The sequence below is a fragment of the Patiria miniata genome, unplaced genomic scaffold, assembly GCF_015706575.1.
Source record: "Patiria miniata isolate m_02_andy unplaced genomic scaffold, ASM1570657v1 HiC_scaffold_30, whole genome shotgun sequence".
Classification (NCBI taxonomy): domain Eukaryota; kingdom Metazoa; phylum Echinodermata; class Asteroidea; order Valvatida; family Asterinidae; genus Patiria; species Patiria miniata.
Window position 1 is genome coordinate 2,481 of NW_024037070.1, and position 131,611 is coordinate 134,091.

General features: G+C 39.9%; 7 protein-coding genes across 9 annotated transcripts; 5 read left to right on the forward strand and 2 right to left on the reverse strand.

Annotated features, from left to right (window-relative positions):
• Positions 1-4,253: 4,253 nt before the first annotated feature.
• On the forward strand, positions 4,254-19,121 carry LOC119739475 (protein sidekick-1-like). 3 transcript variants are annotated; one of them, XM_038214448.1, is made up of 17 exons: positions 4,254-4,855; positions 6,791-6,865; positions 8,558-8,653; positions 9,219-9,488; positions 9,878-9,992; positions 10,231-10,382; positions 10,603-10,784; positions 11,035-11,185; positions 12,230-12,321; positions 13,268-13,388; positions 13,476-13,577; positions 14,207-14,342; positions 14,599-14,753; positions 14,904-15,077; positions 15,933-16,082; positions 16,461-16,591; positions 17,267-19,121. In XM_038214448.1, exons 3-17 carry the CDS (start codon positions 8,593-8,595, stop codon positions 17,648-17,650), a joined length of 2,376 nt encoding a protein of 791 aa, XP_038070376.1. In that variant the 5' UTR covers positions 4,254-4,855; positions 6,791-6,865; positions 8,558-8,592; the 3' UTR covers positions 17,651-19,121. The 3 variants fall into 3 exon arrangements, with proteins under 3 accessions (XP_038070376.1, XP_038070375.1, XP_038070377.1); XM_038214447.1 differs by lacking the exon at positions 6,791-6,865 and having other exon boundaries at positions 4,256-4,855; XM_038214449.1 differs by lacking the exons at positions 4,254-4,855; positions 6,791-6,865 and adding an exon at positions 8,265-8,320.
• A 9,620-nt stretch (positions 19,122-28,741) lies between these two features.
• On the forward strand, positions 28,742-37,584 carry LOC119739523 (cytokine receptor-like factor 1). Its single transcript, XM_038214500.1, has 13 exons — positions 28,742-28,919; positions 30,202-30,370; positions 30,582-30,705; positions 31,000-31,157; positions 31,427-31,550; positions 31,898-32,067; positions 32,411-32,571; positions 32,823-32,997; positions 34,351-34,442; positions 34,655-34,784; positions 35,041-35,139; positions 35,612-35,756; positions 36,040-37,584. Exons 2-13 carry the CDS (start codon positions 30,280-30,282, stop codon positions 36,305-36,307), a joined length of 1,737 nt encoding a protein of 578 aa, XP_038070428.1. The 5' UTR covers positions 28,742-28,919; positions 30,202-30,279; the 3' UTR covers positions 36,308-37,584.
• Positions 37,585-38,295: 711 nt separating this feature from the next.
• LOC119739525 (AP-3 complex subunit delta-1-like) lies at positions 38,296-65,809 on the forward strand. Its single transcript, XM_038214501.1, has 32 exons — positions 38,296-38,583; positions 39,794-39,889; positions 42,106-42,267; positions 43,547-43,654; positions 44,835-44,900; positions 45,187-45,250; positions 45,392-45,531; positions 45,812-45,885; positions 46,183-46,232; positions 47,580-47,629; positions 49,219-49,267; positions 49,898-50,043; positions 50,297-50,445; positions 50,630-50,756; positions 51,295-51,477; positions 51,988-52,143; positions 52,415-52,560; positions 52,784-52,876; positions 53,510-53,524; positions 53,873-54,081; positions 56,096-56,253; positions 57,065-57,144; positions 58,018-58,198; positions 58,494-58,670; positions 59,002-59,103; positions 59,312-59,491; positions 59,846-59,893; positions 60,027-60,164; positions 60,515-60,655; positions 61,220-61,305; positions 61,606-61,813; positions 62,442-65,809. Exons 1-32 carry the CDS (start codon positions 38,488-38,490, stop codon positions 62,535-62,537), a joined length of 3,774 nt encoding a protein of 1,257 aa, XP_038070429.1. The 5' UTR covers positions 38,296-38,487; the 3' UTR covers positions 62,538-65,809.
• Positions 65,810-66,509: 700 nt separating this feature from the next.
• LOC119739477 (gastrula zinc finger protein XlCGF7.1-like) lies at positions 66,510-70,164 on the forward strand. Its single transcript, XM_038214450.1, has 3 exons — positions 66,510-66,635; positions 67,772-67,991; positions 68,386-70,164. Exons 2-3 carry the CDS (start codon positions 67,784-67,786, stop codon positions 69,150-69,152), a joined length of 975 nt encoding a protein of 324 aa, XP_038070378.1. The 5' UTR covers positions 66,510-66,635; positions 67,772-67,783; the 3' UTR covers positions 69,153-70,164.
• Positions 70,165-73,418: 3,254 nt separating this feature from the next.
• On the reverse strand, positions 73,419-76,572 carry LOC119739381. Its single transcript, XM_038214310.1, has 3 exons — positions 76,524-76,572; positions 74,108-76,353; positions 73,419-73,799 (listed from the first exon to the last, which is right to left on the reverse strand). The coding sequence occupies exons 1-3, from the start codon at positions 76,570-76,572 to the stop codon at positions 73,419-73,421; spliced, it is 2,676 nt and encodes an 891-aa protein (XP_038070238.1).
• Positions 76,573-81,356: 4,784 nt separating this feature from the next.
• On the forward strand, positions 81,357-106,254 carry LOC119739267 (HEAT repeat-containing protein 1-like). The gene is made up of 44 exons (XM_038214128.1): positions 81,357-81,481; positions 83,223-83,388; positions 83,669-83,885; positions 84,199-84,340; positions 84,910-85,011; positions 85,709-85,920; positions 86,324-86,429; positions 86,657-86,742; positions 87,104-87,349; positions 87,721-87,831; positions 88,025-88,142; positions 88,755-88,952; positions 89,150-89,235; positions 89,719-89,930; positions 90,284-90,387; positions 90,554-90,751; positions 91,058-91,265; positions 91,682-91,845; positions 92,119-92,317; positions 92,612-92,799; positions 93,409-93,633; positions 94,274-94,504; positions 94,919-95,050; positions 95,192-95,286; positions 95,537-95,668; positions 96,008-96,251; positions 96,666-96,794; positions 97,873-98,121; positions 99,037-99,160; positions 99,532-99,719; positions 99,866-99,918; positions 100,221-100,344; positions 100,720-100,863; positions 101,190-101,408; positions 101,580-101,707; positions 101,828-101,927; positions 102,277-102,429; positions 102,636-102,770; positions 102,900-103,004; positions 103,511-103,679; positions 103,836-103,993; positions 104,472-104,630; positions 105,299-105,407; positions 105,644-106,254. The coding sequence occupies exons 2-44, from the start codon at positions 83,244-83,246 to the stop codon at positions 105,730-105,732; spliced, it is 6,636 nt and encodes a 2,211-aa protein (XP_038070056.1). The 5' UTR covers positions 81,357-81,481; positions 83,223-83,243; the 3' UTR covers positions 105,733-106,254.
• A 6,158-nt stretch (positions 106,255-112,412) lies between these two features.
• Positions 112,413-114,877, reverse strand: LOC119739427. The gene has a single exon (XM_038214374.1). The coding sequence runs from the start codon at positions 113,679-113,681 to the stop codon at positions 112,554-112,556; it is 1,128 nt and encodes a 375-aa protein (XP_038070302.1). The 5' UTR covers positions 113,682-114,877; the 3' UTR covers positions 112,413-112,553.
• Between the last annotated feature and the right edge of the window lie 16,734 nt (positions 114,878-131,611).

A 131,611-nucleotide genomic window follows, 5' to 3' on the forward strand; every position in this document is an offset into this window, starting at 1 on the left:
ATTGTTAACACCTGGACTTGGCATGTTGCCAACAAAATCCAGTCACAAAGTTTCCTGTGTCAGATCAGAACGTTCAATAGACTTAAGGGAAGCAAGTTTGAGATCATGTTCCCTGAATCTATTGTATAAACTGTAAACATAGTGACCGTTTTAGCTGATTTTCGGCTAATTTTTTGTTATAAAACGAGTTTGACAGAAAATTTGACAGATTTGAGTTTTTTGGCAGATTTCTGGCAGAATTCTGCAAAAAATGGTTATTAGAAGTTTAGGTGCTGGCTCTCTGCCAAAATGAGGACACTTGATGTTCCTTGAAATTTACAAAAAAAAAGTACACTAACTGACAAGTTCATGTAGAAAAGCATACACGCGGTCAAATCACTTCACACTTTTGTGAAAGACTTAAGTGACCTTGTCAGAAGTTCCGGTAGAAAACGATTTTGCGAAAACGGTTTCCTTTGAAAAAAATGGCGGCACAACAACTAGCGGAAGTTTCTTTATGATCTTAGGATAAGGATTGATTACTTTGCTGAAGCTTGTCTTCCTAGTCCTACTTAATAACAATATACCAATACAATTTTATAAAAATACCCTTGCTGAACAAAGCATGCAAGGCTTAGTTTTTATGTGGAAGAGAGAAACCAACAAAATCTTATCCCATCTGAAATTCAAGTACTCTTCCTACCAGTTTCATTGGCCATTTTGATGCATAACTACGCTCATTTTAACTACATTTTCAAGTAGTCAATCTAGCAGGTTAAAATTTCACAAAGTAAAACAGTGAACCGAAAAGTTGGACTAACTACTGCTGACAAATAACTGTTACCACAAATGTTAACCATTTCACACAAATAATTACTAATATTGACATCTGTGTTAAACACTCCTCTCTCATTTTCATTACAAAAATATACAATTAGTTTAATTTGAAGTATGCAGGGGAAATGCGAAAGTGACGCATTAGTTACTGTGCATTCAAATTCGACAAAGGGTTCAGGAAACATGTAAACTATTTTTTGACTTTTGGTTTCACTTGATGTGTAATTTACTTTGTGAGGGTGGTTGCTACCGTATATGGACAAGGCCAAACTGTTCTTTGTTAGGAGTATTTCCACTTAATGGGACTAAGTGTTACCATGGTAACAGTAGTCCCTGGCCCTCTTGCGATTGATTTCACTGGAGAAATTGGGGCTTAACTTTCTTGTACAATGCATCCAGTCAATGACTGTGTGGCAAAGAGAAAACAAGCTCAAACTTTGATTCACCTAGAAAAAAATCAAAGGAGGTTCCCTATTGGTTGAAAGTGTCCGTCATTTGCATACTCCTATTTGCATACTCTGGCACACTTTTACCTAATTTGGAGAAGAATTGTTAGAGTGTTATCTTGCACAGGTCTACATTTGTTTTTGGTTCCTTGTTAGTACATTAAATCTTTCATGAATTAAAGTTTAAGTTTGACACAGAGCGACCAATGGATCTGAGATCTTGCTGTGATTTCTCAAGCCATGAATGTTCAAGTCATGTGATTGTAACATCCATGCAATCTGAGGTTCTTATCTCCTCCGACCAGGAATCTCTCTGCCCTTAGGCCTGGCCCTCCTACTAAGTTCCTAAGGTTTCCAGTTGTGTTTACACACATTGCTAAAACCTTCAAAGTTCAAGTTGCTGCAAGGCATAAATTTACGAGCAGTCGATCATATACCATTTACGTGGGGCTGTGTGACTAGTCCTGGTCCAAGTCTGGGTTTTTATCACCCTACCCGGTATTTCGCAGTCAGTCCCGTGACAAATGCAGTTATTTATAAGTTGTCAGCCGTGGAGGTCTCTATCAACATGATGAATCAAATCCAGTCTTAGCAATATTGGCAGCGCTACCTGGGAAATTCCAAGTAGTGCACTACCTTGAATACAGCGCTCTTGAGGAATGCTGGTAATTTCCTGGGTAGCTCTGCCAATATTGCTAAGACTGGATTTCATTCCACTTTTATCTAATCCAATCGGCCCTTATTGCTGAACATGAGAAAAAGATATAAAAAACAAAAGTGTGCTCCCTCAGATGGCAATGAGTTGTGGTACCTCTACACAATAAAAAAAAGCTGTTAATTTCTGTGCCATAAAACTTAATAGTTCACAGTTCACCTGAGAGTGTAAAGGGTGAGCAGGCAATAAATATAACAGTTTGCCTTACAACAAACTTGATTTTGCTTTTTAAAAAAATCAGCTTAACAAACACTTGTACTTACCGTAAAGCTACAAGCATTCAGCTTAATTTCATCAGATGATGAACAGCCTCTACAGCTTATAAACTGTGGAGACTTTGATAACTAAGATTAATTTATTTAAAAACACTGAGTTAATTTCAGGTGCAATTCTGAGTTCGTGCACTCAGGCTCACTACATGGTGGGTGTGCCAGCACCCTGTTCACGACTTCACTTTAAAGCGTTTACAAGTGTTTTGTATTTGTGCACACAGCATGGATGTTTTTGGCCACTGAACTCCATGATTTTGCGCTTTGCTGTTGGAGTGTACAGAACTACAGATCAATGTGCATGAACATGAATGCAGAATTTACACTTTGCCCTTGAGGCTGAATAGACGTTATTGATCTTATCGAGTCTCATTGTTGACAGATGCAACGGGCCGGGCACAAATAAGTTGAACCACTGGTTGTCTGTGTTGTACCATTTATAGACCTGCCTACATGAACGTGCAGTCTATAACAAGTTCTGAACAAAATTAAAACTTACAAACTCAAGCACACTATCAGAGTTTGACCAAATTGAAGGAGTCAATAAAAGTTAGGCAGTGGATATTATGCAAATATTGAGTGGCTCAGAGTGAAATGGGAGGAATATTATCGCAAGGTTTATATAACTGACATAGATCCTTGTCATTTGATATATTTGAACTTTTATTTCACTACAAAATTGATGGGAAATGTATTTCTCTCTTCCAAACCACCCCTTCACAAAAATGTTTTAACCCCACTCTGTAGCGCTGGCTCTTTGTAACGCTAAAGGCACACCAGCATGCCTTTGCACACAAATACCGTGTCTTGGAACAAGACTGATCCTAACTGTTCAATAGTATTTCCCATTCCCCATGGGCAGATAGTACTTTTTGAGACCCGGCATGAATGGGAGTAATAACGAATGTCATGTAATGTGAGTTCCACCAATCAAATGACAAGGATATATGTCGGTTATACATGTATAATGTCTTTCACTGGTTTTCTTTTAGTAAACATTAGTTTGCTAGCATCTTTGATTCCCTGGCAATTAAACTATCATTTATTAGGCCGAGTTGATGAAGAAAAAAAAAAAATTCATCTCATCCAGCCTTTTAAAAAAATGGAAGTGTTTTTTTTCTTTTTTTTTCAACTTTCTCAAGATGGCAGATGGATTTTTCCATTTTCTCGACCTGTTGCTGATACAAAATTGTGTCCAAAGGTGCTGTAACCCTTTCCACATAGCACACATTTGTTGGAAACAAATACAATAGATGTATGTGCAAAATATATCGCAAATGTATCATGAATAAAAAACAAGAGAAAAGGAAACAGCCGGAAAATAGAAAGCAGGTGGGGACAAGAAGCTGTTCAGGCTAGTCAGGTGCGGATACAGGTGTGGATACAGGGCTGTAATAAAGTGTAATCGTCGAATTTGAACAGCCCCCCCCCCCCCCCCCCCCCCCCCACCTATTGATTTTACGGAGCCAAGTGTCCGGACAAAAAAAACTGACCACATTTTTAGCATTGATTTGCTGATGAAAAACCTCTACTAGCAAAAATTCCTGGAAAGCCCCTGCTTGTTCATGAAATTTTCATCAGCGTGGACTAGGCGCGTGTAAAGACATTTTGTGCGTTTTATTTCTTGAGTATAGTGCCTGATCAGGCATTATACTCAAGACGTTTGGACTGGATACAGCACCCTCTCAAAGACTCACAGTCGAACTCAAAATCTGAATCAAGGGCAACTAAAAGCGTTACTTTAATTGTTTAATTGCATACTTAATGGTTGAATTGCTTATGAGTTAATTGTTAATTCAAAACCCAGAAAAGTGCAAAGTTTCTTGTCTTATTTTATATTTCGGACATAGGTGTTATAAAAACACATAATGGACTGGACCGGCCTCGGAAAATAGGACCCTCTTCTGGTCACCTATGGCGCATAGATATGTGCACTAGTGACCTCATTGCCAGTATATTTGTATGGGTACGGGTCTTCCCTAGCCTTGCCCACGACTCGTGTGGCGAAGGTATGGTCCGTACGGCGCAGAAACACCGTCGCCATTATGTGGAGCCATGGAGGAATATTCCTCCATGGTGGAGCTAAACTAAACTTCACTCACCGAACATCGTAGAAGAGCTACATTCTTCAAGCAACAAGTAAATCAAATCAAAAAGACGTACACTCACTAGTTGCTTTGGAAATGACCACTATGAGTATGAACATACCTGGTTTTAGGAGGTGCAAGTGACAAACAACTGGAAAACATAACCACGAAGTTTTACCAACATCTCTCTGCAACAATCTGCATTGCCAATGCACGCCGCGTGCTGACAAAACTTGAAAGGGGTTTTCCGGCGCGCTATTTTTAGACACGTCAAAACTTGGCACGTGTTTGTTTTATCTTGATTGATGGTGCGCGCGGGCCACGCGCAGCTCCTTTATTAACTGAGAGTTTATGGCCGCTGTTTCCAGGGTTGAAGATGATGAAGACTTCGATCTGGTGCGTTGGACCATCATAGAGCAAGGTGGACCATTTCTGCCTCCGTGGTTGGACCATGAACGTCCTCATCCAAACATGACGTCGTCCACAAGCAACAAGTATGAAGCGAAGAGAAAGTTTTTATAGGTAAGGCGGCCAATACTGGCGGCGTTTATACACGCACGTTGTAGTAAAACCATAGAGTAAGGAACTAACACTGTGTCATGACACTACAGTAGTATTAGTAGTAACAGGACATTATTTTGCACCCATGGATCATGGAGCTATTTTTACAGGAATACAAGCACACCAAACCCCGTGCATGGTTCTTACTACTTTTAAGGTTCTTATTCCTCCACGGCACAAGGGATCTTAATATCGCGGTCGTAAATCTGTCGGTCAGTGGGCCGGGCCGCAGCGGGAGGCCTCCATGCCTTTGCTGGTCAGCCAGGGTCGCTAATTGGTCTGTATCCTGTGTGGGCTTGGCGGACTGTTCAAACTCCATGAGGAAAGATATCGTCCATGCCTCAGCTTAACTGATCTTTGGGTGGGGAATGGTATTAAATTTTACAACAGGAGCTGCGGTGTTCTTAAGTGGTGCCTTTTTGGCAATTTCTGTGTTACTGCTTTGGGCCTCTTGTCTTTTTTTCCTAATTTCCCTTAAGTAATAATTATAACCCCCTCAATTTTTTTGGGGGGGGGGGGGGGGGGTGGGGGGGGGGGTGGTACGGGTGGGGGTGGCCTGAAGGGGGTCGACCCCAATCCCTCATCACACCCATGTTTGAATCAATATTATGCATTTCGGGCGCGGATCCAGAGGGGGGATTTTGGGTGTGAAACCACCCCCCCCCCCCAGCTCTGTAAAAAAAAAATTATCATACAAATTCCTAAAAAATAAGTCAAACCTCATACATTTTCATAATTTTTTGCTGATGAAACCCCCCCCCCCCTGCGAAAATTCCTGGATCCGCCCCTGCATATTGCTCAACACAAATAAAGAAATGTAATTCATTTTATCAATAGCGCTCGCTAGTCTCATGGGGGCTAGATATGCAACTTTTTAATGTTTACGTCTTAATGATGGACATAGATATGGCCTATAACCACTTGTTTTGGTTTACATGTACATGCATGTACCTTGTAGCTCCGGCTCTGTACCCATCTAAAGTTTTGGGTCTGTGTTTTGTACCTTGTATTGTAGCTTCGGCTCTGTACCCAGCTAAGTCTTGGGTCTGTGCACTCTGTGGTGCCAGTGGTTGTATTTTGATCACTCAGTAGTGTTCAAAATCATGGAAGTGTGTACGCCCCATGTGTGACCGGTTTGCCCAATCATCATGGAATAATTGGAAATGAAATGAATTAAAAAAGTTTCACATGACTGTGGCATAAATTCATACCTGTGAGTAATCCCTGTGTTTTTGTCATTGAGTCTGAGTATAATACAAGTATATAAACCATGTTCAATTTCTTAGTATGTGACAAAAAATAGTCAATTCTGTATAAAACTGCAGTTATTTTCTTTTGCAGTGAATGGTGCTATTGTTTGGATTCACTTTTGATGTGATTTCTTTTGTTGAGTAAACTTTAAAACACTATTATCTTCTATAATTTCAAGTGGTTTGTCTTCTTGGAGCAATCATGTATGATACACGTTGATAAAGTTTGATAGTCTGCTGGTGGCGTGTGCCTCACGCGACATGACTCAAACCATTAAGTGGCACGCGATAGTCTGAGACTGAAACTGTAACAACACACAACTCACGCAGAGTCCATCACCGCAAGCCAAGCCACATCCCAACCCTTGGAACAGAATGAACTTTTGGCAGAGTGCCAACAAAAAATTGTATAAACAAAACCATGCGGTATTTCTTAAAGTTTGCGGGAGAGATGCCTGGTTTGGAGAGATAAGAAAGTTTGATTGAATTGATGTGAAAAACTGATGACCTTTGATTGGTGATAAATGTATCAGAGCAGATGGAGGGTTGAAAAATGAGGTGTAGGTGGGTGGCATGGAGGATGTCGTTGGATGACTGTTTACCTTTTTGAGATCTGGATTTCATTTTGTTTTCATTTTTGCCCCAGGAAATAGGAAACAGACGTTTTTTGGGGTTAAATCAACCAGTTCAAGTTCAGCCATTGGTGAACCCTCTTATTCTGGTCAGTAAGATGTCAAAAGTGCTTTGAAAGGTATAGGCCTACATGTAACCTTTTCCCATTGTTGTTGTGTGACTGTCAAGGGTACATTTTATGTTAAATTTAGAGTATTTTTCATTTTGCAGATCTATTGTGTGTTTTATGGGACGTTACGTTCAAAGAAAGTATGTTCGTTTGAAAAATAAAGTATGAAACTCTCAGTGGTAATTTAATGAATAAAATGAAGAACACTATCTCTTACCTGAGTAAGTTAAGTGCAGCAAGCCTTCTGGTCAATATGGTGAAGTTTCATCATCAGCCCCTTTGCGTGTGGGCAAGCAGGTGTGAAACAACTTATTATCAAAACCATTGTTCTCTTCTTTTTTTTCAGTCTTTTCAATACTTTCAGTTACATTGTATCAAGAAATCAGTGCACATTTTATGGCCTGTGGAACAGGTTGTTTATCCATTTTCAATTCTGAAATTATGGCAAATAGAAATTTAAGTGCATTATACCTCGAAGAAAGTGAAACTGTAAATTTGATTGAGTTTATGAATGCGTCACTATATAATCAACAACCTCAAAAGCATTGTTGACCTGAAAGTGAAATAGTGTGCTGCTTTTTAAGCTGCTTGCAAGAATGAGGAGAACTTTGACAAATCACTGAAGGAGATTTTATTACCCCGATGTTTAGTTTCAAGATAAACCTTACTGTGTACATGCATGGAGCTACATGTAACTCAACAACTGTGGTGTTTTTTTTGGCACGCCCTCCTATCAATAAGCCCCATGTACTACCCCCACACATCTTCAGACCAAGCGCACTGGGGGGGGGGGGGGGGGCAGACAAAAATGTCCTCTTCAGAAGCCAAGTTTCCACAAATATTAAACTGTTCAGTCTTTCTTTCAGCCCATTGATGTCTCAAACAAAGGTGTTCTTATATCCCCAGGGTAGCCTATAACAAAGTATCTTCCTGTTGTTTTTTTTCTAAAAACAATTTTTTTTCAAGGAAATCATCAGCAGGACAGGAACAGGATGAGGCCATAAAAGAAAACACCATAATGTATATTATTTTAAGACTGTTCATTCTAGTGGGTGAAAGTACTGTGATTTAAGCTTATATCCGGAGTTCTCACACAGAGCTTTAATACTCTTAAATTGAATGTGTGTTTTCCGAGGTTTTTGCAAACATAAGAAGTTTGATTTTGAGTTCTTTTTAAATCTTCTGTTACATTATCCAGGTGCTGCAAAAACAATCTGGGTCTCTGGTGTGGCTAGCAACAGTTTTGTGACCTCAAAATATTCCACTTCCTTCTTTCGTCAAAAGTGAAAGGAAGGTTGCTTTATGTGCACAATGGAAGTGCGGGGAAGTTTTGAAATATTATCTCGGGAAAGGAAATCATAATCATTATTTTAAAAGGAAGTTGGTGTATTGATAGTCAGTTTGCTGGTGACTGGGGATCGAGTTAAAGTACTGGTGAGTCAGGCTGACAAAAAAAATAAAGAGCAGTGTTTTGTTTATTTATTTTGGAGACATCAGATGTGCTGGCAGTGTTTTTGCTTGTAACTAGTCCAAAGTTCTGTTTATATACTACATGTAGTTTGAAAGACTTACTGTTCCAACTTGTATGTTTTTAACATCTTTTGGGGCTCGTGATTAGGGGTTATATAGGAACAAAAATAAAAATGCAAGAAACCTGTTTTCGTTTTGCAGGATTGTGACAACAAATCAGCATTTCTGTGGACAACATGGCTGGTACTAACTGTGTCCTGTTGACGTTGGTTGTTTTCTTGATAGGCTATCTTGAAGGTAAGTGTCAACAAGGGTGGATCCAGGTGGGGGGGGGGGGGCATCGCAAAAAAGCAGCTATTGCGTACACCACCCACAAAACTCAACAAAAGCAATACATTTGCACCCCCTTTGCTTTTCATGTTAAATTTTGGGCGGAAATTGTTTGGACCCACCTTTTTTGCAACAAAAAACAAATGTTGGCCCCCCTGCCAAAAAAAAGGTTTTGGAACAGGCCATGAGAATCTCAAGTTTATACTGCTTGATTGCCAGATGAATAATCAGTTTGTTTGTTAATCGGTTAGCTGCTTGATTGTTTGTTTGTCAGGATGGCTGTCCAGTTCTTTGTCCTGACAGTTGACCAGTTGGGTGACCATTTGTCAAATTACATGTAATTGCCAGTTGATTGTCAACTGATTGGGTAGTTGACCAGTTGATGGGCCAGCTCATTGTTTGATCATTTTGCAGATATTTTGGTTGGCTGATTTCCAAAATAACATTGTTTGGGACAGTTTCCTTTAAAGTTACATCTGAATCATCTTAACTGGGATATTATGCTTCAATACAAATTGTCCTTTTTAAACAGGTTGTTTGTTACCAGTTGATCCCATCATTGAAGTTGGTTCAGACCTGGTCCTGAATTGTACCATTGATGACTCGTCCAATGACGGTCGTACATCTCAAGATGTCATCTGGGAACACAATCGCGACAAGTTGCCACCAGACAGGTACACCAGTCTCAGTGACACAGTGTCTCAATTGACACTGACAAATGTCACCTTCAGTGACTGGGGGATGTACTACTGTCACTTAGGGCGGCGCAAACGCTGTGATGCCTCGGAGGTGTCAGTTGGAAGTAAGTCACCTAACCACTTTCTCTAACTTTCTAAATAATTTGCTTTTTCAAATATTTACATAGGCCTAAATCTTCCATTAATGAGGAAAAATTACTTAAAATGCACTTTGATGTATTCCGACAATTGGTCATGCCCCTCTCTGGAATCTTGACAAGAATTTGCCGCTGTACATTGTACTGTTATGTTATTTTTGGCAATGAAACCAAGGATTCCTTGGCAGGAAAACTCGGATGATTTTCACGGGGAAAACCCATAGACTACCCTAAGCTGACAGAAAGGTGACATGATAATCTCATAAGGTCACATGATATATTCTCCGGGTTAGAAGATGGTTTGGAGTGTTTAATTGGTTTAAAAATGTTTTGTTTTGATTGTTATTTTGCCCAAGGGAAGCCCGAGCCACCTATTCTAACCTGCGTCATACCGTCTCCTGATGCATATCGGTGTAGCTGGGAAGACGGGACGTACACACAGATTCAAACCCAGCACAATTTTATGTTCAAGTAAGTCACATACCAGATAGAAGTTAAATCTGTGATGCCTTTTATAGAAAATGCATGAACTATAATGTGCTTACATTGTTAATGAATATCAGAAAAATATCATCAGCATATTCCCATGTACTGCTACTGTCAGAGACCAATTGAGAGACAAGAGATTCAAACTGCTAGATTAGGTTTACTATATAGGATGAAGTTTTGAGGCCTGGGTTTATCAGCCATTTTGGTGGTTTCATTTCAGACTTGGTGGTAGCTGGGAAGACTGTCCATCACCAGGGCGCAACACTTGTAATCTACAACTTGGCGCTGGCCTCATTCAACACGTTCGAGTCACCTCAACCAACCGTCTGGGGAACGCTACAACCGAGAAAGTCTTCCATACTTACAACGATGGTATAAAAAAAGCTAGAGTTTTAGTTTCGCATTTAGATTTTGAAAAAGAATGTAGATAGGACACATCTAGGCCTGCACAATCAATTTTGTCATCGTGCTTTGTGTTCTTAGGCAGGGCACTTTACCCATATATTGTCGCTCTGCACAACTAGATTGGTGCATTTGACTGAGAATTTCATGGTTACGTTGAGTATCTCTTCTTTTTTACTTTTTTTTTTAGTCGTTGTAAATAGTCCAAGCAATGTTGCAGTCACTAAGATGGAGACTGAGACATCGCTGAGAGTAACATGGTCTGTTCCTGATGAGTGGCCGTCGACAAGAGAAGGATCTCTGACTTACAAACTGAGGTACAAGAAGGAGGAATGTGTGATGGCTAATCACACATGCTGCTGTTGGTTAGAGGTAAAACTCAGATAATTCTCTTAAGAAGTGGGGGAAAGTAATGCATTGATCATCAGAGTAACTGTGGTAACAGTTCTGAAAAAAATGTCCTGATGACAGTTATTATTCACAATGCTGTCGCTGCAATAGGAATTTTCGCAACCCATATGAAATTTTACTCCTGATGATTCACAAAATTGTAAGTGTGCATCCAATTTAATCAAGAGAATGGTGGTATTAACACATAATGCATTCTTCAAACCATCAACAGACTCAAGATGTGAGGTCTAAATCCTTTACATTGAGGGAACTAGACCTATATACTTTCTACGATGTTCAAGTCGCAGCCAGATTTGACCAATCAAGGGAAGAGAATTGGAGTGAGTGGACTGAGGTTGAAACCACAATCACACGTGAGACAAGTGAGTACCAAAGTCAAGCAAAGAGCAACATTGAGGACTTTTTGTCAACAGATTGCTGTTTTAATGTGACATAACTTAATGATAACTATATATACAACATTTGCAAACATCAAAAACCAAAACTACCATAGTTTGAAATAACTTACTTGACCATAAGTGTATGATAACAATAGTTTCAAGCATCCTGTGAAATCATGGCACCCTAGTGTGCTGGCATTTCCAAGAACAGTGGAATATTTGGTATCAATTTCCAATTATGGTGGGCTGACCATCCTTGGGAAGAAAACTAACGTTTTTAAAATACTGCCCCCTTAACATACCACATTTAGTTTGTTCACCTGGGAATGGCCTGGTACAGCCCTAGCTAGTATGGTTCCTTGACCTGAACATTCCCTGATGTCTATAAATTGCCCCCTTTTGTCTGAAGTAAGGCCAGGAAACCAGGCTACAAGTACAGCATTTGTGATGCAATCAAGCTACATGAGTCATTTGTCGACCCTGGTCAAAAACATTTTTATTACAGATTTGAAAAGAGCACAATCTCAGCATTACTGCTGTGAAAACCACATGCTGATACCATATTTAGTTCAAAAATTATGGAAGTTGGAACGCCAAGAAATGTGATGAAGTGATGTGATGAAGTGGCCCTATTTTGGCCTGAATCTCCAAATGAAAATTCCCGACAAACGACTCATTTAGCTTGATCGCATCACATTTTATCACAAACTTTTTAACAGGTCAGCTATTGTATATTGTATGCAAGTTTGCTATAAAATACTCTAACTCCCAAACCTGTCCATTTCTGAAAATTACAGCAAAAGTAAATGTTACCTTAAAGCATGCTCACTTTATATTGGTAGTGTTCAAATATCTTCAAAATGTGTGGCTCAATTGCTCTACATTATGATACATTCGGCTTTTGTAACCTCGTTAGGCTGATGTGGACCACTAGACCAGACACTATGGCCTAATGAGAAGGTTGACTCCTCCTTTGTAGTCTTCCCTAATAAAGCTTTGCTTTTCATCTTTGTGTAATCAATCCAGCACCTCTAGAAGTTGTACAAGGCCTCGAAATTAATGAAACCCCAAACAAAGCTGACCCAGTCTACAAGAGGAATGTCCGTATATTTTGGACGGTAAGTCAATCGCCATGCTTGATGATGAGATGCCTTGATATCGTAACTTGCACTTACATTGAGCAGTCATTTAATGAAGGTTTTATACTTTTCAAATGTCAATCAATAAGTGACTTGGGATTTGCTCTTTTATCTTGGTAACAATCAAGACAACCTTGTAGGCTCTGTGAAGTAAAAACATGTGACAGTCAGTCTTGCAAAGAGCAGTGACGTAGTCAAGTCCATCACAAGTCCTTTCACAAGTCCGGTCGCTAGAAAGGGGTGACTAATGACACAGGAATGTTTCTGTAACAGTTCATTTGATGAATAGCTAGTGACTTGACTTGAGACTGAAGGACTTGTGAAGGACTTGTGATGAACTTGTGATGGACTTGTGATGGACTTGTGATTTATTTATTTATTTATTCCATTTCTTTACCCAGGGTATGCCCAAACAGTTTAAAACTGGTTTCTATTGGGGCCCTGCATACAATAAATAATGACTACAAACATGTATAATTATACAATACATTACAAATACAATAAAATTCAATACAGTGAGATAAAACATTATTTGAATAATGCATAGGTGTTAAGCAAATATTATAAATACAATATATTTTAAAACTATTATAACTACATGTGCAGTATGAATGCTTTACTATAAAGTTGATTCAGTGAACACGAAAAATTTGGATCTATCTTGTAACATCAAGAAAAGAAAAAAAAATTATTGCTGTATCTATATTCGCTGATTACGGGAGGGGCGAAAACCCCGCGAAAACCCTTTTGGGAGAAAACACGGGGAAATTCCCATCCGGCTCCTTACAAGTGATGGACTTGTGATTAACTTGACTACAACAATGTCAACAAGTCATGTCTTCTGAATGATGTCACAGGCACAGTATCATATATACTTCTTCCAGAAATACATCCTCTTCATTTTGGTTATATTTTCTGTTTTCAGAAATTGCCAGAAGAAGGCCAACATGGGCGCCTCTTGGGCTATAGGGTAGTCATCCAGGCAGATGATACAGAAGAATTACGACGAGAACATAACACCAGCCGAAGCTTCTTTACGATTACTGGTGAGTGTTTTTCTTCTTGTGTTAAGCCTTGCAGTCTGAGAGGTAGGACTTGACAATTTCTTTCATGCATGACAATAACTTTTGCAGGTCCCCTTGACAAGTTCAGAGGCTATCTTGTCAAAGTTGCTGCCCGTAACAGCGCCGGCATTGGCCCTTGGTCGTCAATTTTGATTGAAGATCAAACAAGAGGTAGGTCTTTCACACCAAATTTTAAAAATCCTTCCCTTCAAACTTATGTGATGTGGCATGTCCTTGGGCAAGGCACTTTATCACACTTTACCGTCTTCTTACTCTTGTCAACACATGCTTGATGCAGTAGGTGGTTGTAAATTAAAATTCCTTACTTTGAGGTCTTTTAAACTTCTATGGAACAGTAAATGACCTGCTTTAAATTAAACTTGTTACATATTTCCCCCAAATAAAGCTAGACAATAGAGAAAACAATATTTGAACTAATTGCTGAGTCTCTGGGAATAATAAATAGATGCAGCATTTTTATGTTGTAAACTCTATTTGTGATGTGATCAAGCTACATGAGTCGTTTATCGAGAATTTTCATTTGGAGATACAGGCCAAAATAGGGCCACTTCATCACATCACTTCATCACATCTCTTGGTGTTCCAACTTCCATAATTTTTGAACTAAAGATGGTATCATCAGCATGAGGTGTTCACATCAGTAATGCTGAGATTGTGCTCTTTTCAAATCTGTAATAAGTTTGTTTTTGACCGGAGTCAACAAACGGCTGATTTAGCTTGATCGCATCACATTTGTTTTGTAGGCATATGAGGTAACAGTGATGAAATATTTTTTTTAGCACCGGGCGCTCCTGATGAGGTCAGAGCTGTTGCCTTGACAACGACCTCCATCTTTGTTGAGTGGGAGGAGCCAAGTCAACCTAATGGCTACATAGAGAACTACACTGTGCAATGGGGGAGGAGTAATGGTGAAATGTATGTACATTCCTGAAACTTGGACTTGGTATTAAATATTCTAGTCACTTTTAAGAAAGTCATGCGAGAATTTTTTTTTTCGCTGAGGCTTGCATTGTGTAAAGATGAACATGAGCATTGCGATGCGATTGGAGAAACAGGAAGCCTGGATAAAGCTTTGGAGAAAACACCAAGATATGTTTATTTTCTTAAAGATATTTTGAGGAAACAACCAGACTTTGTGTTTTAGCTCACAACTGATTTCTTCATTTTGCAGAAAATATTACACCACCTCAGATTCAAGCCAGCTTTCTTATGTCATCAATGATCTGGTGACCTATGTTCTTTATGAGGTCGGCATTAAGGTCGTGAACTCTCGCGGAGAGAGTGAAGTCACATCTGTAAGGGGCGGGGCACGCACATTGGAGGGAGGTACGTCTAGGAAATATCCCTCTGTTTCAATGCTATATTGAAATTTTAAATAGTTTCGCAGGACTATTATTTAAAAAATACCAAATGAACAGATGATACAGTTTGTGACCGTCTGCATTTAGTAACAGCCTATTTGACATCGGTTAACAGTTCCAGATGCGCCACCTACCAGCGTTGAAGTCAAGCCTGTCAAGAACTATCCTGATAGATTGATGTTGTCATGGCAACGGCCGCCTGCTGAAAACATCAATGGTGTCCTTCGTGGATATGGGATCTCATTCTGCAAGAGGAGCCTTGATAATGAGAAAACAAAGTACTGTTCAGGTAGGAGAGCTGTGTACATCCCTTTTGGTTAGTGAAGTCCGAGGCTGCAGACACACATATGGCCTGTGGAAGCAGCGCTGAAGCCACGTCCTATTGGTTGTTGCCAATTAATGGCAGACTTTTGAGACTCGATCTTGGTGGCAGCAAGCACACTGTTTTTTTTCAGTTTGTGCCATGCATAAGACGATGCGCTTATGTTCAACCCTTCTCTCCCAGTCAGAGAGAAGGGAAATTACTCACAACTCTCCTAGGTGTTTGAGACACACATCAGATTAAAGCTTATAATTATCATCTTTCACTCTTAGTTTTTGTGGGGTTATCCCATGACATTTGGGAGAAACGTCCATCCAAAAAAAAGTCACCCCTAAAAGTAGTCCTGTGGCCAAAAGCTTTTTTGAAAAATGATACTTGCGTTCTCCTGCAAAATAAGGCAATTAAAGAGCTCAATGTCATCTGAATTTAACAGAAATATAAGCTCGCATCCTGTGCATGGCTTCCGGCACCCTTCTATTTTTTTTAACAAACCTTCAAGTCTGGCCCTCAAAATGCTCTAATACAGGAGAATTTGAGGGCATTCCAATTGTGATTTGGCCGGCATTGGCAATTTGCCTATTAACTGGCCTGCACACCCCAAATCTTCTCCAAAAGCTGCTAAACAATAATTTATGGCAAACAACTTTGTGTGCTAAGCACAAACCTGTCAACAGCAACATTAACTACTGATGTTGTGGCTGGCAGCCTCGGTGTGTTTGCAACAAATATGCAAATTTCTTGCAGCTTGGTGACATAATTGGCTAATATTCTTTAAAAATGTGATTTAAATTTTCTTCATTCTTAATTCTTTGTGTATGGTAGATAACCTTCTGCAGTGGAACCTGAGCCGACCAGATGCAGTTACTGAAACTCTGACTGATCTGGGGCCATCGACATCTTATCTCATTTGGATAGCAGCTTACACTGCGGTAGGCGTGGGACCAGACTCGGAGCCTGTTGAAGGAAAGACGAGTGAGTCAGCGTACATCCAAATTATGGCTAGGGCTTACAATTACACATGTTCCTATGGAAGTGGCTCAGTGCAGCCATCTTCCATAGACTTGTTACTTCTAGCCTTAGCTGAGGAATTTGTACATGATCTTAGGTGCAAGAGGCTGTAAACCCATAGCTTACTTGATGGGTTTGTTGTCCCCAGTGGCAGGAAATTTCAAGGAACTGATTTCCTCCATTAAACTTGTTCAATTTCCTTCTTTCGTTATAGCAATGAAAAATGTATTTTGAAAATCAAATTTAAATTCTGCCTTTCTTTTGCCGAGTGTTACACCACATTATGGGAAGAACTCAGAACCCTAGGAATTGAAGTTTTGTCAATGTTTTGTTTCATTCCAGCTCATGGCATTCTCTTGTTTGCTATTGTCATTCCAATCGCTATCGTACTTGGTCTTTGCATCTTTGGCCTCTGTGTGTGGCAGTATCGTCACATCTTTGCTGAGGCCTCAGAAGACCTGTCGAAGCAAAAGGCAAGTGAGATTAATTGAGATACTTGTAAACTTCATTTCAAACTTGAGTTCAATTTTTGCTGAATCCATAGGGCCAGTCTGTTGTGACAATAAGTCACTGACTGACTGACGAAGTGACTGACTGACTCCCCGACTCCCTGGCTCCCCCAAGACTGCCCGACGGACTGACTAACTCCCCAACTGACTGACTCCCCGACTGACCGACTCCCCGACTGACTCCCCCCCCCCGACTCCCCGCCCGACTGACTGACTCCCCGATACATGACATTCTGCTCGACTGACTGACTGACGCGGCCTCCCCACATACTGAATTTCTGAATCACCGACTGAGTTAATGAGTCACTGACTAACTGACAACCTGACTGACTGACTCCCCAACTGACCCGCCGACTCCCCCCCCCCCAACTCCCCCCCCCAACTCCCCCCCCAACTCCCCGACCCCCCCCCCAACTCCCCAACTCCCCCCCCCCAACTCCCCAACTCCCCAACTCTCTGATGATCGAGTCTTACTGACTGACTGATTGACTGACTCCCCGATTGGCAGGCTTCGTATAGATAATCATTATCGGCAGAATTTACGGTCCAGATCGATGCAGTAGGCCTTGATTCGTTTTGAATAAATATACAAAGATTTAAGCTTTGAGTTATTTTTTTCGCTTCATTTTCCATACACAGTCCTGTAAGAGTAGCGAGAAAGTCCAGAAAGTCCATGACCAAGTTGTCTCATCACCAGGAATTGCTGTCATCAGTGGGACATCAGTGGAGCAAGACGGGTCTGAGGTGAGTAAGCTTAAGACTGCATTGCAGTCATCCACCGGTCTAGAACCGATCTTAGTTGCAGTCCATCTAAACCCGAAGACCTCCATGTTTGACCGCTCTGAGAGTGGTGATAGTGGCATCCCGTCGTCCCCAGAAAACGATCCTCTGGATTTCAGCACAATGGAAGTCAAGGGGACAAGCATCGCTGAGGAAGGTGATGACAATGTGTTCTTGGAAGACAGAGATGGAGGGTCGTCTGCAATCCAGAGAGAGATGAGCAGCGGTCATCAGTCATCTTAAGATAGAGCATCTTATCATAACATACTGGTAGGTCCGTTAATAGACCAATCATGAAGCCCTGCCCGTGTTGGGCAGTAACCCTTGCGCCTCTTGGAAGCATGCTGTTCTAGACAGGAAGGTCTTACGCAAGTGCAGGCATTTGTGGATCTTCTCTCGGACACTGTCCCACAATCATAGCTGTGATCGGTCTAAATGTCATCGAGTGCAGCTTAATGGCTCAGTCTAATTTAATCATTTTATGTTCACTCAACAGGGTTATTTTGTGTTATCTTTTTAGTTCTCTGCATGACATCACTTTTGCAAAAAACCCAAAGTTTAGATACTGAAAGTCAATTTAAATTCTGTTATTTATTGAATTCTTATCTGAATTGGGTGGACTACCCAGTGGAATCCAAGTGAAGAGAAGACTATGTGAACAATTACAAATTTAAATATGGGAAGAAAATCCCAGAAGAATATCTGGGGAAACCCACGGAATCAGGCAGGGACTGAAAACCCAGTCTACATATGTGCCCAGGCAGGAAGAGAACCCGGGTCACAGCAGTGGAAGGCGAGGAAATTAAGTACAGCTACACCAACCTGACTCCGTCTTAAGGAAAAGATTAAAATCATGTGTTGCCTTTTATTTGCCTAATTGCAGCTGATGATAATGACATAGACAATGGCACAATGACAGTGACGATATAATGACAGTTACAGCTTTTGTAAAAATCGTACCTCTTTAATAGGAATTTAATAAAAGACTGTGTGCTTTAATATGTTATGTGCTTTAGAATATGATTAACTCCCAATAACAAAACTCTTAAATGTCCATATTTTTATTTTATTTTAAAAATTAAATGTGTTACATATTTTTCATTTAATTATGTGTGCTACTGTCAAGCATGTCAGTATTAAAAGAAGAACCTAATTAATTGTATTAAATCCCTTAAATACATAGCAATAGTGTATATTGTAAAACAGTAGATCATAAAAACAAACATTGCGGCATTATATATTTGTAAGTGTTTTTGGGGAGGTAAATGGGTGGGAATAATTCTGTTGGCATTTTAAAATCCTTTGGGCATTCTTAAATGCTCAAAACTTTTGCCAGTTATTTATACTAAGTGCAAAATGGTTGTCATGTTTGTTTTTGATAATGTCACCTGAACAGCATTTATATGGGGGGGGGGGCCTGAGGCTGGCCAGGGGTGGTCGAAAATGTTACTTTTATTTCACTAAAAAAAAAAAAGACAAGTTTTGGTCTGTCAAATTCTGTACAAACCGTCAATAGAGGGCGCGCTTCAATTTTATGAGAAATTAATTAATTTGATTACAGGCCGGACTGCTAGATACAGCGCGCGCCCGGCGGCGCCGGTGAGAAGTTACTTTTTGTTTTAGAATAGCGCCATCTCTTGATCTGTTATTGTCGGTTCACTGATATTTACCGGCAACAAAATGAACAGTTCGGATAGTAAATTACATGTGGCTACTATAGTACTAGGGACAGGGTTTTTAGTGTAATATTTCGCTGTTTATTCGCTTTGAAAATGTGTAGTACTAGTTTTTAAGCACTTTTATAAGAAAACGTGTGTACATTGAATGGAAATACGTTTTCTTTTCATCTCTGAGATCATCATATGCAGTGAAACTCAGTGAAAGAAAATGAAGCTGTAGGCCTATGTATGATACGCGTATACGGCCAGTGTTTGTAAATATATTTCAGTTAAAATAAAAGCTAATCACCGAGGTCATGTAAATACTGTCGGACACCTTTATAACAAGGTCCTTGGGACTTCACAAATTACCTTATTATAACAGGTGCCTTGAAAACAAAGAAAACAAAGACTTTGGACCTTACATTTTCCTTGTTATAAGCAGTATGTTGTATTGCTTTTAGGCAGTCGGCTTTTGTATATAAACATCGATCCAGCTATAATTGGAAATAGACGAAATTGATTTTTAAAATGTCCCCTGTACCCTGAAAAATCGTGTTAAATCTTCAGTTCAGTTATGAAGAAGTGAAGGGCTTCATGTACGAAAACTTATCAGGTTCCATTATTTGAAAAAATAAAAATCATACGCAAGTCTGAACAGCTTTGTAGAATAAATACACGAGTTCAGTAAAGCTGTCGCTCTTCGTCTTCGTGTTTTCTTATTTCTATTCGGATCAGCTGTTTCGTCGAGGCCTGTCATATCGGTTTTTATTGATCGCTTTCTTAATTAGGCAAAGGCTGACCCGTCCTTAATACCAAACAGCACGCAACGTAAAGGGTCCTTGGATCGATTAGTGAAAAATGCGGAACTTAAGTGAAGCGAGTTTTCCGAGAATCGATACCGGTATCCGGGCTGATCGTATGCGGCTGGCTACTTAGGCATGTTGCAAAGACATTGAAAGTGAGGCGGGAATGGAGGGGTGGTTAGTATTTGGTCGTACGTTTCAGTGTGAACCATATATTCTCATCTTGAATTGTATTTGGAAGAGTTTTCTCAGGAATTCTCTATGGCGTAGTAGGGGTCCAACTTACCGTGAGGGGGATATTATAGGGGCCTCACTGGAAGGGGCACTCAATGGGGATTTATAATAAAATCATAACAAATATTATTTTACCTTCCTGAAATTCTAAACTGGGTACGGGGGAGCCTTGCGTGGGGCAGGGGCGCCTCTATGCCCCGGCCCCCTCCCTTAGTTATTCAATGGAAAGGTTTAGGGTGAGAGATCGGAACCCTCTTGCCGGACCCAGGCATCCATGCCCCAGGTCACTGCGCTCTTAGACTTTGGGCTCGTTCCTGGGTGGAGAATTTGAATCCGTCTTGGGGAGGGGCGGGGCATCCTGGTCAGAGAGAAGGGGCGCAGGGCCGGGTACAAGATTAAGTGATGAGCGAATGAGACGGTTAAGTCTGATGAATAAAAGCGGACATCATCAGACGACATTTCATGATTGCACGCATCGACCCGCCGTAACATGTCCTGTGCGTTTCCGCTGTACGCCCACACTCAATCCTGACAAGAACTAAGAATTCGAGACACTTGTATTCGATCGGTTTGAGTCGTACAAGGCTTACACCCGGACCTTGAGAGCAATCCTTCTACACGTAATAAAACGGTCATCAATACGCGAATTACAGCAGTACCGACCTCCCTTGTATCCTGGTAATTAAAATTATAGATTTCTGTCGTTCACTTTCTTATAGCTTGGCACCAGACCACGAACTTGACCAGCTCTTGCCCGTTTGTATGCAAGGCTTTTCCCGCATTGATAAATTCCCGCGGGAGAACGAGTTAGCGTTGCAATGCGCGTAATAGTCTCCGTCTATTAGCTTTGGTTTTGAGTTCTTTGGTCACGATAGTTTGTGTCCTTCTGTGGGCGGTTTTGAAAGATTTGTCGGGCTGCTTTCCTGGAAAACTCTTTTAAATTAAAGACAAAAGCCGTGCCGACTGTTGTTTGAAATGATTGCGGTTTATCTGATTATCTGTGTACTTGTATTGGATGTAATATTACAGTTTCATAAGGTGGCAGGGGCGTAGCAAGGTCAGTTGGGGGGGGGGGGCGGAGTAAACATTTCTTACAAAGGACGCACATCCTAGCTGAAATGTAGACACCTTTTTCTTTTGGGACACTTGGCCTCCGTAAAATCAATTTTTGTTGGGGGGGGGGGGGGGGGTGCTGGGCTGGTACCCTCTGTCGATGGGGGCGCTGCTCAAAACCAACGATTATTGACAGTATGAACATGTGCTTTTCAGGCACCCGTAACGGCCGATGGCACAAAAAAGGTACATTTTTTTTTAAACGGGCACTTTTTCGTAAAAAGGGCACCCGTTTAGAAAAAAAGGCACTAGTTAAAAAAAAGGGCACTCTTTACAAATATTGGGGGGGGGGGGTTAAGCGTTGGTGAAAAAAGGGCATTTAAATGGAAAAGGGCAGTCTGTGGGTGGCAGGCGTAATGTCATACCGTACGGTAGGCTTGAATTGCGGCTAGGCATTCGGTGGAAATGGAATCCTCATGATTGTATACAGTTGGAATTTATAAAAGAATGTTCACAACTACGTGCCAAATCGCAGGATTTTCCTGAGTGACCCCCAAACTTTTCGCAGGTTACCGTATTAAAAGTTACCGCTGATAATTTTTTCAAAGAAACGCTACTCTTTTATTACGTTAATGCTAATACACCAGCTACCAAACACTGTAGACCGCGAAAGCCGGCGAGCATTCCCTTCAAAATTATTTTGTGAATTTTCGAGGAAATTTAAATAGAAGATAATGTGATTGTCCATTGATTATCGATGAGGAAAACCATTGCTTTTGGGGGGGGGGGGTGTGCTGAACAACTCATCCCACTCAGAAAAATACGATTGACCACACCAAAACCAATCTGAACACCTGTTTACAAATAAGAATCACGTGACATGAAAGGGAAAATAAATAATTTTATGACGCAGTGCGGAGACCGGAGATGTGTGCTACATTTTCCAAGCAATTAAAAGTTAATCAGATTATCACTAGTAATTCACCATCGGGAAGAGCTGGCCATTCTGTTTATGTTGTCGGTGGCGTGAGTCGAAATTATTTACTTGGATGAATCTATATTTGTGTATACAGATACCATAATTGTGATACATTGTATAAGGAGTCGCAGATAATCGCTAACTGTTTCCGATTGTTATATCCAATCATTTTAATCTGCAGAGTCAATCAGTTCGATCCGGTTCAAACGCGAGTTTTCGTGAGGGTCAAAGTATTGTCGAAGCTTTGATTTCGGTGGAGTTCTTCAGAATTCCGACCCCCCAAAAATGTCGAGACCTTACCTATCATTGCTTGTTTCTGTAGCCTTGTTTCAAGCAAGTGACAGGTAATTTTCCTTATAAATAGTTGTTCGTTCTGACCTGCAAAACTTGCTTTCGGGAAAGTGGAAGTATACATCGAGTGGCCTTGTCGTTGACATTTGCAAACCACAAACCTAACCGCAACACCGGCCTTGAAAAGAAATGAACAATAATTGATTCACATCTATGCAATATATTCCTATAGTTTTCAGTTTTCCGCAGCCTTCTCTTGTAAACCGCAACAGGCTTGAATCTTGGGAAAAATGAAAACAAATATTGACTCGGAGAAATTTCGGAGAAGCTGAACAAAGATGTATTATTATATCGATCATAGAAACTGTGTTTACCTGCTGTGGAATCAAAAAGAGAAACGCGCCCTCCTTGGGAACAAGTATAAATAAAGGGAACCTGGATTTTATTTGTTAGTTGAAATAAAAAGTTGGTGAGGATTGATGTGGTTTATGGATACGTGTTTAAAGGTCCCAACCTATAAAGCAAAAGATTAAATGTCAGCGATAGACGCCAATTCTTTGGTTGTGTACAGGGTCTATGGAGAGTCGTAAATTTTCAAGTTCTATTTTTTTAACAAAATTGGAACTGTTTCTCAGTCCCAGATTTACGTCTTTTCAACATTTTTGCAAAGACTGACCATCATTGAATGATATGAAGTGGCGTCAGAATGCAACACTCTTTCCACAATTCCTCTTCTACAAATATTTTACAGCGTGAAGTTTTTAAAGCGGAACTTAAGTTTAACTATACCGTAGTACATCAAAGTTAGCTTTAGATCTGATGTCACAAACACCTATTGTAAGAATTCAACACTAATCCCAATCATACAGAACATCCCACATGGTGTAGGCGTTTAAAGGGAATGAGTTGGGTACCGTCCTTGGGTCCATCCAAATACCCTGCAGGTGCACGGTTTGCTACCTCGCGTAAACATTTATTTGTCAATTGATAGCTTGAATGGCCCCTCCCCCCTCCGTCAACAAAATAATGATTATGTCACCCGCGAGGGGGGGGGGGGGGGGTTGAATGAAAAGTACTCTATTCTGACTGGGGTTTTGGAGACAGTCAATGGAGTCTCTGCTGAAGTAGTAATTCTGTCCTCATGAAATATTCAAGCTTTGTGGAACCCCTCCCCAATCTTTACTAGCCCCACCCCCTGCAGCTCCTTCATATGACAACCAATGCATATTACGTGATGTTTATTTAGATCTCACGTTATTTTTTTGGCCTTGTTGATATAAAATTACTTGATAAGTTATCAGCTACACTGAACACTGCATCTAAAAAAAAAAAGAGTTCGTTCGCATCGAACTTCTCCGTCACAAACAATTACAGCAAGCTAATCTGTTTTACATTGTATGCATCATTACAGTAATCTATAATATAATCATCCATTTTAGACCCCTGGTGTTTTGGGGGACGCTTCAAAGCATACATTCCTGATATGATATGAGATGTGACCGGTGTTTGGTGAGTTCAACGCATAAATCACGCATAGTGTATGCGTTAAATTTGTGTGCCTGTCCGCTTTCAGGAATTAACCCTTGACGTTAGACACGGTCGATTACACGTGCGATATTGGAGCTTATGCCCCCAACGATGGAGTAAAAGTTATTGCATTACAGACCGACTTTGATATATTTATGGCTGATCATGATTTAGTCAAAGTGATAACCTTGTGATCTCATAAAGTACGAGGCATCTTGTCCTTGGGCCGTGACTGCCCCAAGGGGCTCGGCCGGGCACTCGATCCAATTCCCCCACGGACATCTCCCGAAGACGCGGTCTGTGAACGATTCAATGAATGAATGGACCCAAGTTTTCTCAGAAAACTCCAAATTCTTCACATTCTTGTCTTTGAGGTGTTATCCCTCCCGGAGATTTGTTTTATTCCAAAGAAGAAAACCTTCTGAAGTTTTTGGGGGTGGTCTTCTTCGCCCACATCAAAACACCTTCATCCCGTCAATTAAACCTAAGGTCTATTCACGATGTGCGTGATGACATAAGAAGAATGTGTGTTCCTCAAGAAGTGAACTCAATTAACCTTTTGCTCGGACGCTTGAGGTGTGAATAATCGCTCCTTCTTCTTCTTAATACGTGTACTAATGAGGCCAAATCCTTTATCATGTTTTCTTTACACGATTGCTATAAAGTCTTGATGGACGTGCCGGTAAGACACCCCCGGAAATCCACCGGAAATAATGTTCTTTTTAGATTTGGCCGGGGTATGACTTTCATTTATTTTTAGGTACATACAGGGTTCAGTTTTTTAAAGTTTGACACGTCTATATACACCACTAAACGCTGTCTGTTTAAATCTGTTCAGCTCTGTTACGAGGACATTCAAGTTTGAAATCGAACAAGTTTGAAATATACGGTTGTGCGTTCCATGTACATTTGAATTGAAATACTTCATATTTTGGCATTATCACAAATTGAGTTGAACGATATGTTCACGTGGCGGATTTATAGTAGAGCAAAACGTTTTTTCCGAGTACAGTGGATCCGTAAATCCCAAAATAAACGTGTATAATGCAAATCCTAAAATATATATATCAATTTAAAGAGGGTAGATCATAAAGGACAAATTTCATTGAAAGAATTTCCGAACTGTGTTTTGAATCCAGACGATGTTTACGTCATTATTACAAGGATGTAGGCTTATAATGAATGAACGAATGAGGAAGTGTCTCCATAGCAACCAACCCAGCCCAAAGCCTGAGTCCTAACAACTACAAACGTTTTGAACTTTTTCTTTGCATTTACACGGATACACGGTTACTGCGCAGGGTGTGATTGTGACGTTCTTTGGGCTCGGGTATGGGCGGATTTCCGGGTCATTCTATACCTATACTTGGCTCCAACACACCTCGATTTACAGTCAATGGGTACGATTGAGGATATTTCTGGTTTTCCGGGAAAAAGGTGCCCCGACCCACTCTCAGATCACCATGGTAATGGCCAGGCAGCCAACAAGGGTGGAAAGTGAGGAGAAACTGGAACGCACTGACTTTGGCGCCAAATAATCATGAACTGAGGTATTCTCGACCGTTTTATATAGCCGGATGACTCTTCGTATTACTGTCGCAAAATGACAGCTAAATTTAAACCAAAAACAAAAATAAAATGTCTGCATCTTAGGCCCAGCTCTATTTTGATTTTTTTGGAATCAAACAGGAGGACAAATGAAAGAGACACTTAAGAACAGGAGATACGGTGAAGATGCAACGGGGCAAGAAATTCATTCATTTCATAAAATTGTTGGTAACATGCTCAATGTATATTTGACACAATAGTCAGAGCCTTAGAAATTGATTGAAACGCAGATGTCTACGATAATGGCTCAGTCTTTGTAAAAGAAATCAATCGGTTTGTGTGTTTGTTTATTTATGTTAATATTTGTGAACAATATCGTGGCATACATGACTTGTATAACTCCTGTTTGTTTGCCCCTTCAAATCCGATTGGTGTGAGCAGCGGTAACCGTGCTGGGATGGGATCGGCAGAGTTGATCAAGGTTGATTAAACACACTGCAGAGATAATGGCATGTTCTGTGAAACATAATAGTGAAAAACTACAAATCATTGTGGACAATTTAACCTCATTATGGAGACTATAATAACAATAAGATTGCTAGAGAATCTGCACCGGGCTGATGACCTTGTCGGGGATTTCGGATAGTCGCTTGAATAAAAATGGGGGGGGGGGGATTAAAATAAATATAGTCGGTGTTCAATTTGTGTCACAGGTTCTCCGTAGCAAAACTAACGGTTGTTAAAGAGAGTTGTGGACCGAAATGTGATACGTATTATTAAAAATAGAGGTTTTCAAACAATGCAAAAATGCAATTGCTGTGTAAATAAACTACATAACAACACAAATTAGCATATCCAAATACCTACCTTGAAACAAGGATATTCTTTGAAATCACGATGATACCATCATGATACCATAAACACTAAAATATTATTTTAGGTGGCATTTTGTACCAGGCTATGATTGAAGAAAAACAATGGACCTTTTGATAGGTCATACTCCTTTCGTAGGATTACACAACTGAAAATCAGAGAAAAACATATTTTTAGCAGCCACGAAAAGGAGGAATTAAACGGACGTATTTACATGGGAAACAAAAATAGTGACTTCGCATAAAATTTCGCCCTGAAACTAAACTGAGTATTGTTCGCCGCGTTCAAGGGAAATGTTAGTCACTAGCAATAGAGTAGAATCACGCAATAACACCACCCATGCTTACCTTGGCAAAGAAGTATAGACATACACGGTGGATGTGTTTCAATGGATGTATTGTTGGTCCTCATTGTCCGTACAGTGATCATTGTGCCAATCGTACATGTACATGAGCCCGCGCTAAAGGGAAACATGGCAACGGGCCCTATCTCCAAGGATTAAATAAAAGATTAAACCACGATCGTTGTTCTATTTGTACGCCCTGTCAATCGTCACGCAAGGCGACTCTTCTCAGAAAATTATGACTGTTATGACAATTGCTAACAATTGCTTTTAAAAATAATTTTTTTTATAAAAAGCACGTGGATTGTGAAGAAAACATGAAGTTAAACAAGAAGTTCACCTTTTAAATGAAAATACGGACTTGAATTCAAGGTGAGGCCCGGGTTCGGTGTTATATTCTTTTGTGCCAACTTCACGAAACTTGGATGGCGCTCGACAGCTTTATAAGAATTCATTTATATAGTATTTGAGTAATTTCTTCAAAATTAATTGCGGTTTCGCTTTCGATGCCTTTCATTAAACGCTACAGAGTCCCTGGAAACTATGGGTGCATGCTTTGTTGTGCTTACAGAAGCATAGTGAACAAAATTCAACGAATCAAAATTGACTGAAGTCTTGGATCTTTGACATTTTGCCAACTCATAGCATGATACGTTCATAAAATCTCTTGGCAATTTCTGTATCGAAATATATCACAATTGCCCTACTTGATCAATGAAAATGCACGTATTTCCGACCCCCTCTCTCAATAAGCCCCGCCTATATCAAGGGAGTTGGACGGCGCCTTTGGTCAAGGCGCATACGAATTACAGTAGCCGCCTCTTTTCAAAAGTTGTTTATTCGGCGTCGTTAATCTAAGGAGTTATCGCTGGCAAATACCTGGTAAGTTTTATCCACCTAAACCTCTCTAGAATAATAACGTCAAGTAAAGTAAAAAAAAAAACCTCCCGCGAAAAGTTTGTTTGCACACTTTACTGGCAACGGATTTACGTTGACGACTTATTTACACGGATTTCAGATCTATTGTCCTCGGAAAGCCCACTATTTATTAGTCGTAGGTATAGATTGGAGATAAGTAATTGCTGCAAAATATCAAGCCTAGGGACACGAATCTGTTGAAGGTGGTCTTCGAAACCACACCCACGCATTAGACGAACCACCACATTCGACCACACCATTCCCCTTCACAAAGCCACAGATTTCTCTCAAAGTCAAAGTTCGACAAACTCGGGGCCTACGCCGTTCTGCAATCTGCCGCGCTATTTGATGGCCCGCCCAAGTTGTACACCGCGCACTTTGATAAAATCTCAACCATCTCTTCGCAAATATTCAACAATAGATACTAAATAAGTTGGGTCAGCATGGAAACCGCATTTTTGGATTACTTGGAAACCTCTCCGTGAAACGTGGGGTCTGTTATCGCTGATTTCTCATCTTACCATAGGGGAATTCATTTTGATAACAAACGATAATTCAAGCTTTTTGAAATCTGAGCAATTGAATTATTTGAATTCCAGGGACCTAAGAGTGATTGGTCTAACGAGCAACACTGAGCAAAGTTCTTGCCAGTGGCGTTGCTATTTTCGCAACTTTTCAGAGTAACTGGGTGAACCCTTGGCGGCCCAGCCCTTGATCAGGTGGCCGGCAGTGCAATTTTCGCAGAAATTTGATGATAATTTCTGTTTTACCCGGGTTGGGGACGACTCGGCATGCCCCTCCCCCTTTTCGAAATCGTGACTTGTAATTTTGCAAATCACGTACCCACAAAAAAGAAGGATCGTACTGCGAGTCATTAACGGAATTAAACCACGTGGATGTGCATCAGAGTCTAACCTGAACTACGCATTGTGCGTGGTTGCTGTTGTTTTGTGTGTGATGCCAAACCATGGCCAAACGTAGGCCAACCTGCGTGCATTTCCGTGACGTGTAGCGGGCCCGGCTGAACTTGATTGACACGTGACGTCACCAGGTGTGCCATTGTACCAGCTGTGTGTGGATAAGATAAAAGGTCGCTCCCCACTCGGTTTGGTCGTCAGAGCTGTTACCCGGCTCTACCGCATGGATAGAGTAGTGCACCAACGGATAGCTGGCTGGGAGAATACCTCGGATGAGTAGATAACATCAGCCTCTGGGTCAGTCTTGTTAAAAGTACATCACTTCTGAAGTTTAAAGTCAGCCACACGCGCATCTGACATTACAGGTAGGTTAACTATACAATTATAAATACAAATTCTTCTTTAAGCTTATCTAAATTTTCATCCTAAATAGAATTTATCCAGGGAATCAATATATTTGAAGCAAACTAGATTTTAATTTGTGTGAAGACATAACCATCACTGGTAATCGTCGATTACATTCACGATTGTATGAAGAAACATGGCCGTAATTTCAGAAACTGAATTTCTCTAACACCGTGCTGTGGGTGGAACGATACAAGTATTCCTGCAGTCATTTTTTTAATCTGGAAGTGTGGAGTTTCTGTTCTTACATTATGCAATATTTATTCATTTATGACTAATTTGTTCATCTTGGTTTCGTGGGAAATTCTCTGACCTATTTCTCCCCTCGACCCTGATAATGTAAGGGGTGGGATAGCACTTGATGACTAAACACACACTATGCATCGCTGTCACAAATGCTGTGTGTGCCACGGTACATTTTATCGAACAGCTTAAACGCCTCCCCTCGTTATCAGTGAGTCAATAATCTTTTTTTTTTGCGTGCGACAAGATCAAAGAGTAAACGATGATATCTATTTTTTTTTTATAAGTATCCAGTTTTGAAGTGAAAAATGACGCCAAAACAAAAGGATGTATCTCCGGATTACGAACATTATTGTGTAAGGGATTATTGTCAAGGATGCCATGACATGCATAGTTTTGGGATCACGTGTTTGTTCCGTGGCCTGTTTTTTTTTAATGTGCCTTTGAAGTATTTTTTTTATGATATCCACGTGCACCTCCCCCTCCGCATTGCAACTATTATTTCATCCGGTCTGAGTGATTAACCAAGACCTGAATTCTGAGAATTGTCTCTTCAGTGATTCTATAAACAAAATTAATCGTCATGGTGATTGGATGCATCCCAGTTAAGTTCTAAATGAACAGGATATTTTGTCATCCGGTTTGGCATGGTTACTAAAGTATGGCCATGTCATCTTCAGACACAATGACAAACATCTGTTCTTTGAGGCTCAGACTTCATTAATATAAATGTTGGTTCATGGCCAATTTCGTTCCTTCAGAAAAAAGTGTTGAAAGAAACCGTTTACAACGGCTTCTGCAAATACATTACGATACTTCGGGGAAGACAAATAACCCTTGACTAAAAAAAAATGTCCCCTTCCAGAAAATGAGTCCCTGCAAATGCACCCCGTAATGCTACTGCTGAAACTTGACATAATGGGTAGAATAGAAATAAAAAGTCCAATGGGATATGCAAAATATTCATATAAAAAAGTTATTCCTGTCTGGAAATTACAGGTGAATTCTTCCAAACCCGTCCGTTAGAGGCTACCATCGACTGCACTACATCAAGTTTGTCATCAACCCTATTCGAAAATGTCGCTCCTTTTGCCCACCCTGGCCGTTGCTCAGTTGGTTGCGTTAGTGATAATTCTCTGCAGAACAAACGAAGTTGCGGCCATTCCTGGTAAGATCAACCATCAATTCAATATACCGCAGCTAAAGTACTTTTTTTCAATAATAAGAATATCGTTTAACTGCGGTTTTGGCCTTGTTCAATTAATTTTGTTGGTTCCCCTTTGTGTCCTATTAAATATTCCTTGAAACTTTTCTGCTTTCGGTTTATGATATGACACGCTTTTTAATTTGAACCTTTCACTTTATTTGTTATCGTGCAGCATCTATCAAGCCAATGGACCCCACAGTAGTCGTAGGTTCAAACGTCACATTTCGCTGCGTTCTCAACACATCGGCTACAACGCAAACTGCCACTGATATAGTCTGGTACTACAAATCATACAGGTAGGACTAACTGGTACTGACATTGCCTTGGGAACTATTTCTTGAACTTGCTGATCTCACCCCATACATTGGAGACTCTTTTTTTTAAGTTAAAAAAATCAAATCACATAACTGAAACTCGATCCAGTGGCCAATTAAATTTATCGCGGAAAAAAATCACCTTGATTTCTGTCAACTTGCTATTTTGGTCCACGCACTTTTTGTTGTTGTGAATAACCGTAATATTATTAAAGGTCTCGGGTTCGAATCCCGGTAACTTAGTTTGTTAACTGAAATTCCCTGTTTTGATTACAGGAGTTTAATTCCACGCGAGCGATATGAAGTAGAAGACAACATCTCCCGCCTAACAGTGCGTAACGTGACTTTTACTGACTCTGGCTCCTATTTCTGTGCGTTGGAAAGCGACGGTCGAAGAATATGGAATTATCAAGGCTCAATGCTGCGAGTTGGAGGTAAGTATATGGACCGTTTTACTGATGAGCAGCGGTTATTAATGCCTTCTACTGGTGAACAGTCATTTACAGTGAAAGTGATCTACACTATCTAGACTAATATGGTGACCTCAATTAGAAGCAGGTGTAACCACGCGCGCGCGCAGGTGGTACGCGCGCGCCCAATGCTTATTCGACCAATGGGATTACCAACATGCACGCGCGCCTCGATAACGCGCGCAAGTGTGGTTCAACCCCAGTTTTATTGGATAAATCTTTTATAATTGCAGTGCCACCCTCTCCACCAACGGGACTTCGTTGCCATAGCCCCAACATGCAAGACTTTTGGTGTGAGTGGAGTGAAGGTGCCAAAACTAACCTTAGAACACACTACAAGTTCAGCTATAGGGAGCGGTAGGTACCAGACTTATGTTTTAATTTGTCATTGATTTAGAATGAAATTGACAGATTATGTATGTATATTATAGAACAAACTTATCGTCAATATATCTATTTATATTATCTTAACTAAGTATTATCTTAACCTTGAAAGCAAATAAATGTTAAATACAATTATTACTCAATTTCAAAATCAATTTGGAAAAAAAGAATTCGGATCATCCTAATTTTATGACAAAGTCAATGCCGAGTGTGCTCACGGTTTCTGTAAATTTCGTTTCTAGATCGTCCTTCCGTGTGGATTTTTTTTTTACTTATGACATTACATAAAGGACATTGGTATTTTTGCTCTTATTTTCCAGCTATGGGTCAGGTGACTGGAAGGACTGTCCTAAACTTGAAGGACGGGGGCAGAACACGTGCGTGGTTTCCCGCGTGCATAACGACGGTTACAATCAAATGATACGCGTGACGGCCACCAACAACCTCGGCTCAGCCACGTCAGAAATGCACTTCAATCCGGGAACAGCAGGTAGGTTGAAGTCATTGGTGACCACAGTGACAACAATGATATGACACGAGTATGGACATGACACTGTAACAGGTGTCCTGGCACGGATGGCAATAAATGTGCGGCTGCTGATGGATGTGCCATTACAGACGACACAGTGATGACAGTCATTTATTATTGATGAGGCTAATGAGAATTGATATGACCAACATGAAATGAAAGTGACAATGTTGTCCCTGATAGTAGGTTTACGATACTGATGCAGACGATAATTGATGATGATGGTGGTGCGTTCAATCGCTCTTATTTCTTCTAAAGGATCACACTTGTGAGTGAATTTCAATGTTGTCTTTCTTGACTGCAGCCATCCCCAACCCACCCACTGCTGTCGAAGTAGAGGCACTAGGTCCCGAAGAGCTCCGAGTTTCCTGGGGATTTCCAAGTGAATGGGACGATCAGGTCTTTGCTTTCTTTCTTGAGTACAGACTCGAAGTCACTACGGATCGAGGATCTCACACACGAATGGTTGGTCATCTTTCTTTCTATACTTCCTAATTTCTCAGCAAGCGTAAATGTTCATTCTTTCATTGGAAACGAAGAAATTGGGCCCTTTAGCAAACGTCTAACGCCTTCTTTTGTGAAGTGGTCGTTCATAATTATATTGTTCGTAATCATAAGTATTATATTTTATTTAATCATAAATTATTGTGATGCTGCTTTACATCTGCCTTTTTTGTTAAACTTTACGTTTTCTTCTACCGAATTTTGAACCTCAGATCCCCGACTTAAGCCACAGCGAACCGTACGTCAAACCTCGTCTGTATACCATCAACAACCTGCTGCCGCATACGTCCTACAGTGTCCGTGTCTCTTGCCGTGCATTGGGGAGTTACTCAGACGACAAATGGAGCGCGTGGTCAGAGCCAGTCAGCCGCAAGACATCTGAAGCAGGTAGGCAAACAAACAAACACTCCAAAACCCCAACAAACAGACAAACTAACACCGCGTTCCCACTTGAATTGGAAAAAGGTGGATCATGATCCGGCATTTTGGTGTGATCGTTATCTGACCGCAACGAAACCGCAAGTCGCGTTTCCACTTACGCTTGATCCACCTTTTCGTACGGAAATGTCGGGTCCGAAAGGTCACCGAGTTCGGAATTACGCGCGCTTTGTGGGAGTGCCATTGTTGCATGGTTGCATGGTAGGCCAGGATTGGTCAGTTTTCAAACAGCACTATCAGAATTCACCGACAAAAATTACGCAAATTCACCAACATAAATCACGGATCCGTAGAGGATCCGTGCGTGCATAAATTAACAGGTGAAATCCAACAGAGCCGCTCATTGTGTGACATCACGACAGAAACCAAGGCATCGATAAGGGATTCCCTGGTTCTGAAGCTTCTCATTGGTTAGAAACGGTCACATGATGTACTACGACATTATTTTCCAATTTTCTATAATCAATACATCAGATTTATCACCTCCGTACGTACCGCGTTATCGGCACTATTCTCATCGCATACTCGTAAGCTTTTCCGTGATTCTGTGCCAAAGTGAAGTCTTTTGGTGAGTGCGGACTCAGAGTCATTTATGGATGGAAAAATAAGTAAAATTTCACGAATGAAAAAGGTTTAGTAATGGACGAACACGCAACAAAAATGTGTAGTTTTAGGATACCTCGTGCGCTCTTGCATGCGCGGTGCTAGCCCGTAGTTCAGCGGTTGTTTATTGTGCATGTTGTATACGCTGGAAATGTTCACATGAGCTACACGCCTGAAAACCGTGTTTCTTCGTTCATGAGACCGCAACATTTTCGCGCCACTCGTGCACCGGGCGGATGTTAACAGGTCAAATTGCCGGATCAGATCCACCTTTTGCGTTCCCATCTGATCGTGATCCGGCAATTGCCGGATCTGATCCACCAATTGGGGGATCTGTATCCTGGTCCAGAGGTGGATCAGAAAAGGTGGATCTGATCCTGATCCACCTTATAACGGTTAGCGTTCCCACTACACACAATTGCCGGATCTGATCCACCAATTGGGGGATCTGATCCGGCAATTTGGCAAAAGGTGGATCAGATCCCCCAATTGGTGGATCAAGTGGGAACGGGGTCTAAGTTGTTCGGCTTATTTTCTGAAACGCAACAACCGTGACGTTTTTGCTTCATGGATGTACACAATTACGCTGTACAGTATTCCTAAAAACTATCAAAGCGCATAAAAACAACTTAGATTAAATTTGCTGACATTATAAACTTGAAGCTTGTATTTAAATGTTACTTTTCTCATTGAACGCAGCACCAAACGCAGCCATATCCGGAATACAAGGCCAAGAATATGACAACATTAACGATCCTGCCTACCGTAGAGACGTTTTCCTACAATGGAAGGTACGTAATCTTGCCAAAAATCATCATACAATATAATGTGATTAACTTGTTCTTAATAGCTGCAACTGATCTGGTGGTGTCTAAATCTGTTTTGCGAGTTATTTGTGGTTCCGAGAAGAACCAGTTAACAGACTCAAAGTTTTGAATTATAAGATGCTCTGTCAATCGACAATCTTGTGACGACATAAACCACTCTTTTATTTCTATTTCAGGAACTCTCACATGCAAATAGACGGGGGAAAATCCTGGGCTATGAGGTCGAGTTGCGTCAGATGTTACCTAATGGTTCCTCCAGTGTTGTCAGAACAGTCAGGGCCAATGGAACCATGGTTCTAATAGAAAGTAAGTTCATTCTTCAAATTGTGGTTCATATTTCGTCCAATCTGCTTTTCCAATATTTCATCGTAAAATGTTGTTGCCGATGTGAAATGCACTATGAAGCAAAGTTTCATTTCAACTTTTGGATAAGCAACTATCTAACTGGACAAATGTAATGCTATCTTAAGCCTGTAGACGAGGACTATCGGAATGCCGTGGAGAACATGGAATGATTTTTTTTCTCAATAATTTGCAACTTTATCATACCTTTTTATTTCAGATTTGGAAAAATTCAAGGAGTTCTATGTCGATTTAGCAGCGTTTAACTCGGCTGGGCGGGGGCCAACAGGGAGTTATTTTCTGGCCGATAAAACATCAGGTAAATTTATGACGAATCTAGATTAAAAAGCTGTGTTACAATAATGATTTTCTTAAAGCTACGGTCTCTGAATTTTGGCTCTTTATGAAAATGATTATGAGAAGAACTAATTTCATTCAGAAATGTATACTATAATCTCAACTACAAGATATTCTGTTTTAGTCATTAGAATTCTTACCTTTCATTCTACCGAACAGGAATTGGCCAGTTTCCTCTTCAACTATACGTGTTTGACATTAGCAGGTGTAGGTCGAAGACCTGACCCTTTTGTACAAAGAAAACAACACAGTCACGTACCAAACAAAGTTACAGACAAGATGAGAAGTGGTTTACAAATTCAAACGGGTTTTCTATTGCCCCCCCCCCCCATCAAATTGATGATTTCGACTGGTCTGCAAAGCAAGCGAGCTAATAATCACATGAGTTTGGTATACTTATAAGTGCTTTGACATTTTTTGCATTTTTCTAACAGAACCTGGACCACCGGAAAATGTACGCGTCCAAAACATCTCGGAAACGTCTGCCTTGGTTACTTGGCAAAGGCCGACCAGGCCCAATGGGTACATTGAAGGTTATCATTTGGAATGGAACAAGGGAGCAGTGGCAGAAACAACAAGGTATGTAGACCTTTAATTGGACTAATGGGGCCCCATGCTAACGCGCAGGTTGCGCACGTTTTTAATTTGGGGCGCGAGTGCCATTTCCAGTTGGTCGGTGCGCGCGTACCACCTGCGCACGAGCGTGACACCTCTACCTGCGCGTGAAATTGATGGCGCCCAATTAATGGTTTTCTAATTTGGGTTGTGGATATTTTGTTTACATTTGTAAATGGAGGGTTTAGCATTTTCCTGTGCAATTTCTTCTTCAATTCTTAAAAGATTCTTTTTCCCCTCTGTGCAGCAATTTCATCGAATTAAATGGTACCCAGACGTCGTACACGATCAAGGGACTGGAGGCTAATAGACTCTATCAGTTCCGGGTCAAAGCCAAAAACTCTCGAGGCTACAGTGGTTGGTCAAACGCCCCCATACAACACATGGGAAGCGGGTCCCGCATGGAGTTACTTCGTACACTCATTACAGTGCTGCACAATCTACTTATGGATATGGGCGATGAGGGGGAGGCAGGGAACCAGATCAAGTTGGATACACTTTCATCATTCTTGTGATTATCAAGACAACAGGTTTCTCCCCTTCCTTATAATTGGCGAGGAGAATATAAATTCGTATATTTATTGACTTGACGAGTCGCTGATCACAGTGACCTATGAGGAAAGCGCTAAGCTTAGCCCCGCATTTCCTGGTCGTAAGCTCGAGATAAAAATAAAACCAACACACGATGTGGTGGAAAATTGAAAGTACCAATTATCTAAAACAATCTCTTTAAAGTTTCATCAAATTAAAATATGGTTCCGAACTTATGTTTAAGTTAAAACAACATTCGAAATCTCTGACCGAATGTCACTTTGTTGTCATCACAAGGGACTCAACATGACTGGCTGCAAGGTTTACCTGGACTGAATTGGAGACAGTAACTCCGGGAAAACTAAATACGTGTTATTGCTGAACAAAATGATATATTCTTTTAAACACGGAAGTATTATTAGGTTTATTTTTGATTGGCCTCCATTTACTGTTACTTAATTTCTGTTTTGAGCAGACAACAACGCAACATATTGGTTCGTTTTTAGTGTAAAAAAACTATTAAATATTATTCGTCGCAAAATACAGAGTAAGCTGCAGGAAAGAACGGGCACTCCCGGTTTGAAAGATTCAGGAATATTGTCATTTTGTTAAGAATTAATTTTGAGATGTTGCTCTAGTTCAAGAATGTCTGTAACCCATAATTAACAAGCAGGGTGCAGTGCCAGGGCGTATTTCTTTACATTTGTTGTTGCTACTCTGATGAAATATTACTCTGGGAGTATTGCTCTGTAATTATGTGATTATAATCATGTATATAATTATTGAAGAAAACAAAAGTAATTCTGATCATTTACATATAACATATAATATAGCCATTATTAAAGTGTACAGCTATCATGCATGGACAAAACGGTATCTGGTCCTGATAAAGGTTTTGCAGGGAATTTTATTTTTTTCGGTTATGGCTGCAAAGTTAATTTAAGATTTTCGTCAAATTGTTTCGGCGTTACCTCTTATATTATCAGATTTCTAATTTATATGTGTATATAAAATCGTATTTCGTATTTGTACAGCCATCTTGGAAACACGACTGAAAGAAAATATTATTTTCCCCAACTCATATATACCTCATTCAAATTGTACGCGCTTTTTGTCTTTTAATTGTAAATAAAATGCTAAAATATCAGAACTGGAGCTTGATTTAAGCGGAATTATAATACACTGTCTGTGACTGTATAATAATGGTGGAGTTGGAAAAATGAAAATAAAAGTAGCCTACTTTATCTTTCATATAAACTGACGAACTTCTGTAGTCCATCTCCCAAACTGTGGTCACCCTTTGCAAAATTGAGGGCGCTCTTTGAATGCGTGATCATGGTTTTCACTCAGTAACCAGTGCAGCCGGCAAAATCAAAATTGGATTGGGCCTCTATTCGTATTTTTATTTTAATAAAAAACAAGCAATTCCGTATTTTAAAAAAAGGAAAACAAAAATAGGGGAAAAACAATTATGTAACCACTGCATGATGAGCGCATGCGCATGAATACAAATTCGTTTGTGATATGCATATTCAAATCACCCTAGTCAATAGCAGTTTGCAGCGCCAATAAATTAATGAATTGGTTGTAATGTTTGAAGGCGTTTTAAGAAATATTAATAATATGAAAAAACATAGAAGAGAAAATAAACTGCTTTTTTGGAAAAAACAATATGCATACGGTTTGGTAAAAGTCAGCAAGTTATTCGCCTACCTTTTTTGCCGTTTGGTGCGGAGGAATTGTCTTCAATATGAATACAGCAAAATGCTTAAAAAGTTTTAGGTGTTTAATTAAAAAGCTCCCCAAACAAACGATTTTTCTGACGGAATTTTGAGATTCATAATAAAAAGTTAATAAATTGTTAAATTCCCAGGTTAGATTTTACAGTGGCCCCATACTCCCTTCCTATTCATTATTGTTTTCCTCCGAGTACCAGCGAACCATTGACGTGGAGCAGATTTGATCACATGACATCTCAGCACCGCCATATTGTTCATGTACAAGAAATTTTCGTGTGCAAACCAATGGCGATGAGACTGTAACGTTGCAGGTATGGACACTTGTTTCAGTTGAAATTTATTCGCTGATTCGCCCACTTCCTCGGCCAAAATACAGAATTTCTTGACTTCTTAGAGATAGCTGGCCTCCAGATTGCCAAGTCGTCATGGCTCTGAAGAAGGTGAAGGGGAGTTTGGAGCGCGTTTTCGACAAGAATTTGCAGGATTTGGTGAGAGGCATCCGCAACAACAAAGATAGCGAGGTGGGTGGATCAGAATTGCTAGGCCCAATTTAATGCTCGAAACATGTAAAGGGTTTGTCCAAGGTACGAGTTGCCCAAGGTACGAGATGACCTGTTACCTTGGCTCTTGCCATGTAAAGTTCAGTTCATCTGTAAGCATTATATGCTTCTTTCTTTTTAGTTTGACTCTAAGTCTAACTGTTCAAAATATCGAGCTAGTAATTCCCCCCCCCCAAAAAAAGTCAAGCCTAGCTACTCACATTAGCGTTAAACCTATCTGAGAAACAAGGTAAGATGACAATATATGTTTGTGGAGTGATGAAGGAATACTTCATTCTTATTCTTTTCCCCTTTTTGGTTTCAAATGATTAAATTTTTGTTTGAATTGAGATGCTTTGTTTTTCGTACGTAGTGCACAGCAGCCATAAGTAACGCGATTTTCAATTGCTTCTCCAGGACCAGGGCAGGGATCCTGGTTCGAAAACATTGCTGCAAAGCTCCATTTTAAAAGAATGTTTTTGAAATAGTTTTCTTTAATTTCATGTTTTAATCAATTCGTTCTTGTTATTTTAAATAGATTTTATTTTCTTCTTCGTAATCGGTGTCTTTGGTGGGAATATTTTTGTAAGGCTAAAAAAGGAAAGAATGTTGCAACCTGACGCTACTTCAGCAGTTGTGTACAAAGTCTATGGAGCGTCAAGAACATTTTCTAAGTATTTCCTAACAAAATTAGAAATGTTTCTCAGTCCGAGATTCATGTCTTATCATTTTTGCAACTACTGACCTTCATTGAGATGATATTTATGAAGAAAAAAGCAACGTCAGCAGCGTCATTCAAACATTCGGTTGAATGATAGTCTGGCTGCAACAGCCAAAGATCTTGATGTTGAATACTAGTAGGTCAGGGAGCCAGATGGTTCCGTTATGAAAGCAGTTGCAAATCACGTTACAGCTGCCATAACAATAGCCAGTGCCTTTATTTTTTATCTGAATTTGATTCATGTTTATCAGGTCGATGAATATAAATTCTGTCATTGTCTGTGGCTACTTAAGTTTAATCATGCTTACCAAAACCAAAAATAACATTAAACTGGAAATAGAGTTATGTTTTTATTACAAGGATATTCTTTGAAATCACGATGATACCATAAACACTAAAATAATATTTTAGGTGGCATTCTGTACCAGGCTATGTTAAAAATAAATCTATCTTCTTTTTTTTACTTTACAGGCCAAGTACATAGCATCATGCATAGATGACATCAAACAAGAGTTGAGACAAGAGAATATTGCAGTCAAAGCCAATGCAGTCGCTAAGCTCTACTACGTAAGTAGTCCGAACATTTGGGACTCTCAATACTGTGTATGAGAGTCCCAAAACTTATGGTATTGAAAACATGCAACACAAGAAAATAGACTGCTCCTTCAACTTTGTCGGAAGAAACATCTGGTACACGTCTTATCTCTCCATGGTCTGCTTCAAAAATTGAATTCAGACTTCAGGCTTGGCTGGTAAAATACTGAGGAGCTTGTCTTGGCCTCATGAAAATCTAGGAGAATTTTGTGGTGTAAAGAGTGAGTAAAGCTGGCCTGAATTTGTTTTGCATGTTTTTTTCTGCACTCAAGGTCCCAGTCTGCTATGTGAGTTTTTATAGGAAATTCTCTCTACTAAGTACAATTTTTTTCAGTTCGTATCCATTATGAATCAGTCAAGCAAACAACTTAAAAGAACACAGCACCGATTTGCTGCAAGTTGCATTATTCAGTCTGTTGTGTGTTCACTAAAATAACTTCACTCCTTGTGTGCTATTTTTTTCTCATCTGGATAAGAAACAGGAGTTAGTATGATGTTGGTTGGAATTTTAAATCACTCTAAACAATGCCAGTGTTTGTGCAACAGACACAAGCAGATATACAAATACAAACAAAATTGATAAATATGTATGTTGTTTGTACCTGTAAAAAAATAGGTTTCCTTTTACAAATATACCTGCGGAGACGTTTTTTTCAGTGGTTGAGTTAAATTAGTGGTATTTAATTCATAAAGAGTTTTTAGAGAAACATACATATTATTGGCACCAGTACATATCTGAAAATATCTTTTAGTTAAACAAGTTAATTTGCATATTTAATTTGCATACTGTTTGCCAGTTGACTGATCTGGCATATGTTGTAGGCTTTACGCAGTCCTATGCATACATGTAATTTATAAGTAAATAGGCCTATACCATGATTCAAATATTGTCATGCCATGAGCCTGTACTATATCATGCTACATAATGTATGAATGCCTTGCCGTAAGGTCCTTATTTAAATATATTGAATTTGTAGTTTTATCCCATTAAATAATTTGCATTAACCCTTACTCTCTGAGGGTAGTTTACTGCATGTCAGTTGGTTATGCCAATGCCCTCCAGCTGCAGTTATTTGGCAGATAACAAGTCTTAACAGTGAAGGCTCCAATTGGCAGGAGTTGGAGGCCCTGGAGGGTGCCTGATACTGACCAGCTGGGGGCACTCACTTTGTTATCAGAGGACTCTCATTGTTCTCTGTGGCATGTATTGGAGTGCCTGTCCAGTTACCCTTGAAATGACATGGCAGATATTGGAGGGCCATGCAAAAAACATAGGAGATTTTCTTGAGGCACAATTGGCATGCATTGGAGGGTCAAGTAGGGTAAGGGTTAAGGAGTGCATACATGTACATATCTACATGTATATGTACCTTTAATTGAGTGTGTGCTAATGGTTGATGGTGATGCATAAAATGGTTCATAACTGGTAGCGAAAACACTCAATGTGCATGTTTTCTGTCATCAATTTCTTCTAGTGGGTATATATCATAACCTTGCTTTAAACAAACAACTTCAACATCTATTTTGCGTTGGATTTTGTTAATCTGACCACTAAACCAAAAATGTTTTGTTGTAGCTGTTGGATATTTCTGGATTCATCTGGATATTTTTTTAATGTATGTATTCGGAGGGCCAGAATATATATCTCCACACAAACATGGTAGGCTTGATACACATAGTACAAGTAAGGGTGTCAGTTCATGTGTTGTCATTGAAATACGTGTAGGTAGTTACAATGTACATGTACATTGTGAATGTGTAGTACACCCACACAAACAGGCATGACGGGCAGGTGCATGTGACATGCAACACTCACAGCTACATGTCAATGTATGTGCTGCTGTATAAGGTCTGTCTCCATGAATTGGGAGCAAAGGTGGAGTAGTTTGAGAAAGCAGAATTCTGCATTAGGGAAACTGCAGACATTAGAACTTGAATGAACCTTATAGTCATAAAGAGGAGGACAAAAAGTCCATTTCAAACATCAAGCCACTATGAATTACCTGTAAAGGCTTTTTCAAAATAAAAGTCGTCCAAATAAAAAATAATGCAGAAAGTAACTGACTATGCAAAGATATTTTCTGAATGACCAAGTCTAATTGATTGTCGTTGCAATTGTGAAATACCAGATTGATTGCATAACTGATGCGTTCACATTCTTGTTTTCTATCGTCCTGCTTCTTCCACAGTTGGAAATGCTTGGCTATGACATCAGCTGGGCGGCTTTCAACATTATTGAGGTGATGAGCTCGTCTAAGTTTACTTTCAAACGTATCGGCTACTTGGCTGCATCTCAGAGCTTCCATGAAGGAACGGATGTGCTCATGCTCACTACAAACATGATCAGAAAGGTTAGTAGACGAATAAGTACAAGCAAAATTGGACATGTGTTAACAACCAGATTACACTTCATGGAGTTGGTCTTTCTTCTGAAACCAATTGGATTGAATCTGCAATGTGAGAAGTGTACTTTCATCTACATGTGCAATTTACAAGTTTAAAAACGGCCAAAAAGCATCATCATTCAGGGATAATCCAGAGGATAATTACATCGAACGAGTTGTGAAATGAAAATCTTAAAATGGGTGTTTGGTACATTTATAATTACAAATTGAATGTTGGAGTTCACTGTATAGGCTTGACCTTATTCAGAATTTGCACCTAGAAGAAAATTGCAAAAGAATTATCTGGCTTTTTGACAAGCTGGTGATATTAATGCAAATTGATGCTACATGTATGAGTTTCCTAATGAGTGATTTTCACAGGATCTGGGCAGCAAACAAATGTACGATACCGGCTGTGCACTCAGCAGTCTGTCATGTTTCTTGACCTCCGAAATGGCCAGTGACCTGGCCAATGACATTATGGGGCTGGTAAGTTCAGAGGTCAAAAGGTCACAGTTCAGGACCTGTTGGTTTGTACACGTACATGTAGATTATTTGAGACTTTTTCCCTGTTCCTCCCATCCCTTGGCAAATTGTTGTACACCATGTGAAAACGCTAACCTGTAGGCCACTGTGTCTTCGGTAGAGTTGTTTGAGGTGTGAGGAATGGAACTACTAAATCAGAACCAAAATCGCAATTTTATATATTTGTTACTTTGCTTGATACCAGTTATATTTTATATTTGAACCGATTCATTCCTGTTTTTACTGGTTTGCAACGTTAGGTCAAAACAAAGCACTGTCATTGCTCAAGTCTTGGCTTTGTAATTTCTGCAATACATTAAGACCACAAGACAAGTTGCAATATTTTGTAAGAAGTCTTTATTTTGATATATGATTAGATTTAATTGGTTCCATTCCGACACGTCAAACCATCATTCCTTTCAGCACTTTCATTGGTAGTCACTCTGTCATACCGTGTTTAATTCTGGCTATGTAGCTCTCGTACACGTATCTTTCAGTAGCCTTTTTTCCCGTTTTTCTTTTGTTTTGGTTTTGATCTCTCCAACTTCATGGTCACGTTACCCCCTGCTCCCCTCTGCCTTCAACACTGGTCCCACCAACCAATCGACTGCCTGACTGCCCCACGCAACTTCACCGTCCACCTGCCGTTGACACCTGCTTCATCCTGATGGTTCTAACGTGACCATCTGGGTGTATTCTGGGGGGTTATGATCCTGAGTAGGATATTAACAGTACGAACCAGTACGATGCTAGCGTGGCCATGAACGGTCTTGCATGTTTCACATCCCCTGACCTGGCCAGAGATTTGGCTAACGATCTCATGAGTTTGGTAAGTCCAGTGTTTGTTCCATTTGTTGATTTTTATTTGGTTCTTGTTTTGGTGTTTTTCACAATCAAATGTGATTTCATGGCTTTGCTTGCCATAGATGACGTATCTATGCTTACAGTCTGTTCAGTGTATTGGCTGTGATTGATACTGCATGACCTAACAGTTAGCACAAAGCGTAGAATCAAATAATTCGCTAGCTTGTTAAAACCATAACAAAGTTAAGTCTTGCTTGCAAACACTATTCAATTGAAACTGTCCTTGTGGCAGTGTGTGCCATTGGTTGAACCAATGTTTGTGTGGGTAGATGAGTCCATACAGAAACAAAAGTGTGTCGCAAAACTAAACTCGCGATGAAACAGGGAAACCAGATTTTCAGGACCACATTTTGTGACAGCAAAGCTATGAAATCAGGTCCGGATAGTGTCGGTTTTCAGGTTCTTTGATAAATGTATTCATTGATTTGTTTCATTTAATTTGGTCACTTCTTTTGTGTATCATTCTGGGTTGTTCTTGATGCTTCGAATCAGGTATTGGATTCAGATAATGAAGAAAAAAAAGAGCTAGAAAAAAAAAACACACACAAAATAAAATACAAAATTTCACTTAAGTGACAAATTGATGACCAGGAGACTTAATCCCAACCAAGTAACGTGGTTGACTAGCTCTGGGCTGACTAACTCTTAGCTAGTCAGTGTGCTAAAATGAAACATTCTAAATTGCAAAGGGCTGAATGATTTTCATACAATTGTAAAGATCATATAGCTGGATGTCCTGTTTCTTAGTTTCAAGACAACTCTTGGTTTTAACAGTCTTTGCTTTGATTTGTATTTTTTGTATAGTTGTCTTAACCCACACCAGTCAAACCATTTTAGTTTATTTTTGTTTGTGTGCTTTGTTTGATACTGTGCTACATCTGTTAAAGTTATCAAGCATTTAAAGATGAAGAACAAAGAACCATAGAACAAAGAAAAAAGAAAGGTTTCAGAATTGTTTGATATTTATGTTAAAAAAAATGCTTTTCTTCAAATTCTCCAAAGTCTGTGAAAATGTATCTGGTCAATATTCCTGGTGTAAGTTAATGAATATAAACATCAATAGGAATCAATGGAAATGTACCTACATGTAGACTTTTCTTTATGAACTGGTATTGAATGCTGCTTCCCACTTTATTTCCTTTTAGATGGCTTCCACAAAACCCTACATCAGGAAAAAGGCAGTGCTTCTAATGTACAAAATCTTCCTCAAGGTAAGGAAAGATTTCTGTCTGTCAAAAGAACTACCATTTCCCAGTGTCAATTGCAGAAATGTGCTGGAGAACTGGTTATATCAGGGATGAATCAGCATTAAGTCTTTGTACTCTCTTGAAATCAGAAGGCATCATAGTAATGCCCCACACCTAGCACAACTTCCTAAAACATGGGTATTAGTATAATTGCCAACAGCCCCCTCCAGACACTTTATATCACCGTTTCTATCATTGTGTTAGACTATGTTTCTGTGACTTGTGTTGTTATTGTTGTTGTCATTCACAGTTCCCAGAAGCACTGAGGCCAGCCTTCCCACGATTAAAGGACAAACTGGAAGATCCAGATCCAGGTGAGATCGCTGATCATCAAAATGGCATTGGCACTGAACATTGTTCATGTTGTCTCAACTTGAATGTTGGTATTCATCTTGAGGAAATAATTACAGATATTGTGGCAATTATTAAAATTAGGGTTTTGGATTACTCGGCAGGTGTTCAGTCAGCGGCTGTCAATGTCATATGTGAATTGGCTCGTAAGAATCCCAAGAACTATTTGTCATTGGCACCGCTATTCTTCAAGCTGATGACCAGCTCTACCAACAACTGGATGTTGATCAAGATCATTAAACTGGTGAGTGTAGATGAGAAGAATGGTACAGTATTGTGGTCGAGGTTAGTCACAAGACCAGTCACATGTCTGGTGACGAGGCAATCAGAAGTCAATTCCTAAGAAAGGAATGTCTTTGTCACAATTTATTTGATTGACTTGTGACTTGACACAGGACTGGATGACTTGTGATGGACGTGTGTACAACACCACAATGACATTGCCATTTTAAGAGTGAATTTTGGAGTATTTTGCTTCAGGAATTGTAGTATGCTAATGCTGTTGAACTTGCGTTTGTGTCTAGTTTGGAGCTTTGACACCGCTGGAGCCAAGACTAGGCAAGAAATTATTGGAACCTCTGACAAATCTCATTCACAGGTAAATCATCCACAGAGTCTTTATCCGCTTAGCTTCTTTATATGCTAAACATATTTTAATGATAACTGTGAAATACAAGGATTGATGTAAAAAATAAAGGTAAAGTGGGCAGTTGCTTTGTGGAAAAATTGCAGCATTTGAGTCTAGAAAATTGTTTAGCAAGACCAGAATAATAGCTTAGGGCTGGAAGCAGTATGCATTACATCTTTTACATATTATTCACCAGAGTTTGTTGAAGAATAGTTTCGAATGGGAGATTATAATGAAAAGATCGTGTTTGTCATGTTTTCTTGACAGTACATCGGCTATGTCGCTGCTCTATGAATGTATCAACACTGTCATCTCCGGTGAGTCATACAAATTCCTTCTTTCTGAAATGTCTCTGATTAGTTTACACATTGACTATGAAAGATGGAGAGAAGTATGAGATGAACAAAAGGTCTTGAACCATCCAGAAATGTACAAAGCATGATAAAAGATTTCTCTTTTGAATCAGTTTTCATGTGATGTTGTGCCAACCAACTTAGATTTTATGTCCCACGTCAAGGATGTCAGCTAATATTTTGACTCGCCCCCCCAAAAAACAAAGAAGAAGAAATGATATGCAAAAGATACATTAAGAAAAGGGCCATTCAGGAAAGACAACGTCTCTCCCCACAGCGTGGGAAAAATGGACGTTAATGGAAATGATGATGATGATGACAGCGTCCAGTCTGTTTTTCTTTAATGAAAAATATTGGAGTGTGTTGTTCATTTTATTTGTAACTTACAGATGGCTTTGATAATTGTCCTTCTATAATCCAAAATGTATAAATTTCAGAAATGTTATTTAACACCATCAAACTTGATGTTGCAGTTGCTGATTTGGGAACATTACAAACCTAACATGTTTCTGCTTTTAGATGTATCTCAGAGAATAGTTACGAGTTGCATGGTTAGAGTTGAGGCATTTTTGTTTACTGTACTTGTGTCGTTCTATGTAGAACTCTAGTAGATTATCAGTGTTCTCATCAGGCTGGTATATAACACCTGCCTTCCTGCCATCTGTTATCGGCATGCACCTGTTTCAACACTTGTAATTAGAGTTATTATTTCAGTGTCATGTCCAGATCTTTGAACATGCTCCTCAAACTGAGCAATAGATGTGCACATGTTGAGCATCAGGGTATATAGCTCAGTGTAATACCTGGGTAGTGCATGTATATAAACACTTGTTTTAAGCAGTAATGCTACAGCTGTTGTGATTGTGCATGTGCATGACATGCTGCTGCTAACATGTTGTGCCTGGTCTCTACGCTGTAAGAAGGCTTGTAGAGAGCACCAGGCTATCAAGCTTGTGCATGCTTTTGTGGTTTGAAATAATAGTGACATTATTTCTAGATGTAGTAGTTTACATACAGAAGCTGCAAGATATAGACTGGTAGCATTGCCACTACTAGAGGGCAGATCAGATAGTGGTCTTGTATCCCACCTCCCATACCCTTCTCCCCATTGCTTCCTTGCCCTTCATCATCAGGCTAATGGGAACACTGACTTATGTTGGGAAGGTATCAGTCCAAACTCAGAAATCGTGGGTCTCCATTTAACCATGCAACTGAACGCTGCTCTTTTTTTTTCTTCTCTCTTTTCCCCCGTTTCTCTCCCGTTTGTCTATTATTTGTTTTTGTTTTTCCCTCTTTTTTTGTAACTTACAGTTTTGATTTCGTTATCTTCAGGAATGCCCGACCACTCCGCGTCAATACAGGTATATACACACATTCTGACATTGACTTGCTGAACTTTGACCCCTGACCTCCCCTGCTGCTTGAAGCGACCTTGGGAGCCTGTGGGATTGTTTTGTGGGTTGAATTGGTTTTGTTTCTGGTTTGTGGTGAGGTTTCTCCATTTGCATTTGCACGCATTTTAATATGTTCATTTGAAAGTTGATATTAACACAATCTAAAGAGCAGAAAACTAGAATTCCCTGCAGTACAATGACAGCTTTGTTTTGTACGACCTGAACAGCGTGCCACTTTTTGATAGCTTTTCGTGATTTATTGTCTGATGCGCATGAGTCAATACCTCATGAAACAGACTTTGTTTCTAATATGGCAGAATCCGGCAATGCTCACATGAATGCTGCACGCATTCTTAAAGACAAGACGCTTATTGGTCTTAGGAGCCAGGAGAGCGTACGTGTTACCTGACCGCGACGTGCGAGTCTGATGCCGCCTCAGAACATGGCTGTCACCGGATTAGTATTTCTTCATGTAGATGTGCATGTCAAAATTAAGATGGCTGCCTTGTGCTTGCTGGGAATTGGGCAAAGAATGCATGTCTGGCTTTACAGAAATATGTGCAGAAAAACATTGTTGAGAAATTGCGAAGCAGAAGTTTGTCAAGCAGGTATAGATGATGCAAATAATTAACTTTTGATGAAGAAACAAAATGGAGAATTCGCAAACTGAAGACGAGTCAAGCAAGAGCAACATACTTTTAATTAGTGTTGATATATTTTCTCCTTTACAAGTTTCTGCGAAGCAATTTTTTTTAACAGAACAACCATAGTTAGCAAATTTCTGCTTTATCAGCAGGTTTCTGAAAAAGCCTTGAAAGGTTACATGTCATAAAGGGCATGAATTTTTTTAACCGATAAAGATGGAGTTACATTACTTCAGCCCATGCTGCTAAATTTGAAATTGCAAAACCCTTTTAGTAAGCCCTTTATTGACAAGTAACCTAAAACTCGTTATTCCAATTCATCACCATGTCTAACAACATCACCCACCATAAATCATTTTGTAGCTGTTGTTGTTTTGATGTCATCGTTTGCTCATCAGTCATGGTTGTAAGTATTACTGACCCCAACAAGCAGCAAATAAGAGAGAAAGTAGGTCTTAGGATTCAAGAAAATAGTTTTGTTGGCGATGCTTTGTTTTGAGTAATGGAGCAGGACATTCAGAAATGTCTGCATATCCTGGAAGTGACTGCTTTGAACATTTGGAATAGATGAGAACTAGTTTCAGTTTGTTACTTTTGTAAGCATCCTTGATCTAATAATAAAAAACGCTACTACTTCACAATTCTGTAGTTTTTCATAATAACCCACTCACAAATAACTCGTATTTGCCATTTCTTTAAAGCTTACATTCTAACACTCTTGTAAAGTAACAATGCATTTAATTATTTGAATTAAAACAAAACTATGAGCTCTAAGAATGAACAAATGTCTTTCACAGTAAACAAAGATCTCATCTGCTGGTTTATATTGAAAAGAGTCTTAATATTCAATGATATTTTTTATTACATTTTATCGTAACCATGTCTATGCATTATTTATTTCCTTTCCCACAGCTCTGTGTTCAAAAGCTGTGCATTCTCATTGAAGATACGGACCAGAATTGTAAGTCCTTGAACTTTGAATTCTTGTCAATAATTAATCCTGTCTGCTGTTCAGTGTAGCTGAAATGAAACTACATCTAAATAAATCCAATTATATTAGCAGGTGGATTGAAAAAGAAAGTCTAGCTTGGGTTAGTTACGTAGACGTGTAGTTTACATTGTGCAAATACTACAGTGAGTTGTAAAGATAAGCTATTTCTTTTCCAGTTTTAGCTTGTGTCTGGTTTCTGTTCATATTTGATTTTGAATAATGAAATATTAACTGATATCAAGGTCTGTGCAGAGTTTAAGGGTATTTTGGGAATTTAATTTTTTTTTTGCTGTTTCCCAATCTTGATTGATTAAACCAAAGAGTCATGATAGTTTGTCCTTTTATGAATAATGGGTAAAGATAACAAAGTACTTGAAGGTAAAAATAATACAGCCAAGAACCTTACAAGAGATAACAAGTTAGGAAAGATTGATTTTTACTTGAAAGACCCCTAAATATTGAACAAAACACCACAAGGTTAAGATATATATTTTGAAAACCGTAAGATTTGATACATTTTTTGTTCAGCAATGGCTTATGAATTGTACAGTTTTGAATCAGTTTTTTAATCCCTCTAATCTATTTTTTCCCCCTCTCCAGTGAAGTACTTAGGCTTGCTGGCGATGGGCAAGATTCTTAAGACTCATCCCAAGTCAGTTCAGAGTCACAAGGATTTGATCTTAGACTGTCTCGATGACAAGGATGAGTCTATACGTCTCAGAGCCCTGGACCTACTCTATGGAATGGTAAGGGTTTTATTGGAGTAGTACTGTTATTCTTGCTCTCCTATGCTCTTCAACAAAATTTGTGGGTTTTTTTCTCACAACAGATTTTCATGTTTAATTTCAATCTTAAATTTTTTGAACATTTTATTGAACAAAATTTGTTTTGGAACATATTTTCAATTGGTATGTTTTATTTAATCTGAAACAGTGTTGAAATTTATTGAACTCATCTTTTTTTGAAGGAGTCAAATGTTGAAAACTTTAACCTTTTCAGGTCTCTAAGAAGAATCTGATGGAGATTGTCAAGAAGCTAATGATTCATGTTGATAGAGCGGAGGGTTCGCAGTATCGGGATGAACTGCTGGCTAAGATCATCCAGATTTGCAGTCAGAATAACTATCAGTACATCATCAACTTTGAATGGTAAGTTGTGTTGACACAATAAAAAAAGGTTACTATTTCAGCTCTTTGAAAATACTTGTAATTAATAGGATTTTTCCTTTTAGTTACACAGTGTAAAACTTATAACCTTCATGTGTTGGAGTGTTTCTGCTTTGAGATTGTTTCTTGAAATGATTCTGTCTGATTTGTAATTGATTGATAACAGGTACGTGAGTATTCTAGTCGAGCTGACTAAGATTGAAGGGACGAAGCATGGCCACCTGATTGCATCACAGATGCTGGATGTAGCCATCCGGGTCAAGGCTATACGAGCCTTTGCAGTCCAACAAATGGTAAGATTCATTATACTGTGACAGGTTTTTATTCCTCTGACAGTGAAGAATGTTTGGATGGGCTCCATTGACTCTCTGTAGAATGCAAGACTGAGTAAATTGACCCCAAACCAAGTTGTATTTCTGAAAAGATAAACTATAATGAGACCTTATATGGTTTGGAACTTCACTGAGGATATATAAAGAATACAAGAGGACTATTGAACCTTCAAATTGATCAGTAAATTTACACCTGTTTATAAAGGGCAGTTAATTACCTATAAACATAGATCCTTTGTCTGATAGCATTTACTTTTTACTTCTGGCAATGCAACTGGTATAGGTGATAAACAAATCTAACCAGTTGTACCAGCATTGATACCTCTGTTCTAAGATGATACCTCTGTTCTAAGATGATACCTCTGTTCTAAGAGGTCCCACGCTCTACGAATTTTGCAAATGATGTGTGTAAGCAGTTATGTTACTTATTACTTGAACCAAAAGAGGTTTTTTATTAAATGCTGTGTCAATTTTTAAGTGTCAAATTTGATCTTCACAGGCCAAGCTTCTTGAGAACACCAGTTTGCTAGTCGGTTCCGCAGCTCAACTCAACGGTATCTGTGAGGTGCTGTATGCTGCTGCTTGGATCGTTGGAGAATTCTCCGACTTTCTGCTGGAACCACGCTCAACGTTAGAAGCCATGTTGAGACAGAGGGTGACTAGCCTGCCAGGTCACATACAGGTCAGTTGCAATTTAGCTGTCTAATTTTTGATATTAAGTTTTGTCCTTCACCGACATATAAACACTGTGTACTCAGTAATTTACCTCCTGAGTGACAGTTGGAAAAAATCACTCGGGTGGGACTCGAACCCACGACCTCCTGCTTTCTAGTGCAGACGTCTTACCACTGGACCACCGAGCTTGCAGGATCGGTTGGCTGGTTCGAATCAGATGTAGCAGCGGGTACTGCAGTGAAACGATTACACAAAAACTAATTAAGATGTACCATTCCTTTGACCAGGTTTCGCTGATGATGACATGTTGCCTGGGCTTTGCCTTAAAACCAAGTTTCTAAATTAAAATAAGAACTTGAATTTCATGACTCATTGCAAAGATGCATGAATTTAAAAAAAAATAACAATAGAATCAGCTCTCCCCTTGGATCTCTAAGCAGTTAAATCTTTGCCTGGATAATAACTAAACCTAGATAAAAACCTCAAGGCAGTGCATTTTTTAATTTTTTGGTTGCAGAGCATTTATGTTCACAACATCATCAAGCTGTACAGTGCAATACTGATGAAACTTGAACCAGACGGAGAGAAAGAACAGATTACTGAAGTCACTCAACTCATCTCTGAGAAACTGCCGGTGTTTGCTGAGAGTGCCAACCTGGAAGTACAGGAGAGGGTAAGTGCAGTCCACCAAATTCAAATTTGTATTTGAGCCAGTCTGTAGTCACCAAGTCAGTCACAAGTCATCAAGGTACAAGCCACAAGCTTGTAGTTAAAATTGAGAACTTTCCAAGTGGTGCTGTAAAATAAATCAAATTAAAAGGCTCAAGAAATGAAAAGTGTCCAAGAACAATTTTCTACACAAAGGTTAGCATTCACCTGTTGGAATATGGTAAAAAGCAGCATCATTACTTAGTCAACACATCATTATATTGAATTGATAACAGGCCTGCTGCATTCTGCAAATGCTGAAGTACATTAACAAGCTGCAGGAGAAAGATGTGGGCGTGGCCGAGGAGGTTGCCGCCCTCTTTGCTGGAGAACTGAATCCTGTGGCTCCTAAAGCTCAGAAGAAGGTCCCTGTACCCGAGGGGTAAGTAGCTAGAGTGAAACTATGATGGAAAAAAAGGAAAAATAACACAAGCTTACTGTTACTTTCTTGAAAGAAATCTAATTCTATAGGTCTACCACCTGTAACAACCTGTCTGTTGAGGCCACTGTGAAATGCTCGATATTCTCAGCCTCTTTCTTCAAAAACCCATGAAATATTTAATGAAAACGAAGCAGTAATATTTGGGAATGTTCCTTTATTTCAGCTTGGATCTTGACAAGTGGATTAACGAGCCACCTTCAGAAAGTTCTGATGATGAAGTCACTATTGACACCATGTTTGTGCATGACGCTCACAGGTAAGACTGCTTTATACTTCACACACTCCGCTAGACATTCTCCTATGGGTTGAGAACTACATTCATAATAGTTTATAATTTGGTAGGAATTTCCATGCAAAAGAAATGCCAAATATTTGGGGATTGTCTTTGAAATTTGTTGACTACGGTTCATAGAAGTAAACCTATTGAGAACTAGGGGTGTGCATCAGAGCCTGGTACCCGAGTACCCAACCGCTGATGTCAGGAACCAGTTCCAGATTATGGGATCGGGTACCCCTAACCAACTTTACAAATTACTTAGTAACTTCTCAGACAAGAAAGTGTGGGGAATTTCCAAAATGAAAACCAGACTGCATGGAAAACCAAAACAAAGTTCACGTTTATGTGCATTTTAACGTGCGACAGATGACGTTTGCGAAAGTTGCGGTTTACACCGTAAAACTACCATACGAAGCCCTTCAGACAATTTCCGGGATTTGAATTTTTAGTGTGGGCTTCTTGTAGGGGTACCCAGTACCTGTACTACCCGTAAATGCACACCACTATTGAGAACCGTGGTGTTTAAGATATTCAGAGTTTGTTGAGCAGGCTGGAGCGTCTCCTAAAGCATGTTTCAAACTTTCATACTTGCATACATGCTGCTTGATACAGGGGAACATCATTAAGGTATGGAGATATTTGTCGTTCATGCATTGACCCTACAAACCTGGCTCTTTGATTCGGTGATATCCGGGGATTTCAACTCAATCTCCCCATGGCATTCTGATCCCAACCCTTATGTTGCACCTGAGGCTGTCTCACTCCCCAACCCAATTCAAAATTATTTCATCCTAAACCTTCCTTTCCTCCATGCATCCCAACTGGAAAAAGATAAAGTTGACTTAAGGAAAATTAATCTTCCCAGTGACAGCTTTTCCTGAACATGATCACTGTGACTGTCTGAAATGTAGACTGCTTATCGACTGGTTACATCTTATCAACAGAAGTTTTGTTTATTTTTCTTCATTTTCCCAGAGTGAGCCATAAGACAAAGTATGAGGAACCTAATGAGGATGAACTACGTCGACGTCGCGACGTACGACGTGAGGAACAAGCTAGTAACCCACACTACCTGAAGGATAGCCGCAAGAAGAAACTCAAAGATCTGGCTGCTGAGAATGACGTAACGGTTGACGGAATTCCTGTCGCTAAGATAGATCTCAATGTACCTCTCCATGTACCTGGTAAGAACTTGTCAAATGTATGCAAGGCAGCGGATTGTTTTGGGGATGGCAAAAAATATGTTAATGTATGTAGATTTCTCAATGTGCTTTGGACTGAGTTCGACTGAGCTGCCAGGGTCACTTGACCAAAAGTCTTGATTTGATCAGTCAGTGTGCACTGTTTGATGGACATGCAGGTCAATTAAGGGTCTGCGTAGCTAAAATTGTTATAGAAGAACAAAAGTATTAATAGATGAGTTAAATGTATTGCATTTTGTTCTTTAGCTCATATTCTTTAGCTCATTAAAAGTGGAACATTGCTGTGCATTGTCAGAGAAATGCCTAGTTGGGTATAGGCTGACATGCATTTGTTTTTCTTGATATAAACCATTTTACTAGTTGCTTTTTGTGAATCAGTGAGAGAGATTCTGATGTACAATTTAATTTTTTAAGATTTAGTTGATTTTTGCAGTTATTGACAGCACTTTTGCTAATGAATTTGTAGTACTTTCAAGGAACGTTATTAGTTTTGAATGTTATATCAAACAAAGAACGTGTCAAATTCCCCTATGCACTTGAATATGCATCATATACTAGTCATGAATATTCCAAATGGTGACAGTTTTCTTGATTGACATCACACATTGATACATTTGGCTTTTTCATCCTGCATCCTTTAAGTTTTTTTTTTACACTTTTTTTTGTCTGTGCATGCGTCTTGGATTCTCCTTAGGCGTGAAAAAAGATGATTCTCGTAAGACAAAGAGTTATCGCGATATTCCAGGTGATGAAAGAATATGAACATAAAAGCATGCCCCCTCGCCCCCAAAAACCCAAAGGTCATATTATCTTGCTACCCTTGCATGATCATGGTGGATGGAGTTTTTACTTTCTTCATCTTGACAAAACTGTTGGAAATGTTTCTTCTTTTCCAAATTCTTATGTGGAGGGCATAGTGCATTGTCTGACTGTAGTACATGTACACGTTGATTCAAGACCCATTTTCACAATTGATTGGGCACAACGTTTATACAGATTGGGATTTTTTAATGATCGATCTTTGCCCCTAACCCTCACAAATTTGTCAGAATCCTCTATGATTTTTGAAAGAGTTTTCAGGCTTCTGAAGGCATAGCTAAGCTGCTCTTTCTTCACGGGCTGATTTATCCTTATGAGGAAGTCATGAATTGTAAACTTTTAGCCAAACAAAAAGTTCCCAAAACTTCCAACAGTTTTGTGTTTGCTTGGTATCCATGCTTGTACATGTTGCATCATGTGCATGTATGTGTACATCACAATTTTTTTTTCAGAATTCCTTTTGAATAGGTTTTAAAATTTGATTTTCGATATTCTTAAGTACCACAGAAGTAAGGCAGTTCTAAACCAAACGTCAATGAAGGAACATCTTTTTAGATTATTGTGATCATTTTTTTTCATGTAAATGAGCATTGCATTGCAATCTATGTGTCATCTTTATACGCATTCCCATTGGTGATCGGTTTCTGATTGGTGCAGATTTCATGCCACATTGTCGTCCTCGTTTGTTGAGTATTTGTCCTCTGTGATGAGTCCAAATTTATTTTTGTAAAGAGTAACATAAGCTTTCTGTCGAAAAATGTTTGTATGTGGTACATGTGATTGACACTATTATGAAAGGGTCAAGTGTGTTAAAGTATGTGAAGGAAATTTGTTCTTTACTTATAGCAGGTTGTGATATTTTTTGTGCTTTTGTGAGAATTCAGTTGTGCTGTTGTGATGTGAACGTTCTTGTGTCTTGTAATGGAAAAGAGTTTAGTGAAATTTAACTCATCAAGGTTTGATTAGGTTTTGAGAATTAGGTGTTCAAGGTGTCCTTGTCATGTTGGACTCATCGTGTGAGTCCAACACTCACAGGATGTGGCACAAATGGGTCGTTTTATGTCCTTCCTTGAATTTGTGTCGGCATCCTTCATTCAGTGAATTAAAAGAGCTGTTGGACAAGAAAGAAACACTTTGAACGTCACTTAGTAAGTTCTGTAATGTTTTTGTTTTGCAGGTTTTAATGTGACCGATGAGTACATGAAGAAATCCAAGACATCTAAGAAACACAGGAAGAAACACAAGAAGGGCAAGAGAGGGCGCCATATATCTGAGTCCAGTGATGATATCAAGGTGGCTCATACGGTGGACATCGTGGGAGAAGAAATGCCTGAGGTAATGTTGTGGGATCACACAGGCTGGTCCATACTTAACGCCAATGCGAAGTGAATTTTATTTCATGAAACATTTGCTGCCAAATTTGCAGCCCGAGTTGAAATATATATTCAAATTGTGCACATTCACAGCACACATGCTTGAAGTGGCGTCACAAATTTGGGCTTTTGATCGCCTTCGTGTGGAGTGTGAACCGGCATTTAGAGAGGTTTCACATGCAAGCTGATACACATGTGCAAGAGTTTAGCTGTCTGTAACCCTGTGAGGTATTGTTTTACTGAGAGTATGCGCTCTCAGTCATCCACTTGGCTATCATGAAACCTGTACCGCTGGCAGTATTAACCCTCCTGCTGTCTGAACAGTCACAGACAGTCAAAAAATCTATCCTTTTCCCCTGCCATGCCTTTTACACAGGCTAGTCACCAACAGTCAAATCATATTTTAAGCAAGCACTGTGACTAGTCAAATTCAGTTTACAGACAAAAGCAGGCAAGTGGTAGGCACAGCTGGCTTATCAATCACCTACAGTTAAAGCATAGCTGCATCAAGTTACATAAACAGTCCCAGCCAGTCAATCCTGCTTTATGTAGGCTGGGAGCTCTTAACTGTTGAAAACAGTTACGTGATTGATTTTGACTGAAAGGACAGTTTTGCACAGAGTTTATGTTTGTATAGGAGGGTTAATCCAATATGACAGCAAATGTACATCGACTGAACATACAAGCATAAAGTAACACCTATCCAATTTTCAATATTAATCTGTAGCCATATTTGTTGTGTTATTCAAGTTTATTGACTGTCTTGTCTTCAGGGTGCAACATTTTCAGACGATGATGAGGATGACAGAGCTCTAGATGATCCCCACCGAGCGTTGGACATTGATCTGGATAGGTAAGATTTAAGCAATTAGCACCTGTACTAGATTGTATTACATTGTATTACATTGTGTTACATTGTATTACATTGTATTACATTGTATTACATTGTGTTTATTCATTGAAGAATAAATGAAGCCATAGAGTGCTTGGGCGGTTTTGGGCGCTACAGTGAGTAATAGGCTGGATAGTTTTAGGTGTTACAGTGACTTAAGGGTTAAATAACATTTATTTTTTTACTTTTGACATGAAATGTTGTGAACAACAGAATTTCAGCCAATCCCAGTGACACTAACACTTGATTTCACTGTAAAATATCCGGCAGGCTAATCTAGCAGTGTGGTAAGAAAATGATGAAGGTGATGGAACATCACAATTCTCAAGTGCAGTTAACTGGTGTTCTTAATTATGAAAGCTTAACCCTATTAAACCCTGCCATACACAACACAGTGCATCAGGTGGAAGAGTCTGGTGCACTTTGATACATTCAGCTATCAACAGCAGTGCATGAATGGCTGCTTCTGAGACATTGAGAGCTAGTCCCATAGCACAATGACACAGTTGTATCCTGCTGCGTTCGGTGACCACAGACTCTGAGGCAGTTTGGCCTTGAGACTTTTGAGCTGATGGATCTTGCTACACTGGGCAGGCTTGTCACTTGGACAAGTGTTGCATGTTGCTGCGTTTGGCAGGGTTTCTGGCCAAAATACCCTGGAGGGTTAGGGTTAAATGCATTTTTAGCACTTGTTCTTGTGATATAACCCCTTATGTTAATAACACATATGATGACATTCCCACCTAGTATGTCCATACTAGTCCTTTTTCTTGAGACAATTTGCTTTCTTAAGTAGTTATTGAAGATTTTTGCCAATTTAAATTTTGTCCTTAGGCCCTTGGATGACCATGACAAGATTCCCATCCGAGAACACCGTGTTGTTGCAGCGGGACTCAAGATGGAAACGGGCCAGGAAGCGACGGAAATCGCAGAGGGAGAGAAGCCCAAAAAGAAGCATCATCATCATCGGAAAGAGAAAGAACACAAGGAGAAGAAAAGCAAGAAAGATAAGAAGGTTGGTCAAGACGAAAGCAAGATTAAAGTCAAGGAGATCATTTCTCAGGATCTTAAGAAATGCTGATAGAATAGACACCAGTGATGCTTTCGCATTGATTCCCAGTCATACGCATAAATTTGTTGAACCCAATAGTTCGTGTACCGCCCCGAACTGCCCCACTCCAGCACTGTGTAGTTTGAAGGGTTTACCAGAGAATAAATACAATCTAATAATAATGTAAAACAAGAACTAATTGTCAAAAAATAAAAAATACTCATAAAATTGAGAACCATGTGATAATTCCTATATTTAGCACAAGAAGAAGTCTGCTGAGGCAGTGGAAGAAACCCCAGCAACTAATGAGGAGGCGGTTGATTTGATGCCTGGGATGGAGGAAGCAGAGCCTACAAGGACGAACGGTCAGATAACAGACGCAGTGACGCAGGCAAACACGGCTGGAGCAGAGGCTAAGCCAGAGGAACCCGCAAAGGTCAGTACCGAGGTCACGTCTGCAAATCCTTCAATAAAGATCATGTCACATACTATAATGCATTGCAAGGCCAATTCATGCCAACGTTCACTAGGAATAAATGAAAACTATCTTGTTTGTCCATGAAATATGGATGGATTTAAAATTTAAAAAAAAATATTGAGGTATCTGTGTACAATATAGAAAGCAAAAAGAAAGGTGATTGTGTGACTGTGTTGAGTGTCGGTAACCAACAGGCAAGTGGCAGGTGTCATGTTAAATAGTGTAAAAAAGCTATCAACGCTGGTATTGCCCCTTCATCAACGTAATTTTGTTGATCTTTTCTTATTAGGATGATTTGAGTTTCTGGCTTTCCAAGGCTTCAGATGAACCTAGCGTCGCAACGGTGGTTGAAGACGCTCCTGCAGATACCAGTGAACCTCCACCTGAGGAGGTGAGAACACTCCACCTTGCCATTGTTTACTAGATGGGTTGAAGAAGAGAGGAGGAAGGGGTGAGGGGAACATTTGGGCCCCCCCCCCCCTTCCTCAGTTGAACATTTGGAGTCTTCCAAAACACTTCATGTGTAAGATTTTGGCTTGTTGGGCCTAATTTAAATGAAAATGAATACATTATGAATTGAATTTGTTTTTGTTTTGTAGAAGCACAAGAAGCATCACAAGAAGGAGAAAAAAGCCAAGAAAGAGAAGAAAGAGAAGAAGAAACGATCGCATAAAGGTCACCATGGCGACGAAGAAAGACTTGAAGAAGAGGAGACGGGAAGGACGGAACAGATGGAGAATGGAACAGTGCAGGAGAGCGCACCAGAAGTAGTCATACCAGTTAGTAGTGTACTCTAGATAGGGCTGCGGCTATGGCTTGCAAATACACATACGTCTATGGGAAGTGGCTCAATCCACTTCCCATAGACACATGTGTTTTCACCAGCCATAGCCGGCCGAGTAATTCACATGCAGCCATAGTCTCAATTCAAAAATTACCAAATATAGTTTGTGCACTTGTGAAAGCTGCATCATTCTTAATGTCAGTGTTTATTTTTGGAAGATTTTTTTTTTGGGTAGTAGAGGTAAAAAAAAAAAAATCTTCAAAGAGTAAAAACAGTTGAGATAGTTTCAAAGCTTGTTGCAAAACTTTATTTGATTTCTTTTCATACTTTTTCATATGTTTCTTTTCAGCCAATGTCCAGTTACAGACTTTTAGCTGAGAATAATTCTATTAAAATGGTGAGTATCATTTAAAAAGGAACCGCTAAGTGCCCTTTCACAATTCTGACCCACCAACCAAATTAATTGCTGCTTTTTTGCTTGTAGTTTGTCAGTAATCTAAATGGTTAATTTTTTTTGTTTCGTTCATCAGATGTATGAAACAAGGGTAGAACTGAAAACCCAGAATCAGGTCGTCGTGTCGGTAATCTTCAGCAATCTCACTTCCTCTCATCTCAAGTCATTGGACTTCAACGTCTTAGACTCTCTCAACACCAGGCTAATACGAGTGGTGAGTCTCGAAGTTGTAATCAGAATGTGTGTGTAAAATATTAAATTCCAGCTTATATAATATCCAGAAGTATACATTGTACTTAGTTTTGAGGGTTTTGTATGGAGTGAGTGGGAAAAGTATAGCGAAAGTTAGAAGTGACAATAATGAATGAAAGTGATGACACCAAAAGATTTTTTTTTCTTGAAGCATTTTTTGAATCACTAGTCTTATTTGGGATCTTGCCGTGTAAGTCGGGGAATAATTAAGAAAAAGCCAAGAAAATGAATTCTTAAACTTATCTTGGATTAGAAGTCTCCTAATGGGTTTTGGCAAGTTTTGTTACTGTTAGTCTGGTTCTGATTTGACAGGATTTGACAAGTCAGCATGAAGGAGTCAAGGTACCATTCCAGTTGCCCCCTGGCATGACGAATGAGGGACAGTTTGCATTCACAGTCAAGAGTATTACCATGGCACAGAAGCTGCGTGGAACATTGACCTACATGCTCAAGGTGAGAGGCATCAAAATGTACACCGTTACAGACTGGTGTTCCCAGAGTGGCTCTGAATTATTCCAAAGATTGGAATTACGTGCTTGATAAGCAGTTGGAGCGACTACAAAACTTTGCTTGTCTAAAATGAAAATAGGTTTTGTTGACCAAGTTGCATCTTATACTAGTTAGTTTGGCCCGACTCTGGAATATCAGTCTGAAGAAGCCAGTTCGGTGTGTCGATGAAGTAGTCCAGGTCAAAGGTCATTTGGGGTAAAAATCGCTGACGCCATGTTTTACGCGATGTTACGCGAACGTCCACTCTACTCTGGTGCCTCTGTCTCCTTGGGCGTTCATGCGTCTTCAATGAGATTATCTCAAATGACCCATGACCCATATCATTGTGCGCATGCGCAGTTGAAATACCGAACTGGCTTATTGGATTTTTACTCACACAGCTTTTGGAAAGCACGCCCTCAACTTCATAGTCGCTCGTTCTAATCAGTATAAGCTGTAATACTCTCTTACTTTGTTATAATGAACCAATCTCTTGACATATTTGGTTTTGGGTCTTTACTCCTTCAGGATGATGCAGGTTCCACAAGTGAGAAGATTGACTTCAAAGTGCACCTTCCCGTGTCGGCTTACTTTGTGCCTAAGCAGTGTTCCAGGTAGGTTGAGACTTAAATAACCAAGATTTGTTTTCAAGCAAGATGACATTTGTTTTAATTGCCAGTTTAGGCTCAACTCGGAAAGTATATTACCCATAGACATTTCTTACAGACTCAATATTTGATAAGTCTCATTGAAATTTGTTACTACCACAAAAGCTACTCATCAACGTTGGAATCTAATGGTATATGTGAGACGCTTTGAGTTTGTTTCTCAATTGTTTAACTTCTTTCTTGAGAACTATTATTCAAAATGCAACTTAATAATATATATGAACTGATTTTGTGTCTCCATGACAGTGCTGAATATGCGGAGCTGTTGAGTGGAGGGGACTTGAGCAGCAAGCAGTCCATGACCATCCCCAATATTGAAATGGACTTTTCCATCGTCCTTGCCAGAGTACATTTCTTTGGGCACCTTTCACTTGTTGAGAGGGTAGACACGACAGCCTCTCTGTATGGTCAGTCAATACAGGGCCATCAAGTCTGTTTACTTCTTAAAGCATTGGTAAGTCAGCTCGGTTGCTCTGTAAACTTTTTCTTCCTCCATTCACATTTTGCTGACGTGTGTGGTAATTGAATATTGAATAATGATCACTGAATTATTGAAATGTAATGGTCTACTATTGATGATGGTAGTATGATTGATTATTGAATGTTTGATTATTGAGTATTACCGTGATTGAAGTACTATTGACTAAAGAAAACATTTATTTGAACATTAAATAAAATTATTCTTGCTCATTGGGTGTTTTTTTTTTAAATTAAGAAATTTCTACAAGTTGTAATTAAAAAAAAATCTCATTTCTTTCAGCTTGGTTTTCTCTTTATCAGTTGACATTACCGGGTTGTAGAAATCAAGTTATTGAATGAGACTTCAGGGTTTGCTTGGTGGACATGATCAATGAATGGGAGGTTTGTGATAACACCATGTGAATGATTTCTCTCTGAGAGTTGTGTGGTTCTGAAACCAACTGGTTCTTCTCAGAACCACACAACTCACAAGGAGATATCATTCACATGGTGTTATCGCAAACCTTCCATTCATTAAGGTCATTGAAAGGAAAAATTGTATATCTGTAGACAATTTGGAATCTTTTCATTTAAATGAGTTCTCTTTGTTTATTGTTGTCCAGCCAAACAAGAGCATCTCTGTGGATGGGAAGAGCTCTGATTCCAGTCTCCTATCCTCACTTCTTGATGACGTCAAGACATTCCTGACTGAAGCGTAAAATTCTATCCATATAATTATTCCATAAGGCTGGTTCAGACTTCATGCAAATTCGAATGCTCAGTGAATTTGATGTCATAAAACATTCACTGCAAAATACCTGTGTTGAAAGATGATTAATTTTTGTGAATTTATAAAAACCTTTCCTAACGTCACACATTTGCATTCTTGTTTGCTATCAGAGTATGAACGAGCCTTCACATGGTAAAACAAACCATGCTTATTAATGCGACACTGAACCTAATCATGTAACACTTCCCTTAACCTTAGTACTGTGACTTGTTTTAAACAAACATATCTTGTGTTATAGGAATGCGAAATGAATCATTTGTTGCAAATGTTGACTTTGATCTGTAAGCCATATGCATAGCAGCCATCTTAGTAGGCGGTTGTTTTGTTCCTTGTGATAGGCATGAATACGCCTGTGTTGTTCATGCATTGTTACTAATTTGAATGTACAAAAATGCCCTCTAAGGTTGCCGTTATGGATAAGGCTTATATTAGCAGTTGATGTCAGAAAAAAAAAGAAGAAAGAAAAAAAAGAATCATTTTATATTTGTCGGATTAGATGAAATCTCTGTGCTGTCAAACCAGTCACCTTTCCGTTTACAAAGAAATAACAAATCTGGTTATGAGGCAAAAACGCCCGTTGCAGACCAGCGTTCCTGAGGGAGCTGAACCAAATAATTCCTGACAATCCAAAGAAGTTCAAATTTGGTAACAATTAAAAGCGAATACACACCCATTGTTGAATTATCGACTGTTGGTGTTGTTCGGAAAATTAACACATACAGTTCACTTGTCTGAAAGCAAACTTTAGACTGACTGTAGAGGCTTCAAATGCTCTTTGGTTCGGTGCGTCTCTGGAACGCTAGTCTGTAACAGGTGTAATGGAACAAATTGTGTTAATTTTTAAAGAAAAAAATGAATGTAAGGTCTGGTTTGGCTCCAGAGCTGCAGTATATCAATGTTAATAGATATATTATATATATGTGTATAAACAACATAGTAATTCCAAAGACATTTTTTTGATATTAAGATGTAGAAATTATGAAAACAGCAGCGGGTTATGTAATGGTTCTTGAGGATGGGAAAAAAACTGGAAACTATTGGAGGAGGGTTTTGGGTTTGGAGACGTGGGTTTTTTGAGGTGGTTAGCGGTTCAGGCTGGAGACGGAGGCTAGACATTGACACAGCTTAGATTGACAACAGAACGGTATCATTAGGTAGATACAGCCACACACGGAGCTTATACTCTCATTAGTTGCCTTTGTATTCCAAGAGTTAATGAATAACTGCTGGGTATGAGGTCTCACACCATCAAGTACCAGACTTCACACCTTCTCATGGAGTTTAACACAAAGACAGCTTCATTGAAATGGAGCAAATTTAATGAGTTCATCAGCAACCATAGCTTCTTGGTATCATAACCTAATGAATAGCCATCTCGTTAGTAGATTGCGTACCGTTATTTGGCTGGATAAGAAAATGCACAAACTGGATGCGGAAAACATTGGGTAGAAAAAGTGGGTACAATTTGGAAAGTTCTACATCTGCACTAATGGGACAAACAGTCTGGACAGTTTACTAATAATAACCATTCCTATCAGTTTTATTTGGCTAAACATGACAATTTTGTGTGATAAAATGATGGTATTTGCAAACAACAATTGCAAACAAGTTGAGAAGTGTGTTTATGTTGCTAGAAAGATATCAGGGAATTTGTATTTTTGGTCAGATCAAGCCTGGAAAAGTTCCTGAAAACCGCAGAATTTTCCGGGGGGGGGGGGGGGGGTCGAAGGATAAAAGTGGAACATCTATTAGTCTCACAGCTAGAATAAATATGTCTTTAAATAAATTTGAGTATTTTATGCCGGGTTAGGAACAAGCAATGAAATATGGAAAAGAAATTTCATCTCGAACTGGCTTTTGAAATATTGCTTGATATTAAGTTAGTCTCTGGGAAAATTCTTGCATTTGTTGTCAGGAAAAAATTAAGTTTCTTGTCAATATTCATTTCATTACTAACTTTTTTCCGTGTATTATTCCATATAAAATAAATTGAATGAATATGCTGATCTACTTGATGTTGTAGATATTTCCTGTAGAATACCAGCCGTAACATTATTATGCTTGCAATCCCCTGACCATAATGTGCTTGATTATTGTCATGTGATCAATCCTTGTTACATATACATTTGCCAATAGGATGTTATCAAGAGATAATTGTATTGTGGACAATACTGTGTTTAGTTTTTCATTCAGGCTTTCGTTTCAATCTGTGGACAATTCTTAAGTTGATTCCTATTATGCACGTTATAGCTGTACCTGTCCCATCTACATGTGGTCTGCCCTAATAGCTTTTAGGCTGAAACCTGTCCAGTGCAGAGTACTTAACAATTGAGTTTCGGAACAACAAAAAAGTATTAAAGCAAGCTTGGAAACGAGGATTTAATGCATTATAACTTCTGTTTTGATGGAAATCCTATTAACTGAAATCCAGGGGTCACGAACACTGATCAACGGGATTGCACGGAAGCGGGGAAAACAAGATAAAATGCAAACGAGGGGAAGGAACGAGGAATCGAAATTGTGGCCAAGATTTGACATGGTTTGATCTTTTCAATACTTTCCAGAGCTTTCAAGATAATAACGTATCAGTATCAGTTTGACTTGGACAAAACCAAACAACTTCCAATCCTATTCTTGACTAAGATTTTTGTCTGTTTGCCATTTTGTTTTCTATCAAACAGTAATTGAACCACAGAACCAACCGTCCCTCGCTAATGATTTTACATGTAGATTTTTGTGACGTTATAAAGTGTAATTAAGAAAAAACAGACGCAGCTTGTTGGTGTTATGTAGCAAAGCATTTATCCAAAAATAATAAATGTATCTTACCTGCGTACTCATTGTGAAATAATTCAAAGTAGCATTAGTTTACGATAATTTAGAATGCTGGAGCTACGTTGTTTTAAGGATAATCCTAGGGTACTACGTGTACATGAAAATGGAAGAGACAATCTGTTCATTTTTTTGTTGAATAAACAGGAAACAAATGAAGGAAAACACCTAAATTATTAAATTATTAAATCCATTGGTGCAATAACTAGTACCAGTGAATGCAATGATGGCATATTGTTTTAATATCGAGTACTGTATGAACTGTGATCATCGTGAACGTGTATGATATATCCATACTGGCGTATTAACTGTTCTGTTTTTTTTCCGATAAAGGGAAATAAATAAAAAGGCCATCAGTATTACTGATAATGTGTTGTCTTATTTTCCTGGTATCAGACAGGGCCAGCCTATAGTCATCTTTGCATACGACTGACTGTCCGACTGACTCTACTGTCTCTTGTAACTTAGCCAGGTTGTTGGCTGGTGATGAGAGCCGGGCAGTGCTATTGTATAGGATTACCCGGTAATTGCCTAAATTCACCCCATTATTACTCCAGATACATGAATTTAACAACTTCCAGTGAATTAAATTTTGGTGATCTGGGACATTAGGCTAGCCGGACTGCCTCTGGCCGTACAGAGCTTGCGATAGTACTGTACGGCCAGAGGAAGTCGGTTATATTAGGCTTGCCCCTTCCAGTTATGTTTTGTCATATGTGCAAAATTCTTAGAAGCTGATAGAATCCCTCTAGAGAATCACACTTGCTCGCATCGCACTAAAGACATCGTTTGGTTCAAAGAATTAGCCTATAAAATATGTTTTTCTTGTGAAAAAAATGACCGTTTTGGGGGGAAAACTTGAGGATACGCACTGCTTACTTTTAGTTTCAAAGCCAAGAAATGTGTCCTTTAATTCTAAAGGATGTATGAATCCTAATTCGTTTATCTTTTACTACGCCCCTTCACGAGTCCCGCCCTGTCTGACAGGTGCTGGCCCTTCCCGCTTGTTCTGCCCCGCCCCCCTCTCGATCTCGTACTTTAACAGACTGGCCCCCGTCCCTATGCCTAGGCGCGCGAGGGCCAGGGCCAGGGACTAGTCTGCCTGATCGCGTCGTATCCGCGCGCCTGCATAGTTTGTCGACTGCCTGGCCGGAATTGAAATTTCCTGTTTAATACGATGAATGTTTTAAATGAGGTAATTATGGTTTTACTTTAATTACTCATATTTGGTTCTATTCCTGAACTTGAACAGACTTCCAAGTCTTCGCGTTGAACATGTGTTGAATGACACTTTTCTTACATAGTTATTTAAGGTTTGATGCATCTAATTCGTGATAAAATACTTGCCGGGCAAGTCGAGGTCTAGCCCGACTGCGTCTGGCCGTACAGTACTATCGCAAGCTCTGTAGTACGATAGTACTGTACGGCCAGACGCAGTCGGGCTAGTCGAGGTCGAATCTTCTAAATGTGACAACAGTCATGACAGTGACATGCCAAGCATGTAATAACCGTGGGCCTATCTATTTTTTTTCTAAGCAGAGATATAGATACACCCGTTCTGCTTTTTTTAATATGACTTTTTCAACTGTAAAATATGCAGATAAGAAGAGTCATGCAAATGCCACCTTCATGACCTTCAAGTTTCATTACTTTCAACCTTGTGCAGTCAGTTTTTTGTGTGTTTTTTTACTTTTTAGTTTTTATGTTTCCAAGTGAAAACATGAAATCAGTTTCTGATATCACATTGCCTTCTCTCTGACCACAAAAATGTTGCAAAAATGTTGCAACCTGACGCCACTTAGTGGTTGTGTACAAAGTCTATGGAGAGTCAAGAAACTTTTTTAAGTATTTCCTAACAAACTTGGAAATGTTTCTCAGTCCCAGATTCATGTCTTATCATTTTTGCAATGACTGACCTTCATTGAGATGATATATGAAGTAAAAAATGGCGTCAGGTTGCAACATTTTTTCCGATACTCTTTACGGTAATTGTGTAGTTTAGGAGTTAGGACCCCATTCCATTTAAGAGAATGAACAGACACTTTCATGTTTTGGGACTTAGGCATTATATCTAAACATTTGGCTATGATATGCTGGGCCTAAACTCAAGCACAAAGCAGGAAAAGTCACGTTATCATGTTTATCATGTTTATTGTTTATGTGGTTGGAATCATCTCAATAATTCGCTAAGATACCATGTTGAATATCATCTACCTTAATTTTGCATAAAGAGGGCAGGCTTTTGATTTATGAATGGAAGTTGTCAAACATACGAGGTGTCCTAAACTATACCATTATCAATATTGTAGAGTACCCTTTGTACATTTCCAGTGATGAGAAGAGATGGACTTGATTGATGACGATGGTGAAGACGTTGAAGCCACGTTGGAGAGACTCCAGAGGGAATTGCATGAAGATGTGGCTGAGATTTCTTGTGCAGATAAACCCAGTTACTCCTATGGATGTGCAAGGACCAGCGGAGTAGCCGTAGCCATGAAGCCTCTCCCTAAGAAACAAAAACGGCTCAGCAGGTCTGTCCTGAAAATTAAAGGTAAGCTCAGAAGCTTCCTTCAATGCCCCCTAATTTTCTTTTCAAATGTCAACCCCAACAAGAACTTGCCCAGGTGAATCCTCGGAAAGAATGTAGTATCCTGACGCCACTTCTTTGGTTGTGTACAAAGTCTATAGAGATTCGAGTTTGTATAAATAAGATGCCATGTTGTGTTGCTACTTCCTGCAAAATTCTCTTCACCTCCTGATAGTTTTCTTTAGTAATCTGAGAGAGGTTTAATAAACTCGATGTTGTCATATTGGTTGGAAGCCATGTATGGGACTTAGTGAGTGCTTGTGTCCTTAAGCAAGCTATTTTACTGCAACTGATTACAGCTCTCTTGCCTCTTTGTCCACAGTGGTCTCATTATTTTTTCTTTTCTTTTGTTTTTAAGTTGTGCCCCGCATACCAAGCCAAAAGTGTTCAAACTCCCAAACTGCTTCACATTCCAAGAATGGGTATAAGCAAGAGCAGTCAAGCCGCACCAAAAGAAAAGTCAGTACTGATTTAAATGGAACAAAACCCACAAAGTCAGCCCAAAACTCTAAGGAGGAATGCAGAACAAAATCAGGTCATAAAAAGAAGGGAGCTTTACGTCGAGGGACTGGGAGTTACCCTTGTAGGGAATGTGGGCAAGTTTTCAGTTTCAAAACCAACCTACGGCGACATGAAGAGTGTCATTTCGCTTCAGCTACCGATTTCATGTGTGACCAGTGTGGGAAGACGTTTTCGCTGAAGCGGAATCTGGCTAGACATGTGAAACTTCACACTATTGATCGCAGTCATCGACCGTTCACTTGTGACAAGTGCAACAAGTCATTCCAGCAAGCTAAAACATTGTACCAACACAAGAAAATCATCCACAGCAACATACGCCCACATGCTTGCCAGTTTTGTGTCAAGACGTTCAAAACGTTTTTCAACCTACAGAGCCACGAGGCTATACACCTCAACTGTAGGCCCTATGTGTGTCAGTTTTGTGGGATGTCCTTTATACGGAGTTCTTATCGAACAATTCATGAGAGAATTCATACAAATGAGCGGCCTTTTAAGTGTGATGTGTGTGACAAGTCATTTACTCGTGGAGATCATTTGAAAAATCATAAAAAAGTTCATTTGCAAAGTAACAGTAAATCAAAAAAATCCAAGCGTTCGAAATGAGAATGACTAAATTTTCAGAGTAAGATCAGTATTTTAGAGTAACATGTTCTCATGGTAAAGACATTTTTTTCAGGATTCCAGCTTGTCCAAGATATCTTACATTTATGTAAAATATAGCATTATTCTCTCTTTGTTCATGCCAAATTTATTTCTAACAAGTTTTGTTTAAAAATTATAAGTATTAGGCCTATAGAAACAAAATAGGTCCACAGAAATGTTAATGACAGAAAGACCTTTCAATGTGCCTTTTTTTTCTGCATTATATTGTACTAGTGCAGTGCCCGTCTAAAATGTGCATGTTCAGGAAGGGCAAATTGCTTGGCCGCTGGTATTGGTTGCTTTTTGCAGCATTTTTGAGAACTTCTTGTGCAAACAATGCACGCGATTCAATGGTGTTGTTTTTACAGGTTGAACCCACACGTACACTCACATGTTGAACGCACATTTTTTAATGTGGACGGAATTATAGTAAGAAATGTAGAAAAAACTGTGCTATTATTTATCCCATTATTGGTAATGGAATAGCCCCCCCCCCCCCCAGTGAAGTACCCATTGTTGATAGTGGAATAGCCCCCAGTGAAGGTCAGCTAGCGCTTTGCACACGTACACGCGTGCAGTGTTAATTGTGTCATCACACAATATTGTATAAGTGTAGTATTTTTTACTATTACAATGTTATGAGCATTTGTGGTCATGAAAAATTAGTGTGCTACTCGTGAATATTTAAACTAAATGTATTTTTTTTTACTTTGAAACTTTAGAATTTGAAATACTGAACGTTAAGGTCGTTAGCATTGGAAGTGCCTTTATACCATGACATAGTTTTATAGCAAACAATTTTATCGCAATTCTTATAAAAAATTTACTGTATCGGTTGGTGTACATGTAAATAATGAATACACTGAAATAAATATCGATGTAGGACTTTGGTTGTTTTTGGTTTGTTTTCTGACAACAATATGAAAATACAAATAAAAAATAAAGTCTTTTCCGACAATGTACATTTACTTCAGTTGCATACTTTAATAGTCCTTGCTTTATTTGGTGTTTTTGTTTAAGTCAAATCAATAGCGATCTTTGAGCATGAAGAACAAAATTAGCCGAAAGTACCAATAGGCCCTACAAGTCTGAAATTTGTCCCCAAAAGCCAAACATTTACGTTCTCAGTACATTATGATTTGTAGAGTCCATGATGCATGTTTTGCATATGTCGCATGGTTTGATAGGTCACGCGTTAGTGACTTATTTCGAGACAACTTATGACAAATCCTGTCTGTTTTAGCTTGTTTTTATTTTTTAGTTAGCAATGGATTTATGCTAGTATCACATTATAATTGCGGAGGCCTTGAGATCTGGCTGATTCGAGCAAGGAACACATCTTTTTCCCCGCCGGATTTGAGAAACGCAATCACGGGCTAATTATGTGAAAGCTTACGCCAACAGGTGGCATGGAATTAGATGTTTATCGCCCCCTGTATTCCCAAGTTCCAATGTTTTGCATCATCAAATCCTCGCGGAATTGCTACGTAAATTGGATACAACTGTAGCCAGCTGGTGTTTACAACAAGCTTCGTATACGTAATACCTGACGTCCATAATGGGAGCTTATTACCGATATATACCGCCGGAGAAAACGTATAACGTGGATTTTACCTTGCTCTATGATTTTACATTCTGAAAATGAAGTATCATTTAATTTAATGTGAATTCATCATTATATGGCGGTCTGAGCGGCGGATTTGATAATAATAATAATCACACTTAAAAACTTACAGCGACTTCCAATGCAATCCACAAAGCGCTGTGCAATAAATAATAATAATAAAAAATAACATCCATAGTTATATCGGTATAAACATATTTTTCAAATTAAAAACAAAGTTAATTCTAATTGAAAGAAAACAGCTTTATGTACACTTATACATAAAAAAAATACGACACCCAAAATAAAACCTTCAAATATCAAACCTTAAAACGTTTCCACATTCATGGTAACTGTTTTCTCTCAATTAATCCTTGATTCAGTGGGCCTGTTTTTTTCCCTGAACATTGAACATGTCGATCAAAGTAGCAGTTGCAAGCTAAAACAAAGAAATGCGTTTGCCATTTGAATATTCTTGAATTCTGTCGGATTAAAGTGATCCAGTGCAAATCAATGTATATATTTCCTTGATTATGTAAGAACGATTTTTACGAGTAATCATAACTTGAAAACACACTTTAAAAGTATTAGATTGCGAAGTCACCGTGGCATGTTTTTATTGCGAACACAATTGGGCAGTTTTTATACAGTTCCCCCCCTCCCAAAGCAAGTGTCCGTCTGACTTTTTTTGAAATAACTACAAAACCATGAACTCAGTTTTGATATTTTATTGATTGTGCGCACTGCAAAAACTGCAGAGTTAAATTTAAACCATTGGTATCTATATATGACCATCTGGTGTTAATTTTTACTGGTGTTGCCCTATATAGATACCGAATGGTGTTAAATCAACACTACAGTTTTTGCATTGTGGATACTCCTTATACTTGGCCTAAACCCTGTGAGTTTCATTGAACTTCAATCACGCATCACTGCACAGTGGTCAATTGATCACGACAACATTTTACAAAGACGGACACTCCTAATGATCTGGACACAATAATATTGTTTGGACAATTCAGCGACAGATCAAAGTGACAACGTCTGATTGAATCAACGACATTTCAAACTACTTCACAATACAGCGATGGCTCCTATTTTCAGTTGTCTTAAAATGGATATACATGTAGATCTAATTGAGTCGAGAGCCAACCCCTTTTCTCGAAACTAGGGCCTATAATAGATACAGCACATAACAGTGCAGGCGCGGTTCTAGAACAAATGTTTTGGGGGGGCTAGCACGGTGGATCCAGAATTTTTCAGGGAGGCGTGCTGAAATGTGGACCGGTTATTTTTTCCTGACACTTAGGCCTCCGAAAATCAATAGGGGGGGGGGGGGGGGGGGGGGGGGGCTCATGCCATATTTTCAATGGGCAGCGCCAATAAAATCCTAAACTAATTCACACTATATTAACTAATGCACCCTTGTCACGGCTATTTCTTCTTTAGGGGGACACTGTTCGCATGTAAATCACAATCCTTCTTTTTGCTAATGCAATTTTTTTTAAGGCATTCATTTTTTTTGGGGGGGGGGGGCTAGCCCCCCCGTAGAACCGCGCCTGGCACAGTGCTATATTGCGCAGTAAGTGTGTTATGAATTATTCATAAAATGGTGTTATAGTTTACTTAACATTACACAATAACACGTTTAAAACGCCACTTCTACATAATATCGGTTCACGTCACGTCAAATAGGACTAAACAACTGCTTATTTTATCAGGTACTGTTATACCAGACTGGCCTTTAACAAATGCGATTTATACAATGAAATATTATTAATACATAACATTTCAATATGTCTAAACATCCATAGGTTTGTGCAACACGAAGGTAATCCTATTAAAGCTAATATCATCGTGTTTCTTCGACCATTGACCGAAGCATCGGGACTGTTCACACGCCCTCTCCGTAACGGCAGTTAAAAACAAGAAGTAAATCAGTTTAATAATTCACGGCATTAATTTTTGTCACTAATTCTGGCAAGATATAGTCGAAAATGTATTCGTAAATACTTCAACATTTTAAAGCTTGTTTTGTGGCCTGTTCGTCCTTATAACTTGGAGTGGATACTCGGAGCGGAGGAGTACGCGCGTACCACTTGCTCTAAACCTGAGGCCTAGCAGGGTACTTTGCATTGTTTTCCCTTTATCCCTCTTCTTTAGAATTTCACTTCTGGGAACCGTTTTTACAAAGGACGCTTTGTGTGGTACCATTGTTCACTTTGTGTGAGTACCACATAAGTTAGCTCCCATAAGAGCGCGTGGGCTGCGTGTCATCTCAGTATACTACGCCTAAATGTGGATTAATTTTAATCGTCAGATAAGTCTTCACAGTGCCATGTGCATCGCCAGTATAGGGCAAGGGGGGGGGGGGTTGCCCCCTGAAACATAAAAAGAGGTGAGAAGTCACATTTACTATTAATTAAATACACATTTAATAAAATGGGCGACTGCAGGGGTGTCAATGGGAATGGGGGTGGTAAAGTCCCCCGCCCACCCTCGAAAAAATGGTAAATTGAGAACATGCAAGAGAAAGAACAAGGATTTTTGGGGGAAATGTCCTTCCCCCCTAGAAAAAATCCTGGTGACGCCCATGTACACTGCTTTAACTTAAACTGTTGTTTCTAATCTCGGTTGCCTGGATTAGTGGAGGATGCCAGCAAATCAACATTGCCATTTACCTGATCATGGACATTTAGTGGAACTACGATGTTGGATCGTAGACGCCTACCACTTGACGTAGCTGGTTGATCTCGAGACGTCGCTGATGTTGGCCGACTTGATTCCCCGGGTTTGCGAGAGCGGCAACAGACGCAGTGTTTACTCCAGTAATTCTGTAGTTTTTCCTGCCACAGTCTTCTCACGCTGCCCTTCAGTAGGAACATCAGGCCGATGAGGGCGCCCTGCAGGGAGTTGACCAAGACTGCGACGTACCAGAATTCTGCGCTCTTGGCTACATTGGCGGCAAACAAAAGCGACCAGGTCGCCCCAGTCACCATCACGAGCTTCAGGGTAGAAAATAAGATATTTTAAGTGAGAGTGATTCTGGGGCGGAGCAAGGGAGAGAGTGATAGGAGGCTCCTCTTTTCACAATTTACCGGGGGTGCCAGAATTGTGTCCCTTTTTGAGGAAAATATTTGCCAAAAACATCTTTGACGTTTCATACCAGTCACGAATGAGGTTCTAAAAATGATCATCTCCCAATAAGTTTGTTAATCGGTGAAATTTAAGCAGATCAGCAGCTGCAGGCTTCTTCTTGGCTCAACTAAAAATGCAAGTTACCACGATAGTAAATGGTAGGTCAAAAACCTACCTTGGAACACAACAGCAAATCGTTTCTTGCACTTCTTGCCATCTGTAGAGCAACCAGTCTCTTGCGATTTGACAAGACGGCATAGATCATATATGCAAGCAGCACGCAGTTGACCGTTAGAAGCACAGCAACAGGAATACCGAAGACAAACAAGGAATGCAGAGGGTCCGCGATCCAACAGGTGCTTCCACCGTACTCAAGCCACACCCGGGACTGATGCGGACCCATCTTAGATACCAAGAAGCAGACAGATACAAAGACAGCGGGGAGACCCCAGGCAACTAGACCGAGCTTCAAGACCTTAGAATTGTTTGATTCATCTCGCCGTCGTGGCACCGTTTTGGACTGGATGTTTAGTGCCAAGTCAGTAGCCAAGACACTCATCCACGAAAAGGTGGCAAGCCAGGAGAAATGCAGACTTGTTGCCCTCAAGACGCACAGCCAGTGTGTGGACATCTTGCCAATCATTAGGGAGACTTGGGCCAGAATTAGCGCCACCATCAGATTCATGATGATTTTTCCAGGCTGATTTCGCACAGCCGGGAACACAACATAAGTGGCAAAGGCTAGGATCAAGCAGACGAGAGAAAGCCCACTACCTGCAAAACTGAAATCTGACAGAGTTGTCATCCAAGCTGGATAATTATCCGGGGTGATTGGAGAGAGAAAGTTACAGACTCGAAGAGAACCATCAGGCAACTGCCAGACGTCATCAGCTTGGAATGTCTGCCCAGAAGCCTTATGAGCAAAGACATCATCATCATCATCAGCCTTTTCAACAAGAAACTCACTTCTGTTGAAAGATAGAACCGGACATTTTTTGTCTACAAATGGGTCACACAGCCTGAGGTACGTTTCCTTACTACTACTGCCATTACCAGATACGAACTCATAGACTGTAACGTGCATGAAGTCTAACCCACTGTACTCATGTCCATCTTTTGTGACGTAGAGATCATTATTGAGGTCGATATCACCGAGTTGGACGCCATGCAGGGTGAAGCCTTGGCAGATAGGAAACTTTGACTTGGTGTTGGCTTGAGATGAGACTACAAGAATCAGTCTGGTTGAATTGCACGGATAAGAAGTCGACACATCATCGGCAAAGCTGTTGAGAGCGTCTTGAACGCGCTTCGCTACAGAAAAATGTTGCCTCACGTAATACTGCTCGCTCATCACACCGCTTTGCTGGGAAACCTTCACAAGTGTTGTAAAGTTATCCCTCGTGTAGTTTGCGATTCCTCCGGAGGAAAGTAATTGTTGGAAACAGTCACCAGTGATACCGTCGGTCCAAGCACTGCGGGGGAGCAAGGCTTCTACACACCGGCCAGATTGAATCGTCATACCGACTGGACAACTAAGGTTTCTGCATCCATCTTGGAATGGATCATATATCTGCCATTGGCTGCAGTCTCCTAAACTCTCCCCCAAAATATCGGAAACAACCCTTCTCTCTGTGAAATCAAACAGAAGAAGAATCGAAAACTGGGGATCCAGACGGTTTTGTCCAAATAATTTGCATTTGAGATTTCTATGGGAAAGGCCGTGACAATGTGAACAGTAGACATTTTTGTAGGCTGGACCCCCTTCGATGTCAAAAACTAAAGAGGTATGATTCTGACAAAAAGTGCTTTGGGATTCTGTAGTGTTCGGCGGGCAAGTATCGACAATGTCTGTATAACAGAGATGCAAATCACTGCTAAGAGATGGTGGAGGATATAATTTAAACTCAAAACACGAGGCCATCGAATATGAATCTTTACAGTCCCACAGCCTGATAGACCACGGTATGAGCTGATATACTGGTATGTGATGGCAAATCGTACAGAACACGTTCTTGAAGACTATCTCGTCTGGACCGTTGACAGGAAATGTCAGTAGTTTCTGAGACATCGCTAGTGTTTCGTCCTCGCAGTTCTGTCGAATGTCATCTTGAGGCCAGTCGGGAGGACATCTTGCAACAGCAAAATAACTCTCTAAGGCTTTTTTAAAGGGCGCCAATAGAGTGATGCATTCAAAGAAAGGGATGTACTCTGATCTCGTCACTGGAGGAGCCGTCTCGTTGACGCAGTGATCCCAGTAGTCGACACAACAGTCGCCATATAGACTGCAGCGTTTATCGCATCTGCAGTTATATCTCCTCGTCGGCGGCTCACGACCTGTGGCAGGTACCCGATCTGAGCAATTCTCCGGTTGACAGTGGGTGGCTTGTTCAGGACACCTCTCTGGTATACGAGAAGGTGATGCTGGTAGAGCAAAGAAAATATATCATAATATACTATCATTCTAACACTTTGGTATAATTTATTTAATGTTTAGTTTTGGGATGGGCAAAAATCACAGAAACCCAAGAAAAGTTTAATATAGGAAACCGCATGTGATACGATGGTGGCCGTTTCCTCTTTGTAGTCGTTACCGTCTGGTGCATCGGTTGCAATAATTATTAAAGACGAAGCACGTCGCATTTCGTGGCAGTGCGTCGCGTCGAAAGAACCCAAATCCCTCCAAAATATATTCCATATTAAAAAAAATGTAGCACCTAACAAAATAATGACTTGAAAGCCAATTTCATAAGCTATACTTTTAGATGAAAAAATACTGAAATTGCTCAATCCGTTCAAAGAATATAACCATTTAAACACCATGACCCTAAACCCTTTTTCGTCCAAAAATGTGATTTCAAGATTTGTCTTCAAACATCACCGTCGATAAAACCTCAGTTTGAAAGTTAATACATGAAGTCCTTTGAAGGCCCGTCTTTAAGAAAGTGGATTTTATAAAGCACTCTATTTACTTGTTGACAATGCAACAAGTATTCTGTGTCATTGTCTGTGTTTTTCCAAACGGTCAGAATACACAATAAATTCTCGTTTTTGGACGAAAGAGCTAGGTTTTGAGGGTCATTGTGTTTAAATGGAGATATTCTTTGAACGGATTGAGCAATTCCAGTATTTGTTGTCTACAAGTAGCTGATGAAATTGGCTTTCCAGTCATTATTTTGCACGTTTGGTGCTACATATTTTTTAAATATTAATTTTTGGTTTAGGTTGCGCTTTTTTTTTTACTCACCCTGTATCAGGCGCGCCTTTTGATACACATAAACAGAAGCTATAACAAAACCCTTTATTTAGCTGCAATTGTCCCATTAAGTTTGTGCTGTGATAACAATTGTTTACAATACATTTTGCACGATAGACCGCACAGAACTTCATTAGTTTGCTTTTAATGCTAGCTATCGCCTGTCGGATTTCGATGTGGTTGAATTCTATCATGTACTTGCAATTGGTGCAATCAAATTAACTCGTCGGAACGGGCAGGATTTGACATAGCTGTGTATGTTTTCTCCTTCGTTTAAGGGCCATCAAATTTCAACTTTTTTGTGTTCAATTTTGAATTTAAAATCGGTCGATTAATTTCGCCATTTGTTGCACGTTTTGAAGGCAGTATTAAAAAAAGTCGTGAAAATAAGAACGTTTACATTTTATAAAATCCAACATGATTATGAAAAGTTGACAGAACTGTGTTGAAGTGGTCATAAATGCGGGAAAGCGTTTAACAGGAAGAAAGGAAGTTACCGTATTTTTTATTTACCTTGCACTCAAAACTTGACAATCCGATCAGGCTTTAAAGTTTGTTTGGAATAAATAACAATTAGCTTGGTTGTACATTATAAGAATAAATTGCAGGCGGTACGTCTCCGTTTGATAGCTAATTTTGAAGTAGTAAAAGTGACTCGAACCTGCAAGTGTGACCATCAGAATATAAATAAAATGGCTTTCAACAAGTCTAGTCAGTGAAATTCGGGGTTCGGGCGACTAAATCGATTACAAACCCGACCGGCCACTATTATCCACCTATTTATAACTATAGACAAAACCAAGCATGTGGTTACTGTACATTCACACGAGGCCCCCTTCCATGGAGAAACCATTGTCAACACCGCTGTACAAAGCAACAATGCTTTCGCCACTGAAGGGGGCCTCCGTGATAGAATTGATAGCGTGCCAGGATTGGCCTGTTTCCAATCCAGTCATTTTCCTACCTGGTTGGTAGAACCAAATTGATAGACAAAAGACGAGTAGCATTATATGCGGTCGAAGCAATGTGATTCGTCTTGCATCAGCCATATCAAAATGATGCCACAACTTCGCCAGTAGATGTAGCTCGAGTCTGCTCACGAGTGCAAATGAGGACTGTCTCCTTAGATCCTTCTGCTGTACTATTATTCGGTGAAGATCATCCGATTTTGTGATTGGAGAGGAGCCAGTGCGCCCTCAACGTACTGCCTTTGAGGCAATGGCAAGAGTGCATGCAGTCAAGGGCGGATCCAGAACACAATTTTGGGGGGGGGCCAAAAAAATTTTGGTTCCCCCCAAAAAGTGGGTCAAAAAAATTTTGGATTCTAGATGCTCTGTGGTGTGATCTGAGGCGATTTCTGACCACTTTAACCAATGTTTTTTTTGAGGAAAAGATGTTGGTGTACTCATTGCCTGCCTTTATTGCGATGTCAAAAAGTGGGTCAAAAAAATTACGGCGTGGGGTTCGGGGCCCGCTTAAGGGCCCCGAATTTTTTTTTGGATTCTAGATGCTCTGTGGTGCGATCTGAGGCAATTTCTGACCACTTTAACCAATGTTTTTTTTTGAGAAAAAGATGGTGGTGTACTCATTGCCTGCCTTTATTGCGATGTCAAAAAGTGGGTCAAAAAAATTACGGCGTGGGGTTCGGGGCCCGCTTAAGGGCCCCGAACAATTTTTGGATTCTAGATGCTCTGTGGTGCCATCTGAGGCAATTTCTGACCACTTTAACCAATGTTTTTTTTTGAGGAAAAGATGGTGGTGTACTCATTGCCTGCCGTTATTGCGATGTCACATAAAAAAAAAAAAATTGATTTCGTTTTGGGGGGGGGGGGGGGGCCATGGCCCCCTTTGGCCCCCCCCCTGGATCCGCCCTTGCATGCAGTATTGGAAACAAATCAGCGTTGAACACGAAGAACGTAACGATATAAACCGAAACCTTCCTGATCGATATATATCCAAACAGATCGATGTATTATATCCAAACCGATGCATGATCATATCAATAAAGGATACAGAGTTCAATAATCTATAATAAACAACTCATGACTACTATTTAAATTCACGAGCACGAGTCAAGCCTGTTTTTTTCACGTGTCGGATTATTGTGCTATTAGAGAGGAGATAATTACAAAGGGAGGGGTGGGAGAGGGAGTTAGACAAGTAGAGGAGAGGAAAACATTAAATTAATTTAAAAATAATTGGGAAGGGTATTTTGAGACAATGAGTCGTTGACTGTTTGGTGTAAAAAAATTATACGATGCAGATTGCGGTTTGAATTCAATAATGAGCTGCAGATGTTGTTTGCTGATCGGTTTAGGAACTCTTGAGGGAGGTGAATTATCTTGAATTATCTTCGGCCGACGCTGATCACCTACAGCTAATTGGCCGGTTCGTGAGGCTGTTACACGTGAATTTCAGATCCTCATAATAATTGCTTGAATTAATGAGAAACTCTGTGTGACGTAATTAATATGTTGCACGCCGGTCGCACGTCTTTGGGGACCGAGTCTCGTGAGAGCTCTAAAAAGTTTGGCTGGTGACTTCAAGTTTCGATTAAAGTTCGAAACTTTTTTGTCAATTCCTTGGGTGAGGGTCGTTCACAAGGCGTAGTGCTTCAGTAACAAGTAAGGGATTACAGCCAAGTAATCAACGATGCTGATTGGAAAATCTTCAAGATGTCCGTGTGTAGAGATGCCAAGATCACGCAAAAGCTGGGCGTGTGACGTCAACAGTGCCGCAAGCGGCAAAGGCCAACTTTCAAAAACACTGAGTCGCGTCCGGAAATTAGGCACAGAATCAACCGAGTGTTCCCGGTCCCCAACGTGGTGCGCTTTAACATATCTCGGAAAATTAATGGGAAAACATATGGAGAACTAGGGAGCATTTGCTCACTCGCCACTAGTGCAGCTCTGTTTACGTGGGAAGACTGGCTCATATCTAGGCGCTCTCAGCAAACTTTCGTTAATACGTGGAAAGTATGTTGGTTAAACTTACTTCCTCGCATCGCATCATAAAATATAGGTTTTCCTCTTTCAAATGAATATAATTTCTTCATGGTTAAAGGCGAATAATTATGTGCACTTTTTCATTGAAAAACAGGTAACTCTGTGAAAATTTCGCGTTTCCTATGGAGGTCACGGCACATTTCCCCGATTTTTGAGGGTGCGGGTTTACTTCTTCGAACAGCACACGTGTGAACCCGGTCGCATACAATTACCTCGCACGGTTTCTGAAAGATAACACAATAAGCTTTCCATTCATGTAACAACCGTTTTGATTGGTTGAGAAGAACAAGGGGCACTTTTCTTGTCAAATCAGACATCGCTTTTGTTCTGAGGATCGACCTGCTGTTTATGTATAGTCCGGTCAACGCAGTGGAGCTGTGCAGGTCGCCGGGTCAATACACCGTTGTGTGTGACCGCAGAGCATGCAGGGCTTTGATTTTCTGCACATATGGGTGGCAAAGTTCTCCATATGATTCTGATAAATCTTCATTATATTATCTCAACTCCCGTACACAACTTCAAGTTTGTCAGCAAAATATTTTCATATTTTTGGGCGCATTTCAAAAGGATTCTTTTTTTTTTGCACTTAGAAAAAAAGCAGACGTAGAATTTCTCTCTTGGATACGTAAACTCAAGATTTATGAAAAGGGATGTCAGAGATTGTTGAAGTTTCACTTACCTGTGAAATTTAAGTTGCTTTGCAGCAAGACACTAAAGTTAACCGTTACAAAGACGGCAGAGTTGCAACGAGTCACTGATTTTTGGTACTCGAGTCATGTTAAAGAAGCGACTCGAGTTGAGTCGAGTCGAGTCAATTCGAGTCAAGAATATTGAACACTATGTAACAAATAAGGACAAGAGAGACAGTAATTTGTATCACTAAGTAACAGTTAGCAAGGCTTCTATCTGTTTCTGACCAGTCGAGTCCCGTCATTTGCTCGCAGTGACTCGAGTCAAATCATTTACCCAAGGGGACTCAAGTCATATTGTGTCATATTTGTCATTTTTCTTTTAGGGGTTGCCCCCCCCCCCCCCCCCCCCCCCCAGATCCGCATCAGGTACTAGACGAAGACGGCATGTGGAGTCTATTTGAACAGCGCCCTCTTGCGGGTTCACTCGCTCATTGATTGGTTCCCAGCCTTCTTTAAAAATACTCCCTAATAATACAACGAAATAATGAGGTTCCTAGTCATGGGACCTGATCAATTCAGACACATGGTCCTGCCACAATTCGGCATGTGGGGAGTGAGATAGTTTCTCATTTCCTAACCATTCAACTGCTTAACATTTTGTAAGTATTGTTGTCAGTAGTAAACAGAAGATCGCAGACTTGCAAATAACTTTTTTAATACATTTGTATAAATAGCTGTTTGAAAAGAACGAATTTTATTGCGGTGCCTAGTTTTCGGACACGACGCAAGCTAGCTAGCTAGGGAGCCTGATCCCAACATTCAACTAGGGCCCATGCTATCAGCTATAGCCTAGACATACATGGCATATCGCATGTTCAGATGTTGTTACTGAAAACATGTTAGAATTACAAACAGGGTTGTAAGTGGCTCTTTTAAATTGAAACTACCCACGATCACAGCTGCTCTGCTGTCACTAGCCCCATAAATGTGGCCTATTTACTGGACTGCCTCCGTAAACATAGGCCACACATCCACATGTACAAAAATCGTGTCGACTTTGCCAAATTTTGATTTTCACATTAAGGCTTAGTTTGTAGGTTTGTTTTGCTTTAGAAGCATACTCACCCTCTTTATAGGCTAATCAGAAAGTGCTGCCTTTTTCAGATGTATATTTTTCGTGAAATTTCCAGATTCATTTTTACACGTTTGCGTATCAAAATTTCAACATGAAATTTCACAAAAATTAGACATCTGAAAAAGGCAGCACTTTCTGACTAGCCTATAAAGTGGGTGAGTATGCTTCTAAAGCAAAAAAATCCTACAAACTAAGCCTAAATGTGAAAATCAAAATTTGGCAAAGTCGACACAATTTTTGTACATGTGGATATGTGGCCTATGTTTACGGAGGCAGTCCAGTAAATAGGCCACATTTATGGGGCTATGCTGTCACCATCTATAACCAGTTTCCAGGAAGCCGCCCTTCCACTTTTCCAGCTATCAGAGGAATGAGGCTACCTGTAGGCTCACGTCTCTTCTCTAGTTCATCACAAGGGCACAATTGCAGAATACCCCCCCCCCCCCACTCGATCTATCCACCTCGTAGCCGGCTACGAGGTCATTGACGTCAATAAACATTCTCAGCGCTACTTGTATGTACTATGCGTCATGCTCCATTGCACTCCCACTTCGTGACCGCGTAGCCGCCAACAGGGTAGTTGGTTTGGACTTAGAATTTTTTCAGCAACTCCCATTCCTTTTGTGTTGCTTCGTTCTCAAGCATATTCAAGGGGACTCCCACTCCGTAGCCTCGTAGCCGCCAACAGGGTGGTTGGTTTGGACTTAGAATTTTTTTCAGCAACTCCCATTCATTTTGTGTTGCTTCGTTCTCAAATAATGGACCTCCACTCAGTATCCGCGTAGCTGGCAATGGACTTGAATTGTTTCTTTTGCAGTGATTCCAACCTCGTAGCCAGTGATTTTAGGGGTAAATTTCCGAGTGGCGGGGTATTCTGCAATTACTCCATCACAAGAAGTATGTTTTTAATGCACCCTAATTCATTGTTCATCGTTGTCGTCGTCCTGCACTGTTTGGTGGCCACCTATTTACTTTCCCTTAATTATGCACTTTGCCTGTGACGTCACTTCTGCACCATCCGAGTAAAGCTGACTAGCTGAATAAGGATTTCACCACTCAAGACTCAAGACTCAAGAAAAACCAAAGAATAAAGAGAGCCCACTAGTTTACAGCCCTGTTTGTTTGTCGTGTTTGGCTAGATTAATAAAGTTTTGGTTGGCAAGTAACGAGTTAAGCCTGGCCCAGCTGGGCCAAAATATTTTTATCACCAACATAATTTAGGGCCTATCAAGTTTTTGAATTAACACTCATTCTTGACTTGGCAGAATTCTTCTTGGCCACTGAAGATGACGTCTTTAGCTCAGCAACTGAAACGTCTTGCTTTGCCACAAGGTCGGGCTGGCACTGTAACTCATGACAAGCACCGTAAATCGCTGCTCTTTGATTCAAAGGAAGCTGCCACATTAGATCGAGAAACCTTCTATGCTTTAGGTAAGGTTAAGTTATTTTAAATTTCTCTCTAATGACTTTGACGCAGAAAAATGCTTCTTATATTACATCTCAGTGACAAACTTTAAGAGATTAGAAATTGATTTAAAACGGTTTAATGTTGAAGACCGACAATTTGATTAATCTGCCTGTTCCTGTGTCAATTTGCACTTTGAAGATTTGAAGCCTGAGGGCATGGAAATGTGGCAGTCATTTTTTTATAAAGAGTGATTCATTCGTGTCATTGTTATTTTTCCATTACTTTTCTCTTCCAATGTATCAGGTGTGAATGGTCTCCAAGAATTGGAAAACATTGATCCTACCTTTCAAGAGTTTGAAAATACCCTATTTGACGAAGCCTCAAAGTCGCTTGAGCGTTCCATCCAGACCCAGGAAGTCAATGCCCGGCTTGATCGTAAGATTCGACGGTTCTTGCTGCGACTGTCACCATTCTTCTTGTTAAAGCCAGCGCAGAAAGCAACGGAGTGGCTCATTCACAGGTTAATATACAGAGTTGATCGAGGATTGATTTAGATGACAGTATTACAATCGAGTCCATCAAAATTACATCACAATCTAGTCAAAGGTAGTAGTGGATGAACAATAGCAAAAGGAATTCCTTTGTTAACCAATCAGAAAAGCTTCTGACTTAACTTGGGACTGGATGACTTTTGACAAGACTTGTGAATTATTTGATGATTGACCCTTGAACTTTCCAATCTTCTGGTTTGTAAACTCAGCAAATTCATTGACAAACTTAAGTTTTTTAAAGTGTTTTTTTCTCAGTGGTTCCCTTGTGTATTTTTGCTGTAGATTTTCCATTCACGAGTACAACGTTGACGACTTACTGGCATGTGTCATCCCGTACCACGACACCAAGATCTTTGTCCGTGTGGTTCAGCTGCTGAATCTACAGGAAGATACTAACAAGTGGCACTGGCTTCAACCCATACAGGTATGAGGTCAAAGGTCATGGTTGCATCGTGTAATGACAATATGTAGTCAGAGAATATAGAAGGGGTCAGAAATTCTCTTTTGGAAACTTCACAAAATTCTATGTCTTCAGACCTTGTAGGTCCCGTTCCTTTTACTCCTTGTACATCTTTTGTAAAAATTGGTTCAATCTTTGGGGTAAACCAAACTAATGCTTGATTCTGCTTTTAATTTGTAGAAAATCAAATCCACGCCTGGGTTTATTACCCACAAGATTAGAACTCAAACAATTCTTACGGAAAGAATGAACTGCATCCTGACGCCACTTTTTTCATCACATGTCATCACAATGAAGGTCAATCATTGCAAAAATGTTGAAAAGACATGAATCTGGGACTGAGAAACATTTCCAATTTTGTTAGGAAATACTTTGAAAATCTACTTGACTCTCCATAAACTTTGTACACAACTGCTGAAGTGGCATTTGGATACTAAATTCTGTCCATTCTTACTTGTTTAAGGGGATAGTCAGAAGTTGATGTTTATTCATAGATACATCAAAATACCTTAATATTTGTTTCCCCACCGTAGACTCCTGGTGTGCCTTTGTCAAGGACAACTGTCATCAACCAGTGCTACAAAGATCCAGGCTTCCTTCGGTTTGTGTGTGAGCTTGTGCCATCAGCTATTAAGGTAAAATCAACTAAAGAACAAACAAATCCTAACAAGACATCTTCTTGTTTTATTGAAATGACAATTAAATTAGTGTTGTAGTTAAGAGAAAAGTCCTATTTAGCAAACTGCAGAGGCTCAGATGCTTGTTGGTCTACAAGGTTAACATAAGTTACCCGTAGGTTTCATAAATGATCCGGTTTTTTTTTATAGCTTTGTTTTCAGGTTTGCATCTAGTCTGAAAATGTGGGACTCTCAATACTGTGTACGAGAGTTTCAAAACTTAAGATAGTAAAAACATGCAATACAAGAAAATAGACTGGCACATGAAACAACCAGTCCTGCATCAGTCAACTGTCCAAAGGAACATCTGGTACCTAGTGTCTATGTATACACATTCTCCATTGTCATGCCAGCAGACTACCAGAGGGTCAGTCTTCTCAACAAGTTGGACATGATCCAGTCCAGTCTTGAGCTTCAAATTGAAATCACTTCGCATCACTCTCAGGTGCAAAATGTTGAAGAAAAGTCTCATTTAAAATTTGAACGGAGACCTCAAGCTGGGCTAGTGATGCCTCATGTCAATTTTAGAGACTTTTGTCAGCCAGAGAGTGAGTAAAGTTGGCTTGATTTTGTTTTGCATGTTTTTTTCTGCGCTGAGGTCCCAGTCTGGTTTGCATGAATAACAGAATTCCAACATTGTGTGTGTTTTGTTTAGGCTCATAAACGAGTAACTACCCACTCACCTGATTATGATGACCCTTCGTCTACGGATGGTGAAGCGCCCTCTAGCTCAGCTGACTCGTTGCTGCGAGTCGTAACATGTTTCTACTGCTCAGCTGTCGTTGGGGCGATTGAGTTTGCCAAACATGTGAACGAGAAGCTACTTTCTGGGATCCTTCCTTATGTCTTGAAGGGTCTGAAATCCAAGTAGGTTGAGTGACTCAGTATTGCTGGGACCAGAGACGAACAACTTATTCTACCAATTGTAAGACTCACAAAAGACTAACCAATGTCCTACAAAAGCTCAACACAATGACTTTCAAGTCGAAAGGCAAGAAAAATGAACAAGGCTTACTCGGGAGAGACATGAACCTATGACCTTTTGATTACTTGTGCAGACATTTTATTAACTGAACCACCAAGCTTGCCGGGGACGGATGGTTGGTTCAAACCAGATATAGCAGTGGATACCTCAACCAAATACTATTATATGATGGAATTTTCAAGTGACATTTTCCTCTATCTTTCAAAATCCTCTAAAAATCTTTTGATGGCTTTTGAAGGGTGTTGAAGGGTTAAGCTTAACTGAGTTCGTGAAATTTGTTCTTAGGTTTGCAGACTACCAGGCATCTAGCTACATGATCACCTGTCAGCTTGCTATTAAAGTCAAGATGAAGATGGATCTAGTAGATCCTATCATCAGAAGTATATGTAAGGTACGTTGGCAACCAGTCTTTGCATTGTTCATAGCGGTGGCTACATACAATTAGGAACAATACCGTTGGGCTACATCAGAATTTCTGTAGAAGGGTTATTGTCTAGATCTTCAACAATTACATCTACATGGGCACATTTACACGAGCCTGACAGTCACAGCACTGTCAGTTTAACTTGTTCAAAACGTAAATGCAATTTTCTTGTTTTTTCCCCCCTTCCTTTTTAGCATCTGACTCCTACCTTGGCCGTGGAAGGATTATCTTGCGTTGCTATCCTCTGCCATACTCAACCTGTCCAAGAATTTCCAGAGAGGTATTTGCATACATCGTTCTGTAATTTCTGCTAAAACAATACTTGGCAGTGCTGTCAAGCTCCTTCAGAGTTTAAAAATAATTCCAAAGCTACTTTCCGTGTATTTAAGTTTTCCTGTAAAACACGGGTTTCAGGCATTTAAAAAAAATTGCAGATGCACTATGTAGGTGTGAATACTGTTCTTGTATACCTAAAAATGTCCTGCAAAAACTTGAAAACCCACTTTTATACCTGACGTTTGACTGTATGTAACCTATTTTGTTTTAAGACGACTTTTTAAATGGCACAAATCTTTAACCAATTGACCTTTGTGATTTGATCTTGTGAATGACTTCTTAATTGTTTTCTCAAATGATAACAGTGCCTTCAAGACACTGTGTACTTTTACCAGTACACTGAGTGCATTGGAGCTGCTGTCACAGGCACCAAACTCAACCCCTCTGTTGAAGCTGTTCCTCACTAGGCTCATCAGTGCAACAATGCACAGTGAAGCAGAGGAGCACCAGGATAACATGGGGGAGGAGGAAGGCAATATATACTCAGCCATGCTGGAGGGAATTTTATCCAGAGTTCAGCTTGAGGCCAGCTTGAGAAAGGAAATGGCAAAGTAAGGCCCAAGAAGGTTGATTCAGTTGTAGTTTGTTTGTTGTTTGCGCTAATTGTTTAAAAACTACTCAACAAATCCTGACATTGCATTCTGCTCTCGAGCAAAATTTTAAGTTGCTATGTTACTAAGTAATTTTATGATGTATTGGTCAATGAATGTCAAGGTGTTTAGGGCTTGATTTTGATTTTAATAATTTCAATCATTTTTTATCGTTGTTTTTTAGTGACATCACAATCTCTTTGCCAAATGGCATCAGAGAACAGTCAGAAGCTTGCCCGCTGTTAATGATTTTTAAAATGAATATATTATCATTTTGTGATGCATTATCGCTAGACATTCTTGTGATGTTACTTTCTGTGTGTTCCTTTAAGGATGCTTCTGACAGAGTATGTGAATGTGAGAAAAGAACTCGGGAAACGAACGTCGTTGGTGATGAGTTTGAAGGAGAGAGTGTCATCTGTTGTTGCAGCTTTGGAAAGAAGGTAGGCTGTCTGTAAACAAGTAGAAAGCTTTGTCTAAGAGATTAGGAAGCGGGGGGGGGGGGGGGGTTATGAGCCTTGGCTTTGTCTTGGGTGTTCACTCCGAGCTCCTGCCTTCTGATTTTAGACCCCTGATTTAAAAGTCATTTTGTCAAGAAAGAGCATTTTGTTGATTCTGAGAGTTTTTTTAACACAGGTATCCAGAAGCCATGGATGTAGCCATTGGATCGGTCATGTCTCAAGACATGGACACCAAAGATCAGAAACTCATTCAAGAACTTGTCTCCATGTCTGTCTCTGCATCCAAGCATCAGGTATACATGTCTTTGAATTGTACATGTTCCCTCAATTACACCCATTTCGGACTAGAGTTCCATATTCATTCCAAACCCAATTTGCAAAAAAAAATCCACAGTTGAAATCGTTTAAAATGTCTGTGAGTCCAGTCAGTGGAAAATATAACATGGATTTATTTCCAAAAAACAGTCGCCATGCTTTTACTGGGTGAACTATAAATATGAACTAGAGTCTGTGGTCCCAGACAGTGGCGCACCCAAGGGGGGGGCCCCCTCGGGGGGCTTGAGCCCCCCCCCAAGGCGTTGTCATTTTGTTGTTGTATTTTTTTTTAAAGTCCCACGATTTGGCCTTGGTGATATGAATGTGGCCTGTTTTTGAGTAGTATTATAGGGGTGTAAGTGATGCCACAAGCGTCAAAATTGGTCGCCCCTCAAAAAAAAAAAAAAAAAAATTTCAGTGGCCAAAAATTTTGGACACATTTTTTTGGAAAAAAATCAACTCTTAACAAATTTGTAAAAAAAATTTTTTGAGGCCCCCTAAACCAAATCCTGGGTGCGCCACTGGTCCCAGACCACGAAACTACAGCACTCCATTACTGCGGCTAATGTCTTCTGTCATTCTTATCTCAGCCTATATCAGGAACCAAGACGACACTAATCCTGAGTCTGAACCATGCAAATGCTGACATAAGACTTCTAGGAGTTGGACATCTAAGAGAGAGAATTGAAGCGGGTGAATCGTTGGAGGAGTTCTGTATCGAGTCGTTGCTACAGCGTCTACAAGACGATAAGCTGCATGTGGTGAATGCTGCACTCCAAATTGGCCAAGTAAACAGGAAAACTGTGTTTGATTTCTTGTAATGAAAGTCTCATTCCTAAAATGGGCCTATGTAGATGGTGCTTTGCTATCCTTGGAATATTTGTAGAAGTATCAGGAGAATGCAAAACCAGGATTTCTGCTTAGCACTTCTGGTGCAATAAACCTAGATCTAAACTCCACTTCTTAAAACATTGTTTATTTGCAGCCATTGTGCAAGCTTCTTCCGCAGGACAAATTGTTTGAAATTCTGACGGGTATTCTACGGAAGGGAAAGATGAAGACAAGTAAAGGGTATGTTCCTTGGATAACTGAACCAAGAAATGTTATGTTCTGATTACGACTTGATTGCAATATTGAATGCTTTGTCGCCGAACAATTTCAGCCAAATTAATTGGCCAGTCGCCCCCCCTCCCTCTTTATTGTTTCTCCTCTCAACCCTGCATGCTTGTGTGTCCCCTACATGTTTGTTTCTTGTTTCTCTGTTATTTGCCTCTGAAAAGGCCTTGCTAAGGACGAAATACATCAGGCCACCCTAATTTGTTTTTAAATTAAATTGTTCTTAAAGTACCAGAGTTGTCATTTTATTTTTTTTAAATAAGAAGCTGCTAAGGCACCAAACAATCTTACATGACCCAGCCGTGACCTTAACCTATATTGAGATCTTTGAGCTAGTATTTTGCATGAGCATCAGATTTTTGCCAAATGGCAAAGTTTGCCTTGTGGGATTTGCATTTGTAAAACAGATACTTTATTTGTATTCAACATGTCTTGCAGATTAACTTCCATCAAACTCTCCTTGAAGCTTCTTGGGAATGGACATCTTTGGAATATTAGCAAAGATCAGCAGGTATCTCTTGTGCCCCTTGTCTTGCCCTATATGATCTACCGAAGCGAAGAGACTGCTGAGACAGCTAAGGAATTAATTGACATCATTAAGACGTCTACAATGCTGATGGGTCTGAGGATTTTCCATGGCATTGGCAAGGGTGGGTGCCATTCGAGTTGTTTTCAGGATGAGTGAAACTTAAACTTAATCATTACACAGATGAAAATAAAATCATGAAACAAGACATTGATGCCTCTCTTGACATAAATCGTGTCTTTAATTGCACCTTATGTTAGGCAAGAGTATTTGTGTTTCTACAAAATAATGATTTTTTTGTCAGTGAAAGATTCAAAGGTTCAGGTTTCAAAGTCATACACAATTTGACAGACTAATTTCAACTTCAGTATCGCTGCGAAGCTATTCAATTTTTAAGGATCTGCTAAATTTTTGTTGTTGAAATTTTGAGCTTGAAAGTATTCTTACTTTCTATCTATTCCTCTTTTGTTGTTGTAGCTTATCAAGGACAGACTTCTGATACCTCCGCAGTAACCAGCTCCTTGATTGAAATCCTGGCTCTCAACTTGGCAAAGTGTGGCCCTAATGAGCAGAAAAAAATGGTAAGATGTAGGCTGTGGTGTTGACATGCAAATTGTGGCAAGCAACCTCAAAATAGACAGACAAATCTCTGTTGTCATTGTTCTGTCTCAAAGGTAGTTTAACTGTCATGTTCTGACCTAATATTTTAGTCTTTTTAGAAAGTTGTTTCTTCTTTCTTATTTCAAGATTGCCAGACTCACGTCTTATGCTGATCAACCTCGTGCCCACCAATCCTTCTACAATGTATTGCTAGACTTCCTCCTTCTCAGGGTCATGCATCATACCAAGGATCAAGCTCAGAAGTTGCGGGTAGCTGACATTTTGCTTCAACTCCTGGAGAAGGATGTGAAGAGGATGTTGGACCCGGGCCTCACCCTCACCCAGGTTTACTATGTTTGTCTTATTATTATCAGCACAGAAACTTGGTTTTTTTTTACAGGGGCGTGGTCATTTGGCCTTAAAAATGTTCCAGAAATATTGGACACAAAGGCTATTTTGGGGGTTTAAAAATGCACTAACCTTTTAAAAAGATTTTAGGGGCATTTAGACAAGAGGGAAATTTGTATTAAAAATTACATATTTAATTGTGTAAGTGAGCACAGATTTCCCAGAAGTTTAAAAAATCTAAATGTCATTCTGTATGTTTAGAAGTATTAAAAGTGATTTTTTTTTACCAAATATAAACAAAAGCCTGGAGAGCCTTTACCAAGACTGAGTGGTAACCATGACAACCTACCTACGGAAGTGCATGCTCATCTCTGCAATCTACTGATGCAAAGACAGAAGCGACAACATGGCGGAGTCAATCCCAGAATGCATCAGTCACAGGTGGAGACGACACTGTGGTGTCTGGAGAGCATTGTAGGAGAAATCAAAATGCCGCAAGGACTCAAGTCACGTAAGTGTAGTATGTTTATGTTGTTGTAAATTTTATTGTAAATTAATATTTTATACATCCGTTTCTGGTGCTTGTTCTGTTGGATAATGTTTGAAAGAAATATAATAAATAAGTGAAATAAAATCAATAAATAAAAGTCTCTGAGCATATGTTTGCTTCTTTGCTAGTCCGTCACGTGTACATACCCAATTAGGTGTGCAAATACTACAAAAGCATGTTGATTGTATATCCATGTGTATCTTATTTTCCAAACTATGATATGTTTTTAGCGGTAAAACAAATATAGGTAATTGACTAACACTTACATATATATAACCCAATTTGCAGAAGGCCAATTTCATTTTCTTTCAATCATAACATTTTGTTTCCTTCATGAATTACTTGAAAGACTCTTTTTTTTGTTTTCTATTCCACAGAGCCAAAGATGTGGGCGTCTGCCAGATGGAAAGATGACCCGATCAATTCCTACCTGACATGGCTCCTGCATCTGGTTGACCTTTTGACCCAAGCTGCTGGGGTCAAAGAGAAAAAGGTTCAACATGCGCCAGAGTTTAAGAATATCTTGACAAAAGTTGTACAGGTAAGTATTCCATAAAGTTTTTCACTAAGTTGAAACTTTTCAATGTCAACTTATACTTGATGTAGCAAGTACATTTCCATTCCTTCTTCTTGACACATCTTGCAGTCCCATTGGTGTTGTAGAAAGGATTTACGAAACTGACTGCTAGTTTTAGTGCATGCTGATAAACAAAGCTTTTGGAAAATTTGCAGGAGAAAACTTGGAGTTGAACTACTAGCCTTCTGAACATGAAGCAACAGTTTTGATGATGAATTGTTGTTTCAAATTCTTTAGGACCACTTGTGCACACCGGATCTCCTTTGGAACTTTCTGTGTCTTGTCTGGACCCTACCTCATCAGTCGCCAAGTACCCAGTTTTACCCCGTGTCCGTCTTCTACCTGGCACGATGTCTTCATATCGGCCTGACCAGTACCAAGGAGTCATCCATGACCTCAGAGGTCGTGACCAGACTGTTGGGTCAAGAGTCAGAAGGTGACATTCAAGACGTTACTTTTGTATCCGTCTAACATTAGGTTCTGTCTGAATCTGTTTTCTTGAGCTTTTGGCTAGGTCTTAATCCATTACAAGTACATGGGAAATGGTTGACAGTGGACATAGTCATAGCTCTGGATGGCGCTTGTTTTGGACATGGCTTAGTCTCCAGTATACTGTTAATATAGTTTGTTCAAAAGCAAGATAATTTAGATCAACTCAGCAGGCACTATCGATTTGAACTTTTGGTATTTATGGAAAATTTACTTAAATCAAACCTTTGTTGCTTGACAGTTCTCCCCTCCATGCTTGTGGTGATGTCCACTGACCTCGAGCCAATCAGACAAGCCGCTGTACATTGTCTTCAATCCTTATTGGCCAATTTGAATGACGATGTTTCCAAGACGCCCTACATCCAACTGGCTCAATTCCTCATCAGTAAGGGGGATGGAATCGTTGCAGATGCTGACTACTTGAAACAGGTAGGAAACCTTAACAACAAGGGTTGCTTAGACTGAAAAATGATTACTTCTTTGCAGTGATCGAATCAAGAAATGACGACATCCGATTGTGAAACGGAAGGGTCGTCCTGGAGTGTATACTCAATAATATATATAACAAGAGTGTTATTTTAATTGTCGGAGCCGTTGCTACCGTCACCATTATCTGTCACCAGAATTGTAATGACGGCTGTCATCGTTAGCATTGTGACAGTGTCAGAAGCATTGGTTCCATCATCAGTCTCATTGTCGTGGCCATTATTGTCATTCACCACAACCTTAATTTGCATCTCAGTGTCACAAGATCCAATTTATTGCATAGTTTGGTTGTGGTACCCGCTGCTATATCAGATTCGAACCAGCCAGTTGACCCCAGCCAGCTCAGTGGTGGAGTGGTAAGGTGTCTGCATTAGTAAGCAAGAGGTCTAGGGTTCGAGTCCCACCCGAGTAGTTTGTGATTTGTTTCTCAGTCACTCAGGAAAACACTGAGTATACAGTGTTTATAAGAATATGCCAGTAAAGGGCCAACCAATAATGAAGATCCCATTTTGCATTTTTTTTCAAGTTGCATCCTTCTTTTTGTTTTACCAGGCCCTGAAATTGTACTTTGCCAATGTCAGCTCAGCTGCAAAGGTAGACCAGCCTCAACCGCCGGCCACACCCAGAAAGAAGAAGAAAGGAAAGCCTGCCGCAGCCGAGAATCTGCATCCTAAGATCCAATGCTTGAATTGGTTGTTGGTGTTTGTCAACAAGGAGAGCACACCGTGGCATTTACAACGTGCTGTCCTGTCGGTCATGTCTGAAGTTCATAACGAGGTAAGACATGCAATGCTAATATTATCCCTAACTTCAAATATCTTCCCAAACCCAAATTACTTTCCAGAGCACACTAATGACTTGAGTCTGCTCTTATCCAGATTTTTTCAAAGTGAAGTTCATTGCAATCAGGCTTTCAAGTATAACTACTTTTCCTATTTTTTCTTATTTTTTTTTTACCTTGCTCCTACTTTTCAATTTTTTTCTTGAAATTTCTACTTTTTCCTACCTTTTCCTACTTTTTTCTACCTTTTCCTACTTTTTTGTCCCATTACTCCAAAAAAATTAGATCTCATTGAAAAGTACTCCTGAAAGCTTGCAAAAGTCACATTTTTATCCTAATTTTGTGTCTGTTTGAAAGCCTGTGAAATTCAAATGCATATTCAGCTTTGAAAACCTAAACCTGCGGCCAAATTTAAGTTATGTGTCTAGCCATGCCTCAAATCAAGTTTGAACAAAATCTCAAACCAACAAGTTTTACCCTGGGGTGGGGGGGGGGGGGTAAATTTCAATGTATTTCTGGTTCTCTTTGACATTCAAATATAACCACCGCTCTCACTGGAACTCCTGCTACAAACTAAAACCTCATTCAGCACTTCAAATATAAATGAGAGAGATGTTTGTTTGTTTGTTTTTACAGCACATTCTGTCTTTGCTACTGGACATGTTCCATGATCTCGTGGATCGAAGTCGGGCCAAATCAGGAGTGAACGATGACAAGGCAGTGATTCTAGACAGCATTATGCGACGTTTCATCCCCGAAACGGCAGCTCTCTTGCAACATTGTTTTGATGACATTGTTGTGGCCTTGAAAAGAGAAAAAGATGTGCCTCCATTGGGGAAATCACCACAAAAGATGATTCTTAAACAGGTATTGATAACATTTATAAATCTAACCAAGTAAGCGGTTATTAAAAACCCCTGTCATTGATAATTTCAGTAAAACTCAAGAACAGAATTTCAGCAAATTTAATGTCAAGCAATTTATGAGATTTTTCCATAATAAAGGAAAGCTCTTTAAAACTGTATTCATATTTCAGCGTTGGAAATTTTTTCTTTTTTTTATGTTCATGATAACACATCATAACATAAAAATCTTTTGGAGGAAACACTTCTAGAAGATTTTCCCTCAAACAGACTGTCTCTATGAAAGAAAGTTATCATTTTGACCTTCAACATATAGCATATAAATATCACTGTCTGCAGTCATTTCAAAGCTAAGAACTTTGAAAAAAAATTCATCACCTTTTGGACACGTTTATAGAGAGTGTGTGTTTATTTCCAGATAACACCAGCCTTCTTCAGTGCGATACCGACAAGTGTCTTAAAGCAGCAACTCCTATCAAGTTTGATAGATCAGCAGGTAGCTACCCAAAATTCACTGGTGGCTTCTAGCATCGGACGAACCCTCAGAAAGGTACTACCCTAGTCTTATTCATGCTGGGCTAGTTATTCAGACTTTGTACTTCAACTTTGAAATCAACGTCCGATTATAAAGGCTCAGAGAAGTTTATTTTGTGAAGATTCTAAGCATAACAATTATATTTTCTTTTTGTAGTTGCCCCTTGAAGCCGAACAAATTGTAAATGAACTCAACAAATTTCAGGCGGATGGAAAAGTAACAAGTCTGAGAGGTGCCAAGAGAGCAAGGGGGTAAGTCAAGAGGAACTTCAAAAGAAACAGAATAATAGAGTGGAAAGCAGTCGAGCAAAAGTGGAAAACAGTGTTTGAAATTTTTTTTTTTTAAAGGGGTACGGATTGTATATTGTCTTTGTGTGTTGTTTCTCTGACTATGGAAAGATTGATAAAATTCTTTACTAAAATAGAGTGTTCGTGATATGTTTATATCTTATTCCCATACCACTTTAGGACATTGGTTTAGTCATTTTATATTTTTTTTCAGCAGCAAGAGAGATCCAGGAGCAGGCCAGTGGCAACGTGCTACTCATATCTTAGAGTTTCTACAACAAAAGAAACTCAGGAAGATTGGAGGATTGGTTCAGCTGCTCCCAGCACTGTTCAATCTTCTGTCAAGGTAAGCCAGCCCCCCTTGTGTTTTTTTCTTCCAAGCTTGGATTGTACAGACAAGGTGGGTACTATTTTTCATGTTTGTGTCCTCATATACCTTGGTATCCTCCATCATTGCCTTGGGGCCGTCCATCATTTGTTTTGGTGCTCTTCCCAATTCTTTGGTGCTCCTTGGTACGAAAATTAGAGGCGGTGCGGCAATAGATGTAGATACCGCGGAGAATTTGAAGAAAAAAAAGGTTGACGTGCATGATCAAAATCGACGCGCTCGCTGACAAGAAAAAAAAAGTATAAAAAGTGGAAATTAAAAAAATTATATAATTTTTTAAGTTTTATTTTCTTGCAGATGTCTTGAGCAGGATTCAGCAGACCAGGAGACTTCTATGGAGTACCTCAAGCAACTCATCCTGACTACAATACTGAACATCTGCAACAGACTATCACCTGACAACAAGCCCCTACCAGCTGATGTATTGAGCCAGGAACAGTTCAATGTAGAGCTGGTTGTACAGTGTATACGGACGTCTGAGGATCCCCAAACCCACCGCCATGCTTTGATGCTACTAGCTGCTGCAGCTGGACTATTCCCTGTAAGCTCTGTTCCATTTTGAAAAGGTCTCTTCTAGTCAAAACACACTAGACCTATGACTTTGCCAATTTACACTTTAATACTGCCTTGGCATGGAATTCCTGCAAATGAAACGTCAATTACATGTACATTTGAGGCAGTAGAATGTTAGGTTTATATCACAATGCCATGATTATTGCAAAAACCTGGAAAGTGACAAAGTACAATACCAATTTTCTAAATATAGTAATTTTTAAATTATGGTCTATACATTGTATTGTATCCATGACAAAATTAAAAGCGATTTAACGATACAATTGTAGTTTCTCCTGATTTCCTTAGTATCAGAGGGAATCTGTTTTGTTTTAATTGTGTTAATCATTTTGTCATTAGCATGGAAAGCAAAATATTAATGTTTGTGATTGTATGCATTCAGGATCATGTGTTGCACAACATCATGGCTATTTTTACCTTCATGGGTGCTCACATGCTTCATCGAGATGACAGCTATAGTTTTCAGGTCATCATACGAACCATTGAGACCGTCATACCTGCGCTTATCAAGGTCAGTCACTGTGGAACCTCAACCATAGTAATGAGATTAAGCCTAACCACCCCAACCCTTTAAAATCCAACTGCATGTTCTGTTAGAAACTGATGATGCTTTACATGGGGTCATCACTGATCTCTATATAAAGACTGGATAGCTAATAAAGAGCCGCACAATGTACGAATTTGACGCCATATTGGTGAGACCGGCTGGTGATCTACAAAGGACAAGTTGCCGTCTTTTTTAGACAGCTTGATTTCTTTTGTAACGTCGCGGCTCACTTGACTTATATTTTGGCCACCACCACTGACCAACTGACCAAGGTTTACAACAATTTTTCTAACGTAGTGGTTATACTTTTATAATGCCGCAAATCACTTTTTCGGCGTTTTTGAAATAATAATCACTACGGAAATGTGTTCCTTTTAGAACATCATAATATGTGTACGTGACCAAAATGCGCGTCAACTGTTGATACAACGCGCGCGTATTTACGCGTAGAACGTTCGTATTATACGCAGCCATCTTCGTGAGACCGGGGGCGAATTGGTCAATATGCGAAGTCTACTGTGTGAATGTTGTATGCATATCCGCTATCCAGTCTTTATATAGAGATCAGTGGGGGTCATGCATACCACAATAATAAGAGTTCAACAGTGTGGGTGCTGAGTTTACCATGTGTGTGGGACATTGCAAGAGTGAGGAAGGTTCCTAATAAATCACTGAATGTGTTGCATTTAATGCTGCATGTGTTTATGAGCCCATTTAGATAATTAGGTTGAGGGGATCCACATATTTTACAATGTGTAAAGACAGTAGCACATGTGTTTATTTTAGAATGTGACAATCCCATGTCAAGTGGTTTTTTTTCTTTATAAAAATTGAAACAGCATTGTCTTTATTGTTTAGAGCATTGTACCTTTTTAACCAACTGGTTGGAGTGAAGTATTTCATGGAACATTTTATCTTGGAAATCTGAGTGTTCAGACGGCTGTTGGTAACATTGAGGATGACGGTTGGAACACTGCAAGGGAAATTGGTTCAACTTCCATTCACTTTGCAAGTTGCGTCTTTGTTTTCTTTATCCTACCAGGCCAGCAACCAGAAGTCCCTGCCTTCTAGTCTTGGAGGCGGTGTTGAGGAAGTCGTTGTCATGGTGATGCGGGTCTTTGTTGATGCCTTTCCACACATTCCAGAGCATCGACGACTGCCTCTCCTCAGCCAGGTGATGATGACAGTGGGCCAGGAGACATACTTGTCTAAGATGTTAGCTTTGCTCATTGGTGGTTACGTTACCAAGGGAGCAGCAGCAATGCACCCAGGAGATGAGATCGATGTCAAGGTAAAGACTGACAAAAAATGAATAATTTAGAGCTTGTTAAATGAAACTAACCTTAAACTAAATTTACCTTGTTGGCATTTATTTGACATCTGCCACATAAGGTTCAGTGTTATACCCCCATATGCACGGAGCACCCTCATTGTTGACGGGTCTTGTTATTTAAATTTATAGCGATTCATAAATACCTAAGACAGTTTACCCATTCCTATTGGTCGAGAGCCCGTAATGTGGGTGGTTTTAAATGGTTGATAAAATACCATCTTGCTGGCTTTAAACACTTTTCCGGTGTCACATGAAATTTGGAGTCCTATGAAATCTGGTCCCTTTTACTCTTTTATTGGTTGTACGCTCACAGATTCACTTAAGCATGTCTAATACTACCAGAGAGACCGTATTTCTACAAGTTCTAAATTCGCACTACACCAGCACCGCCGCATGTTGTGCAGTGTCACGCAGTACGCGTCACGCCCTTTTCACTCTCCATATAAGGAGATTTTTAGTATTTCTCATGAGAGGCACGTACCATTATCATAGCTAGAGGAGTGTTTAAAAAAAAACATGAAGTAAAATTGTTGAACAAAATCGTTGCGAAATTAAAAAGTTTGACTTGTTTTGACTTTTGGACCCAAAGGTATTTATGAAAGGGAATAAACAGGTGCTTGCCTGGTATTAAGCAAGCATGTTTAAAGCCAGCTTAAGGGTCTAGTCACCGATAACGTCCCCAGGCACCTATGCCTGTACTTGTTTAGAACCAACCAAGCACATATTTATTCCCTTCTAGATGTACAAAGCTTCTTCTCATGAGAATCTTAAAGGATCAAAGACCTGTCCACAGTCAGGGTGCTTTATGGGGGGAGTTCTATTCAAAACATGTTCAATTTTGTTATCTGTCATTTCTCTCTTTCTGTTTTCCAGGGACCAGGTCGTAGTATTGATTTCTGGTTGGCACTGTGCCAACAGTTCTCCCCGGAAGTTCAGATAACCAGTCTAACCAAGTTATTGGAGTATGTATCAACGCTGACAGAAGACAAGGAAACTGGTATGGGGCATTGTGTTTTTTTTCCAAATATTTCGATTTAGCAGGATTTCTTTTACTTTTTGCTTTACTGTGCTAACCATGTCTGTTTTTTATTACTTTGAAGATATTTAGATTTTCACTTCAAATTTGCTAAATGGCATGTTTATTCCAGTTTCTCTCATCTGTGTGCTCATTTTCCCGCACATTTGTAGTTGTTGACAATTACCGCCCCCACAACCCCTTCAACTTTCTAATAACAAAAAAGTAACTTTTTTTATGAAGTTGTAACTTCATCTATTAAACCAGGTTTAAAAACACTTTGTTTTGCTATTATGGGACCAAATTCTCCATATGTGTTTCCTATTTTATAATATATTTATTTTTTGATGCAGATAAAAGACGACCCTCCATGGCCACCAGACAGACCGGCACCAGACTACCTCAGCGTAAAGCTTCCACCAATCAGGGACCAGCATTTTCTGCTGATCCTCATATCTGTGCTCGTCAGATGAGACAGTTCCGATTCACTGCTGTCTGCTTCATGCCTCACGTCGTCTCAAACACTGACTTTGTGGAAAAGGTAAAGACTTCAATCCAATGACCAAATTTAGAAGTTGTTACCGAAGTGATGTGTATAGCAGTTTCAGTTGTCAAGTATTCAATAAAGTGAATCAAATAGATATATTTTATTTATCTTTACAGTAATTTCTTTGGTCCCTTTTTCAGGTGGTGAATGCTACCCAAGAGGAGGCAAACAATTTGAAAAAGATGCTGCAGAGGTGAGATTAGAATAGACAAAAATAAACCTATCCACTCTGTACATACACAATGAGGGCGCTGTGCTGCTTAGCAACCAGATTCAAGTTCAATCATTTCATTTTTTCTGGCCATTAAAAGAATTTATGCCTTATAAGTCACACCAGTAGAGATATACTGTACATAAATTCTAAAAAGGTAATATTTGTTGGAAAATTTGACATTAGTAGGGAATCTCTGTTTTGAAAAGATAAGAAAGCAAAATTGTGATGGCCCACAATTTGTAATAAGAACAAGTTTTGGATTGTCCTTGTTTCTGTTGCAGATTGCTGGAAGTCCTGTTAGGTTACATCAGCCAGGTTGCTCAGAGTGTCCATCGCAATGCAGGAAAGGAAACAGCTAAATTCTGGAAGGCTTTATTACATCGATCTTATGATGCACTGGATAAGGTAAGACAGAGAAAGGACACTGAGACAGATGGTGTACATGAACCAAAATTCTGACTTGGTTTTTTTTTTATCATTGATGTGAAGCTCCTTGGAATACACTGTAATCACTGAACTGTAATGTAATTTTTAATATTATTAGAACAGACAAAGAAGGAAACTTGAGTTTACATCATTGGAGGAAACAACCAACATTGCGAGTCTATCGGATCTATGTTTGCAACCAGTTCGCGTTGGATGAAGTGTTAACACGATCTGGCAAGGGTACCGTAATAGAATTCACAGAAAAGGGAACTGCTTTTTGGTTTGTGCTTTGTGGAGAGAAGTGAATTGTTTTGATTAAGTTGTTGGATTTTTTTTTTTTTTGCACTCTTATAGGTAAATGCCCTCCTGCCTGCACATATCTTCATCGATGTCATAGTTCATCTCCTGGGTAACAAGCTAGCAACCATCAGACGTAAGGCTATGGACTTACTGAACAACAAGCTTCTTCAGCATCAAGACTATTTTGGCAAGGAACAGGTCGGTATTGTTTGTGGTTTTAGAAGGTAGCTAGTTGAGATGGTTTTTTTAATTTCTTTTAAGATTGCACAAATGGTTTCTGCATTGCTGATAGAATTTGGCATAGCATTCATGCATCAGGTTGATAATTTTCTTATTGAAAGGAAATTTAAAGATTTTAGTTGTTGGATGGAGTATTTTTAAGTTCCTGGCGTCGTTGACAATGATCTTTCATCAGCTCTTCCATTTATGAACTATAGAGGGGAGTGTTTATCTTATTTGTGTGAGTCGAATCATTTGATGTCACTTGTTGATACTAATGCTGCTTGGCAATTATCTTCCAACAGAGTAAAGGTTTGTTAGGCTTGATCTCAGGTCTCCTGACAATCGCCATGGCTACCAAGGATGAAGCCACGGTTACGGATGAGGTGGATGTGAATCGTCACACTGCCCTCTATAGTTTGAAACTTCTATGCACGCTTCTAGGAGAGAGTCATTTGAAAGAATTTGGACCGGTGTTGGAAGCATCTGTTGGGATTTGTGAAGAGGAGGGCGTTAACACACAGGTTGGTGGAGGAACAAATTCAAGGTCTCATAATTGCATTATATTTATCCTAACTTGTACATTTTAGAACTTTCATATTTCCTGCACACTCTTTGATTTCTTATAAACCAAGTTGTTTTTGTTAACATCCACTTTGATGTTAATCAAGAATTTTACCACTTGTTTGTTTTAGGTGCAGGGGAGTGCAATGCTATGCCTCGCAGAGTGCGTACGTGTCTTGAGGGCGCACTCCATTCGTTACCTCCCCCGTCTTATGCCACGCCTCCTGGACGTTTTGGCAAGCAAAGAGACAATCGTCAGGTACATTACACCTTAGTTCTTATGTGGGAGAGATTTTAATAAATGAGCTTCAACCTTGATGTTATGTGAATGTTTTTACAGTTGTCATTTTTGTGGGTTTTCTTCCTTATGATATTCCAGCTCTGACTTTCAACTCTTGAGTGCTGTGACTGCTGTTCAGAAGGTGATTGAGACTCTACCTCACTTCCAGAGCCCCTACCTAGTGGATCTGCTCTTGCAAGTAAGTCTTACCTTCTTTAATTGTTGAAATTGTCTAGAATAGCGAAATATTGTCCTTGAGTTATAAGACAAGACTTACCTAGTCCAGTGTGACCTGAAAGTTTGGATGTTATTTATACTCAGTGAGTCTGTCAGTGACTCAGACAGTCAGACGTTCCAACAAAAATGGTTCTTTTGAAAAGAACTTTGTCTAGTTCTAGCTTAAAAATGAATTAAACTGCTGCAAACTGCTCACTGACTGGATTGACCTGAAATACATTATTCAGAGGCCTTGCTAAGGCTGCAAGATCAGGCCATTTTTTGATTAGTTCTTAAATTGTTTGATGATCAATGTTTTCTCCATTTTGCAGATTTGCCGTCTGTCGAGCGATAGTGAAGATGAAAAGTCCCAGTTGAATCTGAGACTGAAAGCACTGGGCCACAATTTGGCTGGTACGATAGCTGTAAGAGTCCTGCTACCTGTGTTTAGTCAGGTGTATGATAGGATGGTAGACACACACAAGGTAAGATGACGTCCCGATAATTAAGTCTACATAAGAGAAAAGTTGTTTGGACATGTAATTTTTCAATTTTGTGATTTAATTGACTTCTGTTTTAGCCTGAAACTTATATCCCTTTTTATTTGTTAAGTAACTGCGACTGTTCTCAGTACATATTGAAATGTCATAACTGTTTAAATTTTCCACTTATTTTTCTCCCACGTGAACAGGGAAGTATCGGTCCTCTTATGGCAGTCTTGTCAGATCATCTCAGTGCTATGGATAAGACTGACATGGCCGGGTACCAGCCACAGATGGTTGCCTTCTTCCTGGTTGCATTGGACTACAGAGCAAAACATGCAGATGTAAGTCGGTAGATAAAAGCAGCCAGTTCATTCAACTTGTTACACTTGTACGGATCCAAAATTTGGGTTTTTGCTCTTCACTGGCATAGTTTCATGAGCACTTTTTAATTACGTTAATTGTTTTTACAGGAAAGTTTAGATGATGTCGATGATGTGGAAGGTCATGTGATCAGTGCCATGATGACGCTGGTAATGAAAATGTCGGAGGCCAGTTTCAGACCAATGTTCATCAAGGTATGAAAGGCTTTAATAAGGTTTAACATTTGGTTTTTGTGTGTTGTGTTGCCGAAATAATGAGGAATATACAAGAAATGTTAACTTAAAGTTTAAAAAGTTCTGAAAAGTATTTCTTATTGTTTTCATGAAACTTCTGAGCAAGGGGATTAGAGGCATGTGATTTCAATGACCGACATCCAAGATCATGACTTAAATCAAGAACTGACATGTGTGATCAAGTTGTAGAAATTAAAATCCATTCTTTCCCCACGTTTTGACCACCCAACATTTAAAATTTTAGGTTACCAAGTTTTCCTCGAATAAGCTGATTTCCTTGTTTTTGACTTAACACTTACACCATAAAATAAATTGAAAAACACTGACTTTAAAGCTTAACATTTTTCTTCTTTTTTTGGTTACTTCTCAGTTGCGTGCCTGAAATTTTCAGACTCATTCCAAGCCGATTTCCTCATTTCAATGACTGTACAGTGAGGTTTTGTATCGTTTCTTTCTGATTGGTTCAGGCGGTTGACTGGGCAACACGTGGCACCGCCCCCAAGGATCGTTTGCTGACCCTGTATCGTCTCTCTGACGCCATCGCTGATAAACTCAAGAGTCTCTTCACGTTATTCGCTGGTCACTTAGTGGCCAAGGCGGCAGATTTATTGGACATCAATAATACTTGCAAAACTGGTGAGTAACTTTGTCATGCTTTTTGAAGCTACAAATATGAGTTTTTAGTTGATAACTGAGGCTTTATGTTCACTCGGGCCAGAATTTTGTTGTAGTAGAGTTTGTATTAACAAGAGTCAACTGTATAACGCTATACATGTATATATTTATGCACAGACAAGCAGTTCTTTGAAGGCGTTGCCCACGGCGATGAGAAGTCATCTTTACTCCTCGTCTACATCTTAGACTGCCTCCATAAGTGTTTCATGTATGACAAGGGAGGATTTGTCTCCAAGGAACGCTTCCAACGACTTATGCAACCACTTGTGGATCAGGTAGGCAAGAAAATGAAAAACTTTTTGTGTTCGATTTCAAAGTTGAAATTGCACCTAAGCCAAGAACACTAACTATCAATACTATAAATCCAGTCCTCTGCAACAAAAATCTTGGGACGTATACGTTCAACTGGGTAGCCCTTTTAGGGAAATCTACTGGTCTCTCATGGGCCCAGGCTTTTGGGTTGAGAGAAGTAAAGGGTTGTTGCTAATAACACCTATGAAGAACTGAAATAAATGTTATACTGGTTGGGAAAATTTTCTGTTGAAGGAAATTTTAAAATTACCTGGAGCATAATGAGTTCTTATAGAGAAACTAACTTGTTGCTTATTTCTCTTTCAATCTTAGGTAACTTGGTCTGAGAAAGTTGGCATGCCCAAACCAAAAACCAAACCTAATCCTTTTAAGTTTTGAAAGGGAATTCTCAACGTTGTCCCAGACGAAGTAATGACTTTCTCTTGTATGTTATTGTTCTAGATTGAAAACATGCAGGGAACCGATGCAGCTTACCAGGACAGAGTAACCAATCACTTGACTCCGTGCATTGCTCAGCTCCTAGTTGCATCACATGACTCGTCGACATGGCAACCACTGAATTACCAGGTGTTATTGAAGATGAGGCATAGCTCACCAAAGGTTGGTTGACATGGAAATGTGAAATGTCTGAGGTATGAGGAGACTGAGTATGAGGTGATATTTGGAGACGATATGCTTTGTAATGTGTCCATATTTAGAAAGAATTGAAGTCAAGTTTGTTTCAGTTAGTTCGTTGGTTATTTTATGCAAAACACTGCAAGTCCATCACAAGTCTCAAGTCAAGTCACTAGCTATTCAAATGAACTGTTACAAAAACATTCATTTGCCATTGTTCCTCCAGTTACGTGTGACTGGCATCTGCATCAGTACTGCTCAACACTCCTTGTTGCATTGCAGTTGGAGTAAACCGAGCAGGGTTGTGAGTGTGCATGGATGATTCTAGTTTCTTAAGTGCTTGTACAGTTGTTGCTTGAAGGGTAGTTTGTCTGTGATCGATGTAATATTCACAGGTAATTGGTTCCACTCGGTTACAGTCCTTGGAAAAAAGGAATATTTATAACAGTCCTTTCTTGCTTGTAGTCTGAGGAAGGTGTTTACGTTGGAAATATATGAAAGGACTTGTGACTGGACTTGTGACTGGACTTGTGACTGGCCTTGTGATGGATTCCAGTATTACACTGGAAGGATGGACTATATTTTGGGATATTTTAATGGACTGGATCTTAAAATAATTGCCTGTTACAATTGACTGTCATTTTTGTTTTCAGGTGAGATTTGCAGCTTTGACTGTTCTTCAAGAACTTCACAAGAAACTCGCTGAGGATTACTTGTCGCTGTTACCTGAGACTATTCCATTCCTGGCAGAGCTAATGGAAGGTGAGGGTAATATCATTAATATTGACAAGGACAGAGGGCACTAAAAAGTATTGGACTGATCAGAGAGAAGCACATTAAAAATTATGATACTGGTTGCAATGGAAAAATTTAGGCCGGCCACAGGGAAATATGTAAAATCTATTTATTGGGTAAAATGATGAATATTTGGCTGATTTGGATGCTATATTGGCCTGAGGAAATCATTCAAACTTGACCAATAATCTTTTTAATTTCAGATGAGTCCGTTGAGGTGGAGCAACAGTGTCAACTTGTTGTCAATGAGCTTGAGAAGACACTGGGTGAGCCGCTGCAGAAGTACTTCTAGGTATTTTTGAGATTCTTGATTTGTACACACCCAGCTTTCACATTAGATTGGTTTTTAAACACGGTGCTGGGAGCATATGATTTTTCGTGTGCTGTTGCAGCTGTCGAAATAAATACATTCTATATTGTCAAAGCAGTGACATTTTCAAAAATAACAAATGTTAGTATTATTATTATTAACGAAAATTGCACTTTAGGGAGATGTTCTCAAAGGGTTGTGCACAACATTTTCAAACTTTCATGACCCGTTATCCCCATGTTACCTTATCCTACCCTGACAGATTTTGGTATAATTATTTATGTTTTGGACCACGAGCAATTGATCTGGCCTATTAGCAACAATAAGATTTTGCCTCTAAAAAGCAGTTGTGACAAAATCATGTCTTCTAAAGGGTACCTTTACAGGAATTATGTTAATGACAGTGGCGTTCCAAAAACAGGCTTTGTTTTTAAGATTCATGTATGCATTTGAACACTTTAGGGAACATGCACAGGCATTCTGTAGATTGTCAACGTTTTTATTGACAAGTAATGCAACTTTAAACCTTGCGCACATTGTTTCTTGTAATGTTCTTGGATGAAATCAGCAGGAACAGCAATGTCCCATGTTAGTCCGGAAATTTTGGGACTCCATAGACAGTGAAAACATGCAATACAAGAAAATAGACTGGCACATGAAACAACCAGTCCAACACCTCTTTAGTTCTCATCAATCAACTGTGTCAATAGAAACATCTGGTACCTATATAGTCTGTATTTCTACACATTCTCTATTTCTACATATAGTAATGCCACCAGACTTCTGATGAAGGGTCAATCCTTTCATAAAGTTGGACATGTACCAGTCTAGTCTTAGGCCTCAAATTGAAATCACTTAGCTTCAGTCTCAGGTGCAAAATATTAAAGAAAAGTCGTCTTCAAAAATTGAATTGAAACCTGAAGCTTGGTTGGTGAAATACTGAGGACCTTGTCTTTGCCTAATGAAAGTTTTGGAGAATTTTGCTGGCTAAAGAGTGAGTAAAGTTGGTCTGATTTTGTTTTGCCTGGTCCCAAGCGTGAGATCAAAACTGCATTTTTACGTACTTCCACGTTGAAGCCTATCGGCCTGTCCAACCATTGAGCTACAGCAAAATGTTCACGTATGACTGCACAATTTGATTTTTTTCTCAGCAAATATGGAATAACTTCAGCCAAAAAAAAAAGAAAAAACAAAATGCGATGTTCAGGTCACATTTGGAGGATATTTGACAGACAATGAGAATCGTGTTAATTTGTGTTGATTCTCAGAATATTGTTTTTTATTCAGAAGTAATTTGTGTACACGTTTGGACTGGTGAAACTGAATAAATATACATCAGAGATCGAATAAACAGAAAAGGTTCGTTTTCGGTTGTTACTTTTTGGTTTGGTTAGATGTTTATGGCTCTCCTTTTTGTCATATTCTTTTTTGAGATAAAAAGGAATAAAATTGTGTGGTTTTACAGGAGAGAGTTCAAATCCAAATACGGTCAGCAATTTGTTGTTTGTAGTTTCCGTATTGCGCATTTGTTTTTGTAGAAAAGGCTAATCTGCGTGAAGATGTCCAACTAGAAATGCATCACCCTTTCCTATTAGCTTTGGCCTGTAAAAGGAGAAGTAGAAATTATATTCTGCCTTGGACATTGTGTTGGTTTTTTACTTGCTGATCTTTGTTCTGAATAATATAGGTGGCAGTAATGGGGCTAGTCAGGTAGTTTATTCCCACATTATGTCCTTCCAAGCTGGATCTGTTTTCTCCAGAAATCTAATTTCTATGTATCAGTGATCTACGTATAAAGGTGTTATGATGGCGTGTTTTGTTTGCAACTTTCTTTCATAGAATCGCTCTTTTATGGTATTTACCACGTAGTCTGTGATAATGCTCTGTTTCCCACGGGCCGGGTTCCCGCACAGAATACCACGTCGTCCATACCGGTAAAGGTATTAACTCTGAATAAATGTCCCGTCCTTAGAAATTGTATAAAAACGAAACGACTATAGTATTGTGTTTTTCTTAGTAAACTAATAGAGCACTACCCACAGTGGCCTTCTCCATACTTACTTTAGATTCGACTTGTTAATCATGGTCGCTGCTGACATAAGTTGTGACGTTACGAATGACACTGAATCGTGTTTTTCAGGTTTAAGACGAAAGGAGCTTGATTGAAATTCGTCGTATTATTTTATTTGACAGCGGTCGGTAAACACATTTTCAAGGAATCGAGGAGCGCTTATTATCTTTCAAGCTTCTTATACAGTACAGTATTTCTTACGAAAACAAACCCCACCGTGTTTCAAATAAAATGTTGACTTCTATGAAATCTGGTCTCTTTTACCTTATATGGACTCTAAGTTTACCCTAGCTCACACGTGACAAGTTACATCACTGTTCTAATTCTGTCCGCTGAATGAGGCGTGCGCATGCAATAATAAGTCAATCTTTCATGCAGCATTTCCCACGTATCTTTGTAGATTCATGAAACGGCCGTATGGTCAGGAGTTGTTATTCCATTTATTGTATGACGATTCTTTATTCAATTATTTTGGCCACCTCGAAGCGAGATCCCCAACTGCCACTCGTTATATTCATAACCGTGATTCTTTGATTTTTTAGAACCATATTTTCGCAAGTTTGCCTTTTGCAGTTTCTAGTTTTCGTGATGATAGGCCTATATGCACGCCCAAGAATTTTTGCTCTGTACATTTTGTACCGAGAACGAACGAGGCCTTTTCAATTTTCATCTTGCAATCTTTAGTAGTCGCTTTATCAAGAAAAAAGTGCATGTTGTTATTTTTTAGGGTTTCTCTCAAAATAGTGCATTACATGATTGAAATAGCTTTCAGGTCAAGGCCATGACAACGGTCTCTAAGTGACGCTTGTGACGTAGTTGTTTTGTATGGAACGCAAAGCGTTACAGCTTTTGTGGGAATAATATTAGTGCATGTACACAGCATATCGTCAGTATCATATGATTCTAAATAATCCAAATATCAAACTTGGATCCGGTTTCTTATGTATCTTTAAATAGATCGGATGTTTTATGTGACGTAGGCTACTGACGCAGCAAAAACGATTGGAATTCTAATTAGAAAGGTTTGCGTACTTCCGGTGTAAAAATCAAAGTTTTACGTTGCAACATGGCAGCTTCACTAAAAAAGAATACACGACTTTTGAGAACACTTCGAAAACCACTTGATTGAAATCACTGCTCCCTTTATAGATCGTTGCTGTAGGAACTGAATACTGGACTCCCTGAACTTACAGTTACTCGGTCAATCCGGTTACCTAGGTTACCTGTGAATAGATATCAACTCGTGACAGATTTATCGGTCAAATACGAGCTCAAAAACCTTTGAAATGTACGACTTCTTGTCAATAAAAGAATGACGAATTCAGTGTCGGTACAGCGCCCCTTGTCATGTTTTGCAAATTTGACCCGAGTCGGTAATCATATCAACCATTGTTGCTGGAAATAATACAAACACTGGACCTCTGGTTATAAGAAATTGACATGTACATGTAGTTCACAATGTCAAGGAGTTTTAGCCTGTGTGTATTTTGTGTCCAATTTCGTTGGGCTCGCCTCTGTAATTGCATGTCTAGTTGATGGATGACCCGGCGGGACACCGCTAGATTTGTGGGTTTAATGGAGACGCATGCTCCGTGGCACATTTCAACGTGCAGCAAGAATAACGCTTGTCCTATCATTACTCTGTGTTTCAAGTCACAAGGCATCACCACGGCACAGCAAAGATGTCGTTATTTAAACATTAAGTTAATAGAACATTAAAGTCTGTCTTTGTGGACAAAAGATAATTATGTCCTTTAGACCAGATTCTTTAGGGGCTGATTGTGGGGCGAGTCGGTGATTAGTGGTGTATACAGTCAGAACTGGATAGGCTTATCGGCCTACGTAAAATGATGTGCATATTACGATTGCTAACTCTGTCAATTGTAGCTCGATGTTGTTTGAATTCACACGAAATTTGACCACAAAAGGACATCGTACTATTTATATGTTCAAATGCAGAAACTGACCTGTTATTTAATGAGAGTTAAAAAACGCACCGGATCAGCAGGTGGTAGAAATAACAACCAGCGCTTGACAATAGCCGTACGTGTTCCGCAGGAAATAGAAATTATTAAATTCGCGATGTACAAATGTAAAACCTGAGTATGAATAAGTTATTTTCTAACTGTGTGATGAATATTTTCCTGTTTTCACTTGTCCTGGGTCGTGTACTTTATAGTACGTTATCTGTTTGTTTAAATGCTTTTTGGAAGTGTGAGAAATATATCGCCACCTTTGTTATTGTGGACAGCCAAAATCAATCTATTTTTGTACATGCACAAAGTGTACTTCGAGTAGCCGTAGGTGGTAGGAAACATCGATACATTGTAGGTGATTGGTTGTTATAGCCACAAGTGTCTAATGAATTATGCAGGATGTACGTGAATTATGAAGAAGGCACGGAGGAGAAGTAAATCATCGTGTCAAGCGTGTGCACGCCATTGGGTAAACCGGCTTTCTTGTACTCTTAAATCAGTAGCACGGGAAAGGCAGCAAGAGGCGAATGTCAACCAACGAAGAAAATTGGGTATGGGGGGAAATGCTTTCTTTCAAAAAGAAGGAACATGATCGACCCCCCCCCCCCCATCTTGCTGTCAGATTTGGATTACGAGTGATGGTGTCCAAGGACACAGCGTCCAAAGAAGATTTTCATCTCTTCAAAGTTACATAGAATGTATAAATCCAATTCCCCCGTCTACATGGAGAATTTGCCCTGACTTGTTCCTGTCGTAACACAACAGCTGAACTGTGGACTTGTTTTCCGCTTTCATTTTGTTGCTGACTGGAGATGTGCGAGTATAAACTTTGACCCCTAGACCTGTAAATCAAAATACTTCTGACGTCAGTAGGCAATTCCCTGGAAACAGGTTATTTTTAGTCGCATGTACCACTCTTGAGGATTCCGTTGGCTTTGGAGTGCCGAAAGTATTTTCGATTTAAGAATTTTTTTTATAGTAGTATAAATTTCGTTTAGTCTGTAAAAAAACCCATTAAAACGTACTGAATTATGATCTACTCAAAACTCGTTGAATGGGTGCAAATGGCAAGATAAATTCAACTTTTTGAACACAAGGGGGGAAATGGCATGTCGCTTACCACACAACAATCTTATAACATCATTAATATATGTACATAATATAACGTGTGGGAACAATGATCAACAACGTGTACGTGTCGGTTTATTTAAGACAAAAGCTAACACATGTAATGCCTGCCTGACACTCATTAGCACGCGTTGAGCGTATTACACGTCATAATACAAGATTCGTTTTTGGCATCTTCTTTTGAGTGTAAAAGCAAATGTACAGCTCTATTTTCAAAGGTAGTGCCTGACCTGTTGCCATGACAATAATATTAAGTACACAATGCTTTGCCTAATAATTGATTTATAACCATCGTGTGGGCATTGTGGCACAGGATAATAGTTGAGGTCAGGCTGTGTAAGTCCGTACTGCATAATGGATGTTGCCCTAAGTTCTCGCTTTTCGTCGACTGTTAATACCCAAGTTATGTAGGCCCCAGCAATTTTAGGGGGAAAAGTCCAACTATCATAGTTCCAAAAGAAAAAAGCGACATAAGACTTTAATTTCAAAACATTCTACTTCTCACTATACAAATATTGTCTGCTGCAGAGCTAATTACTTGTATGTGATTCATAATTATGCATAAGTAGTATTGTTCGGGGAACAATAAAACATGGCATTGCGAAAAACTTTTCAAAAATTGTATACCAACTGTCAGTCGCGAATTAAACACTAAAAAGATAAGTGTGAATGTACATGTAAATGTGTTTTAGATTAATCATTTTCCATGGTAGCATTTATTTTATAAGTTTTTGTGTAGAAAAAAAAGTTTAGAATTATTCAAATGCAACTTTCTCGGAATTCATTATTCATACGCAACTACGTAAGTGCTCTAGGGTGAGTCAACAAGAAAGTGACCGAATTAGAAACAAATATTAAAAAAAATAACATAGAGATAAAGTACGTGTGATTGACTAGTAACTGTAAAGTTTTACTTAGTTTGCATACTCTCTTCTAAAGTAAAAAAATCACAAAATTCAGCTGTCCACCACTGATTTTATCCCGTTTTACGAACTGATGAATACCCATTAAGATCAATGAAACATAAACGTTTTCCCACCTCCATGAATGAACGAAACTTGCAAAGGAAACAGACAAACAATCGCCATCAGTATTTCAGAAAGAAAGATCGAGTAGACTTGTTCTCATATTCATAACACAAAAGCTAACATAGTAAAAATTAATGTCTCAGTCTTGACTCAAATATTTAAAATTTCATTTATATTTGAATGCCTGTGTGTAATCTGTAATTCTCACTCGGCTCAGTAGCTTCCAATGGCATTCCTAGATCCACGGACAGCTTTAAAAATAGGTTCTTTGAGTAAAACATGCATTACTTCTGCTGGCATGGACAAATTTCAGTAATTTTTTTTTTTTTTCAGAAGAGTGGAAGAACATACTCTAGGGAGACATACTTCATTCGTGTATTAAATTTGATTGCTTTTTAAGAAAAAAATCATTAATCCAGGTCACTTTCATTTGACTCACCGTCCCTGTAGATTTAAAGGTATCAAGATACGTTAAGGCACTTATCTTTGGAAATCTTTTAATGGAACAAACCACCCATTTTGTTTGTTTTCGCCACTTTACTTTGTTCCTGGTTTAGTGTCTGCTTTTCTTATTGTTTTACGCTTGCGCAGCAATGTTTCTTAGTCACTGTCTTCAGAAGGTACACGGAGATATCTGCAGGCTTTGAGTTGCTCAAACTGGTCTTGTAAAGTCGGGGTAGATTTTGCAGGTGGTGAAGGCTGCATAGCATCCGGACTGAGATGACTGAGCCGAACGGGGCTTGTTGCTCGTCTGTGACGGGGTGCACCATTAGTGGCACGGGATTGGGATGCATTCAGGAGCACAGGATTGTAAGATGGGTTCTTGAAGATACTGTCTTTATCGAGTCGAGTTAGATCCGCCATATCTACAGTGACACGACGAGTTCGGACCGCTTTGTTGATGTTGGTAGTACTCTTAGCTTTCCTTAACGGAAGGAGGGATGATATAGTCTGCGCTCGCGGTCTGGTAACATTTTCTGCGGATGACCCGTCAGCATTCGATAAGCGTTTGGTTTTGGGAGGATCTGAGGGCAGGCTCTCAGTTGAGGAGTTTAGACTTCGTGATCTTGGTAGGCAAATACTTCTGCGTCTGTTAGAGTTGTGGACGTCGGTAGCTCCAATATGAGCTGATTTGGGTCGAGGGCGTGCCCGTCCGTCAAGTTCGTTCATGGAGCGGGACCGTCGGATACCGCCAGTGTTTGACGGCGGGGATGGGGTAAAGAGAGTCCCGGTGTCTGCTGATTCTGGTGCCGCCGTCAGCCTTTCCCTTTCAGCCTCTTTACGGAAGGAAAGTGGTGGTAGCGATCCACTGCGCTTCCGGTTCTTAGGCAACTCTTGATTCCCCTCGGATCCTGAGGCAGGTGGATTAGGGCGTAATTGATTGGTGTCGGTTGTACCTTGGGTGGGTTGGATGGATTTCTCGTCTGTTGATTTGTCTTCCCACGCCGAAGTTACCTTAATCTCTGGCAGCAAGGAAGCTTTGAGGTTCAAGATCTCCGCCTGCATCTTGCTCTGCTGTTTCTCCAGGTCTCGGAGTTTCTTGTTCAGTTGTTGCTCCTCGATGTTATTGACCGTTTTAGCTCGTGTCATGTCCGTAGTGTACATAGGAGTGGCTACCTTACGCCGCATAGACGGGGTCAGGTGTAGAGGGGGCTCCGACCCATGCTTCGTTTTGACCGAGAGCGTGGACATGTCGACTGGTATAATAATGTTTGCGTGCTCATGCATTGAAATCTGTAAACACGTAAAGCCACAACAGTCGAACACTGGCCCGGATCACAGCATGCCACAGTAGAGCTAGACCAAGATACGAAGACTCCGTGCCAGTTAAGCTTCACTGTAATAGGCGATTTAATTCCCCAATCTTGTCTCCGATGATCTTACTTGTCCGAATGGAGATCTGCCAATGGAAAGTTGTTTATAACTTGCGTCGAGGTATGATTACGTAAAGGTGCTCATCCACAACAAAAAGGAAGTATGAATTAGTAATGTTTCCACTTCTTCGAAGCAGTTCTGGTTAAAGACGGACTGTGACAGTCAATAAGCGGGTTTAACAGCTTATGTGGGTTTACGAACACAATTCGCTCCTTGCGAATAGTTATTGACAAACCTTGTTCATGGATGATCTGCTTGTAACAGTCCTCAGCTCGGAATAGAGTGAAAGTTATCCCATTGATCGATTACATTCGCTGAGGCCACCTGTTGTTGATGATAATAATCATACTCTCATTCGGGTCCTACAATTAACTCTCGCTGTTTGTTCCTGACATGATATCGCCATGTAGTGCTCGTTCGCTGTTGGGAGCGTAGCAAGTCCAACCATGGTCCAACTCAATTCACACGCATTGTGTGGCTGGCTCCGAGGGGGAAATATTCCCGACCGCCACGCACGATCACATCCAGTAACAGTTGACCTGCATGGAGAGATGAGTGATCATCATCAGGATCATGTTCACGGTTCGCAGTGGGTACCAAGTCCGCATTACACCTGATCTCCTTTGCTTGCCAGGGTGTTCATCCCGGCTGTATTGAAGCTAGAACATTTTCGATTCTCTCTTGGCGTCGGGGAGTTCTTGGACCAACGTAGTCTCTGCCGCCGGGGGAGAGGTAGACAGCACTAAGTGATATCGACGTACTGGCGTGGCCACTGCAACCCATACAAGTTTTCTGAATGGGACTAATGTCCACGGCTCAATGAAACCCCTGGATCGCTGCTCTCAACAACGATAGCGATCCATTTCCTCCAATTCTGCTGGACACGCCGAGTTGCGCAGACTGAATGGGGATCGGTGGGGAAGCTGAATTGACCACGGGTCGATTTATTGGATACAACCTTCCTCAGTCATCCAACACGAGTTGAAGACACAATGAAAACCTGACACATCTACCCACACACCCAGCATGAGCCTATCTCTCCCCCTCCCGATGGGGTTGTTCGCCTCTTTATTGCTCTTGCCAAATGGAGTCGTAGGCGCATGCGTAGTTGCTTACAAAAAGGTCACCAACTGGGGCTTTTTCATCCCATGTGATCAATCTACCATTTGGGGTCATACATTTTACTTTTTCTAAAGTTCATGCTAAAATATTCAAAAGCTTAACCGTCAAGTTTGTAAATTAAACAGAAAAACATTATTGATTGAAATACGCCTTAGATTTTTTTTTTTAAAGGGAAATCACTTGACTTGTTTTCTTTATGACTTGAATGAATTAAACTGATTGCGACTGAACCAGAAATGAGAATGACATGTCACCTAAATTGGACTAAAAAGCACAACCAACGATGCAAAACCAAACCACTGAACGTGATTTCCATAAAAGAAGCCGTTAATGTCTGACCTTTAGTGACCCCAAAAGAGAGACCCCAAAAGAGAGCACAGCGCGTTAATGTTTTATTGTAATCCGTTGTTGAGGCTAGGACCCTCGAGCTCTCTGAGGACATTTGAGATTATTTTTATAAGTTTGGGCAAATTTTCGACCAGATGTTGCCACGAACGTTATTGCTGGAGGTGGATGAACTACATTGGCGTTCCGCGGGGAACGGTGGGGGACATTATAGTGGAGAACCAAATATGATGGTAGGGATCGGTTTATCAGCGCCTGTGAGGGCGGTAGATTAGAGCGAATGAAGAAGTCACATAATTGTCACACTCATCAGTGGCATTACTTTGGGAGATTGTAGAGCGCCCTCTACTGACTACAAGTAATTAACTCTGGGTGGGCGTTGGCTTAACTGGTTTAATCAATGAAGCTGCAGTTCGATTTCCTAAATAAATCTGTAGAAATAAAGTACCGTATTTTAAGTGACGAGCAGGATACCGTCTCAGTAAATAACATCAAGCTTAGTTTACTATGACATATGTTTTATCACGTGAGTACGGTGATATATTTTGACGCATGTGTATTTAATAACAGTTCATCGGACACATGTTTTTATCTTACTTCCCAAAGGAACATCTTAATGGAGTTTTCTTTTCAATAAGTGACTAGCAAGGTTTTATCTGTGGAGACGATACATTTTTTCCCGTGAGCAAGAGAGACAATTATGTAATACTGTCAACGGAATAGATGTCCTAAATTATTCATATAGTTGCAGGGGTTCTCCTATTCCTTTCTGCAGGTCATCCGTGAAAAATTAATGAAGTTTTCTCTTACCAGTGGCGTAGCCAGGAATTTTTCAGTGATGGGGGGGGGGGGGGGGGGGGGGCTGGAACATTTCTTGGGGGGGGGGGGGCGTCATATGTAGATCAATGATAATTTTTTTAGAAACTCAAAATCTCAGTGGGGGCGACTGGGGGGGGGGGCGACAAGGTTTCATGGGGGGGGGGGCTGTCGCCCCCCACGCCCCCCTGTGGCTACGCCACTGTCTCTTACACAAGGAATTTTTTTCGTTATAAGACTGACAGCCTGGTGTTTTGGTTCGTCGTCATCTTGATCAACTCCCTACAGGGCGCCCTCATCGGTCTGATGCTTCTCTGAGTGTTAACGTGAGGGCGCTGTGGCGGCAGAAGTTGCTGATGTTCTGCGACGGCGCGCATGCGACAGAATGAAGCTACTGACACCAAAACACGGAATGCAGAAACAGATATTGATGCTTAGGCTCCAAATTACTAGAACCCTTCAAGAACCGAGCGTATAACCACGAGTGAAGATGAGTTTCCCCCAGTCCAAGAAAGGAGGGGGTACAATAGCACCCGCTAGCGACAAATGTTGCCCCGTTTCGCTCGTTCCCAACACCCTATCAGAGGACGATGGTGTAACCGTGATACATTTTACAACTACTTTGTGAAGGAAACGCTAGCTGCAGCATCGTGGACATATCATTTTGCTATAACCAATCTAAGTGTTGACCTCGCAGGTTATCCAATGTATCCTTGATGACAGCTCCGTTTAAGGTCACCAACGCCCTTCGGCGTTGGGAATGAGTGAACCCCCTCCACCCCGATTATCTTATTTGTGACGGCCGGTCGTTCAGTGCTTCACCGTCTTATCCACCCAACCTCATATCCAATCCCCACCCTCTGGACCTGCTATGCACGGTGAGAAGCAAAATGGCGTAGAAAGTGCGTAGTCATAGGAACCAGGTTGAGTACACATACTGTCAGACAGATTTTATGGTTGTTCATGCATGGGACGATTGAAAAACTGAATATACCGCTATTTCAGAAAAAACAAAAACACACGCTTCGTGATGGGTATCATTTCCCTCAATTTCTCTAACTTGAGCGGATGCTTGTATTCATGTTTTATCCGTTCCATCTTTCTCACTGTGGATACGGACAACATTACACCCAAGAAGAATTTTGTAATTTGAAGACATCAGTTTATGTTACCTCGTTTTTCTTCTAATATCTTTTGATTATTTTTACCCGTCATTTTATTCCTTGTATGCAATCACTGTCATTTTCGTAACCTATTTCAAGAGACACCGTATTTCTGTTTAGATTCTATTTAAATTCGCAATTTTACATTTAGTTCAAGAAAAACTGTTGGTTTCCATCTTCAGTTAGTGTATTGCATCACACTTAATTTACTTTGCTTTGTGCATTTTGACGACAAAAACTAACATAATATGCCGTGGCGTAGTTGGTTATGTTACACACTTAAGGTAGAGTTCTAGATAGGGTCTGCATGCCGATAATCTTGTTTTATGAATGTTCAATCCACTGTCAGTGAGGTTACCTTAAGGTAAATTACTAACAGGATGTCTCAAGTATCTACAATGCTGGAGTGTTTTAAATTGTTCCTCCAGACTGGCATCAGACCTCGTTCTGTGAAACTCTTCAGTGGATTCTCCCTGATGCTGTTCTCCGTTGCTTTCGATGCTTTCTTGTGATTTTGTCGTGTCCGATGTATGCTGATCGTTTGAGGAATCACTCAAACACAAGTCACTCAGTCGAAACGCTCTCCGCATGACGCGATGTCGGAGTTCGAAGCCCGTCATTCGCATGTGCATGTTGCTTGGGGTCATTGGGATTTGGTCTGGTGAGATGAGCACAGGGTTTATTTCGGGATCGTTAAAGACCGACTGGAACCCCACCGATGATTTGGCATAAGATGTGACCGGTCTAGTTATGTTGTCTGTTTGGGAATGATTTCGGCCGAAGCAGTTGACGGTACCACTGTTGGGACGTAGTGTCGCTCTTGCATCTCCTGACGCGCTGTTTGCTCTTGATCCTCGACGTCTTGTCGTGATCGGCGAAGGTGGCAGAGACACAGATTTCTTCAAAGGTGACTTGAGGTCAGTCTGGCGAAGTGGGTTGGGACTCGAGAATCTTCGAAGCGTTTGGTTGTCCTTCAGAGATGAACTGAACAAGGCTGAAGTTTCCTTACGAACCTTTAGATGTGGCGTCGATGGCGACTCGGTATCCGGAGAGCCCGGTTGGTTTGGAGACATGGCATGAGGCCTGCACATAAGCCGATGATCTAATGTGATCCATTTGTCATCTGCCCTAGTTGGTGACTTTGACTTTCTGTCTCGTAGCGCGATAGGACCGCGTTGTTTCTCCTCTGCAAATGCCACTCTTTTGACATGGACCAAGGCGCAGTCAGTAACATTGATATCTGGGAGCTCAAGTGGTACTATCTCTCCCTGTGCTGTGGCTGCCCTTGCCGCTTGTAGTAAACCTTTGTCCATCTCGAATTGAAAGAGTTAGCAGTCTAAATATTCATCAAAATACAATAATGCATTGCCGCTTTAAGCCATCACTGTCTTGATTGGTCGATAGTTCCTTTTTGACGATATGGACGTTTGATTCAACAGCTGCAGTATATCTTCGTGAAGCAAGACCCATGTGGAGAACATATGTGGCTTTGGTACTGTAGGCTCAGCCTAGTCACGATTGAGTTGGTATCGTTTCATGTGGGGTCGAAGACCGGCGCCCATCCTAGGTATGGTGAACTCAGCGACCGCGGTACTTGCTAACGACTTTTGAAGTGTTTATCAAAACCACGGTGTTGGTCCAAACTGGCATGCCACAGCTCGTTAAGGTGAAAATGTTATCATGGAGATGTAGTTAATATAAAGATTGGTACGTTCTATTATCCCATTACCAGATATTCAATATGTGTAAAGTATGACAAAACAACTTTATATCTCTATATACAGCCATGCGTGATCCAATTGCACTTTAGATAATGGTATTTTACTGAGAGTTCACAAACTTTATTTCAAATACAGTGTACTTTGTGTCAGTAATTGGTAGTTTGTATTATTTTTCTTTAATTTTGTCCAAATCTTCCCATGATGCTTTCTACCATCCTGAAGACCGAGTTTTGAGCGAACTCGTTAGGGTAAAGGAGAACGTCGCAATAACTTTTCACTTGACGCCATGAAATTTGCATCGCTTTTGGGTGAAATATGAACCTGTCCCAATTATTATCGTAATAATTAAACAAGATGGCCGCATCCTTGGGAAATTTGGTGAGCTCGACACTTGAGATGATTGCATGAGTATAAGTGTGCACCACTCTCACGCGCGGGCTGTATGTTTGTCTAGTTAAGTCTTGTTCTCTAAAGTTTCAATGTGGGCATTATGTATGTAAAGAGTTCTATTTTTAAATTTAAAGGTCGTAAACACAATTCTGGAGTCTGTATATCTTGATGGTATTTTCAGTGCAAAAGTATTTATCAGTGCTAATTCGTGTTTTATTCACATTCTGTCTTTATCAACACGACGGTGCAAGTGCACTTTAGCCCTCTTATCTGTTATTAATCTTTTAATGATCTATAATTCACACAGTACGGTTCTCTGTCATACTAGATATGAAACGCTCTGATATTACAAACATAATTAGATAATTACAGGGCAAAGATTGATTGCCATTATAGGCCAAAGATTAATGTTTGTAAGATAAACAGTGTGAGCCACACGTCGGAATGCACAAAGGAGTACCAGCAGCAAAAAAAAATCACTTAAAGGTACAGGATTTTAAAAGATGCTGGGGTCAATGACGAAATTTTTGGTTGAGTTTCCATGGCATTTTGGAAGTTGTGTCAAGAGATCTAGACGCTCTCCAATAAAAAGGGGGTCCATTTTTATTGTGAGGAGGAATTTAATTTTTGTTTAGATCAAGTTTTCGTTTGATGTGTCGGCTTGGGAATTTAGTAAATTCTTTGTCCAAGCTGCATGTAAATAGTTGAACTGCAAAGTGTTGTAAATGGTGATGTGTAAATTACGTCTTTCTAGGTGAAAAACGGTATATTCGCATGTTTTTATAATAGTTGGAGATAACGGTTTGACATAAAGTAAATCTTTTTCGGCATTTTCGGTATACGGTACATAATAGTATGACTATTAAGAGCGAAATATAGTGCGAATCAAATACATTGTTAACGGCGAACGCCACTACAACTATACATGTTTGGCACCATGACACTCGCCTCGCTTTTACATGAAGTATAAAGGGGTGTAAGGTTGACTTTTTACATTTATTAAATGTCAGAATCAGTGTATTTAAACACCGTCGAATTTAACACACAAAGCTTTATCTTTTTGTGCATTTTGTATAAAATAGTTCATATTCTGTTAAGGAGAAACGACGAAAAAGTAGAGATTCTTTGATTCGAATGGGCAAAGACGCGAATCGTCCGAGCCACTTCAATTAAAGAATCTCCTCCATTTGAGTCGTTTCTCCGACTTAAACTACGTCCCTTCCGCAAATATTGTCCGGTATACAAGAGAACAAAAAGTGTCGATTCTTATACTAATGCTTTAAGCTATGAGATGAATTCGATCCATTGTTCAGTATTGGCTAGCTAGCTGTGTAAAACCTTCTCCTGGCACTTAATTATGCGCTTGTATCCTTACCAGAATCTTATTGTTAATCCTCTGCATGGGTGCACAACTTTTATTCCATCTATTACGATGCACAGTTCACATTTGTCCTAGAAATAGGGTCTACAGTACATGCGCGCAGTCACCATCTGTAGGTTGTGCATACTCTCTTCATTACTTCTCAAATCAAAATGGAGCTACACGTGTACGTTTACAACTACGGAAATATAGGCCTACTGGATGAAAAAACTATTAAAATGCGATAGTACGGGATTGAGGATGTTTAACACCAACCACAAGGAAGTTTGGCGAGCAGCTCATTTTGTGGAACCACGTTTCATTGTCGACTCACAGATGAAGTCTACTGACCTTGATATTTGTCACATGGAGTACACATCAGAATATCTCACTTGCCACACGGAATTATTTCGTCTGGAAAATGCATAACATTGGAATATCATCTAAGAAGTATTGATCGGTAAGTTTCAATTTGATTAATTCAGTTATTTATCCAATATCCACGGATTGTCCTTTTTGTTATTTGTTTACTGTCAATTACTTAATTAAAGAACAGAGACAGAGGAGACGTTATTATATAACTGAGAGTAAAGGGGTTAAGATTGATGTAAAATCGCGAGCTAAGGTGAAATGTTGTGAAAATCGTTGATAAGGTAAATTTAGTAAGAAAGAAAAGACAAACGATAAAAATAAAGTTACAATTTTAACATTTCAATATAGATAACACATAAATAAACAAACAAAAACAACAAAACTAAAATAAAATCTGGCACCTGGGGCTGGCACCATCTGTCGATGGGGGCGCTGTTCAAAACCGACGATTATGCACACTAACGGACACTATATGGTACTTTTCAGGGCGATACATGCGCGAAATTTAAAAAAAAAGGTACCCGGAACGGCTGATGGCACAAAAAAGGGCACGAATTCTTTCGGGGCGCTTGTTCACAAAAAAAGGCACTTGTTAAAAAAATAGGAATCTTTACAAAATATGGGGGGGGGGGGGGGGGGAGCACTGGTGAAAAAAGGGCATTTGAATGGAAAAGGGCAGTCTTTACAAAACACAAAATATTGTGGGGGGGGGGGTAAATACCCCCTTAACCCCCCCCCCCCCTCCCCCGCTTGCTACGCCTATGGAGAGAGTAGTTAATAAAGATCTATAATCGCTACCGAAAAAAAAAAATTAAAATATAAGAGCGGCAATTTGAAAAGTGCAAAGAGAACATTCACTTGTGTCAACAAAACGTAAGAATTAACCAAAATCCGAAAAAGGAAACTTTAGAATAGTACGCTGTAAAAAAAGGCCTTAAATTTAAGGCGAATGTTTATGGAAAGGTACATTTTGCAGCTTTAGCCTATGCAAGGCATTTTTCCGTATTTCGCTCGAAATTCATTCAATTTTTACGGGTTTTGTCATGATTAATCGAGTTAATTGGAGTGTGTTACAGAGCCCCTTAGGTATGTTTTCTGCAATCTTCTGCAAAATTTCAGAAATGCCTATGGATGCCAGAGGACCTTCATTTAATATTCAAACAGCCTTTTGTTTCAAAGATTTGAGCAAAAATGATCGATTTTCGTTTAGGAAAATAATCAACAATTTTGACCGATTTCCCTCATATTTTTTGAGATACAATTCTCTCGAATAGCACATCCGTCCTCCGGTGGTGTTGGAATGTGTTAAAGGGCTCCTTGGGCATGTTGCCTGTACGTTTGAAGCAATCTCATTTGTAGCCAAATTGAAAAAAAAAATAATAATGTAATTTGATGTTAATTAATAGGATACTATTTCATAATAAGAGCGCTATTATGTGAAGACTGGCGAAAATAGTCTATTTAAATAAATTTATAGAAGAGCTATTATGTGAAGACTTGCGAAAATAGTCTACTTAAATATATATATAGAAATAAATTCGTTCTTAACAGAAAATATCAATTTTTTCATGTGTATAGATATTTCCTATTTTAATGTAAAACATCTGAGAATTTTGACATTTAGAAGTCATATTTTACTTTAATATAGAATGCTTTTCGTTCAGTCTTATCTGGAGCACAGCTGGAGTGAAGATATGCATGTCTTCCAGCAGCTCTAGTTCGTTTGCGCAGTTCGTGAAGGATTCAGGTTGATGCACAATCCCCAATGTCAACCAACAAAGTTAGCAAAACGTCACAAGGGAGTTAATCAAGGCAGCGGATTGTAGCACGAACTGAAGAACCCTCCTCTGAATGAAGCGTTGGAATTCAGTGCTCAGACGTCTTACGTCTTGGCGATGATGCCTGCCTCGATGGAGATTTGATCCCGTCGATAGAGGGAGCTTTGAAGAAAGTTGTCAGATTTTCCATTGGTGTGCCAACTCGGATATCAGGCAGACTTTTCCGACGATAACGTTGACTGAATACTTTTGGGTTGTCATGCGTGGAGGAGATTGGTGGGCTGATTTTACGGGAGGCTCCACTGAGCAAGGCGCGAGAGGGGCTGGGTTTTCTCGACGGAGATACGGGGGATGGTGTGAAGAGTTTATTCTGTGAGGCGGCATTTGGGGCAGGTTTTCCAGGCAATGGTGGTTGAAGTTGTGATCGAATCTTGCTGTTTGAAGTTTCACTAGGTGGGGAGATCTTTCGCGAAATGGGAAGATTGACCGCCAAAACGCTCGGGGGACTGATTTTTTTGAGTGCAGTTTTGCTTTTGGATGGTTGCAGCAATGAGTTGACTCGTTCTCTGTGCACCGCCTGCTCGACCGAATGCTCGGCAGTAGGTAGTGGCATCGTGTCGGTCTCACCATCCGTTGGTCTTTTCAACGTCACAGGGGACTTTGGTGTAGGTTTAGTTGGCCCAGCATTGAAGTTATTGTTCCGCATCTTGGGCCTGGTAAGAGGCGACCGTTGATTGTTCAGTGAAGGTGATGCTATTCCTTGATTCAATATATTTGCGTTGCGATCAGGAGTCGTGTTTTCTGAAAACCATTCTTTGATTTGAGGCACATGAGCCCGCGTTTCAGAGAAGTCATCCAAAGCCAACCAAGGGTCATCAGGATCCTCAAAAATCCCTCCTCGTGTGAGCATCTGAAACGTCTTGCTTGGTGGGACGCTGGTGGCGATGACGTGAACTGGGTCCGGGATGAAATTACTGCCAATTATTCCCCTGGCTTCTAAGTCTGTCTCACTGCCCTCGCTTACGGGAGACAGGTTGCTGGCAGATCGGTAGAAAGCATTTGGTGGTTTGTCACGGTGGCTGTGAGTTAGGTTGGAATATTGACGAGGAGGAGATGAACTGGTGAAGAGAAATTCACCGAAGTCTGGTTCCATCCTGAAGGCAAGTGAGATGTGTCCAACAACAACTTACTTGACAACAAAGTAGATTGTAGGATCGTGTAGGTGGGAGAGGATCCTCTGACGATGGTATCGTTGATTTTGTACACCCCCTGTCCAAATACTGATATATGTATCAGGCCCAATCCGAAGCATTCATGCCTCATTTAAGGTGGCTTTAAAATAAGTTTAACCATCGAAGAGACACAAAATGATGCGCATCTAACTTAACTAGAGCTCTCTACACCTACAATTGCGAAAGATTTAACGTAAACTGTTTTCCAGAACTGTTTTGCAGAACGCTCCCCAGGGTTCAGACCTTTGTCAACGAAAGGTTGAGCCGAAAATAAACGTTGAACCGGATTGTACAACTCTCGCGTGTGCAAATATCTGCGAAATCTAAAAATGAAAGTCGTTTGGCAATTGGCCAGTATCAACACAACACACAGTGTTTTGAAATCGCAAGGTCGTTTCTATTTTAAGTTGTATTTTTATTGCATGATTTCTTTTGTACTTGATGTACCAAATGCGGAAAGAGAGCGAGCTTATTACAGTTCTTTTATTGTGACGAGAAGTGCAGCCAGGGGGGTAAAGCTTCAGCTCGTATATGCTTGGGTCGTTTTGATGGTAACCATAGCAATACGGATTTACTCGGTCATTTGCCTTCAATTAATTGGGGTTGACATTGTATAGACCTACTGTAGGCTGATGTTTGGCACCTTGCCATATGTAATGCTAATAATGGAAGTTGCCTCGGGGTGACGGAGCTGATTTGCACTGCTCCGACCTCGAGCTTTAAGTTCTACTGAAATTAAAAGATCCACATTAAGTTTATTTTTATGAGACCTATAATATGCCGACGAAAAAAATCCCTGAATTTTCAATACAGGATGATTCGATGAAGCGCTTAAGAACGCCTGAATTCGGCTGGAAAGGACACATGTAATTTTTATTTTTCGATGTTCATGTTGGCATTTTCAAGAGTATTTTGGTACCTTTTTTATGCTAATGTAAATTTCCATATTCATGAGCAAAAGTTTGATGTACGTCGTTTTAGGCAGAAACCTGTGTTACAGCACCAAAAGTTGCCAGAATTAATTGTTGATATTTTGCTATTTGTACAATTTTCTTATTTTTGGTGATTTGCGGGAGTTTCAGTACGTCATGATCGACGAGCAAAACTTTTCTCACAAATGTTTTCAATAAGCACATTTTTGGGTTCACAATTTAAACAGAAAACCCCTAAACTAAAGAGTGTGTTCCTAAAACAATATCACAACAGCCTCCTCAGTTTTAAGGGGAAAAAAGCATTGAAATTTGTTTAAATGTTTAAAGACGTGCACTTTAAAAAAAGAAAAAGGTCAAATAGTTTTCAAACATTCGAGTACATGTATGCTTCTGAAGCAGGCCTTGTAAACTTGCACCGAAAACAAATTAGGCCTATATTTCAGGTCAAGTACGCATTTTGCAGCACAGTGTACAGCGATAGTTGCTTAGTCATTGACATACACAAACCCTGTCACGTAATGACACGAAAACTACGACAAAAGATCCTACAAATTAAATTTTGCTGCAGGCGTTTGTATTGTGTGCTCTGTGACCACGACCTTTGACTTTACGGAGGCTCATTGAGGACACAAAGATCAATTCACGAATGGAATATAGGTCCAGTGTTATACATTGTAGCTAGCTTGGGGACAGCAAGACCAGTTTATAAATCCAACTTGATCAAATTAAACTTATGTCAAGTACTTCTGTTGTTAATTGCTTTCGCTTTTTTTCTGTGACACCAGAGACTTTGGAAAATCAAAGTATATTATAGTAAAAAAATAAAAGTGTTAACTTCATCTCTACTTACACGAATTCGTGGTTAATAAAAGAAATCTTGAAAATACGGCTAAAATCACATTAATCACATTAAAAAAACAGATTAGGCCTACGCTATTATTGTGATATCAGTATTGGTAAACACTTAAATCACATTACAGAAAAACCCACGGTCCTCGCATAACGAACTGAAAATGGGCAGAGACAATTGCCGACAAAGCACTCCACGCTGGAGGTTAGTCATGATTTAAAAAAATAGTGAAACGAAAACTAAACAAAAAGCAAAACGGAGGGGGGGGGGGCTTGGTTTCCATCTGACCGATGAGGGCGCTGTTCAAAGAAGAAAAAAAAGCATAAGTTTTCTATACATGTACAGACAATCAGAAAATATATTTCTTGCCAGCAAGCTGGTTGCTTCATCTCCATACCCTCTCCCCTCCCCGAGCCTCCTTCCTTGTATTCAAATACAATGAAACATGGACATTTTCCCATCTCGATGAATGGAGGAGAACTTGCAAAGGAAAATATACCAAAATTGCCATTCATATTTTAGAAAAAAAAAATAGATGACTTGTTCCCCATATTCAAAACACAAAATCAGACAGTAGAATATGTTTCTGTCTTTACTTAAATGATTAAAATCTCATTTGTATTTGAATGCTTGTGTGTAATCTGTAATTGTCACTCAGATCAATATCTTCCAATGGCATTTCATTGACAGCTATAACAATGGGTTTTCTTAGTAAAACGTGCATAACTTCTGATAGCATGTCAGAAGTTATGTCAGTATTTTTTTTAGATAAGTGGACGAACATGCTCTTTCATGATAAACTTCATTGGTGTTTCAAATTTGATTGCTTTTTAAGAAAAAAAAATCATGAATTCGGGTCACTTTCTTTTTTGACTCACCCTGTACATTGTATAGGGCTACTGCAACCAACGTCTGTCACTCATTGTAAAAGGCTTTTAACAATAAGCTGTGTGTGACTTTCTCGAGATTCACGCACTAAGTGAGGTCCCTTGGCAGTAAAAAATAAATCGATGAAGTCGTAAAGTGATACCATTAATAATTCAGGACATATTTTTTTTCTGAACCTCTTTTTATCAATAATCCCTTCGCCAGCTTGTTCGGAGACGGTTATACAATCGATCGATACGTTTACCCGTGGGCTACGCATAGAATTGTTTACATCGACTAGGTTTACTTTAACATTTTATTAATTTTGTGGAGAAATCTTGTTTTTTTAATCACAAATTAGCTGACATGATATTCAAAACTCAATCATGTTGTCAATCTAAGGATTGGCTATATGTATTTTTTTGTCAAATTAATAGGCGACATTCAGTGTAAAAGCCTCAATAAATCTCACAATTTTATGTTGTTGTGTGGTGTTCAACCCGAAGTTAAACCATTGTAATTTGTCTCATTTAAACTACCAGAGATTTGTAGAGTGTTTTAAGAGGAGCTTCGGTTCCATGCACAGTCCGAACCAAGGCTTAATGTTCACGATAACCAGATTGTGTGTTAACACAATTTGTATAACCGAGAGTTGACTGCATGTGTATAAAAAAAAAAACCTAAGGTTAACCCTGATGCCACTTTTTGACGGCCGAAATTTATTACGTTCTATCGGCCCAACTGAAGGAGTCTCAAATATAGCTTTTTAAAATCTGAATTTTTTTGTTTGCTCATAGAGCCAATGTTATTCGAAAATCAATGGCCTGTGGGTCAATTTTGAATCTAATTCTCTATTTGGAATGATGCGCTGTTCATGTCAAATTCTGTTTGTTTAGCGGCAGTTGATTCTGACGCTAATGACGTTTTGGATTTAATTATGTTGTAGCCTGTAAAAGACGGTACAACTTAAGTCTGGAAATGTTTTCTTCGAATCATAATTTCGTTTAATCTAATGCATGGTATGCAAAAATGAAAGTTACAATGAATGTTCCGTCACCATTCATGGTACGTCACCATTCATGGTACGTCGTCTTTTTGATGGTTCTAAAAGCTTCCTTCCTTCCGTCTCCAGTGCGGATGTTTCGAAGGTAACGACAGTTCCTCAAGTCATCAAAGCTGGCGATTTCAGTCGTGTCCCCAGACGGACTTCCTTCATTAATCAGTTGCTGAACAATTCGTATTGAGTCCCGCCTATCCCTGGACCGACGTGCTGACCTGTTGGGTATGCTGGGAAACACACTGTTGTCCCTTGACATGTGATTTGACGATTGAGCGGTAGCTCTATGTGAAGTGGCAATGGATGAGGCTGACTCGATAAACTTCATGACGTAACACATCGCGCGTTTACTCAGCAATGGACGTGATATTTCACTTATGTCGCTGTGAGTAGACCATGCACCGTCCTTCCTTCGAATACTTGGAGATATGAGAGCAGAATCGCTCTTCGAGTCTGAGATTGTTTTACTTCGTGGTTTATCTGTCTTCGGTTCAAGAAACTCCATACGCGGAGGTTGTATCTCAGAAACCACGCGACGTTTTGGGGACGCGCTTCTTGTGGCCGGCTTCTGGTCGACCGAGAGGAAGCTTGTAGGGGTCGATACCTTCCTGGATCGCTCAGCCCAGTTACTGACTTTGTGGGCAGCGGATGCTGTCAGATGGGGTTCTTTGTATGTTTCTCCTTCTGGTACAACCGACATCACGTCAAGTTGACTATCATTCTCAGTCTTTGGAGATTGGAGCGAATCCCTCAAGGCGGCCAGGTCCAGGAAATTTGTGACCAGTGAAGATCTGCGAATATGCAGATCACCAGGGTCACTTCCATGACTGGACGGACGCGTGGGGGAGCTCTTCATGTCATCAAGAGCCTGTTGGAAAATATTGGACCTGTCTGGTAACGGAATACGGTCGAAAATACGGTCTGTGACAAACTCCTCGACATTATTGCAATCAATGTGTGTAGATGCCTGATCTGAAAACTGCAAAGACGGGTGGTCCTCCAACAGCCAGTTTGGCGTTTTCTCTCGGGGCGTTGGCCGCGTTTGCTGGGTTTGTTTGCTTTGATTTGGCACGACTGGTTCTGAGTCTAGCGATCTGCTCTTCACAACCTGATGAGTGGAAGAACGCTGACGAATTGGAGACTGCTGCTGTTTCTCCTCAGACGAGGAATCCGGCTTACCAGGCGGTTGCCTTGCGTCCACTTCAACAAACTCCATGTGCTTTATTGAAGTTTTGCTCTCATTGTTTGTGAGGAAGTTAGCGTCTCTTGGAGAGACGGAGATAGGTGGTAGAGGACTCAAGCCACGAGGAGAATCCTTCTCATCCTCAGATTCGGTTGATGAAGACTGTTTCGCTCTGCTTAATCTTGGTGGTCGGCAGCCCTTAGTAAAGTTACTATTTGGGCTCGTCGAGAGCTCAGATTCGATCACACCTGTTTGATTACCGAGTCGGTTTTTCTTGACTGAGCGAGGTGACACGGTCTTCTTAGCGAACACTGGTGAGCTTAGTTTACTACTCTTCCTTAACCTTGGAGATGGCAATTTCCCTCCAGAATTTGGTTCAATTATTGAGGGCTCACTCTCCCTAATGAAGCATTGGCGACTCTTTAGGATGTCTCGCGGAGGTGACTTACCAGGAAAATCACGCATACGGCTGCCGGCTAACGATGCGTCTTGCCCAGTCAAAGATTGCCTGGTAATCGGTCTTGGATCTCTTGGTGAGTGTGGACTAACCGAACGGTGTCTCGACCTGTCAGCTTGCTCAACAGACAGCCGAAGTTTACGGCCTGGTCGTGGGCTCAGTCTTGAGGCTGAAAGTTCAGATCGATCTCTGGCTGGGAGCGTTCGAGAAGATGAAGCCATTTCGGAGTCATTACTGGCTGATCTTCCTATTCGCGGTAGCTTTATTTCGGTGTTGTCCTCAGTCGTGCTTGGTGTCCAAACTCCTATAACACCCAGTGACTCGAAAGGTACTGCGTCATTCGCCATTGTAAAGTCCCAATTCTGATCCCTTAAGAGATCGAAGTAAACGCTGCAAACAAAACGAGGCGGCAACAATGGAGGACGTGTCGAAAGTCTCACTGGACGATATTAAGTTCGAACGCGTATCTTGAGAATAGTTGAACTGCTTCTTGACACTGCCTCTCATCAGTTGGCTGTTTCATGATACAGGACTGTTCTGCTCGCACACGGGAAGTATATAATATGGAGGTGGTGATGACGATGATTGCTCGATAAACACCGTCATCCATCCATAACGAGTGTGTTTGTGTACTGTGACACATCTTGAGTACTCCTTTCACTTTTCTGTGTACACACGAGGATGTCCAGGGGAGCTGTGTAACAATGCATTTCTCGATAGCGTCTTAACAACAGCCCAACGATGTGTACACTCAGTCGGAATCAAGGCCGTTGGCGTGTAGTTCTCGAATTTGTTGGCATAATGGATTGGCAAATGACTTTTACGCATTTTAGTTATCCAGTTTCGAAGAATGAACCACTTATGCAATTACCCAAATGAATAATAATCATTAGCAAGTACAATTTAATAACCAAGGTGAGGAGTAAATATTTGCCGATACTGTTGCTAGTTCTGTTAAAATTTTCTGTATTACTCGGTGCCTCTCATTTACCGGCATTATCGATCGACTTACCCCCCTCCCTCCCACAGAGAAAGTTACCCTTTGTCAAGGGATTACGGGTACCGTCTTGACAGCGTGAGCTCCATGGTATAAGTAAACGAGGTCCATCATCTACTCCTGCTGTAAGAAAACAGGTGTTGTTTTCGAGGAATAAAGTTGACTTCAAGTTAGGGAGCCTCGAGCATGACACCAAATGTTTGAGTAGAATAATAAATTATCAACTTCTAAAAGAAATAATAGAAGCTTGTTCTTTATCATAAATGATCCCTCAATAAGTGTATTCGTGATTAATGCTTTTCCCTTTGCAATGAACATGTATAAAGGATAAGACGACACCCCGGGTGTAACCATTGAGGCTGAGGGGACAATCTCCCGGCAAAACAACGGTGCTCTTGCAACATGGTTATCCAATTTTTAATTTATACAAATGAGCCATTTTTTGTCGGTATGCGATCAATAATTGTTTAAAAATCGATAGCAAAATTTTGATCATCTGTCCAGTGAAAACAAAAATATTTATTTCATATGGTTTTGGTGCCACATGGGTTTTTATTAATCTACATTCTTACTGGATAAGAACGTGGCTTGTGTACCCGCTAATTCAGGCGTGGGTCTCACTTCACGGAAACATACAAAACCCTGGCACCTATTGAGTGATGAGTCACTTGACGCAGACGCGTCTATGGTAAGGCTGATGACGTTAATAAGATCATTCAGGTTGGACTTTGTGAAAGGCTGGCCATGCTTTGCGTCTAATGAACCACTAATAATGATATAATGGATATACAGTGGGATAATGGTATATTTATACGGGTTGCTGGAGGAACTCAGATACAACCATAGAGGAAGGAACTCCCCTTCCTTGTTGTATGGTACAACAAACGTTAATCCGATGTAAGGGACAACACGATCTTGAAAACTTTAAGAAAAGGTTTATGATAAAGACTGCGGGTCGCCCTTGCCAATTTACGCGTCTAAAGACTAGGCGACAGAATTGTGTTTACCTCTTGCAGTTATTCCTCTTGAAAGCTGCTGTACTGCTTTAAAAATACCCAAGAAATACTCTTAATTTAAGACCGTAAGCTGACGTAAAACAGTCTTTGCATCAATCGCCAAGGACTCCCCTTTCGCTTTCACT

Bases quoted from the DNA above. Each gene is read 5' to 3' on its own strand.
- LOC119739525 (XM_038214501.1), top strand. From the start codon at position 38,488: ATGGCTCTGAAGAAGGTGAAGGGGAGTTTGGAGCGCGTTTTCGACAAG. The intron at 49,268-49,897 runs GTAAGTCCTTGA...CCCCCTCTCCAG, and splicing joins TGAAGATACGGACCAGAATT to TGAAGTACTTAGGCTTGCTG. The intron at 61,306-61,605 runs GTAGGTTGAGAC...TCTCCATGACAG, and splicing joins GTGCCTAAGCAGTGTTCCAG to TGCTGAATATGCGGAGCTGT.
- LOC119739477 (XM_038214450.1), top strand. From the start codon at position 67,784: ATGGACTTGATTGATGACGATGGTGAAGACGTTGAAGCCACGTTGGAG. The intron at 67,992-68,385 runs GTAAGCTCAGAA...TTTGTTTTTAAG, and splicing joins GTCTGTCCTGAAAATTAAAG to TTGTGCCCCGCATACCAAGC.
- LOC119739267 (XM_038214128.1), top strand. From the start codon at position 83,244: ATGACGTCTTTAGCTCAGCAACTGAAACGTCTTGCTTTGCCACAAGGT. The intron at 94,505-94,918 runs GTATTGATAACA...GTTTATTTCCAG, and splicing joins AAAAGATGATTCTTAAACAG to ATAACACCAGCCTTCTTCAG. The intron at 95,287-95,536 runs GTAAGTCAAGAG...ATTTTTTTTCAG, and splicing joins GGTGCCAAGAGAGCAAGGGG to CAGCAAGAGAGATCCAGGAG.
- LOC119739381 (XM_038214310.1), bottom strand. From the start codon at position 76,572: ATGCGACGTGCTTCGTCTTTAATAATTATTGCAACCGATGCACCAGAC. The intron at 76,354-76,523 runs GTAACGACTACA...TTGCTCTACCAG, and splicing joins TGCAACCGATGCACCAGACG to CATCACCTTCTCGTATACCA. The intron at 73,800-74,107 runs GTAGGTTTTTGA...TCTACCCTGAAG, and splicing joins ATTTGCTGTTGTGTTCCAAG to CTCGTGATGGTGACTGGGGC.
- LOC119739427 (XM_038214374.1), bottom strand. From the start codon at position 113,681: ATGCATGAGCACGCAAACATTATTATACCAGTCGACATGTCCACGCTC.
- LOC119739475 (XM_038214448.1), top strand. From the start codon at position 8,593: ATGGCTGGTACTAACTGTGTCCTGTTGACGTTGGTTGTTTTCTTGATA. The intron at 15,078-15,932 runs GTAGGAGAGCTG...TGTGTATGGTAG, and splicing joins GAAAACAAAGTACTGTTCAG to ATAACCTTCTGCAGTGGAAC. The intron at 16,592-17,266 runs GCAAGTGAGATT...TTCCATACACAG, and splicing joins AAGACCTGTCGAAGCAAAAG to TCCTGTAAGAGTAGCGAGAA.
- LOC119739523 (XM_038214500.1), top strand. From the start codon at position 30,280: ATGTCGCTCCTTTTGCCCACCCTGGCCGTTGCTCAGTTGGTTGCGTTA. The intron at 30,371-30,581 runs GTAAGATCAACC...GTTATCGTGCAG, and splicing joins CGAAGTTGCGGCCATTCCTG to CATCTATCAAGCCAATGGAC. The intron at 34,443-34,654 runs GTACGTAATCTT...TTTCTATTTCAG, and splicing joins ACGTTTTCCTACAATGGAAG to GAACTCTCACATGCAAATAG.